This window comes from Pipistrellus hanaki, assembly GCF_964339955.1.
Source record: "Pipistrellus hanaki genome assembly, chromosome: 6".
NCBI classification, from domain to species: domain Eukaryota; kingdom Metazoa; phylum Chordata; class Mammalia; order Chiroptera; family Vespertilionidae; genus Pipistrellus; species Pipistrellus hanaki.
In genome coordinates, this window is record NC_140508.1 from 79672168 (window position 1) to 79816346 (window position 144179).

The window sequence follows — 144179 nt, forward strand, 5'->3', positions numbered from 1 at the left end:
CACTGCTGTGGAGGCGAGAGAGGCTCCTGTCACTGCTGCTCTGCTCACCAGCCTTGATTTGGCTTCTGGCTGAGCTGCACTCCCCCTGTGGAAGCGCAATGACCACCAGGGGGCAGATCCTGCATTTACCATTTGCCTGCTGGTGGTCAGTATGCATCACAGTTGTTCTACCTCTGCTCAGCCATCTCAGCAATTTGAGAAACATTGTGTGTTTTTTTGTCTGACAAGTCAGTCTTTACTTCAACTCTTGTTTGTTTTGTTTTGTTTTTTTAATATATTTTATTGATTTTTGTACAGAGAGGAAGGAAGAGAGATAGAGAGTTAGAAACATCAATGAGAGAGAGTCATTGATCAGCTGCGTCTTGCACACCCCCTACTGGGGATATGCCCGCAACCAAGGTACATGCCCTTGACCGGAATCGAACCCGGGGCCCTTAAGTCCCCAAGCCGATGCTCTATCCATTGAGCCAAACTGGTCCTGGCTACTTCAATTCTGTATTACTTTGTAGGATTTCTACATTTTCTTCTACCCAAGGTTAGATGTTCTCTCTTATCTTACATTCCATATTTATTCTCGCATTTTAAATTATAGTCTTATTAATTCTGTACACAGAAGCTAGAGAGGGAGAGGAGAGAAAAAAACAGGGAATGGAAACAAGCTCAGCTTTTCTTTTGATATAACACTAGAATTCCTTGAAATATACTTTATATACTATTTAACTACCCAGTTTTACAATTCATATAGAAAATTAAATATTTAATTTATCTCTTTCATTTACCCAATTTTTATACCTTGATTCCTTTTTAATACACACACGCGCGCACACACACACACACACATACACAGACACTACTATCATTACTTACTCATGCATTTAAACATGTTTTATTAGTTTCAATCTAATTAAATTGTTATCTCTCTTTTAGTTTGAATTGTACCATTTTTGGCCTGTGAGTGTATATAAAAGTTGTTTCCTGAGTCTTTGAACATAACTGTAGAAGCCTTTCATGTTTGTTTTGCTTTGTTGCTATCTGGAAAAAAGACATTTTAGATGACAAATTCAGCCATTTATCCATGAGATCCTGATTTCTTTCAATGGAGATATCATTTCAAGACTTCAATAATAATTTCAAAAATATTTATTACTGGACTATAAATATTTCTTCAAGTAATACTGGAATTTACCCCTTATATTACATTTTGTATCCTTTTATTTCATGCTAATGGCTATTTAATCATTTTATTTGTCTGAAGCTTGATGTCTAGTAAAAGATCAAGGTAAAAATATTCTCTGAATTTATGCATGGTTGTAATCATATATATGTGACTATAATTGAAAATCAGGTTTACTGGATATAAAATCTTTGACTCACATTTTCTTCCCTTAATAGTCTTAAATATGTTACTACATTTTTTTATTTGTCATAAAACATTGCTATAAAAAAATCTAATAGTTATCTAATTTTATTTCCCTTATACTTCACACGTCTTTTTTTGCCTTGATGTCCATAGAATTTCCCCTTATCTTTAAAGACTGATATTGTAAGTAGAATACATCTTGCTGCTAGTAATTCTGGGTCAATTTTATCAAGTTCATGTTATTTTCCTTCAATATTCAAATTTTTATTTCAGAAACTTTACTTGCAAAATAGACTTTAATATTTGGTCTCTCTTCAAGCTCTGTTTTATTTTTGTTTGTTTGTTTTTAGAGTGTCCAATTATACACACTTTGCATCTTCTTTGCCTATTTTCAATCTCTCACTTTCATAAAAAAATTTAAAATCTCACTTTTAATTTCTTTATACATTTTTCTAAATATATTATTTGATATTTTCATTTTTATTTGTACTAGAGGCTTGTTGCATGAAGATTCATGCAATAGGTGCTCCTTCCCCATTCTTTAGTCTTCAGTCTTCAGCTGGCATCAGTTTTCTTCAAGCACCTGGGACCCAGGCTGTAGCAGAGCCAAGGCTGTAGCCTTAGGCTTGGCTCCAGCTATGGGAGGAGTCTTCAGTCTTCAATCTTTGCTCAGTGTCTGCTTATGCAAATTAACCAGCTAGTTTTGGCAGGTTAATTTATTGTACATACTCACTTCTGATTGGCTGGTGGGCATAGCAGAGGTACTGTCAACTTACATGTTTGTCTAAGATTCATTCTAGCTTACTCTTAATTTATAAATTAATATTTATTTTTATTTTGAATTGTTAAATTCTGTCACCTAATTCTGAATTATTCTCATTAGGATTTACATTATTCTTTCAGATGTTATTTAATTTTATCCATATATCTTAACTAATTTAATATAATAGTAGAGTTCAGTTTTCATCTATCTATTAAGTATGTTGTTCTGGCATTGTTTTACTTATTGGAGAGATGCTCTTCTACTCCTTTTTTTCTTTTACTTCATAGTAACTTTGCATGGGGTTTTGCCACAGTATTTTTCTGTTGTGAAATTATATGCAAAATTAAATTTCCTGAACTTGCAAATGGAGACTTGATTCAAATAGCTTTTCAAACTTTAAAAAGTTATATTTTCTATTGTTTTAGTATATTAACAGAAATAGTTGGTTGTTGTTTTTTTTTTTGTTTTTGTTTTTTTGTCAAGCTACTGGCTCTGTTCTTCTGCCCTGTCTTTCACATTTTCTTTTCTTTTATCTCTGTTGTTCCTATCTTGATCAATTTTTCTTTTACCCACAGTTTTCTCTTCAGCCTTATGTCCTGACTGGAAGGCTAGATTGTTTTTAATATATATTTATTGTTTTAAACTATATATATATATATATATATATATATATATATATATATATATATTGATTTCAGAGTGAGGAAAGGGATAGAGATAGAAACATCAATGGGAAACATAGATCAGGTGCCTCCTGCACACCACCTACTTGAGATAGAGCCAGAAACCCTGGAATGTTCTCTGACCTGGAATTGAATCATGACCTCTTAGTTCATGGGCAGATGTTCAAGATGTTGAACCATTGAGCCACATTGGCTGGGCTGATTATTATTTTTTTTTAAAATATATTTTATTGATTTCGTACAGAGAGGAAGGGAGAGAGATAGAGAGTTAGAAACGTCAATGAGAGAGAATCATTGATCAGCTGCCTCTTGCACACCCCCTACTGGGGATATGCCCGCAACCAAGGTACATGCCCTTGACCGGAATCGAACCTGGGACCCTTCAGTCCCAAGCCGATGCTCTATCCATTGAGCCAAACCAGTCTCGGCTGGGCTGATTATTTTTAAAACTTATACTGGTAAGGACCAGACTGCTTTTGGCCTTATCTCAGGACCCTTACACTTAGCTACTCTTTTAAAAGTATGGAACTCTTTTCATTGTCAGCTGCTGTTCTCATATTGGTCTACCATTCTTTATAAAGTATGTTTTTTTAGCTTTGGGGGTTCTTTTGTTCTCACATTGATCATGTGCTCCATCACTTCATTTTACTTTTTTTCTTTTCCTTTTTTTTTTTTTAATATATTTTATTGATTTTTTTACAGAGAGGAAGGGAGAGAGATAGAGAGCTAGAAATGTCTATGAGAGAGAAACTTCGACCAGCTGCCTCCTGCACAACCCCCACCGGGGATGTGCCCGCAACCAATGTATATGCCCTTGACCGGAATCGAACCCCGGGACCTTTCAGTCCGCAGACTGACGCTCTACCACTGAGCCAAACCGGTTTCGGCCATTTTACTTTTTTCATCACAGACTCTGGTTACTATGCAGATCTCATAACTGTTGGTGGTTTGCCCTACAGACTCATAATCTGGAGTATATAAGAAAACCTGTTGCCCAGCCTTCATATAAATTTTCTTCATGACTTTTGTTTTTACTGGCTTGTTGCCCTGTTCTTAGGTGAAATCATGAAAAATCCAGACACTATACTACTCTTGTTAATGCTAACATCCCAGAATTATCTGGTTTGTTATGCTTTATGCTGAGCTACTCATTTTTTTGATAAACTATTTGTGGAAATTCTTTGAAGCCTATAATAAATGTACATTAACAATGCTATCTGTATAAATCATTAAAATTAAACTCATGGGCTTCTGATTCCAGACAAAATGGACTAAGCACATTTCACCCTATCCCTCCCATTAATTAAAATTACAACCCAAGAAAAAAATATAAAGCATTGATCAAAAGACTATGAAAGGTAGAGAAAATAAGGCAGTTCATCTAGGGAAATCAAGACTCAAAGAGCAATGCAGTGGAGTTTCATGCAATTTATTTTTCATTTTTTATTTTTTCTTTCCTTCTATTTTTTTCTTTCTATCAGAGGTCAGCAAAAATTTATTATTAAAGGTCAGATAGTAAATATTTCCTATTTTTCTGCCATGTGGTTTCTTTCAAAATGGCTCAATTCTGTCTTTTTAGCAAATTGAGAGAGAGAGAGAGAGAGAGAGAGAGAGAGAGAGAGAGAGAGAGAGAGAGAGAAATGCACCTGTGTCCCAATAAAAATTTATTTATAAAACCAGATAGTGTGTTAGCTATCCAACTTCTCAAATTGCTTCTGTATTATGCTCAAACATGAATGAGATAAATTAGAAGTATGTTGCCAATTAATTCAGGTTTCCGTACCCAGATCTCCATATCTGTTTGTGGGTGTATGTATGTAAAAATATAAATTGTTCCTACTACTATTCAGTGAAGGAATATACTGAATTTAATTAAAAAATAATTGTGTCACCCTGTTTTTGTTTTTTTTAAAATAAAAGTGTTAAATCCTCTGTTTGCTGAGCAAAAATAAAACCTACATCATAATATGACTTCTTTCACATTCTTAAATATATTTAATGGGTTGAGCTAGATAAGTTTGGAGTAAAAGGTAAAGATGAAGTTTATTTCACACAAATAAGGAAGAAATGGTATAGCCATCTTTTAGGAGTGCTGGCCCTGAAAAATCTCTGGAAGTAAGAATACAAGTTATCTCGTTGCTAACTACGTAAGTAAGAAAAGAAACAAGCAAAATTACCTACTTACTTCTATTTCTTAGTGAAATGCAATGTAGACTCTTTCCTCTATTTCACCAATGAGATCTTCAGTAAATTCCTGAACATTAACTACCTTTATTTACAAAATGACAATTTATGCTGGAAAGAAGTACACATTCTTCTAAGAAGTAGAAAATGAGTTTGGTTCTATAACCCCAAACCAACATTGAACCTATATTCAAAATCATAGGTGTGTAGGACTCAAGGAGCCCTACATATCTTTTGATTCTGACTCTTTACATTATCTAATAATTTCCATTATCATTTCTAGTATGTCCATTATTCTAATGTTTCTAATAAGCAACATTTAATCCAACATCTCCAGCTTGCCCCAAACATGTATTACATGCTATACTTTAGGTGACTATTTAAAGTGGTTTGCCTGGAACTTCCCTGGGTTTTTACCAGGATTACTGCTTCCAGGAAACCTCTCAGATGGGGACCAACCAGGATAGTTGGTCACCTTGGAACTCTTGCCATGGTTCCACATCAGCGCTGGAGAGTTTTAGTAGGTAGTTGTGGGCTTAATTGAAGAGCTAAAAGAATAAAGGGATATCAAGGAATCTATGCTGCTACAAGTCTGGGGTCAGCTCCTGTTGAGGGAGGGAAGGGATCACTTAAAACTGGGAGGGCATATAAAACCACAAGCCCGGATTATAGGCAGAAAGTTTGCTGGTACACTTGCTGTTTCATCCAGCTTTCTGGCTCTGCTCTGAATCCTGTCTTAAAAGCAGCATCCTCTCATCTCCAGAAAACCTGAACTTAAGTGACAGGACATAAATAGCTGGAGAGAAAAATCTAGTTTAATATAGGACAGAGAAAATCCAACCCCTCACCCTTAAATCCTCAAGCTGGAGGAGTTAAAAGCATTACATCACCAGTGACTGCTCCCATTGGCTGATGGTACCTGAAGGACCAAAAAATCTGCTTCTTGAACTAACTCTTTCCTTCCCTTGCAAAGCATCAGAAACCCAGGTATCATAGAACAGAACAAAGACCCTGGGCAAGGACACCTTTCAGAGGGACACACCCTGCCGGGTCACTGCTTCAACATGCATGTCAGCATGAGCAGGTCCATAGGCAGGACACAATGAGCCCAGGTGAGTACTCTCCTCCTAAGATGCTGGCTTGCCTGAGAGTTGAAAGAGATCTTCCGCGAACTAAATGTGTTTGCTTTCCTCTCCCACTAGTGCTATCGGGAAAGATTCTCATTCTAATAAGTTTTGACAAGAGCTGGCAAGGGGAGCAGGTGCCAATGAATCCAACTAGTCGGAGGCATTAGAGACATCATGGGCACCAGAGGATATAGGTGTTTCCATGGGAACCAAGTGAAAGGTATTTGGTGATGCTGGTTAGAAGGTTTGTTTTCTTGTCTAAGACAGAGCTGAACAGCTGCAAGTCATGCTCTCTGCTTTCTACTTTAGCATCAGTGGGTAAATCCCTTTGCTCTCCTTACCCCTATCCCTAGCCTCAAACATAATTTGAGGAATTTAATTTCTCTGCTAACACGAATAATGCTTAAATATATGGCACTCCAAAATTCTTTTAAAAGATATTTGCAGCAAATCAGGACAGTTCTAATCACAGAACTCTTTATGTCAAAGAGAAAAGCATTGCTTCAGGGTCACAGTAGTGTTTTTGTGTACGTATTTGTTTGTTTGTGGGGTCCCCCACCCCAACAGGATTTGAAGACATTATTTTGAGCTGTAAAACCCTCACCCTAGCACACATAAACATCTTTCCATCATGAGGATTTTGGTGTTCCTGCTTCTAGTTTTTAGGATTCATAACCTGAAAATGACTTTGAAACACAAATGTCACTCTGGATTTTGCAGCTCTTTTGAAGTGTTTTAAAGACATAAGAAAATGGGAAGATAAATACCAAGAGTTTAAAAATAGTAATTATCTAGAAACAAGTATTAAAAGTGGGGCTACCATAGATTTGGTAGTCTTCTAAAAGCTGTGAATGAACAGAGGCGGGTCAAATTTAGGACTTTGGTGACCTACCAGACTGAGGAAGTAATGGAATCCTTGCTCTAGACCAGATAGTGGAGGCTCTGAGCTACAGGAAACTGGACAAGAAAGTCACATGGGTTAGGTCCTCATATCCTGATAGTGATTTTGATCTTTCAAGCAAGTCTCTAGGAGGATAATGAGCAGATACTGTAAGTTCAGCCATGAGAATGCATAGCAAGTGGAAACAGAATACCAAATGGGTGATATTGGTGCCACCAGACTAGCAAAACAGGATCCCAAGTGCTGAAACTAGAATTCAAAGCACAAGATTAGCTACTGGAATCAGAACCGAGACTGGGTGCCAGTATCCATGCATAATATTAAAATAAGACAAATAACATGTGTGGTGGGATGCTGCATCACTGACTTAGTGTTCTTTGACTTGACCCCCAATGAGGCACAGTGTTGTCTCTATAGTTATAGGTAGCAGTTAATGATGGAAATTATTAGAGATACAAGATAAGGAGGTCCCACTTCAGGGATATGTCAAATTCATTGCATTCACATAATTTACAGCTCCATTGTGAAAAATAAGACTTCCATACACACAGGTTTCAATAAAGCACACATAAATGCCAACCAAATTGACAGGTCCACAGTGCAGTAGGGGAAACAAAAGAAAGAGTTTAGCATGGATCAGAATAAGTGGTGGGACTTAGGCCACTGGAAAAGCTGCCTGTAGCTATTTATTTATTTATTTATTTATTTATTTATTTAATAAATATTTGTTGAGCACCTACTATAGATCCCCTTAGATCCAAGGAACAGATGTTGGAATAAAACAGTCATGTTTATTTCCCTAAAGGAGATTACAGTTTAGTGTCATAAGTACTTAGTATGTGTATATGAGTGTGTGTGTGTGTGTGTGTGTGTGTGTGTGTATGTTTTCATTGAAAGGTATGTTTGATATTGAAGGGAAAATGAACACTTACATGTGGCAGGCAAAATAATTTGAACATGTGGAAATTTCACACAAAATCAGATATTATTTTTGCAAGTACTGATGAAATGATTTTACAAAGCACTTTCTTGGGGATCACTAACCGGAAACAAGTACTCCAGACCAAGAAATGACTGATAATGTCCAGCACATACTTCTAAGTTGGGTGTATAGGCTGCATCTGGTATATAATCCCTTAGCCTCTTCTACATACTATATATGTGGAGTGAAAAGCCAAGACCAGTGATAAATCATCTTCACAAATTAATTTATCTTACTTATCTTAAATCATAAAAGGAATTCTTTAAAAGTTAAATGTAGCAGACAATCTTTGTTTATGTTTATGGTTATGTTCTTATGTGGGGTCCATGGGATCAAGAAGATTATTGATACTAGAGGCTCGGTTCATGAAATTCTTGTACTTGGGGACTGTCCCTCAGCACAACTGCACCATCTCGCAGTCTGGGTGCTTACGAGGATGTCCGACTGCTACCCTGTTTCCCCGAAAATAAGACAGTGTCTTATATTAATTTTTTCTCCCAAAGTTGTGCTAGGTCTTATTTTCAGGGGATGTCTTATCTTTCCATGCACTAGGTCTTATTTTCGGGGAAACACTGTAGCTGAGGTGGGAGAGGCTCCTGCCACTGCTGCTGTGCTCACAAGTGGCAGGAGCCTCTCCAGCCTCCGCAAGCAGTGCTAAGGATGTCCAGCTGATGATTTCTAGACTGTGGGAGGGTACATGCTGGGCTGAGGGACTCCCTCCCTGAGTGCACAGATTTTGTGCACCGGGCCTCCAGTTTATCTATTGAAAAAAAAAAAAAGTTCCATCATTTCGACATATGTACATATGTGCTTTATGTTTCTTATTATTTATTTACCACAAGTAAAGGTCAGGAATTGTTTTCTTTCTTTAAATTTTTTATTTATTTATTTATTTATTTTTACTGTTTCACTTCATTACTGCTGTGTATGTGCTCCATGTAAGTGACATAGGTGCTTATGTAGGTGGGTTCCAACTTATGGCAAAAATTGCATTATGTTGCACCATAGGAACAGATCTCCAGTGTAACCTGAGGACCTAGTGTATTATGCTTTGATTGGTTGAATTATGCTTTGATTGGACGACTGAACACTTACCATATTAGGCTTTTATTATATAGGATTGACAAATAAAGGGCCCAGATTATGGGGACTTTACTCATTACAATATAGCCAAGAAAAAGCTTTGGACATAAACACTCCAATTAAAAAAAATGGTTAGAATAGTTAAATAGACATTTCTCCAAAGAAGATATAGACATGACAAATAAGTATATCATTAGGCATATCAAATGCATATTAAATGCACAATAAGGTAACATTGCATACCCAGTAGGATGGTTAGAAAAAGAAAAAAACAAACAACAACAACATCCACAAAAAAAACAGACAATACAAGTATTAGAAAAGATATTAAGAACCCCATACTTTACTGGTTGGAAAGTAAAATGGTACAGCCTTTATGGAAAAGAGTTTGGCGGCTCCTGAAAACATTAAGAGTAGAGTTACCATACAACTCAGCAGTCCCCTCTTAGATATTTACCCAGAGAAATGAAATATTTCTACCTCAATATTTTCATGTGAATTTTTACAGCAGCATTATTCATAAAAAGCTAAAGTAAACAATTCAAATGTCCATCAACTGGTGAATGGAAAAAAATATGGTATATGTAGCCATAAAATAGAACCAATATCCTAGATAATAAAAGCCTAATATGCTAAGTGTTCGGTCAACCTATCAGCTGTCCAAACAATCAAAACGTAATATGCTAATGATATGCTAAGACCTTTCAACTGCTCACTATGACCTGCACTGACTACCAGGAGACAGTTAGTCAACCAGTCAACCAGTTACTATAAGGTGCAGTGACTACCAGGGAGCAGATGGTCTGAATGGTAGGTTAGCTTGCTGCTGGGGTCATGCTGATTGGGAATGAGCAAGACATGTTGGACACACCCTGGCCAACCTTCTGGGTTCCTCCCAGCCCTGATCATGCACTGGTGGGGATCCCTTGGCCTGGCCTGCACCCTCTCGCAATTCTGGACCCCTCAGGGGATGTTGGAGAGCTGGTTTAGGCCTGATCCCACTCAACATAGAATCTTCCCCCTGCTGGTCAGGGAACTCCCATGGGGGAGTGGTGCTCAAGCCAGATGCTGGGCTGACAGCTGGTGAGTGCTGTGCTGGTGGCGGGAGCCTCTCCTGCCTCCGCAGCAGCACTAAGTATGTCCGACTGATGGTTTAGGTCCAATCTCCTCAGGGAATGGGCCTAAGCCATCAGTTGGACATCTTCCAAGGGCTCCCAGACTGAAAGAGAGCACAGGCTGGGCTGAGGGACACCTCCCGCCCCCCTGCAAGTTTCATGCACTGGGCCTCTAGTTTTGCAATAAAATGAAATAAACTACTGATACATGCCACAACATAGATGAGTCTCAAAAAATACAAAGGAGAGCAGAAGTAGGTTTACAATTGTGAGTAAACACAGAACAATTTATTCTTACGTTATTTTTTATTAATTATTGTATTATTTTCTATATGAACAGCTATAAATCTGTTTTGTGCCATCCTGTATTATCCTATGCCAAATAATTCAGGCAAAAATATTGCATTTTATATGATTCAATTTACATAAAGTGTCTGGATTAGACAAATCTGTAAAAATAGAAAGTAACTTCATAGTATCTGGATACGGTAGTGGAAATAAAAATGAATTGTAAATGGCACAAGAATTATTTTTGAATAATGTGGATGTTCTAAAACTGGATTGTGGTAATGGCTGCACAACTCTGTAAATTTATTGAAAATTATTACATTGTAAACTGAAAACTGATGAATTGTATGATATGCAAATGATAGTTCAATAAAGATGTTAAAAAAAAAAAAAGACTTGCTACCAACTGTAACAAGATATTTGCTAATCACATATCTGCTAGAGTATTTGTTTCCAGAATATACGATAACTCCCAAACTCATAAAATAAGGAAACAAACTACACAATTAATAATGGGTTAAAGACATGGGAAGACTATTCCTAAGAAAAGATATACAAATAAAAAATAAACACATAAAAACACATTATTATTATTATTGTTATTATTATTATTATTAATTAGAGAAATGCTAATTAAAGCCATGATGAGATACCATTACACATTTAATAGAAAGACTGAAACAAATTTTACTGGGGGTCGGGCTGGTGTCTGTGGTGAACTTGGACACTCAACCTCCAACTCTTTCCAGACAGGAGAGCTCGTGGGTCATAGGATCACTGTGTTAGAAGGACTTATGGAAGGTGATGTGGGTAAATTGAGACTCTTTTTCTATCCTCTTCAACATTCCTTCCTTGTTTCTGTGCTCAATTCAGGTACTGTCTTCTCTCACCTGAATTCTAAAGCACTTGTGAAGGTAAGCTTGCCTGTGGTCACTGTCAAATTGATATTTTAGTGGGAAAAAGAGAGATGAAACCTCCAATTCTGCCTTCTTACCAATGTCACTCCTAGGTTGGCTTCTATTCTTTACCTTTTTCTATGAGAGCTGAAATTTTCATGATTCCACTTATGCCAACTAGTTTTGGATTGTAACCTGGGCATCTTGGATATTACATTAAGAGACTCTCATTCCCATTAAATCCTTTAGGGAAATGTTGATGTTTTTGTTTGAGGGCTAACTTTATACCACCTCCAAAGAGTTACTGAAGGCTCCTGGGTTGAGATAAGGTTGATTTTCCAGTATTTCTGGGTTCCAGGTACAGTGATCATGACCTTCCAAAGTCCCAGAAAAGCCCTGAGGCAGAGACGTCAGATGAACAACTGAAGTTGGATAATATATATTGAAATGGCAGAGTCCATTGAATATGATGGGTTCCAACAAGGTCTGCCATATTGTCTATACTAGAGGCCCAATGCATGAAATTTGTGCAAGGGGCTCTGTCCTTGCAGCCACAGCAGCTGCCTCAGCCTACACAGCCCCGGCTTTGTCCAGAAGGTCATCTGGAAGGATGACAGAAAGGTCGTTCCCTGTCTGATCTAATTAGCATATTATGCTTTTATTATTATAGATTTCAAGATCTATTTTCAATCATGTGAAGCAATGACATATGAACATTATTTTTAACTTTAAATTGTTTTAAAAGATGATGATTTTACTCAGAGTCCTGAGTATTTCTGTTTTTGATTTAAAAATTCACTAAACTGAATAACTACCTGGTATATTTTAATATGTAAAGAATTCATATTCTGAATAAATAAAACATTTAATAATTCTATACCAAATTCCTGTTGCTTACTACTTGAAAATAGTAAAGTATAGCACAGTGTAACAGAAAACTGGAATACCAAAGATTGATAATGAACTCTTTACATGATTTATAAATGAACTCTTTACATGATTTACTTATTTCTTTCTTATAAATTGTCCTATTTCTTGCTTAATTGCATCTTCTAGAAACTTCAGACCAATATAGAAAAAAAAAAAAAACCCAAAAAACAGTATTAAAGAGTGTCTTTCAATATTCCAAATTTTTAGGAGAATTTCTTTTTCATCTTACTACTAAGAGTGACATTTGCTGTGGATTTTTAGAGTGACAATTGCCTAGTAAAACAAGTTTCTTTCTGGCCGTAGTTCACTTAGTTTTTTAGTAATTAGTGTTGAATTTTATTGAGTGCCTTTTCTCCATCTATTAAGATAAATTGATGCAGCATAATGTTTTCACCTTTAATCTGTTAATACAATGAGTTATTTTAATATAAATTCTAGTGGTCAATCATTTTATTTCTAGAATAAACAACTTAGTCATAAATTGTTTTTACATTTCTGCATATAGTTTGTAAATATTTAAAAGAATTTGAAATTACTCAGATTTTATTTTGTGTTCTGATTTTGTTTGGATGTGTTATCAAGGTTATACCGCATAGAAAATGGAGTTGGCAGTGGTCCATATCTTTTTATCATCTTGAAAAAATGTGTACAAAGCAGGGAATATTCTTGGAGGACTATAAAAATGTACAAGGAAAATCATCTGGATCTAGTGTTTTTGATAACGTAATATGCAGTCCTAATTTAATGCCTTTGACAATTTCAGGCTTTCTATACTTTAAGAGTCAGTTTCAATAATTTATGCTCTTTTGGGAAAATTACCTATTTCATCTAAGTTTTCAATTTATTGTTATAAGTTTAATTATAATATTGAAATAATGATTTTTGGATCTTTAGCAGATCTACATTAATGCTTTTTTATTCCTAAAATTGCTTATTTGTGCTCTTTTTTTAAAAAAAATGTTCGAATATTGCCAGCCATCTGTTGATTTTGTTGACCCTTTATACATTATCTTTGTTCTATTTTTTATTATTTTATATTCTCATCTTCAGTTTTCACTCTCTTCTTTCTTTGAGTTTATTAATTTTCCAATTCTATAGTTGAATCCATCCACCATTAATTTTAGATATTCTTCTTTAATCTATAAATATTTACTGTTACCTCTATAGATAAATCTAAAAGGTTTACAATGTATTATTGTTCTCTTTGACACTTCAGTGAGATTATTTTCTTATTTGGCAAGGATACATCTGATAAAGCTTTACCGTATTTTCCAGCGTATAAGACGACTTTTGAAACGAAAGTCAACTGAAAATCTGGGGTCGTCTTATATGCCGAGTATATCCCGAAAAACGTCTTGATATGCCGCTAAACGAATTTTCCAACTGGATCCTGCACCAATCACTGCAAGGCTGCTCGGACCGCCTCTCTAACTCTGGCCAATCCAAGCAGGCTTTTTATGCATGCGAATTATACATGTTCTGTACCCGAAGCTACACTGTGTTCTAGTAAAAAGCCTGCTCAGATTGGCCAGAGTCAGAGAGGAGGTCTATTAAAAAAAGAACTGGTGTTGCCTCGGAAATAGGGGGTAGTCTTATACAGAGAATATAGGCCTAATCCTATGTTTTAACTATAAAATTAGGTGGTCATCTTATACGCCGGAAAATACGGTAATATCCAAAATATATAAGGAACTCATACAAATTAACAAAAGGACCTAAATATCCACTTCTCCAAAGAGGATATCCAGATGGCCAAGAAACATATGAAAAAATATTCAAAGTCACTGATCATCAGAGAGATGCAAATTAAAATGACAATGAGGGTATCACCTGTCAGAATGGCTACCTGTTAAAATGGATATTATCAACAAACCAAGAGACAAGTGCAGGTGAGGATGTGGAGAAAAGGGAACCCTATTACACTATTGATGGGAATGCAGACTGGTACAGCCATTATGTAAAATAGTATGAAGTTTCCTATATATATGAAGTTTCCTATAAAATTAAACATAGAACACCTATTTGACCAAGTGATCCAACTTCTAGGAATATATCCTAAGATACCTGAAACACCAATCAGAAAGACTGTGTTCACCCCTATATTCATAGCAGCATAGCTTACATTAACTAAGATCTGGAATCAGCCCAAGTGCCTATCAGTAAATGAATGGATACATAAAATGTAGTACATGTACACCAGGGAATACTATATAGCAGTAAAAAGAAGGATGTTTCACCCTTTGAGATAGCAATGAGAGAAAAGTGAAATAAGCCAGTCAGAAAAAGACAAGTATCACATGATTTAACTCTTATGTATAATTTAACGAACAAAGTAAACTGATGAACAAAATAGGTCCAAAAACATAGAAGCATGGAACAGACTGTGGAACCTCAGAGGGAAGGCAGGAGAGGTTGGGTGGGTGGGAAGAGAACAACTAAAGAACTTGTATGCATATTTGCATAACCCATGGCCACAGACAATAGGGTGGTGAAGGCCTAAGGGTGGAAACAGGCAAGAAGAGGTCAATGGAGGAAGAAGGGGACATATGTAATACTTTCAGTAATAAATATTTTAAAAAATAGATTATTCTTTTTAATTTATGGTTTAGTTAAGGTGGTGCTTTAATTTCTAAATGCATAAAATGTTAGCTCTTCATTTTATTATTGACTCTCAATTTTAATTCATCAAGACCCAGAAAATATAGTTGTGTGTTAGTGATTATTAGGCATTTGTTGTGAAGTCTATCTCTATTCCTGTTTTTGTAAATGTTCCATACACTCTTGAAATATGAATCATATCGATATATAAGTACATGTACAAGTATAATAGTTAAGTACAAAGATATGCCTGCATATGTGTGTTCATATACAGTGTTCCAAAAATGTATATACACTTTAACTATTTAATTTATAGCTCAATTTTGAAAATAAAATATTTTTAAATAAATACTGCCTTTATAATTATTCAAAGTGTGTGTATATATATATTTTTGGGAACACTATATATATACCATATCTTTATGATAGATAGATAGATACATGATAGGTAGATGAAATATATTTTGTTTTATCTGTTATCTATCATATATTTTATTTAGTTATTCTATATTCTTAATTTTTTCCTGATTGTTTTAGTTTCTGATTATTATAAGTTAAACTCAGAGTAGTTATAGTTTGGCAATGTTTTCTTTAAATTTTTTCAATTATTTGCTTTGTTTGCATTATATAGTTTGAATTTTATTTTTAAGCTCCTGATAAATCATTTCTTTTATTTTCATGTAATGATAGTCAATATGCTTTTGCCTTAGAATTTCTACCATGCACTTTCTGTCTTTATCTCTCTCTGCTACATTCTGAGTAATTTTGGTTTCAATTTTCAGTTTATAAAATCTCTCTATATTATATCTGAATTTTAAACTGTCTTCTGAGTTTTTAATTTGATCTGTAGATGATATTGCACTGTGTTTCATGTCTCAGTGTTGCAGATGAAAAGTTCAATGCTAGTCTAATTTATTTTTTCTTTGTAGATAACATGTTCTTTTGCCTGTGAGCTTTTAAGATCTTTCTCTTTATCATTAAAATGGTTGAAGAATTTTATAAAACTTGCCTGAGTGTTTTACTGTTATTTTTTTTTCTTTCTTTTTTTTATTACTTTACACCGAAACTTTGTGAGCCTCTTCAAGGTTTAATACGTTCTTCAGCTCTGGAAAATTGAATTCTATTGTTTCTTTAATTATTGATACTTCCCCAAAACTCATTGTTTCTCTCTTTGAAACTCCTACCATTTGAACAATATGCCTCATGTTTCTTTATCTGTTTTCATATAATAATTGTCTCTACTTTTTTTCTGTTTTATTGTATTTCTTATAGTTGTCTAGGTCATTAATTTAGGTCTTAATAATGACCATTCTCTTTCATTCAAATAATGTTATTTATTGGAAACTCATATTTTAGCTCTAGAAACACCTGGTGAACCCCCCTTTTTAAATTCACATTTTATTTGACTCATACAATTTTATTTCCTTAGGTATTGGTTCTGGATTTCTTTCTTACCTTGTAATCCCTTTGAGGTGGGATGAAGGTTTTTTATTTTGTTTGTATATTGAGACTCATACCTGATTTTTGTCAGTCCCTAATTCTCTTGAATCCTGCAAATCCTGAAAGCACATGCATTGTTCTCACCCTAGACAGAAATCTTTTCACTTCCTGTTGCTGCACCTGGAGGGGCCTCAGCTGTCAGATCTCTGACCTCTTTCCTCAAAGGCCTGAGAGATTTCATTCCCTCAATCAAAGAGATTCCTCCTGCAGCCCTGTGTGCACCAGGCCCAAAGATCTCTGGTGACTTCTTTTTTTTTTTTTTTTCTTTTTTTTTAAATATGCTGCTATTAAACCTTTGTTACAGGTGTTCTCCAAGTAATGGAAAGTCTTGCATCAGTTCTCTTATTTGGGGAACAGTCTTACTTAATTCCAGGTATCCAGTTTCCAGGGTCTCATGGTTCTGAAGAAACAAAGTTTGGAGCTTAGATAGAGATGAAGGAAATTGTGATGAAGGCAGCTTTCATCAGAGTTTTCAGATTTCAAATCGTTGAGAAGACCCTCTCTCAATTCTCTACTCCCTTTCTCTCTTAAAACAGGTCTCTGAACACTGTTATGCATATATCCCTGGCTACATATGTACAAGATTTCTCTAGAGTAGAACTAGGAATGAAACCAATGTGTAACAGATTATATATATATCTTTTATTTTGTATGATATTTATGAATAAAGTTATATTAACATAATTACATTGAAATCGCTTTTTAATTTTATTCTAGTAGCTGTATTTGGCCCTCAGCTTGGAGGTATACCATGAGGCAAAACTTGAAAAACTGCTAAAATTGTGAAAAATGAGAGCTACTGTAGATCCTCATGATATTGAGAGAATTTTTGTCGTTGGCTATAAGGGTATGCTCAGCTAGTTATTTCTACAAAGTGGGGAGGGCAAGCATAAGATCTCAAGCGCACCAGTGAGTAGTTTCTGAGGAAGTGTATGCTGTGAAAGAAGAACTTTTTAGAATTTAGTTTATAATGACAAATAAAGGTTGAATGATATTTTAGAAGAGAAAAAGGGGTTAAGAGATTTTTTTTAAAATTTGTGATGTAAAGATTTGCATAACCTAGGAAAGGGAGGAATGGAGAGACAATGATAAGAATTAACAAAGTGAAGTTGCAAAGAAGCTCCAAGATCATAGAAACAAAAATACAGGTAAAAAGGAAAGCAGCAGAATAATGAGTGGGACATATTTTCTTCTAAAAGAAGAGAGGAAGAACAAAAAAAATAGTAGAAAAGTGGAGAGATGTTGAGGTGGAAGAAGGAGCTCATGTTTGATAGCATCACAAGTTAGTGGAAGAAAAAGCTGTCCATGCATGTCTCAGGTTTTTAGGTCAACACCATCACAGAAAAGCTCTTGCTGATAAACTTAACTTGCATAATATTGGAATTAAGAATCTTTTAAAGGTTTTCCTCTATTGATCTCATTTATTTTAATAGTCTATTATCTGATCCAACTCAGGATCCACTTCCACTGTGGTAAGTTTTGCTCTAAGACCCTAGTTCATATGAAGTGAGGATTTGGAGGTTTAAAATTATTATTTATATTTAGGTTATTAGTTACTGTTGTATGTTCTTGGGCAAGAGACTTAACATGCCTGATACTTGATTTTCTTTTTTTTAATTCTTTTTTAAAAATATATTTTATTGATTTTTTACAGAGAGGAAGGGGGAGAGATAGTCAGAAACATTGATGAGAGAGAAACATCAATCAGCTGCCTCCTGCACATCCCCCACTGGGGACATGCCTGCAACCAAGGTACATGCCCTTGACCGGAATCAAACCTGGGACCCCTCAGTCTACAGGCCAATGCTCTATCCACTGAGCCAAACCGGTTTCGGCAATATACTTGATTTTCTTAACCTTACCTATATGGTGATAATAGCATCTCACTAAAATGATTGAAGTTCATTAAAGAAATAATATGAAGGCATTGTATAATTGCTATAGCACTAAATATATATGAATCACTTTTTTTGTTGTCCTTGTTACAGGCTATTGTCTAATCCTCTTTTTCTACTTTTTTTAATGGGGTCTTGCAATGCTATCCAGTTGTTTCATTCATGCAAATACAATTTTCCCATGAAGAGGAGTATCTACAATGTTCAGCAATTAAAGTGAAGCTATTTGATTGCCAGAGGGAAGGGTATAAAGGGGAGGTAGAAAAGGGTGAAGTAGAGATAAATGGTGACATGGAAGGAGACTTGAGTTGGGGTGGTAAGCAAATAATACAATATACAGATAATGTAGTGTATAAGTGTATATCTGAAACCTATATAATTTTATTAATAAATGTCACCCAAATAAATTCAATTAAATTTTTTAAATAAATAAAATTCTAAAGGGAAGTTATTTGACTTGCTAACAGACTGACTAGGTTGAGAGCAATAGCAAAGATGGAGTAGAAAGTGTGAGAGCACAGCTCTCTGCATGGTACCTAGGAATCCTCTACTCTATAGCCATCCAAGGTGCTGCAATTCAAATTAAGCAGGTCTTTAAAATCCATTGCAATATGACATTACCAAGTGATACAATTAACATTCAAAATGAACTTAGTTTTTATTTTAGGAAAAAAAACCACATGCAGATATAAACCTATATATACAAAAGGCTAATACGCAAAGTGTCTCCTCAGGAGTTTGATTGCGAGACTGTTTGATCACTTGCTATGACATGGACTGACCACCAGGGTAGCACGAAATGAAGGAAAGCCCCAGCCAGCAGCCTGCAGCCCCAGCTAGCAGCTGGCAGCCGGCAGCCAGGCAAAGAAGGCCCGGGCCAACAGCCAGAAGGCACCCTTGGCCCTGATCACCGGCCAGGCCTAGGTACTCTACCCATGCACAAATTTCATGCACTGGGCCTCTAGTATATACTAATAATAGCCTAGGTTGGCGTCACACCCTCACATCATCATAAGATGGCCATCACAAGATGGCTGTCACATATGGCTGTACACACAGCAGAGGAGAGGCCCAGACGCTGCTCCATGCAGGGAGGACTGGGGGTCCCACAGCTTTGCATGGTGTGGAGGAAATGGATCCCGGTATCTCCATAGCTCTTGCAGAGAAGGCGAGTCCCAATGGAAGAGGCAGGTTGTGACAGAGGAGGGCACCGGTGGGCAATCAGGCCAGCAAGGGAGGTTAGTTGTGGGTGATCAGGTTGGCAGGGGAAGGCAGTTGGGAGCAATCAGGCCAATAGGCGAATGACTAGGGGGTGATCAGACTGGCAGGAAGAAGTGGTTAGGGGCAATCAAACAGGCAGGCAGGTGAACGGTTAGAATCCAGCAGTCCCAGATTGTGAGAGGGATGTCCGACTGCCAGGATTACAGAAATTGGGCCTAAACCAGCAGTCGGACATCCTCCAAAGGGGTCCCAGATTGGAGAGGGTGCAGCCTGGGTGGAGAGACACCACTAGCCCCACCCCTCATGCACAAATTTTGTGCACTGGGCCTCTAGTTTCTATTAAAAAAACACAAGGTCCACATAACCACAGAAAGCAGCATAGAAACCCCAGGGAGGAAGGTATCTTTGTGGGCTGGATTTAAATCAGTTGTAAAGCAGTGGTTCTTCTCATTTTATTTAGATCACAGTCTAGTTTCTCAACCTAAATAAACTGTAGTTGGTTGAAGTACAGGATGAGAACTCAGAAGCTAGTGTTGCTCATCCTCCATACACAGCAATCCTGAGAGTTTCAGAAGGATTAGGGTAAAGGAAAAGGTGAAGAGAGTTGACAGAGTTTGGGCATCTGAAAAAATATAGATAATAGGGGATATAAGGGCTGTGAGGTGATAGGATTGGGAATATATTGGGAACAGTTGTGGAAAGTAACTGGAGGTATATGAAAGTGTTAAATTATGGATGGTTTTGTTTATGTTTTTTTTTTTTTTGTGTGTGTGTGTGTGTGTGTGTGTGTGTTTTTAATTTTCAAGACAGACTAATTTTTAGGGCAGTTTTTGGTTAATAGAAAACAATGAACTTATCAACTAGATCTTTGATGAATCATGTCTTTGATATTGAACCTTCAAAATTGGGAATCTCTGATAAATAGGGCAATGCATTATCTTGGTTCATCCTACAAAATGCATGATACTACATCTTCTTTTGTCCCTTAATTCTTTTGCTATGCTTTACCACATATTTCTGAGAAAATGAGCTCATATGGATAACCAGTCCATGTGTAACACATATCCTCTCTTCTCCCCACACACAGGCCTGGAGAGATTTCCATAATTCAGAGATATAAAAGTTAACTTCTTGTTGCAAAGATTTGGAGACCCCTTCTCTAAGCAATTAAGAGTTATTAGGATTTCTGGAATAGAGGAATAATAATGAAACAGTAACTTAATCAAACCCCCTAGAAGGGAGAGGGAAGGAATTCCATATTGTATTTGTACAGGAATTTGTATGTGGCTACACAAGTTGGTCCAAAGGAGGCGACAGTGGGTTTTCTGCATGGAGTTTCATTTCCCAGAATAGCAAGACAATTCATGTCAATTTAATAGAAGTAAAAAGGTTAATTTGAAAAGTTTCATTGCCTTTCAAATGGAAAAATATTGAGGTAATAATGATGTCAGATCGTCACATGATATCATGGTGTTGTGGAGGAGCTGACATGTCTTCAAAGACCTATTCTCCTTAATCTTTTTACCAGTAAAATCTAGCTCACAGTGAACCAAGGGTATGTGACTCTACAAACTCACATGCACACTTAGGCACATATACATATCTATTGAAACACAATCTCACTCAGATCACTACATACAAGGCTGGTGATTTAGAGATTCCTGAGAAATAGCACATTTGCCCCACTATGATAGAAGCATGGAACCATACCAGGCCACTTTGAAAAGTAAGTGAACTTTGCCTATAAGGATATAAAGTTTCAGCAGAATAAACATTATACACCTACACAAAAAGATAAAGGAAAATTAAACTACGAGCTAATTATTTCCCAGCCCTGCGATTTAAAAAAAGAAAATTCTGAAATTCTCTATGTAGAACCCCCAGTGGGTTTCCCTATTGGAATAAAACAAATGGTAATAGCCTGCATTATTTTTTGTCCTTGGAAGATGGGAGTGAGGAAAATCTTAATGAGTTTTAATTGTGGACGGTGACGGTGAAAGGTGAGTAACGGAGACCCTGCTTGTGAAGTTGCTCCTCGGGCTAGAAAACCTATGTGTGAGAGCTAAAATCGAAGAGACTATTTTTGTTTATTCTTGACAGTTAATTAGAAAAGGAAGTAAATCTTGTTTTGAAGATACATAAGCAAACTTTTTCTACAGTTTGTGGGGGGAGGAAGGAGGAGAATCATATCAGCCAAGGTGAATAGAGACTCATTGGTATCTTTCTCTTTCAAGTTCTAGAAGAAGAGGTCAAAAATCTTCCAATGTTTCTTTGAAATGTCAAACCTCAAGTTTAATAATACTGGCCTCCTGGAATCAGCTCTGCATACAAAAGGAGGCTAGAAAGCTGCCAGTCAGGTTTACTTCTGTCTGACCAAAATGAACATGCACAAGGGCAGGCAAAGCTCCTTTGTTGGGAGTGGAGGATGGAATTTAAAATATCTTCACTTACTTTAACTGAAGAGGGACAGTCATGTGAATTAGTGATTAGTGTAAATTATTAAATAATCTTTTCAAAATTTCATTCCAGAATGTCTATACACTCTAGGGGTTAGATAGGCACTACAAGACCCGCTCTTTTATGAAGCAGGTTCATGGATTTAGTGGGAAAATAGTTTTAAAGATTGTCTTTTATTACATTATAGTAAATATCAGGGCACACTTAGCAAGTGACTGTCTTTTGGAGACTTAGTTTATAAATGCATAGATAGCAGTTATTTCTCTGGGAATGTATCAATTGATTATTTGTTGATTAGAGCAAGTCATAAGCTTCTATAGACACAGAATCACTTTCCAAATCTTCATATTGATTGAGTCACTTTCATGTTGAAATCCTAACTCTCAGTGATTCAGAATGTGACTGTAGCCCTAGCTAGTTTGGCTCAGTGGATAGAACATTGGCCTGCAGACTGAAGGGTCCCAGGTTTGATTCTAGTCACATATCCCAGTTGTGTTGTGGGCTCAATCCCCAGTAGGGGGTGTGCTAGAGGCATCCAATCAATAATTCTCTCTCATCATTGATTTTTCTATCTCTCTTTCCCTCTCCCTTCTCATCTGAAATAAATAAAAAATATGTAAAACAAACAAACAAACAAACAAAAAATGAATGTGGATGTATTTGGAAATACGGTTTTTAAAGAGGTAATTAGGTTAAAAGGAGGTCATTAATATTGGCCCTAATCCTATGACTAATCCAATATATAGTCACAGATACATACAAAGGGAGACCCCATGTGAAGGCACGTGGAGAAGACAGCCTTCTACAAGCCAAGGAGAGAGATCTCAGAAGAATTCAACCTTGCTGGCACCTTGATCTTATATTTCTAGCCCTCAGATTTTTGGGGAAATACATTTGTGTTGTTCAAATAATCCGGTCTCTGATATTTTTGTAATGGCAATCTGTTATGAATTGAATGTCTATGACCCCCATAATTTATCTATTGAAGCCCCAATCCCGAGTATGCCTCTATTTGCTGATGGGTTCTCTAAGGAAACAATTAAAGTTAAATAAGCTCATAAGATTAGAGCCCTGACCTGATAAAATTGGTGTGCTTAAAAAATAAGGCACCAAAGAACTCTCTCTTGCTTTCTCTTTCTGAGCAACCACAAAGTAGAGGTCTTATAAGCAAACAGCAAGACGTCAGCCACCCACAAGTCAACAGAAGAGTCCTCAGAATGAAACCTACCTTGCCATTACTTTGATCTAGGATTTCCCAGACTTCAGAAATGTGAGAACTAAATTTCTGTTAAGTGATTCAGTACATGGTGTTTTATAATGTCAGCCTGAGCATACTGATACCCAGCCTTACTAAACTAACACACATCATATGTTAAAGACGTATGCTTCTGTCTTAGGTTCTAGTCCTCCCTCAAGGACTGGGAATTATATCAACATATTAATGAGATTTTTATAGTAAAAGAAAATTAAAACAAATAATTAATCACTGATACCTATGTTTTACAGTCACATATTTCCTATGACAACTGATCGATGTGTCTCTCTCACATCAATGTTTCTCTCTTTTTCTCCCTCACCCTCCCTTTCACACTCTCCAAAAATCAATGGGAAAATATATATCTTTGGGTGAGGATTAACAACAACAATAAAAATAGTTATCTAAAACAACAATATAGTTAGAACAGTGAGTATTAAAACAAGGAGTAGAATCCAAACCAATATCATACATTCAACAGTTCAAGCTGAGGCCCTTTTGCTCTCTTCAAAATGATACTGGAAACTTAACCTGACTCTGAATAATGGAGAACCTTCTTTCCAACCCCTCCCTAAGGAAGACCATTCCACAGGCACAGGGTCATCTTCAAGAATACAGCTGACTCCTGGTTCAACCGCTGGTACAAATATTGCCTTGGTGGGCTAGAATAAGATGAGTGCTAGAATAACAAGATTACTCTGACTGTCCACTTTCTGGAAGATAGCAGATAGCTCTATGTTCTATAACAATGTGCTTCCACACAAACTTTCTGAATTCCAAGAAATTCACACTTTAATAAGCCATAGTATTAAGCACAATCTCTATTTTCAGGGTATATGTTATAAAGACAAGTTTAACATTTTGTGAGAGATCATTTGCAGTCCAAGCAACATTCACTACATACCTAAGAAAGGAATATATATATATATATATATATATATATATATATATATATATATATATATAAAACTTAACTTCTAGCCTTTGATGAACTACCAATAGTAGCCCACATGAGTAGGAAAGAGGAGAGTAGGCAATTATTCTTAGGTAGGATATTAGCACCTGAGAATTGCAACCGTGCTATGGGTCAGAGGATTTGCAATGGTTTCCCACAATGAGCTGAAAATTAAAATCAGCAGGAGAAGCGGACTTTGAAAGAGTCCAGAATTCTATACACACACAAAAAAAAATTTAAAAAAATGGTACTTTAGACTCAGATGCAATACCATCCAAGTGGCACCATAAATGAGGAAAATGCTTTAAGAAAACAAACTGCAACCAAATAAAAATAAATCAGAATAAAAGTCTCAAGATAAAAGAGAACAAAAATCTCAAGGTAAGAATGAATGTTGAACAATGTATAATAAATCTAAGTGAATATCAATAATATTAAAGGCAGTTATAATAGAAGTTTTAAGTAAGGATTGCTGAAACAAGTTAAGAATAGTATGAAACTAAAAATTCTGAACCATAAAATAATACATTTTTAAGAGAGCTGTGAAAAAGCAGTGCTTTTTGAATGTGTCCTTCATAGTGATGGTGAATAACGGCACAAAAAGGTAAAAAATGGGGATTCCAAGATCCAACCACACATCTAATGCAACTAGCTTCTTGCAGAGGGATCCAAGAATTTGTGCTTTTATTGAGCTTGCCTGGTGATTCTGATGAGACTAATTGGCAGGCATGTTCGGGAACCACTGAGTTAGAGAACTATTCCTGAAGTTAGAAATAAGTGTACACACTTCATGTCAGTATTCAGATGCCTATTGCTCACATTTCCTACAGCAACTCTAGATAACTGGATGCAAAGATACTTCCTCAGCCATTCTTCCAATTCCATTGGGTGATACTTCATATAACAATAAATAAGAGTTCTGATAGATTGATTATGATGTTATGTACTTGGACTCTGTATTTGTTGAAAATATAGGAATTGTATTAGATGAGCTATAATATCCTTTACAGATTCAAAATTAAATTAATTTTAGGAATGATTTCCAAAGAAATCACATAATTCTGTTTAGGAAATAATCAGAAACCCATTGTCTGGAAAATATGATATAGGATGATATTATTTCTCCAAGTTCTTCCTATTCCTATAATGCTTTGTTTGCCCTAGACACATAATAAGAATTTTCAGATAAGGTAGTCAGTGAAAACAAAGTCATCTGTGTATATATTGGGAAATACAAAATGAAGTCAAATCAGAAATAAAATAATTTAGTGCTACTATAGGCTGGTAACCCCTAACGAAGAGGTCAAATCTTAAATTTGCATGTCTAGAATAAATGAATCCAAACAGATTTCTCAGAAGACTTGCTGAAAACAAAATAGAAAGGTGGCAGTGACAGGGGAACAGAGGGCAGAATGGGGGGGGGGGGGGGGAGGGGAGTGAAGTTTTAGGATAATGTTGTAGTCATGAAGTCATCAAATTTCAGGTTTGGCGGGAGCCCCAAAGGTCATTCCTGCCAATCACACATCTAATACTTAAAACACAAACTTTGCTCCCCTCCAGTGAGATAACTCAGTACTCTGAAGACTCTTCTTTCCCCTCCTGGAAAGTTCTAACTATAAAATGTTTCCTTTTATAGAACTTTATCTTATCTTCTTGACACTTCCTCTCTTGGCATCTATTTATCACGTGGACCTACAATAGCAAGACATCCTGGTCCATAGTTTGACACCCAACCACTGAGCCATACAAGCTGGGATGATTTTGTAGTTTTAATTTAACTTTTCTAAATGCTATCAGGATACTAACATCCTTTTGCAACTTTCTACATACTGAGTGGAGAAAGAAGATTCCTGTCTTTCCTTTTAAAATATTGTTTCTGCTCAAAATGTATCTCATCTCCTTCTCATCTTTTAATGTATACAGACTCTGCCACCTGAACATTTGATTTGCCTGCACTACTTATGTGTCGTTAGCATTTACCACCTCACACATGTATATTTTATCTTTTCATTTGTGAGTTTACCACTGATGTAGACTACATATTTTTTGATAACAGAAACCATTTATACTTTCAGCAGCCCACTCCAAGCCCACTTTAAACAGGAGTAGGCCTACAGTCAACTCATGAAAACTACTTTTAAATGAATGTAGACTTTTAAACAAAGCTCATTAGAGTAGGTAGGTATTTTGGCTAGGATTTCTCTTTCTCTCTCTTCAAATCCATCATGCTCTATCACAGAATTAGATTTTAAAGGTCACTGAATAGGATAATCTTATTTGTATCTTGTCCCATGTTCTGACTGAGGAGTATGGGCTGTAGTTGGAAACAAGGGGTCTGTCTGACTCCATGCTATCACCTTATGGTACAGGTTAAGGATCTATCAGTAACTGGACCTGAGGTTGGCTTTTCTCCAATCTCTATGGGCATATTGTATCTATAGGTTAAAGAAAACAGTGTTAGTACTATCATCAGTGGTCTCCTGAAAAAAATAAAATTCAGATAATGGTAAGGGATTGACACCATGATCTGTGAAATTCACTAAGCCACCACTCTAATCAAAGGAATGAAGTTCCTCAAATAGATCACCAGAATGCCACCAGGGTGTCAACTCAGAGAGCACAACACCATGCTTAAAAGATGGAGGCCTAGTAAGCCTTCCAATTGAACAATGCTTTTAGCTTTAAAATATTAAATCCAGGTAACTCAAAATGAAAAAGATCTCTACATTTATCATTTGACTCTTTATTAATTTTGTGTGTGAGTGTGTGAAGGAGGGGGGAAAAAGGCAGGGAGAGAGAGAGAGAAAACCTGGGGAAGGGGAGACAGCAGATAACTACCCTGTTTTTATTTGTTTCTCAAATTACTGCTTCAATTAATACATCTCAAATTGCCTTAGGACAGTACTAGAAAAGGTGAAGGCAAAAGTGACACATCCTAGCTTTTATCTCCATTGTGTGACAGAAGTCTTGCAAAGTTGAAAAGCTGCTAATTTAGTAGTCAACAGTGTCAAATAAAATTTCTAAACTGTATGTCTATAAAAGAACATCTTAGCAATAAGGTGTAGCAAATATGCTTCAAAATAGTGCAGTCAGCAAATCTGTTTCAGGTTTTGAAATATCTAGCAATGACATTTATTAGAAAGAAACTATAATATATCAGATATAAAAAGCTGTCTCTTCATCAGCATTGCTTTATTATAGGCACTAATTTTGTGCAAAATCCTTCAGATTCTTTGCAAAACACCTGCTGAACTTAAAGAAATATGGTGAGTGCTTGCATAGAGCCAGATGCAGCTTAATCACATAATACCGAATTTGACTTTGTGGTGCTTAACAATAAACAAACTGAGCATACTGGTACGGGAGGCTTAAATCTTCCTCAAATTTGTATAAAGTTTTCAATGAATATAATGTTTGTGCTGATTTTTTCTTCATCAAGTTGGAGGACATAAACAAATACCAATTATAAGAATCCTATTAAGACTGAATATTTTTAAATTAAATTAAATCACAACAAAGACTATAGTAGAAAATTACACTCTCTACTTCTCCCCTCCTCACCTATTTCAATTTTCCTGGCTGGCTGCTTTCTGGCTACTTCTCTCTTTGTAATATCCATCCATGCATCCATCCATTCATCCATTCATCATACCCTTGTTTATTCTATCAGATTACTTGAAAATTTCATGTTATGGATGAATCTGCTTCAAGGTCAGATATGATGGCATTATGGCCCAGTAAAAGATGGAAATAGAATGAGAAAAAGCATTTTCTCATTCTCTCTTCTGCTGCACACGATTAGTTTTATATGTTGATTGATTTTTGGTGGTAGGTTAAGTCGATATCAATGAATTTCACTTACCCAGTGTTGACCAGATTAAGATCCAAAATTGTTTACCCATATCGCTTTTTCTCTCTTCTCTTTGCAATCTTCTAATTCACATGTTCAGAAGACATTTTATTTGTACATATATGAGAGAGTCTCTAAATGTGCCTACATGTATTCACATTCTTAGTGAATTAACTATTCTTTCTTCATTGATTCTTATTTGCATTGTAATGTTAAATAATGGTACTTTAATTTTACTTCTTCAGATAAGCTGTGTGCTTGAGAAAACCATAAAACAATGAAACCTCATGAATATTTATATCAATGACTACACAGCATTATAGTCATAATCTCTGGAACTAGTTCTCACCAGTTCAGAATTAATTATCAAGTTCAGTTTTAATTGCATTCCTCTAAATTACAACCCCTCCCCCTAAAAAAAAAGGACTATAATGAATTATCTGGTAAGTACTTTACTGGGACTAATGCATCTAGGAGAGCTTTCTAAAATCCCATTCTTAATGTCTAATAACCAAACGAAGGCATATGATCCCAAACCAGCATTCTAATCCTTGTTATCCAATGTATTAGACATTTGTGGCTGCTTCTTGGGGTTTAATAAATTTTATTTTCATTCAATATTCAGTAAGAATTTAATTGAGTTTGGGGAACTTTTTATTAAAAATTAAACCCTAAACACTCATTGCTTTGCTTTCTTATACTCATGAGTCTGAAAGGACATACAGAAAGGAGCATTTGATGGGGTGACTGCTGAAGAACAGTTGTCCTTTTATTAAAAAAATATAAAAGACATGTTTAGCACTACGACATAAAGGTTTAGGGAGTAGGAGTATGGATACACTTCATTTTTACTCATCAGAGCCATCTAAAAACTTTCTAGTCAGAATGTTAACTTAGAGTAATCAATAGAAAAGAATAACAATATTATTAAAATAAGATATAAAAGCTTGAAATAATATAAGATTTTAAATATGAAGACATTAAAATTTGGTTGAGTATAATTTTCAGATACATGTTTATGTTATAGGAAAATATATACTCTCTTATGCCTGAAAACAGTTTTACTTTACTTTTATTTATTTATTCATGTTAATATGTTTTTATTGGTTTCAGAGAGAAAGGGAGAGGGACAGAAAGGTAGAAACATCAATTATAAGAGAGAATAATTGATTGGTTGTCTACTTCATGTATCCTATTGAGCCCCCAACCTGGGCATGTGCCCTTAACCAGAATCGAACCCAGGACCCATTAGTCTGCAGGCCAACACTCTATCTATCTATTGAGCCAAACCAGCTAGGGTTTAACTGTATTTTTAAATGAAGACACCAGATGGCCAGCATTGCATTTGTCTATGATAGAAAGACAATAGATAAAGTTAAACAAGTGATAACTTCACATTTATTCCCAGAACTGCCCTTCATACTTAGTGATCATAATCAACTTATAGTTGAGAGGGCAGAAGGAAATAGGGAAGATGAGAAGTATCATTTCAACTGGAAATCTTAATTCCTAGATAAATATCACTCAAAGCAAATTCCTAGATAAATATCACTCAAAGAAAGCTCCATCCATTCACCCACTAGAATTTCTAGATTTAGCTGAAGGTTGAGTCAAGTTTTAATGAAGATTATTCATAATTTCACAAATAGAAGACTTGTTCTCACCATAGACCTTAGCAACCTTAGTATATAATACAATATTATTTTTCCTTAAAAACGTTAGCCTTTTCACTTAAAGGAGGCATTTTATGGCTTCTCTTAACATAGCTGAGATGCAAACATCACTGCTCTTGCACTTTGGGGACACTATTAAGTAAAATAAGGGTGATTTAAACACAAGCACTGAGTTATTGAAACAGGCAATCTGATAACTGAGAAGGCTAGTGCATGACTATCAGGCAACAGTATATAAGGTATGAATATGCTGGACAAATAAGTGGTTCACATCCCAAGTGTGATGGAGCAGGATAGCATCAGATTTTATCAAATAAAAACCATAGGAAAAAATAAATCCTCAATCTGTCTAGAAAGCCCTAGAATGCAAGAAAGCACAAATATGCTCCACATATTCATAGAAGTGCTGCAGTTTTTAAGGGTAAAATTCTAGGGACTACACCTTTTCATAGGAATGAAGAATTATTGGTTATTTTGGGGGCCTAGAATAATGCCTAACTCATAGAAGAAATGAATATTTATTTGGTGAAATAAAATGTTGAGAGTTGTTCTAAATCAGAAGATAGAAATATATTTGTCTAGAAATAAGACAGAAGATATTGTCATACAAGTGCATTTAATTGAATCTGTCTTTTATTCCAGATGTGTTCCTAAAATGTTCATTATGTTTCTACATGGTAAGAAGAACTTAATGAAGACATGTATCATCCTTTGGTTTAAGGAGTTCCGCTCATGGTTTCCTTAGCAGGGACTGCCCATCCTGGACAGCCCAAGAATTCATGTGGATGGCTACCCCAACAGGACAGGCTTCTCCTTTGACATTATTTATGTGGCAGCAATTTGGAATCACAGATTAGATCTTTTAAGAAAATCTTTTTCCTGTTCTCTGGCCAACAAATGGTGACACTGGTCTATTTGATCAATGTAACTCCATTTGAAGTCGGTTTAAGTAGAGTGAGCTACAAAAATGGCAGAGAATCGCATGAACATTTTTTATTTGTCCTCTTTTTCTAAAGGGAGAAAATATCCCAATTGCATAATTTTCATCATCTGCTGCTTGAATCCCATCGCTGCCCAAATCTGGCATAGGCAGTAGCATCTCAACTCTATGATCTGCCTCTTTTAAAATAAAGTTTTAGAGCATATGGCCTGTTTACTCAATTTTTAGTGAAAATTCTTCATGTAATTAAAAATTCTTAAGTGTGTCTTCCCCCAGAATGTTAATAGGCTCTATAATCTAATAATTGGTATGCCTTTTATTTATTTATACAAATTTGCATTTAGTAAGTAGTACTCAGTACTTTTGTGTACAATTCTATGTGTTTTAACACATCATAGATTCTTATAATAATCAATACAAACAATACACAGAAGAGTTCAAACACCCTAGAGAACCTCCTCCTACAGACCTTTTGTAGTCACCCCCAACACACAGACTCTCTCTCTCTCTCTCTCTCTCTCTCTCTCTCTCTCTCTCTCTCTCTCCTTCATGGTCCTAACAAAATGATAAAGCCACTCTGGAAACAATATGAAAGTTTTTCATATTTTGACTCATAAATTATTATCATATTTACAGAATTGTCTAGGATGAAAATGTGACTTTAACACATAGGTTATTGATTTACCATAGAGTCCACCACAGAAAGAGCCACAAAAGTAAAAAAGTTAACATTTTTCATGCTGATGAAGACTGGAGTCTATAAAAAAAACAAAAACCATCCCGCAGGATATCCACTGTTGACACATACCTATGAGAAAATGAATGATGAAAAAACTGAAACTCAAAAGTCCATGAAATCATCTTCTTTATATATTCTCTTATAGGGGCTATCTCTCATAACCTGGTGTCTTTAGCTTGAGTTCAATCCACATGTCACCTTATGTGGATATATGTTTCCCCCAGCTCTATGTAATGCTCTTTACTGATGTACACCGGAGCAATCACTCAGGATGAGTAAACTGGGCATTGATTTTGGGATAATAAACTTCCCTGCCCCATGCACACTCTATAGCTGTCTTTTTAGCACCCGCCACCAATCCAAATTCTTGGATGCTCATTTTTACTCATGGTAATATATATATATATATATATATATATATATATATATATATATATATATATATATATATATATCCATGAGTTATATTTCTCATGGTAATATATGTTTAACAAAACCAATTAAAATGCATTTTCTCTTACTCTTGCTCTTGCCTCTGTTCACCTGAGCTTTCCACTGTCATTCTCTGCCACCAATTTCTCTATGAAGGTGAAACCATGGCATCAGTACCTCTGATTTTTTCACTACTAGTCCTATGCCCCTCAAACACCCCCCTCCCCAACAAAAGGAGATTCTTTCTTAATGGTTCCTGGATATAACAAAAAGATAGACTCTTCTCCAGTCTGGCTCACATGCCTGCAACTGTAACCTAAGCTACTCAATCTCTTACCTGAAGAAGGGAAGGAGGACCAGAACACTATCATCTACACCTGGTCATATACTCCACAAATTTCCCTCCCATTTCAGATAAAATAACAGAGGACCGATGAAAGTCATTCAGTAATTCACTCTATGTCACACAATGAGTAGCAAAAATATTACTAGGTTTCTGCTCTCCTGTGTCTCATGTCAATATTTCCTAGTACTGATACCTTACTAAAAGTTTTAGAAAGCCTCCTATTCACAAATTTGGTATATATTATTTTTTTCAAAATTAAAGCCAACAATTTGGACAGCATGGATGATTGCTTTGAGCATCATCGTAAGTGAGTGGTTAGGAGTTTGCTTTTGAGATGGCAGAATGAAAAACAACCCAGATTCTAACACAGTAGATTTTGTTCTCATAAGTGTTCTTTATTTGCAAGTGTTGGACAAGGCAACACTCTCCAGCAGACAGACAGATTAACTCCCAGTGGTAGCTACAATTTTCTTAATGATAAAACCTTTTGGGGGCTAATTTACACATCATCTGTTTTTCACACTGGAATCCTCCATAAACATTTCAAAGGTTGTGCTCAGACTAACACAACACCTGAAGCAATGTTTTGCACATATATGGTATTCAATAATGGGATCATTATATTGAATTAAATGCAAATCACAGACATATGGATTGAAAAAGCAAGCAACAAATATTTATTAAGCACTGTTTGAATGTTCTGACTAATTTTAGATAGCTTTGTAAAAACTGAAGAAGAAAATATTATAACCCTTCTGGGTAGTTAGAAAAAAAATGTCTAACATAAAAATTATTCTAACTTGAGATCTGGAGTGGTTGCACAGATGATGTACACTGTACAGATGTGGCAAAGAAAGAGTGCAAATTAGAGATAATGACAATGAGAAAATGGGCTCTGAAGTGGACCTTGAATGAATGATCTAATAGATGGAAGATAAAGGGACAAGGAATAAAGGGTATTTCAAGGGGTGGATATTATGAGCAATTGTGCTAAGGTAAGGTGGCCCTAACTTATATGTGTTGTGGATAACTTTATAAAACATATCCCATAAAAAAGGTGCTCCAAAGAATAAAATAATGAGGATAATTTTGATCTTTAATAAAGATATAAGAAAAATATTATTCAAATTTTTAAAATGTAAGATAGGAATACTGGTGATGGTAGATATCCTTACCTTACTATTCTTTGGTGAAAAGCAATAAGCCTTTCACTATTAAATCTGCAGTTATTAAGTAGTTTTGCTGGTTGTGATTCTCAATCACTGGGAATCCTATATAATAAAAAAGTAATATGCAAATTGACCACCACTCCAACACACAAGATGGCAGCCCCCATGTGGTCAAAGATGGTCACCCCGATGTGGACACAAGATGGCCAGCAGAGGGCAGTTGGGAGGGACTAAGCCTGCAGGGGAGGGCTGTTGGAGTGGATCCAGGCCTGCAGGGGAGGGGCCAGGCCAGCAAGGGAGAGCAGTTAGGAATGACAAGCCCAGCAGGGTAGGGCGGTTAGGGACAATCAGGCCAGCAGGGGATCAGTTAGGCATTGATCAGGCTGGCAGGGGAGTGGTTAGGGTGTGATCAGGCTTGCAGGCAGAAGTGGTTAGAAGAAATCAGGCAGGCAGGCAGGCGAGTGGTTAGGAGCCAGCAGTCTTGGATTGTGAGAGGGATGTCCAACTGTCCTGTGGGATTGGGCCTAAATGGCAGTCGCAAATCCCTTAAAGTGTCCAAGATGGGAGAAGGTGCAGGCTGGGCTCCTCCATGCACGAATTCCATGCACCAGGCCTCTAATTTATAATAATAAAAGCATAATAAGCTAATTAGACAGGACATCCTTCTGGACAACCTTCTGGATGAAGCTTGGGCTGTGAGGGCTGAGGCAAGCTGCTGTAGCTGCAAGGGCTGTGCCCCTTGCACAAATTTCATGCATGGGGCCTCTAGTTAATTAATAAAACTAGGTAGCTAGGTTCACTCAGGATTTTCTGACTCAGAGCCTGGCTAGAATGTGGGCTGTAGAAATATCCAGCTATGATAGGAAGGTAACCTTAACTTGGAGGAAGCAGAAAATTGAATAGCAAAAGAAAGATAGACATAAAAAGCATGAAGGAAAAATGGACAAGGATCTATGTCTGATAGAAACCCCAAATGGTCAATGTTATTAATTCAAATCTTAAGAGATAGGAATAGTAATGATACAGTTGATAGGCAGTTAAGACAGCAATAAGAGATGGATTTAGACATGCTGGAGTTTGAGGAAACCAGATTTCAAGGGTAGTCATCACCTGACTCAACTCTTCATATCTTTGTAGACATAGCATCCTATATTATAAAAAGTCTGTGGTCATGACCCCCTCAAGCCTTAATGACCCATCACCAGGAGGCTGCAAGCACGGCAGGAGCATGTGGGTGGGCAGGGACTTGATGCTAATGTGCCCGCGGGTGCCAGCAGGGACTTAACCAGGTGTATGGGGGAGTCCCATGGGGCTGGCCACGTGGTAGGAATTGGGGGAGTCTCTCATGGTACTGGCCACACCGTGAGGGACTCTGGGACTCAGGGGAGTCCTGCATAGTGCTGGTGGGTGCTTGATGCTGGATCCCCGTGGCTGCTGGCAGGTTTGGTTCTCAGCGATTTTGAGGTGCATACAGGTGGGTGGGACTGCGTGCTTGGCAAGGTGTGTTTGGGTGGGAGGGGCTGTGTGAGCAGCAAGGCATGCACAGGTGGGCTGGGACTTGATTCTGGGTCTCCCATCACGGGCAAACTTGATGTTGTGTCCCCACGGGTGCAGACCCAGACTCGGACAGGAGGGAGGAGGGAGCCAGATACTCCCACTTAGGATTTGGCAAATAGTGATATTAAAATATTTCTTCTAATTAATCTCCTATCAATGTGCACGAATTCATGCACCGGGCCACTAGTTAGAAAATAAGAGGTAAATATTCAGTATTAATGAACCCCAAGAGGAAAAGAATAAAAAAAAAATTCAAGAATTCTTGCTAAAGTTGGATGGAGACTCTGAAATAAGTTTAGTCCCAAGCAGAAATCAATAAAGGCAATCATGTACAATCAACACTTATGTGGATTTAAGTCATGTGATTCAAGAGCTTAAAATAGAGTTGAATTAGACCAGATGGCAGCTTTCAGAGCAACAGCCTAGGTGCAAGAATGCTTTTCTTTAAGGAGATTCCACCGAGGTGTTACTGATGGACAGCAAGTGCGGCAGGGTTCAGAGTAAATCACAGCTGAAGACAGAAGTGGGTATAATATAAGCATTACTTTATGGAGGCATATATATATTTGAAGAGACAAAGAAAATGTTTGAAGGTTTTCTGTCATTTCTTCTATCAGGCTGTGCTCCTCTTTTCACATTCACAGGCAATATGCTTATAGCTGAATCTTGAAAAGAACATCTTGATATCTAACAGAGTTTAACCTTTTTATGAAGCTTTTCAATATTTATACCTCAGAACACTTGATAAGATTTTCCTTTTCAGGATAAATCCTGCATATGTACCTAGAAGCCTTTTACAACAGGGTCCTGACTTAGGTCTGTAAGTAGCTCTAGATTTACTTGTTACCCCTTCTCTTGTTAAAACATTTTCACAGGCTTTGATCCCATTCCAAGGGTGGTAGACCCAAATTAACAGACATTGTTTGGAATTTCATTGAATAAACGGGAAAATTTATGAAGAGTTAACATCTCAATGTTGAGTTTTCTGATGTAATAAAATATCACTTTCTGTTTATTTGATCCTTTTAACTTCTCTCTGAAATATTTTATAATTTTTAATGTACAGATTTTGCAAACTTTTTATCACATTCATTATTAAGTATTTCATGTATGATGCCTTTAAAAGTAGTACTTTTTTATTCCAATGTCTGATTGTGCACTGCTGTATAAAGAGATGCAGTTGATTTTTTTTAGATACCACAAATGTCCTTACCTCACTTTTTTTCTAGCTTCTTGCAGAGTCCACAGGATTTTCTAAATAAAGAGGGTTTTATGCCTTTTCATTTTGGATGCTTTTTATTTCTTCTATTGCTAATTACACTGGCTAAAATCTTCAGTTTTTTATTGAATAAAAGTGTTAACAGTAGACATTCTTACCTTGCTATTCTTAGGCGAAAAGCAATCATCCCTTCACCATTAAATGTGAAGTTATCCATAGATTTTGTTCAGAGATGCCCTCTTTCAGGGTGGGGAAGCTTTCTTCTAATCACAATTGTTGAAAATTCTATTTTTCTTCTATATCAGGGATATATATATTTGGATTCTGTTCAATTCTTTCTTTGCATTTATTAAGGTGATTTTGTTGTTGTTGCTTTTAGCCTTTTAATATGATGAGATACATTGATTTATTTTCAAATATTAAATTAACCATGAGTTTCTTGTATGGGTGCAATTTTGTCAAGATGTATTATGCTTTTTATATGTTGTTGGGATCAAGTTATTTAAAAATTTGTAGGAAATTTTTGTATTGATATTTATGAAAATACAGGGAGAGGGCAAAAGTAGGTTTACAGTTGTTCACATGGAAAATCATATAATAATTAATAAATGATGCAAAAATAAACTTTGTTTTCCATACTCACAGCTATAAACCTCCTTTCCCCATCCCTATATTGACCTGTAGTTTTCTTGCAAAAGGTAACTGTTTCTTTTGGTATCATTGTAACCTGATCAGATATAATCAGTTGGCATGTGTTCCTTCTTCAATTTTTGGAAAAGTTTGTGTAGGATTTGTATTATCATGTATTTAAGAAGTGATCTGGGCCTGGATTTTTTTTTTCAGGGGAAGAATTTTAACTGAAATATATATACTATATATATATATATATATATATATATATATATATATGTGTGTGTGTGTGTGTGTGTGTGTGTGTGTGTGTATATGTATATATATAGCTTTGAAATCTATTGATTACATTTTTTAGATACTAAAGTTTACATTCAAGGGATATTATACCTCTTATACGCAGTGCCAAAATGTCATAGTAGTATACTTTTATTTTTCCCTTTTAGAAATTTATTATAGTACTCTTACATCCTTTATTTTGCATTAAAGTACAAACCTATAATACATTGTTATTCTTTTTTTCTCTAAATAGACAATTGTCTTTTCAAGAGTTTTAACAAGAAGAAAAAATATATTTACACTCATTGAGTCACTAACACTGCCTTTCTCCCATGATATCATCTCCCTACTGCCCAAAGGACTTTATTTAAATATTCTTGCAGTCTATATTTGCTGGTTATGTATTATTTCAGCCATTTTGTATTTTTAAAATCCTTTACTTAACATTCATTTTTGAAAGTTTGTTTGTTTGTTTGTTTGTTTTTTACTTCAAATATGTTGCATCACTTTCTTCTGGTTTGCATTTTTAGACAGTCTTCTAATATTCATACATTTGTTTCCTCTGTGTATAAACCTGTCTATTTTCTCTAGTTGCTTTAAAAGATTTTCCTTTGCCTTTGGTTTTAAGTCATTTAACCATGATCCATGACATGTCTTAGTTCATGTTCTTATGGGGGTTTCTTAAGCTCCTTAGACTTGTTGGTGTATAGTGTTCATACATTTAAGTATTTTTCAGCCATTATATTTTCAAATATTTTGCTCAATCATCATTTCTCTCTCCTCTTTTTGGGGAGTCCATTAAGGCCATCCAAATCTTCTCCACAGTTTAATAATATTTTTTTACTGATCTCTGTCTTTTTCTTTCTATGTTTAATTTTGTAAAGTTTCTATTGCTATGCTCTTAATTTCACTAATATTTTCTTCTGCAATATCCAATCTAGTAATCTTATCCAGTTTATTTTGAAATTAGACATTGCCATTTTCCTTTTAATAAATTTAATTTGGGTCATTTTTTTTTAATCTTCACCTGAGAACATTTTTTCATTGATTTGTAGAGAGAGAGAGTGTGAGAGAGGGGGAAACATAGAGAGAAATGTCAATATGAGAGAATCACATCGACTGGTTGCCCCCTATACAAGCCTTGGTCAGGAAGGGGGCAAGGGAGGAGCCTGCAATTGAGGTACATGCCCTTGACCAGAATCGAACCCAGGACCCTTTAGTTTGCAGGCTGACATTCTATCCATTGAGCCAAATTGACTTGAGCATCATTTGGGTCATTTTTTTTTTATCATGCTCATATTTTTTTATAGGATCAGTCATTTCTCTTTATACATTCTTGAATATATAGAATTTATTATATAATTATAAATTACCTTGTCTACAAATTCTATTATCTCTGTCAATCTTGGGCCTGTTTGCATTGATTACCTTTCCTCCTCTTTTTTTGTCATATTACCCATTTTTTTTCCATGCTTGATATTTTTACTTTGTGTCAGACATGAGTTTTACTTTTTGAGCATTGATATTTTCTTATTTCTGTAAACAGTCATGAAAGTTTTTCAGTTAAGTTACTTGGAAAGAGGTGAATCCTTTCAGATCTTACTTTAAGCTTTGTTGGACAGGACCAGGACAACACTGTTTCTAGAATTAATTTTGCTTCACTTCAGACCTTCACAACAGGCATAAGTCTGTTGAGAACTCAATTTCTTGCCCTGTGAATTATGAATTTTATTTCTGATTGGAAAGACCTAGAACTATGCTCAGCTCTGTCTTATCTCTAGGAACCATTCTCTCTAATAGTTTCATGTAGTTCATTCCTTGGATTTAGGAAACCAAAGTCTTATTCTTTGATAAAATGAATAATAATCATAGATTACTAGACAGACTAACCAAGGGAAAAAGAGAGAACACAAAATAACTAACATCAGGAACAAACAAGGGGTCATTAATACTAATCCTGGACACATTTATAAACATTAAATATTTGATATAAAGTAGAAAAGTGTATTTAGAATCTGTATGCCAATAAATAAAAATATAAAATACTGATATAACCAATCAGAGAAAATCTAAATATATTGAGAGAGCTAGCATTAATGTAGTTATAATTCATTGATTGGAATACTCGGTATGGTTAAGATGTAATTTCCCCCTGATTTGATCTAAATTCAATCAAAATCTCAGCAAGATTTTTGAAGATATGGAAAAAAAGATTCTCAAATGCACATATAAAAGCAAACATACTTAAAAATTTTGTGAAGGAAAAACAAAGTTAGAGAATTCAGAAAACTGAATTGCAAGGATTCTTATAAAGCTACATTAATAAATACATACAGTATTGACAAAAGAATGGATACATACATGAAACAGATTGGAAAGCCACATTAGACACACACACACATGCACACACACACACACACACACACACTCACTCACACACACATCTAGTAAATTTATTTTGTCAAACATCCAAAAGCAACTAGATGGAGAAAAGATAGTCTTTTAAAGAAATGATCCTTAAAATTTGGCTATTCATCTGCCAAAAAATAAGGTTATAAAGCTCAAATTATATGAAACAAGATAAATGAAAATTCAAAAATCCACACCATCTATAATAATAAAAGGGTAATCTGCTAATTTGACTGGACGTCCTTCTAGACAAAGCTGGGACTGAAGGACAGATCTAGCAAAGCCACCCAGATCCGGGGTGCCTGCTGGTTGCTGGAGGGAAGCAGCCTGGGTCCCAGGTGCTGGAGGGAAGCCGGTGCCTGTAGCAGGGAGGAGGAAGGCCTACTCTTGCATGGATTTTCATGCATTGGGCCTCTAGTTAAGTATAACAAAGAAGCTATAAAAGTATCTCGAAAGACAGTGTTAAAAATAGCCAGTGATAAAGAGTAGAGAACACTTGGCTCAGTGGATAGAGCATTGGTCTGTGAACTGAAAAATCCTAGGTTCGATTCCAGTCAAGGGCACATGCCTTGGTTGTGGGCTCAATCCCCAGTGGAGGACTTGCAGGAGGCAGCCGATCCATGATTCTCTCTCATGGTGGATGCTTTTTTTTTTTTTTTTTTTTTTAAATATATTTTATTGATTTTTCACAGAGAGGAAGAGAGAGGAATAGAGAGTTAGAAACATCAATGAGAGAGAATCATGGATCAGCTGCCTCTTGCACACCCCCTTCTGGGGATGTGCCCACAACCAAGGTACATGCCCTCGACCGGAATCGAACCCGGGACCTTTCAGTCCGCAGGCCGACGCTCTATCCACTGAGCCAAACCGGTCCCAGCTCATGGTGGATGTTTCTATCTCTCTCACCCTCTTCCTTCCTCTCTGAAATAAAAAAAATATTTTTTTAAAGAGTAGAGAACACTGAAAGCAGTAATAGTTAAACCAATGCTGGCTTTTCAAGAGAAACAATGGAAATTAGTAGATTTTGAAGGAAAAAAATCAGATTACCAAAAGGAATATAACTGTCAACTTAGAATGTATATGAAATGAAACTATATATAAAGTACATGACATTTTCATAAAAACAGAATTTGGGAAAACATGCTACACCTGCTGAAGGAAATTCTGAAGGAAGTACTTGGGCCTTAGCCAGTTTTGCTCAGGCAACAGAGCATCTGCCTGTGGACTGAAAGGTCTTGGGTTTGATTCTGGCCAAGGGCATATGTCCAGGATGCAGACTCAATCCCCAGTAGGGACATGCTGGAGGTAGCCAATCAATGACTCTCTCTCATCATTGATGTTTCTATTTCTCTTTCTTTTTCTTTTCCTCTCTGAAATCAATTTTTAAAAATGTGTGTGTGTGTGTGTGTGTGTGTGGTATGTGTGTGTGTGTGTGTGTGTGTGTGTGTGTGATATAAACAAATATTGGCCTGGTCAAAAATAATAACACTACACAGGATAAAATTTTAAAAATTTTGCTATAGTACTTAGATCATATGTGGGTTAGTGAGAATGCAGTGATATGAAGTATGATCTAAAGTCTTTATATTTTTATGAAATAATATGAATATTTTAGACTTTAAGTTAAAAAGTATACATTTCCACCATCAACAAATGAAGAATATAACTACAGTACGTAATTTCCAAACTTTTGGAGCAAAATAATCAATTAAAAAACTAACAATGAGAAAGAATAGTATAGAAATTATGGAATAGGTTGAAACTAAAAAATAAATGGTAAATAAATATTTTAATTTAATTTCCAACTATAAAACATTAGTACAAAATAGACTCAATGTTTACACTGAAATTAAATTAAAATTTATTTATAAGCAATTTAAAATATGTACAAATCATACAGAATAAGAGAGAAAGTTAAAGAAGAAAAAGAGTGTGGCAATAATAATATTAGGCAGCGTGAATGTACAGGCAAAGAGGTAAGAGGATTCATACCTAATGATAATATCATTAATTTACTAGAGAATAAAAAAATTCTAAATATCTATGAATGTAGTCACTGAGAATAAATATATCTTAGCAGAAGAATTGGAAAAAAAATTTAAAGTCTACCAAAATGGTAGGAGATTTTAACACAGCACTCTCAGTAATTAATAGATCAATCAGAAAGGATAGAGAGGATTTGAACTACACATTAGCAAGATTGATCTAATGGGCATATATAGAGCAGCATGCTGAATAACCAATGAAAATGTACTTCTCTAGCACATATGGAGCATTTATAAACATTGACCACATACTTGGCAGTGAAGGAAGTTTCCACAAATTTAGAATGATTGATATAATAAAAGCCACATTCACTGCCACAGTACACTTGCTTAGAAATCAATAACAAACTAAAGCTAACAGAAAAATCACATATATGTAGAAACTAAGAAACCTATTCAAAATGACTCATGGGTCAAAAAATGAATAATATTGGATACTAGGAAATGTTGATAACTTATCCATATCTAAAATTATAGGACAGCTCTGCCTGGCTTGGCTCAGTGGATAGAACATCAGCCTGCAGACTGAAGGGTCTCAGGTTCAGGTTTGATGTTGGCCAAGGGCACATGCCTGGGTTGTACGTTCAATCCCCAGTAGTGTGTGTGCAGGATGCAGCCAATCAATGATTCTCTCTCATCATTGATGTTTCTCTCTCTCTATCCTACCTTGCTCTCTGAAATCAATAAAGAAATATATTTTTAAAAAATATCTTTAAAATTATAAGACAGAATTACTACACAAATTAGTACTTATGAGAAAATGTACAGCTTTAAATGCTTATTTTGAAAAGAAAGCTAAAACAGTAAGATAAGCACATTAAAAGAAAAGGAACTCTAAAGAGAATAGAACAAAGATGTACTTTTTTAAGAAACAGAAATTAATTAAATGGAAAACAATGATGCAGTATAGAGGATCCAAAAATACTCCTGTGTGTGTGTGTGTGTGTGTGTGTGTGCATGTGTGGAAGCATGGAGGGGAGCAGAGGTGGGTGTTTTTAAAAGACAATAAGATAGAACCTTCTGATGAGGCTGCTGATCAAGAGCAATGAACAATCCCATAAATAAATAACATTCCATCGCTTTAATGACTTGAATGACAGGTGCTGCTAAGATTTTTTTAAAAATTAATGAAATATAAAGAATAGCTTTATTTTGATAAACCTGAAAACAGACACATTTTCAGAAAAATAACACATTGAAATGAACTCAAAACAGCTATTCTATTTGCATGAAATAAATCAGCAGATAAAAAAATCTTTCTATAAAGAAAAATAAGTCAATATGGTTTACTAAGAAAAACTAGAATAGATGAAAAATTATAAATTTATAATTTTTATCTTGAAATAATTTGATTTACAGATTTATAAAAATAGTGCAGGAAGTTCCTGTATGTCCTCTAACCAGCTTCCACAAATGTTAACTCTTACCTAACCATGATATATTTATGACATCTAAGAAACCAATATTGGTAAAGATGTATAAGTAAATCACATACTTAATTCAGATTTCATCAGTTTCTATACACACTAATACCCTTTTATTTCAGGATCCAAAATAGGATACAACATTGCATTTAGTCATCATGTCTCCTTAGTAACTTATAGTTTGACACTTTCTTAGTATTTCCTTCGTCTTCATGACTTTGGCATTTATCGAATATCTCTCACTTTTAGTTTGTATATTATCCATAGGTCATGAATATTAAAATTACCACAAAAGTGAGATGCCCTCCTTATCACATCAGAGGGACATGATATTAATATGAGTTGTTATGCATGATGTCAAATTTGATCACTTGATTAAGATGGTGTCTATCACTGTGAAATTCTCCTCTGTTTTTCTCTTTCCAAATGTTATTCATTAAAAGAGAGTTACTAGGTCCAGCCAATCACAGCAAAGAGGAAAATTAAACTCCACCTAGAGAAAGGAGCATCCAGTAATTTTGGACATCTGTTAAAATCATCCCAGTATATGTTAGGGGAGATATTTCAGCTCTACCATTCTCTTGTTCTTTCTTAAAGTTTCACCTATTAATTTTAACTGTGAATTTTTCCCTGCAGCAGTTATTATCGTGGTGGTACTCAAATGGTGATATTCTATTTCTCTCATTCCTATAAGCAATTATCTGAGGAAGATGTATTCATTTTTGGGGTCTTTATTTCTTATTTTGGGTTACATACATATATCATTGTTGCTCAAATGGTTTTTTGCTTTGGCTCTTTCAGATTAATCCCTGGGATCTGTTGCCTGCCTACATCTTTTTTGTCTCACTTTTTCTCTTTCTAGCATCACAAGATGCTCTAGGCACATATGCGCTTCCCTGGGCCAGACTTAAAATCAGTTATTTCTCCAAAGAGCCTTGAATCCTTTTATGAAGAAAGTTATTAGAAACTAGGCAGAGTTCTAAGTGTGCTTTTGGGTACAGTGCATCACTGTTTATAGAATATAAATACATATAAATATATATTATATGTATAAATATAAATATACATATCTATATTTATTTTGGAATGTATGTATCTGTATCTGTATCTGTATATGTAAATATACATACACATATGTGTATGGTTACACACACACACACACACACACACACATATCTAATATCTCCAACTCTGACCAAGCAGATCAGAGTTTTTTCTAGCCTCCACCCCTGTTTATTTGTAGCTTTTAACCCCAGTAGTGAGAAACTGGCTCTCATTTTTTACATTTTAGTTATTTGTTCAACCATAACATCCCTATAAAGCAGTTGAAGAATTAAGCATACTCCCATATTCCTGTGAGAAACAAAGTGCCCAACTACAGTATAATACTTACGTATAGTTTTTCTCTTTAGCCTCATAGGATTTAGCAAATCATTGCTTTTCAAAGTTCTAAGTTGAGTTTTCTACCTACCCCCTTTGGCTATGTTGTGCTATACATTTCTAATATAGTTAGATTCATTTGGTACAGTCTATATTTTATCCCAGGATCGCTGGATAACCTAGACAATTTTTTTCAATTTTTATAAAGTTCAATATTTGATGTGTACAGTTCTATAAATTTTGACAAATGCTTTGAGTCATATATCTGCCATCACAGTCGTGGATGTATTTTTTAAAGTTTCATCACTTTAACATGTCTTAGACAGTTCCTTTTTAGTCACTCTCCCCTCTACCAACCACAGGCAACAACTGATCTATTTTCTAACCCTATAGTTTTGCCTTTTTGAAGAATGTCATATAAATCAAACCATGAAATATGGATCCTATGCATCTGTCTTACTTCAGCTAACAAAATGCACTTACTAAGATTCATTCATACTGTTGCATCAATCAATAGTTTGTTCTGTTTAATTTCTGAATGCTACTCAATTTTATGGACGAAACACATTTGTTTAGATATTAATCTGTTGAAGGACATTTGGATTGTTTCTGTGTTTTTGTCAGTTATGAATAAAGTTGTTATACACATTAACATACAAGTTTTAGTATGAACATAAGTTTTCAATTCACTTCAGTGAAGGGCTAGGAAGGTGACTGTTGGGTTGCATGAGAAGTGTATGTTTAACTTCATAAGCAACAACTGTCACCAGCAGTGGGTTGAGCATTTTATCACTCAAGAGTTTGTTATATCTATTTCAAGTGATGTATTTATAATATTTTACACTTTAAACTTACCCAACATGGCCATTGTGACCCCAATAAATTTAATTTAAAAACTATAATGGAAAGTGAAATAAATGTTACATTTGTTTTTTTATTATAATAATTTTAATAGGTGTGCAGTGTTCTTTCATAGTGATTATAAATTGTGTTTTTTTTTAAGGACTAAAAACCCCAGTAGTGAGAAACTGGCTCTCATTTTCTACATTTCAGTAGAAATGTAGAAAATGATGGTGAGCATTTTAAAAAATATATATTTCATTGATTTCAGAGAGGAAGGGAGAGGAAGAAAGAAATAGAAACATCAATGATGAGAGTCAATCACTGATCAGATGCCTCCTGCATTCGCCAGAGGGGATCAAGCCCACAATGTGGGTAGGTTCCCTGACTGGGATTTGAACCTTAGCCTCCTGGTTTACGGGTTGGCACTCAACCACTGCCCCACACCACCTGGGTGATGGTAAGCATTTTTAATAAGCTTCTTTGCAAATCAAACCATGAAATATGGATCCTATGCATCAGTCTTATTTTCCTCATTCCCATAAGGAATATACAGTGGTGCCTCACACAACGAACTTAATTCGTTCCAGGAGCAAGTTTGTTATGCGAAAAGTTCGTTATGTGAAACGTGTTTTCCCATAACAATACATGTTAAAAAAAATAATTCGTTCTGTAGCATAAAATATGCTAAGATGACATAAAAAAGATAAATTTTTTGTTATTATTTTTATTTAGATACATCTAAAAACATATTTTTTTTAAAAAAAAAAACCACACATTTTTTTAATTTTAAGACAGACTAAGTAGAGTCTACCGAATCTTGCACATCTTCATCCATTTTCTGCTTTTTGGCCGATGGTTTCATGAAAAACCTGTCCAAAGTCGTTTGTTTTTCTCTTTTCTCCAACATCTGCCGGAAATAACGGACAAGAGTATCGGAGTAAAGATCGTTGATCCTGTTTGCTTCAGCTGAATCCGGATACAGTGTATTGAGTTTAACTTAAAAGGACGACTGCAGTGATACGTGCGTGATTTAATTCATAATGAAGAACGATTGCCGCGATACGTGCTTAAGTTAAGAGCAGTGACTAAGGACTGCCTGCAGTGCCTGCGCGGAAGGATGCAATACATCGGCAGCGATCGTGGAAGCTCGGGCGAAGCAGTCGTGGAAGCTCGGGCAAAGCGGTCGTGGAAGCTCGGGCGACTTCGTTGTGTGAAACGAAGTTCGTTGTATGAATCATGAAATGAAGTTCGTTGTGTGCAGCATTCGCTGTGCGAGGCGTTCTTTATGCGAGGCACCACTGTATACATTTTGCTACATATACACTTTTTGTATGTAAAATATTTGGTCAGATCTTTTGCCCATTTTTTTTTATTAGATTGTATATATTTTTATTTTTGAGTTTCAGGAGTTCTTTATATGTTCCTGACATGTTATTTACCATATATAATCTTTAAAATATATTATGCCATTCTATGTGTTAGTTTTAATTATGTTTTCCCCAAAGTAATATTTATTAAGTTGGATATTTTTAGATATTACAACTACAAACTCATCACCAAACCCAAGATTATACAAATTCTCCTGCTTTTATCTGAACTAGAGGCCCAGTGCACAGATTCATGCACCAGTGGGGTCCCACGGCCTGGCCAGGACAGCTGGGGTGTGGGGAGAGAGCAGTTTGGAGTGAGCAGGCCAGTACAGGGGCTGTTAGGAGCAAGCAGGCCAGTGGAAAGTGAAGGTGGGGGTAAGCAGACTAGGAGGGGGTGCTGTTGAGGGTAATGAGGCTAGTGGGGGGAGCATTTAGGGGCAAGCAGGCCAGGGAAGGGGCGCTGTTTGGGGTGAACAGGCTGGCAGGCAAAGTGGTTAGGGGCACTCAGGCAGGCAGGCAGGCAGGCTGAGTGGTTAGGAACCAGCAGTCCTGGATTGTGAGAGGGATGTCTGACTGCCGGTTTAGGCAGCAGGATATCCTTTGAGGGATTCCAGATTGGAGAGGGTGCAGGCTGGGCTGAGGGACACCCCTCTCTCTGCACGAATTTCATTCACCAGGTCTCTAGTTTTATATAATAAGCCTAAATTTTTGTTTGTTTATTTTATAGAAACAAAACTGCTTTGCATTTGGGCTAAAGATTAGATTTTGGTTTATTATTCTTTTAAAAACTACTACCCCAACTAAATGGTGATTTTATATTGGCAATTTTCTTTTCTTGAAGCAATCATATAGATTAGCAATCATGTAAATTTTGAGATTTTTTTCCCCACTATATACTTTTTTCTGTATGTTTTTCTAATGCTTTTTACAAAATTTTGAACAGAAGTTTTCATTGACTTGTTCTGGAATTTAATGGGAATACTTTTCAAGTCTCAACTAAAGTGATATTGTAATATTTACAATGTGTTTTATGTTTCTGAGAGATATATTCTATTTGATTACAAAGATTTATTTCGTTTAAGATTTACTGAGCTTTTTTATTTAGTAAACTTTTAAAATTTTACTGGATTGTTTACTTTCCATTTTTTATTACAATGCTATGAAAGCTCAAAATGAACAATGCGAATTTTCCTAATTTTTAAATATCTGAGCTATTAAAAATTAGATAAAATTATTTTCTCCTTCAATGTTGGTAAAATTTGCTTTTAAAATTATCTAAGCTTTGGAAATTTAGAAAAAATAAAGGATTTAAACTTTATGTAAATCTCTCTAAAAGTTTTTTATTTTATTTAATCTTATACATTTTTGAGTTATTTTTACTTTTTAGGAAAATACCTATTTTACCTAGATTATTTAACTAAAAAGAAAAAATTGATTAAAAACTGATCATCCCTATAGCTGCAATTGTATTCCATTTTAATATTTAAAATTATACATTCATTTTTCCATGATTTTCTTAGTCTTGACAGTTATTTTTATGTTATTCTTTTTTTAAAAACAGATTTTTATTAATTAACAGATTTTTTAGAGCTATTTTAGGTTTACAGAAAAGTTGAACAGAAAGTACAAACTGCTCTCCTTCTATCCCCATATAATGTTCCCTGTTATTAACATCTTGTGTTACTCTATTACAATTGATAAATATTGGTATATTATACAATAATATTACCTGAAGTCCTTGGGTTCACTTTTTTGATACAGTTCTATGGGTTTTGACCAATGTCTAATGTCATATATAATATTGTATGTGTATTGTGTTAACATGACAATTATAATGGTGCATACATAACTGCAATATTATACAGAATAATTTTATTTCCCATAAACTTCCCTGTGCTACACCTTTTCTTGTCTCCCTTCTTCCCTCTAACCAGATTTTTTCACTGTCTCTGTAGATTTGCCTTTTCCTCCGGGCCAAACAGCTGAAATCATACAGTATGTGGCTTTTTCAAAGTAGCTTCTTTAACTCAGCAATAAGTATTTAAGGTTCCTCAATTTTTTGTAGCTCCATAGCCCATTTCCTTTTATCACTAAATAATATTCCATGGTATGAATGTACCACAGCTCATTTATCCACTTACCTACTTAAAGACAACTTGGTCATTTTCAATTTTTTGCAATTATAAATAAAGCTGCTATAAAGATTCATGTGCAGGTTTTTGTGTGTCACATGAGAGATACGGTAAGTATTGTGTGGATATATTCTCAACTCTTCGGGTAAATATAAAGGAGTGCAACTGCTGGGTCATATGATGAGACCATGTTTATTTTTTTTAAAATATATTTTATTGACTTTTGTACAGAGAGGAAGGGAGAGAGATAGAGAGTTAGAAACATCGATGAGAGAGAGTCATCGATCAGCTGCCTCTTGCACACCTCCTACTGGGGATATGCTCACAACCAAGGTACATGCCCTTGACCGGAATCGAACCGGGGACCTTTCGTTCCCCAAGCCGACGCTCTATCCATTGAGCCAAACCGGTTTCGGCGAGACCATGTTTATTTTTGTAAGAAACCGCCAAACTGTCCTCTGAAGTGGCTGTACCATTCTGCATTCCCACCCATGAGAAATTAAAGTTCCTAGGCAGCATGTGGAGTTGTCAGTGTCATGGATTGTAGCCACTCTAGTAGATGTGCAGTCAGAGCTCATTGTTTTAATTTGAAATTCTCTAATGACATATGATGTTGAGCATCTTTGTTTCACATATTTGTCAAGACAGGATTTTCAGTTTTGCTGGTTGCTTTTCTTTATTTCATTTGAATTATTTTTTTTCCATGTAATTGCTCTTTCTTTGTGTGTTCATTTTATCTGTTTTTGTTTTTCCTCTTAGCTTCTTGAGTCGGACTCAGCTAATTTAGTTCATATTTTGTTGAGTGGTGGAATATATTTTAATATCCAGTAGTTTTATAGTGAGACTTTAGCACACCTCTAAACAAGCTTGATGAGAGAAGCCCAGGAAATAAAAATGGATGTATGTAGGGATAGAGGTACAGAAGGGATATGGTAAGTATTGTGCTAGGTGGTAGATGTATCTACTTACCCAATAGAATCAAATGGAAAGTTGTAGTAAAGGCAAACACAAAGTGAAACACAGGTCTCAGTTAAATATCCAACACCCACATAAAACTGAGAGCAGAGGGCAAAAATATGAAAGGATAGGTCATATGCACAAATGGATTCTTAGAAAATGTTGCATATGTCATAAAATATAAAATGTTTTTATTAGAAATGAGCTCTTTGAACTCACTATCATGTTGTTCTTCATGTATATAGTGAATTTTGCTTCATTCTAAGGATCTTTTGTTAATATTTAAAGGCAGAAAAGCAAAAGATCTTAGGCCAAACAGAAAGGAGTTAGGTGAAGCATGTTGGTTGGCTTTAAAGAAATTGAAAAGGAATATCTAAAGTTAAGAAGAACCAATATTTTATTTTATGTGAACTAAAGTCACAACTAAATGGGTCTAGAAGTAGAGGGTTTTATAACAATTTCATTCTCTAACAAAATAAATAGTAATTGTTTATTATGAAATAGAGTTCAGTCACTGACCTTACAAAAAAAAAAAAAAAAAAAAAGAGTAATGAGCACTTCCCAGTCATCTGACTATTCATCCTAAATTTGAGGGTCTATGTCTCCCTATGTGTGCATATTTCTGTGTGTGTGTGTCTGTGTGTGTGTAAGTGGGTGTGTATAAAGTGTGCATGTGTAATTGTCCACAACAATATTTTTTTTTTTTGGGGGGGGACTAATCCTTACCCAAGGATATTTTTCCATTAATTTTTAGAAAGATTGGAAGGGAAAGAGAGGGAGATAAAGAGAAAAAGAAACATTAGTTTGAGAGACACATCAATTGGTTGCCTCCAGCACATATCCCGACCAGGGATCAAGCCAGCAACGGAGGTACATGCCCTTCACCGGAATCAAACCTGGGACCCTTCAGTCTGTGGGCTGACACTCTATCCATTGAGCCAAGCTGGCTAGGGCAAGAATACTTTTGATTGCATCCACTTTCTATAAAGTGCGTCCCAATTTCATAACATGTAAGAACACTATGTGGCTTTCAAGAGCTGCCTGTGCTTAGCAAATTTGTGAAGTCAGACAGGACTGTATTTTACAAAGAATTTGAGGGTTTTTTCTCCAAATTCATTTTCACTCTTTTTTCCTTTCAAGCACCTTACCACAGTATTCTCATCCCTAATCTTTTCAAATTTTCTTAGAAAGAATTTGAATGCATGACATTGGTTTGATACTAGGGATTTAGGGAAGTGTCTTTGCTCCTCCAGGCATAGTTGCTCAAATCTCTTTATTCTAATTGAGGAATTAAAGTCTGTTCTATCCTTAAAAGTTCCAGTCATTCGTGATCAGGTACAGAATGGAGTTATAAATTGAGAAGAGCTCTATCATGGCATCCTTAAAATCCCAATATTAAGCAGGTATTCTGACTAAGAATTAAACTAGAATTGAAGAGGCAGAATCTGAAATGAAGGGCTATGACTTTCTTTGTCTAAATGCTCTGAACCTAGAAAAGCAGCATCTGATCTGTTGAGTGGGTCTCTTCAAACCCATTGTTCTAGCCACATCCCTGCCTAGGAAGGCAGAAGTGGTGTTGATGAAAAATGGCTCATTTCCACTCATAAATGTCAACTCCCCTGTGTCACAGGACTGCCAAATAATGCAACTTGCTAAGGCAAGTGGAGCCATTGGGAGATAATGAATACACAGCCTCTTTCTTTTAGCAAGTCTTGATGGGATTCCTTTATACCCTGGCCCCCAATCTTCAATATGAATTATTAGGAGATGAATGAGTTTCAGGAAATGAAAATTAAACTCAAAAAGTCAAAGGAAATCAGTGTCAGACAGAAGAGTCCTCAGAGAAAGAGAACAAAGGCAAGAAAGACAAAGAGAAAAGAAGGGCAAAGTGAAGAAAAGGCAGGGAAATAGGAGGATCTATGGAAGGCCCCAGAAGGGCATGAGCAAGAATGGAAACGCCATCCTGCATGGGCTTCTCATCTTGGGAGACCCCAGAGATGGGGACCTGTGTACGGCACACGCCCCTGCCAAGGAAGCTATTTTGTGATATGAGATTCCTCCGAGGTTCAATATCCAAATGAAATGACAGTACACAATCATCTTTTCTCGTACACTGACCAAAGACAGTACTCACCCACTCCTTAAAAGCCAGAATCAGTCCCAATATTGGAATGTAATATAGTACAAATACACATTATTTATGCATCATTTTGTGTCACCCAGCCTCTCATAACTCATTTTATGTCTTATTCTTAACTTCCTACCTAAACTGCAAATGCCCTGTGAACAGAACCACATTATGTTGGCATTCCTTATGCTTCCTCCTCGCATAAGGCTGGGGATTATCTCCCTGATGTTTAAGTTCAAAGTTCACAAATGCCAAGTTAGCATTATACCAAGAAGTGCTATGGAAGAAGAAGTATGATGAATTTGATCTCAAATACTTGGCACTATATGAATAAGCAGAGAAGAGAGAGGAGGCTTTACTAAAGAGAGGATATATCCATCAAATAGTTGATAGAACTAATTACTCCAGATACAGCATAGAAAAAAAAGTAAACAGAATGGCCAATGGGAAATTAATCAATAGTCAAGCTTCAAATTAATATAAAAAGCTTTAATATATCCAATTTTTCTGGGTATGACTAAGAAAAGTATGTCACCTAACTGCAATTTCTCTAGAGCTTATGTTGTCAACAGCTCACTGGGATGAAAGAGCTGTTAAAAGTTTTCCTGTATCTCTACAATCAGAGAAAGAAAAAAAAAGATAAAGCTGAAACTGGTATAAGTATGATGTGTATGGAAGCAAAGATTTTATGTGGATGAGAGTCAGACAGAACTCTTTTCTCATTGTCTAAGCCTTTTATGGAGTACACTACTGGAACTTTACGGTTTCCAACATTTTCCTTTTGATTACCTTCTATTCAAAGGCACCAAATTTTATATATAGCTAAGTTAAGTCAGTTAGTATTTTACCCAAGAGCTCTACCTGTGGTTATCAGTCCATCTGCTACATGTTTTAGAATTGATTTTCTTTGCTAGAGCCTGGTTGGTATTCCTTAGTACACTGAGGTCAACAGTTTGATTTTCTGATCCTTATCAGTCATGTTAGCAAATCCTATGACTTTTCCCATCATGTTGTCCTCTGTGGCAGAAGAACCATAAGGGGTGAAAAAGCAATGATGTCAATAGTCACTTTGAGGTCTCCAAGCCGGTATGCATTTCATAAAGCCAGGATATGCTTCTTAAATGGAAGATTCAAGTGATATCAACAGTGTAGCTATCCAGGGCTATGGCAGCAATATTGCAACATAAAGATCCAATGCTTTTCTAATTATCTCTTACAGTGTGCCACACACAGTGTTTGGTATCAGAGATTTCCAAATTTATATTTCTAGTTGTAACCTTATTTTACAAGATGTAGAGATTCCTTTTTTTAAAATCCTTACTCAATTATATTTTTCCATGATTTTTTTAATAGAGGGAAAGACAGAGAGAAATATCGATGTAAGAGAAAGACTCAATTGGTTCCCTCCTGCATGTGCCAGGGAGGAACCTGCAAATAAGATATGTGCCCTTGACCTGAATTGAACCAAGGACCAATAGTGTGGACTAGAAAGCATCAGTCATGTTAGCAAATCCTATAACTTTTCCCACCATGTTGTCCTCTGTGGCAGAAGAAAAAATATATATATACATATATATATATATATACACGCACATATATGTATATGTGTGTGTGTATATATATATATATATATATATATATATATATATATATATATATATATATATATTTCCTAGGACTTCAAAACTGAGTGAAGATAGCACTTGGGATCTATTATATGTAGACTTCCTCCTGAAATCCTATTTCAAATATTTAACTTGCTTCCAGGCATTTCTACATGGATGTCTATTAATAATCTCAAACTCACAATGTCCAAAACTAAGCATTTCATCTTCTTTTCCCACATTTGCTGTTCTCAAATAAGATGGCATGGCTGTTGAAACCGGTTTAGCTCAGTGGTAGAGCTTTGGTCTGTGGACTGAAAGGTCCTGGGTTCGATTCCGATCAAGGGCATGTTCCTTGGTTGCGGGCACATCCCCGGTAGAGGGTGTGCAAGAGGCAGCTGATCCATGATTCTCTCTTATTGATGTTTCTAACTCTTTATTCCTCTCTCTTCCTCTCTGTAAAAATCAATAAAATATATTAAAAAAGATGGCATGGCTGATAGAAAAGTATTGCAGCAAGAGGAAACAAGACTCAGAAAGGTGGGCCAGCTATGACTTTGGATTTACAATGAGCACCAACATAAGTTTTTATAACATGTCACCTGTGTAGTCTTAGTCAGTGATGTTAATCTTGGGTGACAAGTCATAAATGATAAGCATCTGTAACTGTGAAGTTGGTCCCATGATATATTTGACAGGACCAGAAATCTTGACCTGAGACAAAACACCAGCTGCTTCTTCACTGGCTACTTTAAGACCAAACCTTGGAACACAGAGAACCAAAGAAATGTCAACATGTCCTCAATACATATTTCATTAACACATAATAAAAATGATCTAGGTGTCATCTTGGAAGGAACAAAAAGTTAATATGAATTAGTTTCACTCACAGTTTTTTGAAGGGATGCTTTCTAGTCCACACTATTGTGAACACTAGTCCACAATAGCTCTTCACTGATGTTGTTAATTAACATTAAATGCATGGATAATAATCTTAACATTATGGTAATAGAATTTTGGAGTTGTTCTCCCTTGTAGAATTATAAAACTAAAAGACTATAAAGAACTTTAGCATTAATGTGCTCTAAAACCTCATTTAAACATGAACAAACCTAGCTCAGTAACTCAAATTTTCCCAAGGGCCACATTGCTATTAAGTGAAAGAGGTGGAATTTCAACTAGTATCTCCCAACTGAGTCAGGGTTCCTTCTATTTATCACACTATCCTTCCATTTTATGATGATTCAGCTAATTAAACAAAATTGTTTTCTCTGTATTATCTTTGGTCATACTTATAAATAACTAGGCAACTTTATGGTGAAAATGAAGATGCAATGGTGAAAAATTATGAGAAAGCAACTGGATTCAAAAGATATATCCTTATTTAAGCCAAAAAGTAAATAACAAATTAAATGAAATGCAAACTCAAAGAATTTTCCACAAAATTCTAGTAAACACGGGATACTTTAGAGATGTCCTTAGAACAAGGAAGCTAGAAGCAGCAGTAAGAGTTACAGAAGCATCTATAAAGATTGACACCAGAAAGCACCGGTTATGAAAAAAGAATAGCATCATCAAAAAAGGTTTTATTATCATCTTAATTCTCAAAGATGAAGCTTCAAGTCAGCTCAGTGACTGTAAGTTTCTGTAAATGTGTCTATTAATAGAAAATCTGAATTCAACCCCATTTAGGAGCCCTCTTCACCACATAATCTCACTGTCTATTTAAACAATTTTTTTTCATTCCTGTTGTGGGGTGGTGAGCTGCTGATGCCTGCTCTGGGCCTGGCTGGTCCCCATGTGGCCATCCTGCTGACACACTTCCTTGACCAATGACTATCCAGCAGTACAAAAAGACAAGTCTAGAAAAGGACAGAGACCAATCATTTTCATTAGTCAACAAGGACAGAGTAGGAGCTAATGGGACTTCTGTTTCAACAGAGGGAGAATGTAGGTTAGTTATTAGGAAAAACTTTGTAACTATTAGAACAGTTAGGACTCTAGAAACAAGGTACCCAGGGGAGGAAGCAAAATCACCTTCACTTAAGGTTACTCAAGATAAGATTAACTCACCATTCATGAAGAAAGATTAAAATATTATTAAGTCAGGACCACTGAAAAATGAAAAAGGAATATCCTGGCCTGAGATGATCTGACACCACAAGCTGTGTCATTAGTAGAAAGTCAGGCATTAGTCTAGGCACCAGGGATGGAACAGTAACCCAAACAACAACAACTCTGTTCTCAAAAAGTTTGCAATCTATTTGGGGGGTGGGGGGGGGCGGTTTGAATACAGTCCACAATAAACAAAATAAATACATAAAATGAAAAGGCCATGTTAAATAGTTATAAGTGCTAAGGAGAAAACTAAAGCCAGAAAGATGGTTTGGTAAGAGGAGTAGCATTTTTAGATAATCTTAACAGAAAAAAAAAAAAATGAGATGAAATTTTAGTAAAAATATGAAGGAGCAAAATAACTTAAGGAACTCTAGAGCGTCTAGGAAAGGGAATAGTAAATGAAAGGCCCTGCCGTAGAAGCCTTTATATGTTAAGGCAAGAATCTCTATTTTCTTAGGACCTTATAAAAAGTGAGCACAAAGCACTCATTAGATGGAGGTGAAGTAGATGTAGGACATCAGCTTTTATGCTGAATATAGTAAGAAACAGACAAATGATGTGATCTCACAGCTAAACAAGATCTAGCTCTAATGGTTGTGTTTGGGATAGACTAAAAAGGAGCAATAATGGAGACAAATGAATAATCTTGGCCGGTTTCACAATAACGGAAGTGAAAGAGCATGATGACCTAACTTGAGATGGCTAGAGTGTAGCTGGTTTAATAAATTAACAGAATTAGTTGAAGAGGTAAGGAACATCATGAATGACATCATCATCCTTGGCCAGTTTGGCTCAGTGGATAAAGCACTGGCATGCAGATTGAATTTCCCAGGTTTGATTCTGGTCAAGGGCATGTATCTCGGCTGCAGGCTTGTTCCCTGGCTCAGGTTGGGTATGTGTAGAAGGTAACTAATGTGTCTCTGTCACATTGATGATTCTCTCTGTCTTTCACTCTCCTTCCACCTTCCACTCTCTCTAAAAATCAATAGAAAAATATCCTTGGGTGACAATTAACAACAAAAGAATAACATCATCAAAGTGTAATTCCAACAGATATTATTAAAACATTAATGCAAGACTTGGGGTGGTGAACACACAATACAATGTACAACAGATTTGTTTTGGAATTGTGAACTTGAAAACTGTATAATTTTGTCAACTAGTGTCACCTTTATAAACATATAAAAAATAAATAATAAAAAATTAAAAAAAAACAATGCAAAGTTATATACTACTGCTAGTGGGAATGCAAACTGGTGCAGCTTCTGTGAAGAACAGTATGGAGTTTCCTAAAAAAAAAAACACTAAAAATGGAACTCCCATTTGACCCAGTGATCCCACTTCTAGGAATATATCCCAAGAAACTAGAAACATCAGTCACAAAGGATATATGTACCCCTATGTTCATAGCAGCACAATTTACCATAGCTAAGATTTGGAAACAGCCTAAGTGCCCATCAGCAGATGAGTGGATTAAAAAATGGTGGTACATCAACACAATGGAGTACTAGACTGCTGTAAAAAAGAAAGACCTCTTATCATTTGCAACAGCATGAATGGACCTGGAGATCATTATGCTAAATGAAATAAGCCAGTCAGAGAAAGATAAATACCACATAATCTCACTCATTTACTCATTTATGGAATATAATGAACAACATAAACTGATAAACAAAAACAGATCCAGAGAAGCATCAATCAGACCATCAAACCTTAGAGGTAAGGTAGGGGAGGGTGTGGGTAAGGGGGAGAGATCAACCAAAGGATTTGCATGCATGCATATAAGCCTAACCAATGGACACAGAACCCAGGGGGTTGAGGGCATGGTTGGGGGAGTGGGGTGGGGGCATTGGGGAGATAAGGACACATATGTAATACCTTAATCAATAAAGAAAAAATATATAGAGTAATTAAATGGAAAACTAAAAATTGAAGGGACAAATAGGAAAAAAATCCACATTATAGCAGCAATTTAATATATCTCTCTCAGTAAATAATATAACTAGATAAAATATCATCAAAGGTACATAGGATCCAAACAATCACATTTAATGATCTTAATCAAATTTATATATAAAATACTAAACTAGACAAAGAAAGAGTATAAATTCCTTTTAAAGTCACTCAAAATATTCAATAGGATAGATCACATGTTGAACAACAACAACAACAAAAAACTAGAGCTAATAAGTAACAAAAGTCTGATATATTACAGAATCAGCAGTTAATTTAAAAATGAAATATACATGGAAAGCAATGCATATTTGAAAATTAGCACACTTTGAAATAACATTTGAGCAAAAGAAAGGAGGAAGGGGAGGATAATTAAAAAGAAATTATTTTTTAAAAGGAATGGTAATGAAAATACATTGAATAAATTTATAGGATGCTAGTAACACAGGGCTTAGAAAACAAGAAACATTTAAAATCGCTTATTTAAATTTAAATCTTCATAAACTAAGGGAATATATGAAAAAGGAGTAGATAAAAACCATCATAATTTCAAAATTAAAGGCAGAAATAGTACCAAAATAGTAAAACAAAAACAGGAATTCAAGAAAAATAGTGCAAACAAAAATAGAGAAAATTTGTAAATATAAAAACTATGTATTTGAAAGGACCTATAAAAATCAAACTTCTAGCAAGACAGAAAAAATAAAATATCAGTTGCTAATATCTGTGGTTGGCACTACAAATCTTAGAGATATTACAAGGAAAATAAAATATTTGAGTGACACTAGAACAAAACAGTTGAATTTTTGGATAAAATAAAATAACATATTGGAAAACAACCTACCAAAATTGAAATGAGATAAAATAGAGAATTTGCATTGTCCCTTATGTATCCTAGAAAATGAATTTTTAATAAAACAAATGTTAAAATAATTTTTAACAAAACACATACACACATATACACAAATCCAAATCCCATCATTTCACTAGAGAATTTTACCAAAAATTTAATTGCAGAGAAATGTCTTTTATTTATTTACTTTTTAAAATATATTTTATTGATTTTTAAAAATATATTTATTGATTTTAGAGAGAAAGGGAGAGAGAAACATTGATGAGAGAGAAACATTGATTAGCTGCCTCTTGCACACCTCCTACTGGGGTTATGCCCACAACCAATTTACATGCCCTTGACCAGAATCAAACCAGGGACCTTTCAATCTGCAGGCTGATGCTCTATCCACTGAGCCAAACTGGTTAGGGTGAAAAGAAATGTCTTTTAGAAAATAGAGTAATAATTAAAAACTTTCAACCCATTTTGTGAAGTCAGCATAATTATGATTCCAAAATATGAAAAAGGTATATAAAAAAAGAATATGAAATGCAGACATTACTCAAGAACATCAACATTAAAAAAAGCTCAATAAAATAATATCAAATTGAACTCAGCAATATATAAAAGTTAATATACCTTTAACAGGTGAAGTTTACTTCAGAAATGCAATGTTGTTACAATTAATATAATGTTAATTTTAACATAATAAATAAATTATATATAAAATTCAATAGATACAGAAACAAGTTTTGACAAAATTAAACACAATTATAATATACTAGAGGCCCAATACATGAAATTCAGCCCAGCCTGCATCCTCTCTAATCTGGGACCCCTTGGGGGATATCCATCTGCTGGTTTAGTGGAGTGGGGCCTAAACAGGCAGTCAGACATCCCTCTCAAAATCTGGGACTGCTGGCTCTCAGCTGCTTGCCTGCCTGCCTGCCTGATTACTCCTAACCGCTTCTGCCTGCCAGCCTGATCACCCTTAACCACTACCTTGCCAGCCTGATTGACGCCTAACTGCTCCCCTATCAACCTGATTGCCCCCAACTGCTCTCCCCTGCCAGTGTGGTCACTCCTAACTGCCCTTCCCTGCAGGGCTGGCCCCACCCAACTGCCCTCCCCTGCTTGTCTGATCACCCACAACTGTCCTCCCCTGCTGGTCATCTTATGACCACATGGGGCAGCCATCTTGTATAAGGGTGTGTTGGTCAATTTGTACATTACCTCTTTATTATATTTGATACAAAAACTAGATTTTGAGAACTTTTTAAAACTACTGAAGGGCAACTACAAAATCATGCAGGCTTAATAATAAAATAGTTAATTATTTTTCCATAAAATCAAGAATAAAGCTAAGCTTTTTATTTTCACCCCTTCCATTCAGCATTATAGTGCAGTTCCTGGCTAATATAGTCAGGCAAGAAGCATAAGTAAAAGTTGTAAAATTGGCAAAGGGAGATGTAAACTGTTTTTACATACAGATGGCATACAGTTTTTAAAAAGAAAATATTAAGGGAGCATTAAAATATTAGAATTGTGAGTGTGTTGCAGGATTTCGGGTTACAGAATTAATATACAAATGTTGATTACATTTCTATGTATTAAAAGCAGCAGTTGAGATTTAAGATAAAAATTTAATTTATATTGACATAAAAATACTTAAACACACTTTAATAAACACTGTTCAAAGCCTGTATATTAAAAACTACAACAAATTGATGATAGAAATGAAATCCTATATAATAAAAGGCCAGCGACCATAACAGCATAATGGCCAGAATGACTCATCGAGCAGTTGCTATGAGGTGCATTGATCACCTCTCAGTCTCTCCCACCAGCCCACTGGCTCTGATGACTGGATAGCAAATGGGGACCACAGGGAACCGGGTTGGGTGGTGGCGTGGCAGGACTGGGGATTGGCAACTGGGTGGAAGGCAGACCTCTTGATCCCTACCCCGGCCCACAGTCTCAGATTGCTGGATGTCCAATGGGAAACTATGGGGAACTGGGGTGGGCGGTGGTGAGGTGGGACTGGGGACTGGTAAGCAGGTGGAAGGCAGACCTCTTGGTCCCTCCCTATGGCCCACAGGCTCAGATTGCTGGATGGCAAACAGGGAACCACAGGGAACTGGAAACAGTATGAGTGGTGGCAGGGCAGAACTGGGGACTGGTGAGCAGGCAGTAGATGGTCCTAATCACAGGCTAGGCCTAGAGACCCTACCCATGCATGATTTCGTGTACGAGGCCTCTAGTATCTAAATAAATGAAAAGCTATACCATATTCATAGAATGTAAGGCTATGGCTTAAGAATTTATGCTTTATCATGTCAAATTTCCTCGAATTGGTCAACAGATTCAAAGCAGTTTTAATCCAAACCCATCAGACTTTGTACAGAAGCTTATATTGTAGAATTCTTCACTATATATGGAAATATGAAAGAGATAGGATTGGCATATAATTTTGATAAAGAAAAAATATATTTGAGCACTTAATGTACATGATATCAAGAGTTATTAGAAAACTAGTGGCCCAGTGCACAAAATTCATGCACTGGGAGAAAGGAGGGTATCCCTCAGCCTGACCTGCATCCTCTCCAATCTGGGTCCCCTGTAGGATCAGGCCTAAACTGGCAGTCGGACAACCCCCTTGCAATCCAGGACTGCTGGCTCCTAATCGTTCACCTGCCTGCCTGCTTGATCTCCCCTAACCACTCTGCCTGCTGGCCTGCTTGCCCCCAACTACACCCCCTGCCAGCCTGCTCACTCCCAACTGGTCCCCTCTGCCAGCCTGCTCGCCCCCAACTGTCCCATACCCACCAGCCTGATCACCCCTAACCACCTCTGCCTCAGCCCCGCCACCATGGCTTTGTCTGGAAGGACATCTGGAAGGTCTCATGGTCTAATTAGCATATTACCCTTTTTATTGATATAGATATAATATGACATACTTCCATAACTATAACATATCTATCAGTATTACTCTATGAGATTACATTCTTCATGCGATAGGAAGGTATCTAATACCTTATATTGTATATGTTGTAAGTAGTAGGAAATACTGTATTCATAGAAATAATATGCATCCTGTGACTTCCCTTCCTGATTTGGGAATGGTTCCCCAGTTCTTTGAATGTTTCCTGACCCCTTGTGTATTTTTTTTTGTCATTCAGTGTAACTTTATTTACTGTTTATTACACATGATTTGAAGTCTTTAATTTCTAACCACCAAAGATTCAAATGACAATTTTTCCCATGAAGATTAACATTAACATCAGTGAACTCATGCAGTCATGTGTTTTTTATTGTAAACATTTGAATTATTCACATTGTCATAGATCCTGAACTCATAAGCATGGATCATGCACAGGCTGGCAGCAAGCCAGGAAGCCACTATGCAAGCAAACAGATACTCTGCATAAGGAGAAAAGTCATAGCACAACATCTAATTCCAACATGAGTCACCTCAGAATGTTATATATATTGACTTCTTAATTCATATAGTATCAGGAACTCAACTGCTTGGTTGGTGATGGGGTTGACCTCGTTTCAGGAGGATTGTTTCTGAAATAATTAAGGAAAGGTGGGGCTCAATCTTTCTTCTTGGTTGCTTGCTCCTCCCCAGAACCTTCATCTTTCTTCTCATCCTCAGCTTCTTAGGCATCTTCTTCTTCACCTTCACCTTCACCTCCTTCTTCTTCCTCCTTTGCATCCTCAAATTCTTCCTTGGCACAGTCTTCCTCTTCCTCTCCTTCCTCTTTCTCAGCCACTTCCTTCTCCTTCTCCTCCTCTTCAGCTTCTCCTTCAGAGGGGAGTTCATCCTTAGCTTCCTCAGCTTTTACAGCCTCAATGGTCTCTTCCACCTCAACCTGTTCCTCCTAGATGTGGCTGGTGTATTAAGAAGGGAAGGAACGAGCAGACATCAAGTAGGAGCTGGTCTGTAAACCACCATCGGCACATCAACCAAAGACCTGGGAACTCTGGGAGTAGCCGCTGGCTATGCTTCCCATGCTGGTGAAACAGCTGGGTCTCCTCACCTTCCAAGAGTTTCCTGTAAGCTGCAATGTCAATGTCCAAAGCCATATTCACATTTAGGAGGTCCTGGTATTCTTTTAAATATCGTGCTATTTCACTCTTTGTAGTTTTCTAATTTGTTGATTGTATACTGAATAGCACTAACATTGGAGTTCTGCTTATCTTTCAGCTCTCACAGCTGCTTTCCCAACGCTTCGTTCATGCCCCAGCATGCTTTGATCTCTAGGGTTTTGGCCTTGAGCAGGCAATGACTCTCGGACATCTCATCCTTGGCAGCACGCACCCTGTAGGTGTTCTTGGCAGTGCTCTCGGTCAGCATGATGAAGTAGCTCTTGTACCATTCTTTGGCATTCTGCATGTTCTTGGCAGCCAGGTTTTAGTACTGGGCAGGGATGTCATTGAGCCCGGCCGAGAAGTCGAACTTGGAGAACATGTCCATCTCCAAGGAGATCTGAGCATACTGGATCTGTGCCTGCAGTCAGGCAATCTCCTCTTCATGCACCTTCTTCAGAAAGGCAACTTAGTTCATCAGGCTGTAGATGCACTTTTCGAGCTCAGTGCAGGCAAGAGCCACCTTGTCTGCACCTTTACATGCCTCCATCAGCCAGCCCTCTGTGTCCTCATGGTTCAGCACCTCTTCCTGGTAGCATGCCTTCAGGTTGCTCCCAGTCCCTTCTAATCTCCAGTGCCTGCTAACTTCCCACCGCCCTCTGGGCCAGGGATGGGGTGTGGTGGAGCGGGACACAGGCATTCCATTTTCATTAAAATGTTCAACCTGGGCCTGCTCCACCAGTGTTTGCAGGCAGTCTGGGGGCAGACAGTGATCCCAAAGAAACTGGCCAACCCTGCCTGCCCAGGTCCCCAATCACAACCTGGACCCTGCAGGCAGCACCTGGCACTGTCCACCCTGCCTGAATATGCAAATTTACCTGCTATCTTTGTTGGCTTAATTTGCATATCACTCCTGATTGGCTGTAGGCATAGCAAAGGTATGGTCAATTAGCATTTTTCTCTTTTATTAGTATAGATTAAAGTGTGAAAGACAGTATGACACTGGCATAACTATACAATTGATGTTTAACTAAATTTTCAAAGCAATTTACAGAGAAAAGGAAAATCAAAGGGTCTTGCAACAAGTGACTACACATGAAAGAAAAACAAACAAACAAACCTTAATCTCTACCTTGAAACATAAAAAAAGACCTACACATAGGAGCTAAAATGTTTATAAAGCATTCAAAAGAAAATACAGAAGAGAATTTTTATGTGCTGGGGGTAGGGGAAGATTTTCTATATAGGATCCAGAAAGCAATAACCACAAGTGGAAAACAATTAAGAAGTTTATCTTAATTAAAGCTACTTCTCAAAAGGTTTCTATCATGTTAAGAAGATGAATATACAAACCACATACTGGGAGAAAATATTTATCTGACAAAGAACTTGCATACAGTACATATAAATGACATACCAAACTCAACTCTAAAATGACAAACTATCAAATCTTTAAAAAGGGCAAAGGACTTGGACCAGACACTATGAAGAAAATGTATCCTAATGTCTAATAAATACATGAAAAATGCTCATTATGGAAATATAAATTAAAACCACAATGAGATTCTACAAAATACCTACTAGAATGGCTAATATTATACAATTGATTATGATAAAAGTTGACACAGACATGGAATAACTTAAATGGTCATATATTAAGTTGGTCAACAAGTTTATAAAAAAGTATGAAAGGCATTTATGAAGTTAAACATCTACCTATTTATAATCTAGTTTTTCTGCTCTTAGATTATTTGCCAAGATAAATAAAAACAAATGATCCCCAAAAGACTAGATTTTTCATAGGAAATTAGTTCATATTTTCCAAACATTCTAAATAATATAAATAAATATAGAGAGAAGAATTTATAAAGAAAAAATTGAGGTATAATATATTTATACAACAAATACTCAGCAATTAAAAGAATGAACTGATAGGGGCAAAGTTATGGATGAATCTCAGATTAGTGGTGGCCTTTATATGATATAAGGGATTATTTTTTTAAAAAAACAAGATGGAGCTTTTTGTGTTGATAATGTTATTAATCTAGATCACATGTGTCAAACACAAGGCCCTCGGACCAAATCCAGCCCGCCAGGCCTTGCAATGTGGCCCGCACCGCGCTGTCATCACTGCACTCCGCTGTCAGTTTATGACATTGTCAGTTTATGACTGTTCAGTAAACCATTCGGCCCACGATTTAGGCTGGATTTTAGATTTTGGCCCCTTCTCTGATTGAGTTCGACACCCCTAATCTAGATTATTGTGATATTTATACAGATGTATCTATTAATCAAAAATTGTACACTTAAAAATTTTGCATTTCATGTACATCCATTTTTCCTAGAAAATAAAAGTGGAAAAGTAATAAAGTGGGGATGTGAAAAGTTAAGAACAATACATTGATAGTCATTGAAACTAAGGGTTCGATAGAAGGGGCTCATTATATTATTTTGTTTATATATGTTTGAAATCTACAGTAATCAGACATTTATTTTTTAATGCTTTCAGAAAATTTTATATGAGCAAGTGAAATAAATATGATATTTGGAAGACTAAAAAGAAGTAGAATTTGCAGGTGGTTGAGCTAAAATCAATTTTGAACATGTTAAATTTTTGCTGTTTACTCAATATCCATTTTCAGATGTGTAGTTCACAGATAAAGTCTGGATTGGAGACATATAGCTAAAAGTCAATAGTATAGAGATTGTACTTAAAGACGTGAGACTGGTTAAAATTACCTGGGTGATAAGTAGAGTTAGAGAATAATGGAGGTGTGAATTGAGAAAAACACACACAGTTGAAACACAGTAGTCACCTAGTAGGAAGCAAAACATATGAGTAGCAGGACCTGTAAGACATTAAAAAAATTGCATAAATTCCAAAAAAATTATACCTGCAGTAGTCTAGGTTATCTAAAAGAAGCAGGAATTGTAAAATGTATGTTTACTGAGGAATTCCTTTACATTAGCAAAAGTTTTCCTGTGAGTTTCTTATACTATTTTTAATTCAATAAAGACTGGTGAAGCAGTGTAATATGTTTACATAGGACAAAAATAAATGTTCCATACACAAAATTTATGTTCTAATAAGAGAAATTAGGTTAACATAAGTGGAAGGATATTTCTACAAAGAAAATTAAATATGGGTGCAAGCCACAAAAGAAATGACAGAAGGTACTAGATAAGTACCAAATAAATGGTTCAAAAAGTCAGGGATGCAGAATTTCAGAGAAATTAGAGTGCAGTGTATGTGGGAGTAGCCAGCAAAGTCTTGGTAGAACACGTTTAGATTGAACTGGCCTACAGATAAAGTGATAGGTGTAGAGATAAGAAAACACTAAGAAAAAACCTTCAATGTAGGGAAACAGTGAGTATTTTAAGGTCTTGGTGTGTACAAATGAAGATTTGGTGATGAGTATGTCAGTAATAAAAGAATACAACAGAGAAAGAAGAGAAGACTGGGTAAGTATGGCTCAGATGGTTGAGTGTTTTGAATGAGCTGCTCTGTAATTTGACTTTTCACCAAGAAGTTTTCTCAGGGTCCAAAGACCTTGAAAGCATTAGTCAAGGTTGGTTCTCAAGAGAAGGTTAGGCAGACAGGATTCCAGAACCACTGCTTATTTGTGTAAAGAGGCGCTGCTCAGTGGCTGAAATCCCTGCATAATATTTTTTATATCAATGCAGAAGAGATTCTGTTTTAGAACTTCATAAGCAGGTAGAAGAAGGCCACATTTCCATTACTCTGTTTTTTCATAAAGCAAGGGAAATAACCATCAGAAACCTTTTACCCCTTTCTCTTTCCTCCCTTCAGTGCAAGAAATTGAAGTACCCTCAAGTAGAATCAGAATTGCTCCGTGGGAGTTTTTATGTTATTTCTGTGCTGAGTCTTGATAAAAAAAAAAAAAGGAGCTGGAAATCAATGCCATAAAAATTGCTGTATTTTGTATCATAGACGCAAGAAATAACAATCCTGTGTTCCACAGGCTACTATGCCATGGAGAAGAAACCTCCTCTCTACCCAACTTCCTCATCTTCCTTCTTCCAGCAGAACCAGTGTGAATATTCCTCCTCAGGCCACCTTCCAAACTTACATGTTATTATGGAAATCAGCTTGGCCATACACAATCTTGTAAATGCCTTGTGATTTCTCTCCACTTAGATGCTTATTACCTTGAGGGAAAGAATCCTCCCTATCCTATGCTCTGCTCAGGCCTGGATACAAAACATCTTGCAAGAAAGATCTTTGTCAAGTTGACAGAATTAGACTTGCATCAAGAAAGTTCCACCCAGGAGGAGGTCCTAACAAATAAAGAAGATGAGCAGCAGCTGTTGGAAGTTATAACGTTAGCATCGATCTGACGGTTGTTTGGAAGCTTCTTTCATTTTCTTGCTAATGGTATTAGGGGCTCTGTAGCGGATAACAGCCTCTGACATGGAGACCTTAATCGGGGCTGTCTGCAGAAGCCCTGACATTCAAGGGGCACAGACATTGATCAGCACAGAGAAGGAGGGGATCAGAGGTTGAGAGTCATCAAGCCCAAAAAAACTGCAAAAACAAAAAGTTGCTGCTCCTGTACCTTGGAAAAGACCCACATTCAATTCAACCCATGAAGAGATATATCTGTAGGGTGTCCCTGAGAAAAATGCACAGCATTGTTTTGTTACCATCTTAGAAAATCTCTTTAAATTTGTCTGGAGACCTAGGGCTATTGGAATATCAGACCAGATTCACCAGAAGAAAGGCAGAATGGGGATCCTGAGGCTACATCAAATCCTTCCATTCCAGCCCACATGGCTTAGTGGTTGAGCATCGACCTATGAACCAAAAGGCCATGGTTCTATTCCTGGTCAGGGTACATGCCAAGGTCGCTGGCTTTAGCCCAAGTAGGGGGCATGCAGAAGGCAGCCAACCAATGATTCTCTCTCATCATTGATGTTTCTACCTCTCTCTCACTCTCCCTTCTTCTCTAAAATCAACAAAAAATATATTTAAAATCCTTCCATTCCAACCTAAAGCCTATTGCTATAGACATCAGGTGGGAGCTAAATAATTGCAGTTTAGCTCTTTTATGAAGAATTATATTTAGCCATGATTCCCATTTTGCTTGTTTTTTGTTTGTTTGATTGGTTGGTTGGTTTCTTTTCATTTAATTTTATTTATTTATTTTAAATTTCATTTTATTGTTTAAAGTATTACAAATAGTAATACATATATCTCCTTTTTTCTTTTTTGTTTGCACAGGTCACAGATTCTGAATTTAATAGTCTGGTTTTCATACCTATTTTTTCTGAATAACACTAACTTATAGAGCAAAAGCAAAGTCAAAACACACATAATCTGTCTTGAGACTCTAGCTATTGGCACGTTAGTTTTTGTTAACGTTCTCAATCCCTAATAGGTTCAAAATGTATCCCTTTGGAGTCACTAGTACCATAGACTACAAAAATTAAGAAATTGCTCCAGGAGATTACTATCTACATTATAAAAGGCCAGGGGCCATCACAATCCAAATGACCAGATAGATAACCAGTCACCAGAAAGTTCATGAAATACCTCTAGGTCCTTCCCCCATGACCCACAGGCTCCTATCACAGCCAGGCTGGAGGCTAGTTGGTGGGTGGAACAGCAAGGTGGGGTGGGCGGGGCAAGGTGGGCATGGTGAGATCATTGGCAGTTGGGTGCAAGATCAGGCCAGCAGGGGAGGGCAGTTGGGGGCTACCAAGCCTACAGGGCAGGGCAGTTGGATATGACCATGCCAGCAGGGGAGGGCCATTGGGGGCAAACTGGCAGGCAAGGGAGGGTAGTTAAGAGGCAAGATCAAGCCTGCAAGGGAGGGCAGTTGGGGGCAATCAGGACAGCAGGGGAGAGAAGTTAGGGGTGATCAGGCCACCTGGGGAGAACAGTTAGGGGCAATAAAGCAGGCAGGCAGAAGCAGTTAGGGGTGATCAGGCAGGCAGGCAAGTGAGCGGTTAGGAGCCAGCAGTCCCAGATTGCAAGAGGGATGTTTCAGTTGGACATCCCCTAAGGTGTCCCCTATTGGAGAGGGTGCAGGCTGGGCTGAGGGAACCACCCATGCAAGAATTTTATGCACCTGGCCTCTAGTTAATATATACCTGAAAAAGTGAGAGAGTAGGATAAGTAGCAATCCAACATTATTGAGTAGCTATTGTAATAAAAAATCAGATGCTGCAAATATTTGATTTATTTAATTTGGTTCAAGGACAGTTCTATGTCAAATTTAACTTTTTCCACCAAGCAGTATTTTAATGAATAAAGGTTAGTAAAATAGACTCAAAAGCCGAATAAGCCAAAACCAGTTTGGCTCAGCGATAGAGCATTGGTCTGCGGACTGAAAGATCCCAGGTTTGATTCTGGTCAAGGGCATGTAATTGGTTGCGGGCACATCCCCAGTAGGGGGTGTGCAAGAGGCAGCTGGTCAATGTTTCTCTCTCATCGACGTTTCTAGCTCTCTATCCCTCTCCTTTCCTCTCTGTAAGAAAAATCAATAAAATATATATTTTTAAAAGTCTAATAATATTCTTATATGAATCCCACCACTTCCCTCTCCCCCATTTACTCTCTCTCTCCCTCTCCCTCTCTCTCCCTCACACACACACACACATACATACACACGCATGTAAACAATTTACATTAGTTTGGATTAAGTTTACTAAATGGTCTACTGAAGAGAGAAAAATGAAGTAGTTTAGTTATATATTCAAAATAATTTCATAATTTACACTTGTGAAGAAGGTTTTTACACATGTGCATATATCTACCCATACATATTGTAAGGTCCTAGCTGAGAGGTTTGCGACGCAGAAGCAAGACACGGAATCCAGGCCATTAAAAGAGAGGAGGTTCTTGTATCGACTCTGGGCTTCCTCCCTGCCTCGACCTAACACATATGATTTCAAAAGAAATAAAAAACACTATTCTTACAAAACTTTTAAATCATATTTAGTATACAGTTACAAAATAAAAAAGTAAAAACTCCATGCATGAGAAAAGACAAGACCGTGGTGTACATCCATAGGCTTGCTTGCAGAGCTTATACAGGCCTATGTAAGAGGTTGCTCAACATAAATGAGTGTATAGAACAAAAGAACAGGCTAAGTTGTAAATTTAAGGAGTCTGAGAATTCCAAGTTTGAAACTGACCTTTCATATTTTTATTTAGCTCTTTTTGTTAAATTGATAGAATTTATCTTATTTAACATTTTCTTAGCTTGATTTATAACCTTTAAATATTTTGACAAATGATGTATTTATCTCCATTTGTGCTTTTATGTCAAACTCTGTTCCCGGAGGAACATTGGGAAGGGGGATGACTTTCAAGCAGGACATGCTGTCTCACTGAGCTGAGACAGGGACTGAGGTTCGGGGAGTCAGAAGCTACCAGAAGTTGCAGGGCCAAATTCCAAAACACAAAAAACTGTGGAGAAAAGCAACTTTAAAAGAGAATATTTGAAACAGGTAACATGGATACTATTTTAAAATAGTAACTAACTTGTGTTCAACATTTACTAAATGATAGGAGAGAATTCTGCATGCTTTTAAAAGTAAACAAGTCAAATCAATTCCTTCAACAAATAACTATTGAGCATCTACTATATGTCAGATATTTCAAATGTAGACTTGGCCCTTGAACAATACAAGGTTTGAAATCTGTGGGTCCAGTTGTGCCAGAAGCCAGTTCTAGCATGACATAATTGCAAGATTTTCATCAAAAGGTTGATGGAACTTGGGAACTCAACAGGGCTGAGTCACATATGTTGTCACCTGTTGGGAATGGCTAAAGTCATTTCCCCAAACCTGAAAAGGATGATTGCTTGCTGCCAGACAGCTCAGGGCATGCTATTGCCTCCTACTGGACAAACACCTGAACAGCCACAGGCTATTCCCCATTCTGACAATGCACTCTTTTGAGGAAACCTTACTCTTTGAAGTGTATATCTTCACCTTGCCTTAGGACAATTTGTGTTAACAAAAAGCAAGGGGTCCTGAGACAAGAAGAACTTAGCTCCTTTTGCTAGGCTCCTCTGACCCCCAATGCCTTTCAAAATTATATTTCATCTTTGGTCTCTTACTTCAGTTACACACAGCCTTTCTCCAGATTGCTGAACCCTTCTTAATGCCGGAAAAAGAACCCCAGCATTAATGGTGTCCCGAACTGGGGCTTCATGAACCTTGCAGCACCAACACAGTTGTACCAGATTTTGTTGTTGTTGTTGTTAGCCCTCACCAAAGGTTATTTTTCCATTAGTTTTTAGAGGAGATAGTAAAAGGGAGAGTGAGAGATAGAAATAAGAGAGACATCAATGTGAGAGACACACATAGATTGGATGCCTCCTGCATGTGCCCCCAGGAATGGGGGTCAAACTTGCCTTTGACCAGAATCAAACCCAGGACCCTTCAGTCCTTGAGAAGTTTCTCTGTCAACTGATCCAAACCAGCTAGCACTGTATGGATTTTTTTCAAACAAATATAGTAACCCTTTCTATCCAAGGGTTTCGCATCCATAGATTCAAACAACCACAGACAGAAACAATATTTTTATATTCCCAAATGCGGTATCCCAACCAAGACCCAAAATTCGGTTTTGTTAAAATTAGTTTCATTATACATCATTTTGCCACAGTTCCAAGAACCTACCAACAACATTAAGCGAGAAGTTACTGTAGTTACATTTTAAAAGCCCATAAACTGTAGGTTACAGACCTTAGGTGACAATTGTGGTAGATTGAAAATTCTGGCTACTGTGTTTTGTCACTTTCCATTGGAGGTAGAGTTCATTTACCCAGCCCTTGCCCTGGCCTTGCCCTGGAACTTTCTTTGTCCGAACAAGTGGGATGGAATGTGATTATGTGAGTTTTGGAATCTAGGTTGTAAGCAGTTACAGCTTCCACTCTTGGAGTGATGCTGCCTCCCTGTGAAAAGGCCAAGCCTGAATCACTAAATAATGAGAGACTTAATGGAAATAAAAGCCTGTTGACAAAGCCCCAGAAATGTGAGAGGAGTCATCTTGTACCTGCCTACTATCCTATATCTCACCTGATTGCAACCATATAGGTGAGTTCATATTTTCTAAGCCACAAACTTTTGAATGACTTATTATACAGAATTAGATCATTGAAGCAAAAATTATGCAGCAGAGTGGGCCATGCACCCATCTGATGCAGAACTTGGTCCACATGTTCCTCTATGTTCCAGCCCTCCAGGCCCCACTTCCCTCAATAGGTATGAGTTCCACTGAACTAACGGAGCCAAAGCTGTTTTGAGTAAAAACTAAATTGTAAAGTGCAAAATGGTTAGAGTATAATCTTCTGTAATTCATCTCCCTCTGTCATTGTTATAATCTTAGGCTTGATTTAACTCTCTGAGAATGAGCACAGAACAAGTCTTTCCACATACCTGGAAATCAAGATCCAGGTATGTGTTCCTATGCCAGAGGATTGTTGTTTTTTTTTTGGTTTTTTTTTGTTTTTTTAAATCCCTTCATGCTATGACTCTTACCACAGTTCTGCCTTTACTTTATGTTCCCTACAGCTCCTACTCCCCTGACACATGCTGCTTCTTCCCTCAATTTCCTCTCCTGGACCTCATTTTCTGCTGTTTTAACTTCCACATTTAGTTCTATATATGCTTCATCAATAAATCTCTCCCACTCATTTATCTCCCTGCATATCTCCGATTCTGCTTCCATCACTTTCAATTTAGAGAAAACTCCCCCTTTAAGAGTGTATTTAAGTGTCTGGTGGAAATGGAATTCGACCTTTCTGATTCTCTTCAATAGCATAATTTCATGTGCACTACTTGCTGGTCACAATCCTTTCTAGTTTCCAAATTACTCTTTTCTAATCCCTTGCTCCTCACCCCAGCAGCAAGAATGGGTTATATGCAAAAGAGGAGCTGGGTATAGTTCCTTCTGTTCAGCCTGGAGCTGTGTGTACCTCACCTACAAAGAAGTTTTTAAATAAAATGCATAACATTGATACTTTGAGACTCTGTTAAGCCATCAGTTATATTTAAAACTTATTTTTAGATTTACTTCATCTACCAATCAGTAATCAAACAAGCATCAAATATTGTTTGAGTAAGTTAGTGTACAATAACTTACTGCGTCCTGGGGAAGATGCAAGTATCATCCATGCCCTTCAGGTACTAGCAAGCACAACCCAGGGGAATGATACGGTGGACAGGAGGCTGCTTGTATATGTTAATTTTCAAATAATCTAAGGGCCAAACCTAATGAAAAAGAAGTTAAAATATGGAATGATTAAATGAATCACTGAGACCATTTAAAATAAGATATCTAACCTAGGTTTGCTCCTAACACATCTTTTGGGGGATTACAAGAAAGTATATTTTTGTGGGCAGATAAAGTAGGAAAAAGCACCGTTCTCCATCTTTGAATAGAGTTGTTTACCAACATCCAGCCTGGTGAATGGAGGATCAGCAGAACTTCAGTGCCCACCTTGCTGCCAGCCTTGGTCTCTCCCTCTGGGACATACAGCTTATATGATACCCTCTGTGGTGCTTCTGTCCTTGGCCCAGGAGGCACCCAACAGTAGAGTTTCATAGTCTCTGAACTCCCTGAAATGATGTGCCAATTGTAGTGCTTATAGAAATCTACTCTTATTCTCAAGAGACCATAGTTTCCTTTAAATCCCAAAGAAGTAAATGGGTTTATACTGATAATGACACCCCTTCACTCTGGTCAAATGTACCTGAATGCAAAGTTTAACTCATTAGTTACCACTGTTTTTGTACTTCCTCAGAATAGTTTCTGAATAAAGAACAAAAAATATGTAGTAGAATAGATACAAAGAGAAGTTTTTGCTCCTTCTTCACAATTCTATATACATAATCTCTTCTCCCTTTGTCTGAAGTCTAAAGCTTCTCTTTTAAAATTTCCTAAAGATTTTGGTTCTCTGCCCAAGGCTGCAACTAACCCTCACCACCTACCTCTCTGCAGTACAACTGACAGGACCTCCAATTCGTAGATTTTATGGCGAAACCACATCATACATCTCTCATTCAGATCCTTAAACTTCGTACTTTAGTCAGCTTAATTTCCATGAAGCATGTTTTAATCACTCCTTTGATAAAAATCTTGATTTCCTTCCCCCTTTTATCACATTCATTGAGCAATCCCTCAATCTGGCTAAATCTATCCCTCTGCCCAGTTAGTGCCTGTATCTAAGCAACTGAAATTGTTCTAGAAACCATTGCTGGAGGGAGTATAAATTTCTACCACCAATTTGGGAAACAACTTGGCATTATCTTTAAACTTGTGTCTACTCTATGAGCAAACAATTTCATTCTTAGGCGAGTAACTCAGAGAAATTGCACACATATACCAAGAGTTATGCATGAGAACAGCCATACAACATTTTTGTAATAGCAGAACAAAAGCTATACAATAAGTGGAAATAAATGAATTACATCTCCAAGCAACACTATGGATGTAGCTAATAAATATAATATGGAACAAATGAAGTCACAGAAGAACACATTCAATATGTTTTAAAAGCTCAAAGCCAGGCAAACTAAGCAATATTTGGTTAAGGCTACATGTGTATGCATTGCCAATATATATACACACAATACATAAGCATAGGAGAGAGGCAGAATGCAGAGAAGTGATTTTAGCTTCAAGAAAGAGAAGGGGGAAGGGTGAAAGTGTCATATAATCCCTGGAAATATTCATATTAATTTTTTTCTATTGAATTTATTTGGGTGATATTGATTAGAAATAGGGTTCAGGTGGACAATTCTTAATACATCATCTATATATTGTATTGTATGTTCATTACCCCAAGTCAACATTTATGCCCCTTACCCTATACTACTGCCCTCACCCTCCTTTCTCAATTGGTAATCACTATACTATTACCTATTGTCTATGTCCATAAGCTATGTTTTGTTTTTGTTTTGTTTTAGTTTTTGCTTAACCCCTTCACCATTTTCATCGAGCTTTACATCCTTCTCCCATGATAGCTGTCATTCTGTTATCTATCTCTGATTCTATTTCTATTTTATTAATTTACTAGAGGCCCAGTGCATGAAATTTGCACACTGGGGGGTTGTCCTTCAGCCCAGACTGCACCCTTTCCAATCTAGGGCCTTTGAGGCCAGTCGGACATCCCTCTCATAGTCCAGGAGTACTGGTTCCCAACTGTTTGCCTGCCTTCCTGATTGCCCCTAACTGCTTCTGCCTGCCAGCTTGATCACCCCTTAACCACTTCCCTGCCAGCCTGATTGCCTCCAACTGCCCTCCCCTGCATGCCTGGCCTGGTCACTTCTAGTTGCCCTCAGCTGCAGGCTGGTCACCCCCAACTGCTCTCCCATGCAGGCCTGGTCACCCCAACTTTCCTCCTCTGCAGACATGGTCACTTCTTTTTTTCTCTCTCTCTTTTTTTAAAATATATATTTTATTGATTTTTTTTACAGAAAGGAAGAGAGAGGAATAGAGAGTTAGAAATATTGATGAGAGAGAATCGATCAGCTACCCCTTGCACATCCCTCACTGGGGATGTGCCCGCAACCAAGGTACATGCCCTTGACCGGAATCGAACCTGGGACCTTTCAGTCCGCAAGCCGATGCTCTACCACTGAGCCAAACCGTTTTTGGCAGACATGGTCACTTCTAACTGCCCTCTCCTGCAGGCTTGATCACTTCCAACTGCCCTCCCTTGCAGGCCTCTCCTTTCCTCTCTATAAAAAAATTAATAAAATATATTTTAAAAAAAAATATTGTAGTTTACACTTCTAGAGACCAGTAGGATATTATCTGGGTTTCAAACATTTCAAACATTTCAAACTATAACTTGTTCAAGTATAGTTTTCTGTATTAACGAAAATAAAAAATGTGACCTTTGTGTCCAGAGCAGGAAATACAGATGAATATCATGTGAGAGATGAAGTTGGTTTTAAATTGTTCCTTATCAAGGTGACTTTGTTTAATTTAATGACCTCTTATTTTATTAACTCCTCAGTATGAACAAGTTTTCTGTCATTTGTCTATTTTTCCATATGTTAGAAACAAATTCTAATTGTGGATTCTGGCTCATTATGTCCTGGTTAACTGAGGCATTCCTGAAAATTGAAAAGAACCCCACCCTCCCTTCAGTCACAAGGCACATGCCCCAATATCATTACTCAACCAGAACATGTAATTTGCATTTGAAAAATGAATATAGTTCAAGTTTGATTCATTCACCTGACAGGGCTTGATCTCCTTAGACATCCCAATTTGGGACAGCAAGTGAGGTAATGATAGAGGAGTCCATTTATTCAGTGCACATTTGTTAAGCACTATACCATACCTAAGGCAACTCGATTAATGTGGGGTGGGGGGGTGGGGAACATGCTAACACATAAAACCAGACCCTGGGCAGGGAAAAATACCTTTAGAACAGAATATAAGCACTGCAAAAATCCACTAAAACAATGGACTGTGACAAATGTTGTTGTGAGATAGTGTTCAAAGATGATAGAACTTTCAAGTTAACCACCAATCATTTCTCACCCCAGAATATTTGCCATCTCCACACCATGATAATGTCTCTACTGCTTAAAAGAGATTCAATTCCAAGGAAATCCATGTTTCAATTAAATTATACCTATGAAGAATATGCTGGGACTTACTAGCTCAAGAAAAATGCAGGCTATCATAATTCCTATAAAAGAAGAGAATGTAAATTAAAAGATCCAGAGAAACAGAATTCAGTAGAGGAGCTATACATGGGAAACGTGATTTGAGTGGGACCTTCACTAAGATAAAAAAAATAATAATAATAATAGCCAAGAGTTTCCATTTCTTTTCATAATTACAGTTGGTAAAGCTGAAGCAAAACTATATGGCAAATATGTGAATATAATTAACTTTGCAGTATGAATGGAGGCAAGAGAAACTTCAGTGGGCCACTATAATGAGCTGAATTGAAATTTTTTAAGGCAGGTTATCTTGATGAGTAAAGTTTAGTAAAAATACATGCTCCCCGGTTTACAGGCAACTAGAACTTAGCAATAATGCATGATTGTTGACTTCTTCATGTCCAGTTATAACAAAAATATTAGGATGTGTTCAGATAATAGTATGTTTGAAAAAATAATCATTATAAACTTTGCTCACACTTTATTTTATTTTGGTTGCAAAAAAATAACAGGCTAATAAAAAATATTTTAAAAAATGAACACACATTCTTCCTTCTCTCCTAAGCATTTTTAATATATTTTCATTTTGGGGCATCTCTTAATATATATATTAAGAGATGCCCCAAAATGAAAATACAGGTTCCCACTAGCCCCTCAGAAACTATTAATGACTACAAGATCTAGGAACAAGATTAGGAATTACCCAATTATGTGCTATGCTTTTCTTGGTGAGAGATTCCATATGTGTTTTACTTAAATGGTAGAAAGGAGGAGGTGCTATGTGGTGAGGGAGAAGATGAAGAAAACTGCTAACCCAGACCAAATGTAATGGACTTAGCCCATTGGCTGTTAGGGCCTCCTGGGGCAAGTGGCACAGGTCAAGCCTTTTGTTCTAAAATGTCTGGCAGTAGTTTATGGAGTCTATGAAGGCTTTCCAGTGCTGTCCTTGATCTGTTTCCTATCAATTAAAACATATTGCACATTTAAGTGCCTTGCCTGTAATGAGTGCCCGATTCGTGTTCACTGAATGACTGAATGGATGTATGTATGAGTGAATACTAAAAAGAAAAAAATTGGGGCCTAATCAACCAGGTAATAAGGTCACATGGAAACTTTGCCTTTGGTTCATGGTCTATTTTGTGTGAATGAATATTATGTCACTAATGAGATTTGGAGTGCTCTGAAAGAAGGAATGTGAATTCATCTGTTCCTATGCCCCTTTCCTAAAAATAACTTTTCAGTAAATACAGATGATTGATAAGTGGTAAAAAGAAGTCATTAAATTCAGTGACAATGATCTACGTGTAGTTCCCATTTCTTGTGGAATTCTCTGTGGAAATCTCTCTGAAAGGTACCAGTAGGCTGAAGGCAGAATTTCAACAACATAATGCAAAGGGAATAAGCTAAATTGTCAGCTCTATGAGGGAAGGATGCTGGGTGTTTTGTGTAGGGGCAGAATTGTATGTTTGTAGAATCCCCTCCCACCCCCCCCCCCAAAAAAAAAATGTAAGGTAGGAATAAAGGAAGAGCGCCAAAATGTAAGAAAGGAATAAAGGAAGAACACTTAGTCTAAAAACAAAGGGAATGTGATGCCAAATACCAAAGCCATGTCCCCATCTCTTTCTTTTACTCCATCCTTTCTTTTTGGGAATTTGTGATGACTTCTAGAGTTTGGTGTTTATGGGCAGGACTAAGTGTAGTATTCTCAACTCAAACTGAACTCTTTTTTTAGACTGAGATCTCATTGTGTACTAGTGACCTCAAGACTGAAAACTTACTACACTACAAAAATGCATTAATTGAGAATGTGATGAGATAAAACTGGTTCAAAATCTGCTCTAGTTTAATACCTATACAACCAAATACAGACTTAGATAGTATTCTCTTTTTTTGGCACTGTTACTGTTTGAACATTCATTTTCAGAGCCTTTGAAAGACAAACACAGTCCAAATGGCCCCATTGGCAAAGCTAATCTCTCTAACCAGTCTACAAGCTTCAGCATGGAAAAGGGATGTAATTTGAAAAAGTAACTTAAAACATTATTCTCTATACCTTTCACCACCACCCTGCCATAAATCAATGAAGTAGGTTGCCCGTTGGTTTCTGTTTCATCTTCATTTTATATTCTGGGGGTAACTGAACTCCAAGCAGACGGGTTATTCCTTTAAGACTTAGGTTCCTTCTGGCTCTAGATTTTATAATTTTGCATCTCTTCTAAATCAATAAAGCTTCATGTTAAAACATTGATATAAATCTTATGGCAACTTAGAATGGTAAGAGCAGAAATAAAAATCTGGAATTAAAAGGTGACTCATTTTGTTCAACAGCAAACGCTGAAATTGGATTTCAGATCTTAACTCCTAGCTTAGGTCATCATGACCCACTGGCACTTACTTCATGACTAAATCTTAGAAAGGTAACATTTAACTCTCCAATCCCAAAGCACACTGAAATCATCAAACTGAGAGGGAAATACAGTTCCATGAAATCACTCAAAGCAGAAGGTCCTGCTGAGAGCCTCAGGGTAATAAAAGAAAAAATTTTAGAAATTTTCACAAGAATTCCAAAAGCACAACTCTGGGTTCATTAATTCTAGAAGCAAATTACAAACTGCATGAAGTAGAGAACAATAATAATTAAAAAAATATTTTGTATACTCTGTTTAAGAAATCAGGAAAATAAAACATTTTAGCAATATAATCATCAAACCCTTTACACTATTTTTAAAATTCTGGTAAATTAAGGATTTATTTTTAACATGATTCTATACATTTTGTTATTTATGTATCATAGATATTTTCATAATGGAGACAGATCAAAATAATTTAATATGCTATATTAAATTATTACATTATATGTACTTATATAATATATACTTTAAAAATTGCCATTCTCTTCCATAAATTTCAGGGCTCAGTTACACTTGCATGTTTTCCATACATCCATTTTTGGTTTCATCATGAGTCGTCTATAATATAGAGTGTAGTTTAAAAGCTGGGTGCTATTGAACTTTGAAAAACTTTAAAAAATCACTTGTTTCGGTAATTAGCTTGCCACCTTGCCAAGTCATTAATGGTGGTCATTCTAAACGAAGAATGTTATTAGAAATTAAAGTGTGATGACACTGCTAGTCCAGAAGACAACACAAGATTCCAGATGGGCATAACCTTGATGGGCCTGGAATTTTGGGTGCTTAATTGATTCAGGAGAAGAAACAGGATCTACCCTTAGGGTGGCCAGGTGTAATAATGCAGAGTAGATTTGAGGAAGGTGAAGCTGGAGGAAGAACAAGGGTCATGAGTTGGTTCTTCAGAGAAAGAAACATTTAAAGGCAACTATGGTACATTCCAGATAATGAAACTATTGGGCAGGGGCGGGAGGTGGGGGTGAATCCCTAGAATTCACTGCTTAAAGTGCAATTCCACAACAATTTATAACTTAGCTTTGTTTCTTCCATTGTACAATCTAAATAGATGCTGTCCACAAATGTTCCTCATTCCCCTCATGTCCAAGGACACATTTTAAATAATTAATTGGCCATGATTGACATCATCAGTCTTTAGATGCATAAGATTAGTTTGGGGCCAAGGTTAGGGGACAGCCTCTTCCCAGGGTTAGGTTCATCTCCCATTTTCCCCCTGGGGAATAATGTAAAATTATCCAGTCATGGTGCTACCCAAACAATTATTTTGTTTTTCTGAGTTAACTGTCCATGAGCTGGTTGCAAATCTAAGGACTTGAAAGTCTCTTGTGGTATACTCTGAACTCCTGTTCTTGAATAGAAGAGGCCAACTACAATTGGTACTTTGGTTGATTCTAGTCATGGCCATGACCTGCTACCATTTTGGGGAGAGCAGCTTTAGAAGAAGAGCTTGTTGAGAACAGTGTGTAAGAAAAGGTGTGTTTAATTGCAGAATTGCCTTTTTGGCCTGTAGAAGACAGAAGTATTGAGTCAGGGTAGCCCATTTCCTACACCCCACATTCTCTCAGTTCAGATATCAAATTCTGTGGAAAGCCTTACCTTTCATCCAAATCCAATTTATATGATCCCCAATTTATATGATATTACAATAAGTTTATGTCTTCTTATAATTGTCTATGCGCTTCTTACTAGCTCTATTTTCCACTAAGTTGTGAGCTGCTTTTGGATAGACATTGAATATTTTATATTGTTAAGTCCATAGCTCCTAGGGCCTGCACTCCATATTTGTTGAGTGGGTAGGTACTCAAATCAAACACTTCCATGCCTGCCTACTTTGTCTATGCATCCAGCCATCTCGTCCTGACCCTGATTCTATCAGTTTACCAAGATTAAAGATGACCAGACACATAACATCTACTTGTAACTATGTAACTGACTACAATCTGCTCTCAACCTACCCCTTCTTCAAGTACCAACTCAACCACCTTATCTGTTGATCCAAGCTGACTACTCTAAGCCAAAATGTTGTCTCCTTCTCTGATGCCCAATACTCAGTGCTCAGAATATATGCAACTCTTGATCACACCTTCTCCTGTGTAATGTCTGTGGTGGGTCTGGCCTCTGTGAGCACCTCACATGCAAAGCGAAGTCTTATTCTCTTTTATTCCTTGTAAGCACTGAGCTAGGCACAGAGAGCAGACCCAAACTGTACTAACTGGCATGAAATGAGCCTAATCTATGTGAAAACACAAGTCTTGAGGCCACTGAGTGCCTTGTAAGCACTGAGCTAGGCACAGAGAGCAGACCCAAACTGTACTAACTGGCATGAAATGAGCCTAATCTATGTGAAAACACAAGTCTTGAGGTCAAATTGTTTGTTCTCTAGGATTTGCACTGGAAGACCTGATTTCCAGTGATGAATAAAGCTGCTACACCCATGGATACAGGAGGAGATAAAAAGTAACTGGCAGAGGCAGAACTCTCCTTTTGTTATTTTGTTATAAATAAACTCCCACAGAGGAAACTTGTTAACCTCAGCCCTTGCCTTCACATCTACTTATATGCAAGACCTCCCCCGACAAATCAATCTTTACACTGCAGTGGCACTCTCTTGACAAGATATGTTTGGCTTAGCCACTGTTGATATTTGTTCTTGAAATCTCAGTTGTATGGCATGGTACACTCTGAGAGCAGAAATGGAGACACTTAGTTTTATATGCACAGAGGACGGGCAAGATGCAAACAGAAAGAGACGGTCCACAGCAGGGCAGCCGAAGTGGCAGGAGCTGAGCAGCACTTAATATGTTGTGATGGATTGAATCTTTGAAACGCCTGTTCAATAGCTAGTCAAAGTAAATTTAGAAGGACACAGGAAAGGGATTTATTTTTTCATCATTGTAAAAATGTTCATTATTTCTTAGGCTGCTAGTCACGGTCTACTGGTGTTCTTTTGAGGTCTCTGTGCCCTTAGAATCCCAGATAGCACCACTGACAGGATTAGGCGAGGTTTGTTCAATATATCCCTGTCTCCAGAGAACTATGGTTTTATTGATACATTGGGATTGGGCTCTTTTGCTGGATTTTATTATGAAAAGAATAAGCTAGAGAGCCTGATACTCTCTCAAGGTAAATTAGTTGATCTCTTCTCCTCCAGTGCATAACTTTATTGGAGCACTTCCCAAATTTGACTGAGATCATTTACATACATGTCTGTTTTGCTCATCAGACAGTGAGTGTTTGCAAGCGAGACTATATCTTATCCATTTATTTTTCCCCCCAGAACAATGGCATCGTGCCCAGCACATGTATGAAACCATTGTGAAATGTTTGCTGAGCAAGACATCTTAATATCTATGAAAAATTGCCTGTGGAAGGGGTGAAACAAAATAAAAAAGGTAAACAAAAGCTATTTTGGTCCAACTTAAAAGAAAAGTAGGTACTATTAGATAATTAATTAAATTTTAATTTTTCTGTAAGTAGTCTCCAGAGAAACATGTTATTTTAGCATTGTACCCTAGACTAGGCTACTGGGTAAACACTTCCTGTGGGCCTAGTTTTATGCTAGATGACATTGGAGAACAATGAATAAAACATGGCAGGTACCATCTGGGAAGACAAGGCTCGAGAAAAGACCCACAGTATGCAGTGCAGTATATTGGAAAGCAAAGGCAATATTGAACAACACAAGGCAGGAAAGGAGAAAATTACATGAGTTAGTACAATTAAGGACAGCATTAGAAGGAGCTAAAAATCTATTGCAATGAAGTTCAAGTTGACAAATGACATGTGAGTAAGCATTAATTGAATCATGCTGCTATTTTAAGATTCAGGATAAAACTTAAGCATTATTTTTTGCACAAAAAAAAGGTTATTCAGAGCTGTTGAAGAATCTTCAGATCACCAGGTTCTTCTTAAGTTTATCAGCAAACAAATTTATCTTAGGAAAGACAGTGTGATGTTCTAAGAAAGAGTGTGCTATGCACCTGATGCTTTCCCTCAAATCTACTATTAGCTGTGTGACCTTGATAAAGTTAGTTAACCTCTCTGGGCCCACTTTCCTTCTTTAAAATGTTGACAACAGGAAAAACTTGCCCGGGCATCAACTTAGGGCATGGCAAGCTTTCAATTGTGAAATAGAAATCATCTGAATATAGACAAAAAGTCACCTCAACCTTCAGCCCTCATAGGGCCAAGACTCATTAAAAAATGAAAGGACTGTGCAATCAGTGCTTTTATTCACTCTGACTGGTTTTCCAGTCATTTATGACACTGTGTTCCCCCACCCATCAGTTATTGTTTCCCGTGGAAGTCAGAAATCCTTATAACACGATTAAGCCTTCAAGTGTATACATTTTAGCATGAAAAATAGGGTTCTCCACAAATAGAAAACCATGTGTCACAGGGCAGGGTGATTTGAGGGCAGTCAGGGGGAATATCAGAAGGACTTGGATTAATGAGTACATTTCCAATTCCTTCTTTTAAAAAAAATATTTTTTATTGATTTCAGAGAGAAAGGGAGAGGGAGAGAGCGATATCATTTATCATTGCTTCCTACACCCACCCCCCCAACTGGATATCAAGCTGCAACCTGGGAATGGGCCCTGATAGGAATTGAACTCTGACCTCCTAGTTCATGGGTCAACACAACCACTGAGCCATGCCTGCTGGGCACTTCTGTTTTTGTTGTTGTTGTTTTTGTCCGTCTTTCTATTTGGAGTATGATTAAGCCAGCATGGGCAGGAGCAAATTCAGATTCTGTAGCAGAAACCTACAGTATAGGCAAGAAAAACCTCTAGAAATTGTCTCCTTCAAATTTCAAAATATTGGCTTTCTCAGCTGGATGGTAGAATCCATGGCCAGCCTAGAAGCCTCCCAGCTGGGGTCGTGAGCAGGCATGTTATTCTGCCCAGCCCAGAGGCCATCCGGCCGGGGGTCCAGCAGTCCCGGATTGTAAGAGGGATGTCCGGCTGCCAGTTTAGGCCTGATCCCATAGACAATCTGACATTCCCCAAAGGGTCCAAGATTGGAGAGTGTACATCCTTGGCTGAGGGACACCCCACCCTGTGTATGAATTTTGTGCACTGGGCCACTAGTTAATAATAAAAATAATCTGAGGGGCATTTGTATGCAGTATCACAGGCCATTGACACATATTAACTAAATATTCAAACTTCAAGAACTATTTTATAGAAATGCAACAGTCTTGTGGCAGTTTAACAAAATGTACAATATTTTAGATATAATGGGCAAAATAATAAATAGAAATAAGTATACATAAGATCTAAAAAATATAACATCTGTTTTCATAACATCATCAAAAATCTCATACAAACAAAAGGGGGATACTCATTTTCACAACAAAATTGTTAATGTTAGAGAAAAGTTCAGATTTGTAATGGACAAAATACAATTATAACAAAGCAACTGGTAATCACTAATAATCTTTCCATATCCACAACATGTCAGGAAATATATTAAATGATCCACATGTATTAGTGCATTTATTCCTAATAATAATGCTGTGAAGTGTATGTAGTGATAGTGTCTCCATTTTACATATCTGGATAATTAGAGTTAAGTTAAGTTAAGCACTTTTCCAAAGGTTCCATGCTAGTCAGATGATAAAGTTCTCAAACTTTAGTATGCATCAAAGACTGCTGGTGGGTTTGCTGAGAGTCATACTCAGTGTCTGATACAAATGTCTAGGTGAGAATCTTATAATTTGCATTTCCAATGGTTCCTAGTTGTTACTGATGCTGTTGAGAAGCTCTGGGCCAGGTGATACCAAGAACAACACATTTACTACTCTATTGCTTTGGAAAAGGATAAATTGTAGAGACCAGGTTCTGACAAAAAAATAAAATTAAAAAAGTTAAAAAAGCAATAAATTAAAAAAAAAAAAACAGCGCTTGGAAATTTAATCAAAAGTAAGATGCAATCATTCCAAAGTCAATCAATGTAATGCACTTCTAATTAAAATTCCAATAGGATTTTCTTTCCTTTGAACTTGACAACATGATTCAAAACTCCATGTGGATGGATGCTCCGACCAACATGGCTCAGTGGTTGAGCATTGACCTATGAACCAGGAGATCACAGTTTGATTCCCAGTTAGATCACAGACCCAGGTTGCTGATTCAATCCCCAGTGAGGTAGTGGAGGAGGCAGCCAATCAATGATTCTCTCTCATCATTGATGTTTCTTTCTCACCTTCCCCCTTCCTCTTTGAAACTAATAAAAATATATTTTAAACAAACAAACTCCATGTGGATAAATAATAGGAAATAGTCAAAGCAAATTAAAAAAAAGTATTTTACTAGAAACTACCTCACCATATAATAAAACTAGATTTCCAGTTTGCACACCCAGCAGGTTCTCCCTTCAGGAGTCTCTGAAATCTCTACTGAAATACCAAAATGAAAGCTTTGAGGTATGACAAGGAATAATCCAATAATACAGATGAGAAAGGACAGCACCGAAAATGAGAGAGTATAGGGATTTGGGTCCAATGAATGTGGGTAGAAACATGTTAGCAGATAATATCAGAGGAATAACCTGGAAGAATCCAGACAGGGCTGTGGATTTCATGGAGCATGGTCTGCCTTTCAGAATCCTCAATGGAGGAGCGTTGGGCTCAGTAGAGGCACAGAGGCTAGATAGAAGGTGTGAAAGACAGGGCTGTTAACAAAGGGGCCCATTAAAGTTCTGTGACTAGAGCAATTGAACCAGGTGCCATTGCCACCCCTGTCCCCATCATTTCTAGCCTTTTACTTCTTTAAATTAGAGTAAAGGCAGCCCAATATTTATCTCCTGGTACAACAACGGAGCATTGTTCTCAACAGAAATAGAGTGAAACGTCCCTCAGAAGAATTTCACTCTTTTTTAAAAAGAAACACACGCCAAAGAATGAATGAAAACAGAATAAAAGTCATTAACACTAAAAGACTTCAGTGTAAAATTCAAGTGGTGAGAACAGACAACTTTACTTTGCTTAATCCCAGGGAAGTGACATTCAGTTTTACTATTAAATATTACCTGTAGATGTTATCAGGTTGAGGAAATTCTCTTCAAATCCTATCTTACTGAGATTTAAAAAAAAACAAACATGAATGTATGTTGAGGTTTGTCAAATGTTTTTCTGTATCTATTAAGATCATATATTTTTATCACTTTTGTTTCATTAATGTTGAATTATGTTGTTTGATTTTGGATGTTAAACCAGCACTATATTCCAAGAATAAACTTCACTTGGTCAAATGTATTATCCTTTATTATATTGCTATATATTTTCATCCCTTATGGCTTCTGCTTTTAAATTTTTATTTTTGAAGTCTCTATCAACTATACATCACAGAGACACTGTACTCCTACACATTTCTAAAGCCTTAATGCTTTTACTTTTATATGTAGAATTTTAATCTGAAATACATCTTTGGATGTGGTGTTAGACAGTGATCTACTGTTATTAGTCCCTAAATCATAAACCGGTTTTCCAAAACTGTCTAAGAATTTGTTTCTCCCCACTGATTTCTGCTGCTACCTTTATTGTATATTATGCTCCCAAGTATATGAGTCAGAATCTCTATTACTTATGATGTTTTATTGATCTATTTCTCAGTCTTTATTAGAAAACTATACTGTTTTGTATCATTATTTTACTATAGCTTTGTGTCCCACTTAATTCCACATATGGGTATGAACCCCCTCCCACAAACTTTAATTTTCTTTTATAAATGTGCTCAGTATTTCTAGACTTTTATTCTTTGATGTAAATTTTATATTAAATGTACTGAGTTAAACAATAAATCTAACTAAAAAGTGGAATCACATTGAAATTATAAATGAAATAGAGAGATAATTTGCATCCAAATAACATTTAATCATCTCATCTAAGAACATGGACTTTTCATTTATTTAAACTATCTCTGTGTACTTTCCTTAATAAACTTTTCTTATAAGACGTCTCATTATTTTTATTAAGCTAATTCTCACATACATTATAGTTTTGTTGATATTATGAATTATGTTTTACTTTTCACTTATAATTTCTAGGTAATTATTAAATTTTTGGTGTTAAGTTTTACTAGCACTTAAATTTTATTTAATGTATAATAAACATTGCTGAACTTTCTTTAAAATATCAATATTTTCATCTACTAGTTTTATTGGTTTTTCATAATAATAAGCACATTATCCAACAATAATGACATTTTAATTTTCTCCTGATTTCATCATTTCTTTCCAACAAATTCATTTAAATCTTTAATTTTTCCTCAAGTATCTTTTTAACTGCTTTCTGCATGTTTTAATATATTGGACTCACATCATTAATTATAAATAGTTTGCAATTTCCATTTTCATTTACTCTATAATAAGTGTTATTTAAAGGTGCATCTTTGAATTTTTATATGTATGCATGTGCTTACAGATGTTTGGTGTTTTAATTTCTAGATATATTCATTTTTATTGGGCTAAAAATATGAGTTGATAATTGTTCTTAAAAGGTTGTCAGAAAACATGATGTAAATAACATTAACTTCTAAAAGTTTATTCAGACATGAGTGAGAAAAGGGGTGGACTGTTCTGATTATTCATTTTTTTCCATGCCTGGTCCTAACTTTTCTTAGTGACACCTTATGCCTTGAGAGACTCACCTTAATGACCTAAGTCACTTGGCCTCCCAGGCCCCCAGCTTCTAAGTTAATCAAATGTGAGATATTGGCAGCAGATTGGAGTGAAGGAGGAGAAAGGTAGGGGCATTTATTCCCCATGTCTTCCTTGTTTTGCTACAGTTCTATGTTGTCTGCTCCCCTGTATGGCCACCACCACTGAATTATTTTGCCTTGACCTTATTCATTATCAGAGACCAGAGACAATATTTTCTACTGACTTTTCAGGCTGAGTGCTGTTATGCTTCCCTGCTATTGTGGACTGCTGGGTGTCTCACCATCCTTTGCTGATATCCCCGATTCTGCCCACGTGCCTATAAAAATTAGCCTTTTCTTCAGGTAATTTCTTTGTGAGTATGAAAGGGTTTCCTTTCAAAATTCACACTGATCTATTCTTCAACAGGAAATGTCAAATAAAATCATGATAGTACAATTTAGAGTCATCAAACACTTGAATAAAAACAACACCACAAAGGAGAGGTGACAAATTGCATTCCAACATCCCACCTCTTTAAGTCTTTAGGCTCTCCATATATGTTTTGGCACCTCCTCAGCCTTAATGACTGTGGGTCACTATCTTTTTTTTTAAGAGAGAGAGGAAGGGATAGGGATAGAGAGATAGAAACATCGATGATAGAGGTATTGATCGTCTGCTTCCTGCATGCCCCTTTACTGGGGATCAAGCCTGAAACCAGTGCCTGACAGGCAATCATACTGGGGACCCCTTGGTTCTTGGGTCAATGCTCACCTATTGAGCCACACTAGTGAGGCTATGGACCATTATTGAATTCAGGCTCTAAGTAAACAACTCAACAGCAATTAACAACTCTCTCAGGCTGATATAGTACTTGAGCTGATATAGTAAATATGGAATCTTAAGGTCATGTATACAGGGTATCCAAAAAAAAATGTATGCACACTTTAACAGCAGATATCTCAATTTTGAAAATGAAATTTATTTTATTAAACATTGCCTTTATAATTATGCAAAATGAATATACCAATTATGCAAAGTGAATATACATTTTGGGGAGCACACCTATATATTTGACCTGATCCAGCCCTTTGGAATCTAATTTAAAAGATCCTGAAACACTTTTGGTATACATTATTATCCCTTCCTACATCATTAATTTACTTCTTTATTTAGAATTTATCTTCTTGTGTTGCTAGAGGCACTGGGAAGTAGTACAAGAGATTCAACTCCAATTGATTTCACTAAATTTTAAAATGTTTTTGTTCCATAAAGGAAGGCTTGATCTCTCAGATTTTAAGAACTTCTTCCAAAGATATAAGAGAATCAAAATTCTCACATTCATCTTTGCCCAAATGTTTCCATGCAAGATTTCCAATTATTCTTTTTCCCAGCAATACCTTTATTTTAGCATAGGAGCTTGATATGGTATCTATTGCAACTCAGAAAAGTGTACCTCAAGACCTTAGATCTACATTTTTCTTTAATCCTTCACCTGAGGATATGTTTTACTGATTTTAGAGAGAGGGATAGTGAGAGAAGGAGAGAGAGAAATATCATTGTGAGAGAGAAACATTGCCCATGCCCCAACTGGAGATCAAACACACAACCTAGGTATGTGCCCAGGTCAGGAATCAAACTGACAACCCTTTTTGGTGCATGGGACAATATTCCAACCAATTGAGCCACACCAGTCAGGCCTTTTGTCTGATTTTTATCCATGCCTTCTCTGTGGCTAAAAGAAAGAAGGGTTTTCCTGAAGGTCATCTTAGAAGCTTCCTGGTTCTCTGTCCATGCATTGAGTTAAGAGGATAAATCCTTAAGCTTCTACTTTTATTCTTTTTGTAAGCTCCTCAGTACAGTTAGAAGCAGTTGTCCCAACATCAAATCCTATGTAATCACCATTATCATCATAGCAATTAAGTACCTCAACCACTTGATCTCCCTTTACTTTGCCCTCACCTGTAATTCACTCTATATCTTCTTTGGTGATAATTTTAATAACTGTAATCATGGATTATCAGTGTCCTCATGGAGAGTATCTGTATGTTATTCAAAAAATGTGAGCAATTATATTCCAGATTTCATGTTTTAGCGTAATGGGGAATGCTCTTCTGGATACAAATCTATTAATTAGGATTCCTTTTGAGTAAAAATAATGTATAATTTAAAGGGGCAATTTACGGAAGTGTGGGAAACATTAGGCACCACCAAGAGTTTGTTATGTTCTCCTTTTCCTTGCTATCGCCACCTCTGGGAACAAGGCACCATATATGCAAGTCCTAACCTTTAAAACAGTGTTTCTTAGGCATGTCCTCGGTTCCGGTTGTCCTTCAAAATGTGATTTCCTGACTCTATTTCATTTGACATGGTATATATTCTCTTCCACAAAAAACATCTTCCCCTCCCCCATCACTTTTCTGTCATTTCAAGAAAGTCTATATTTTTCAAAACATCCTCAATTTGCCATGTACACACAAATAACCTCAATGCTTCTACTATCATAATAACTTTGACTTAAATAAAAAAGTTCATTTTATTTTTATAAATATATAATAAATATATAATCAAATAAAAATAAATATATTTTATTGAGTTTTTACAGAGAGAAAAAGAGAGGTATAGAAAGCTAGAAACATCAATCAGCTACCTCTTGTAGCTCGCAACCAAGGTACATGGCCTTGACCGGAATCAAACCTGGGATCTTTTAGTCCATAGGCCCATGCTCTATCCACTGAGCCAAACCAGTTTCGGCTATAAATATATTTTTATTTAATCCATAGAGGAAGGGTGAGGGAGAGACAGAAACATCAGTGTTGAGAAAGAATCATTGATTGGCTGCCTCCTGCGTGCCCCTTACTAGGGATCAAGCCCACAAACCAGATATGTGCCCTTGACCAGAATTAAAACCACAGGCCTATGCCCTATCCACTGAGCCAAACCAGCTTGAACAAAAGTTCTTGATTAGACAATAGAAAGAGCTATGTTTGGGAGAACTCATAAACTTTTCAAATTTTCAAATTTCTTTACATGCTCATGTTTTTAACTCATTCTTATGGCAGAAGTTACCAATTTTGGAGGAAATGCATTGGATTAACCTAAGATTTATATTAGTTTACCAACTACTTTTATAAGATCCTATGTTGATTGGATTGAAACAGATGATTTCTTTACCCCAAAAGTCCAGAGTGAAAAGGTGATTTCACACACACACACATACACACACACACACACACACACACACACACACACACACACACTGAGTGGCCAGATTATCATGTGTTCAGAGATAATAATAAATAATTTGGTCATTCAATATATATATATGGCCAGGTGCACAAATTCATGCACCAGTGGGGTCCTCAGCCTGTCTTGCAGTATCAAGTATCAGGCCAAAACTGGCTCTCTGACATTCCCCAAGGGGTTCTGTGTTGCAAGAGGGTGCAGGCCAGGGCAAGGAATCTCACTAGTGCACGATCAGGGCTAGGGAGGGACATGGGAGGTTGGCCAGCTTCAGAGGGACTGCTGTAGGGCCCAAGGAATGTCCAGCCTATCTCACTCAGTCCTGATTAGCCAGAGCCCAGCAGCAAGATAACCTACTTGTCAGAGTGTCTGCCCATCTAGGGATTAGTACACGTTATAGTGAGCTGTTGAGTGGTCTTAGCATATACCATATTTTCCGGTATATAAGACGACTTTTGAAATGAAAAAAAAGTCAACCGAAAATCGGGAGCAAAAGACCAAAATTGCACAAAAATTACCTGCAGATCTTGATGGCAAAGTAAGTCTTTTCTTTGAAGTGGGGGGTAGTCTTATACAGCGAATATAGGCCTAAACCTATGTTTTAACTGTAAAATTAAGGGGTCATCTTATACGCCAGAAAATATGGTAATTAGCATATTATACTTTGATTGGTTGAGTGGACAACCAGACAACCAGACACTTAGCAGCATATTAGGCTTTTATTATACAGGATATATATATATATAATTTGTAACCAAATCACTTAGAGGTCAGAATGTTTCAGTACCTAGAATATAACACTTTTAGGGTAATGTGTTTACCTTCAATTTAGGATAATATGCTTTCTGATACAGCTTGAAAACACACTTACCCACTTCAAATGTGCAACACTGATAGTCCATTTTGGAGTGAACCAGTCCTAATCTATATACATTGTGATATGGCTACACTAGAAACTCTACCAAAAGACCTGAAGGTAGGTGTTAGTAACAGGTAAATCAAGGGATATTACATTAATATAAACCACATTTTCTGAGTAGCTTTAAACAATTCTGTATTGCAATAGACAATATCACACTTTGATACTTATTAATATGGTGGAAAAGAACTATGGTGCAGAATTCTTGCATTATAGAATCTCACAATTGGCCCATGCTAACTAAATACCTCTTGCACATACTACCTTGAGTTGCCTTAACCCTAACTATCCTTCAAGGCCCAACTCAAAACTCTTTTTTTATCATAAATTTCTCTCAGGCAAGTATAGTACAGAGCATTCAACTTGTCCTTCTCCTGTTCCCCAACTGTTTTTTCTTGACTTTTTTAATATGGAAACCTTATGACATATCCACCACTTTTGCACTTTTAACAATTTGGTATTTAGTGTACCTTTCATCATAAGCTTCTAAAGGGTAGCCAGACATGATCATGTGTACTCTGAAAGTATACAAATATGTGGTAAACAACTGATGAGTAACTATTTGCCTCTTCTACCATTCTATCTATAGGTGGTGGCATCTGCAATTTGGATGTTTTGGATATTTGGTTATTTTCCCAAAAAATATTCCCATAAATTCAGTTTACATTTATTTTTATATAACTTCAATAATTATGGATTACGCCTTTATAGAATCTACCATTTAATTTCCAGTTATGGATTTTATTTATTTTTTTACTTCATATCTGGGAAGATGTTTTCAAAAAGGGTAAACTATCATTATGCCTCTTACTTTAACTTTTCCAATTGACCTCAAATAAGTTATACCATTTCTTGCCCCTAGCAATATGATTTTTATGTAATATTTTTACTCCTGTACATTTGGAATGAAACTTTTACTAGAGAATACCTAATTTTACTGCCTAATTCTTATCTCCATCTACTTATTTTTCTCTGCATAAAATTTGTCATCTTCTTTTATACCACCATTTCTTCTACTGACATACTACATGATTTAATTAGTTTGTGGATCAAAGGCACTTTTTATAAATACTTAAAAATATTTCAGTCACATCAATTTAGGAACATATAATCAATATGGAACACATAATAGTGGCTAAGAAAGCAGTGATGGGTTTATCCTCAGCCAGGATAAATTCTGGAGGTACTATGCTTAATTATCACAGGTACCATTCTGGGACAGTGGTTAGTAGCCCAATGGTCTACTGCTTTTCTGTGTTCATCTTCATCTTTCCCACTCTTTATCAGTTCTTTCTTGACACTAAGCAGTCAATATAACATAGGTAGGTATTCTGATAGCTGAAGTTCCTGCTTTGGAGATGGTAAAGTTTTCATTCAAATAACTTAAGGACTTCTTAGAAGCTACTTTGGCTATAAGATATAGCTTGATAATTATAGTCATGCAGGCAGCTAAATGTTGAGGGTACCTTGAAAGTGGATCTCAAATCCATTAGTTCATTTCCTTCCAGTCATATCTATTTTGATGGTCCAAAGACCTGGCTCACATTTTCTTTATGTATTGCCCTTTAATTATACTGGCATTTCGTCTACCATATTTCTTTTTTTTGTCATTGATCCTAATAGCCATGTCTGAATTGTTCTCTCTAAAACTATAGGTACATACTACATTAAAAAGAGGCACATATAATGCTCCATTTTAATACTAGTTGGGGAAAAAATAATACTTCCTTTTTTCATTCCTGATTTACTCTGGCAGGAACCATTTATTATATATATTTTTGTCATCTTCTCACTTCCAACTTCCTGCATTCATCTTCTATTCTCTATATTTTCAGACTTCATTGACCCATATTATTTCCTTTTTCAATAAAACTTTGTCATAAAATAAACACAACTCACGATGTTACTCTTTCAGGGACATTTGCAATATCAATATCCTCCAAACTGAAATTATTTAAAACAGAAGAATATATTTCTAGTGAGAAGAAATATGAGACATTGAAACAGATGAAGATGAAAATATTTTGGTCTGAGACATTATTTTTGGAATTTAAATCATATGGGAAAAACCCACAGTATTATATTCTCTCTAATGCCAGTCCCATAGCCACAGTAGAATTTGAAGAACAGTGTTATATCACCTAGAAGTTCATGAACCTAGAAAAAGAGGGTCCCACAGAACTTGCCTTCCTATACCCAATCATGGGAATGAAATAAATTGTCTCTTTTACTTGCAAAGAAAGTCTAGCATGCCCAGTAAAATGATTACTTATTGTGTCTCAAGATATAGGCTTCTGACTTGCCATCAAAAGTGCTGTAACCATGTTGTTGGTTATTTTAATTATTTTTCCAAACATACGATGAACTAAATTGAATAAATCAAACTGACCTTTAAATTTCTAGAATTATAGCCTATTTAAATGTCCATAATGCTGCAATAATAACCCAAGTTAATAACAATTTCACTCTCCTCCCTGAGAGGCTCTCTGGGTGATACACAATGTTATTAATTTTGGCATGATTAAAATTATTCCCATAGTTCAGGTTTAATACAGTATTGATGTTGTTATTAATATGGATTTGTCAGTAAAAATACAAAACTAAGTCAGTCCCAGCTAATGTCAGTTTTAAGGTTAAAAAATGAGAAATAAAAAAGCCCTAGCTTTTATTGAGGAAAGTAGGAAAAACCCATAACACCCAAGTTTCATTATAAGGATATTGGTTTGCTATGAGACAGGGTTTAAGGTGATAAACCAGACCCAAAAACAAACAACAACAATACTGCAAATATATCTCTTATCAATTTAAGTTTGTTTTGTGTTTGTGTTTTAAAGTGTATATTAGCCATTTTTGTAGTTTTCAAAATTTCTTAGGGAATTGAATAACTTGTGAAAATTCCATAAGGATGGTCAAATAATAAGTTTAAAAGGTTAATTATCAGGATTGAGTGAAGAGTATAATAATTTTACTTAGAGTACAATTTTGTGAAGCACGTGAGACACACAAAGCAAACTAGCTAAAAATGTGTGACTTGGAGAGAAAAAATATATATATCTGAAATTGGTATTGGCAAAGCAGTGTAGCACAATAGTGTAGAACTCTAGCTAAACCCAAATGCACACATGGACTTAATCTTTGGACTTGCTTTTGCCTGTTTTGTTGATTACTAAGCATCTTTGTGCAAGATACTTAATCTGAAATGTTACCTCAAACATATTAGTTACTTCAGAAAGTTTGCAAAAAGAAAATGAGATAATGCATGAAAAGTATTTAATATTACTTGCCCCATAGTTTAAATCATGCAAGCTCTTCTTATTAGGCCATCACTATCTGAGAAAGTTGACATCACTTTCTGCATTATATTTTCATACTTGGAGAAATAAGTAATTTCCACAAGGACTCCAGTTATTAAAAATTTGTGATGGGATTCAAACCATGTCATTTCCAATTACTAAATCAGTTACCATACTGTCCCACCTGCTTTGACTCTTTCCTGCGGTATGATCTTAGGTAAAATGTATGTGGAATTTGTTGTATGTGGTTTTTCACATAAAAATTGTTTCCCAGACTTCTGCTTTCTATAATTCAAAGTAATTCTTAGCATAGAACAATTAGAAAAGATGATGTTTCTTTTTTTTTTTTTTTTTTTGCTTGAATATATCAGCTAGTACAATGACATAGAAACTTATGGGTCAAATATTGGGAGAATAGGCAGTTTAGATGCTGCCTGACACTATTCTTTCTACTTTTATATATATTTGAATTTTTATTTAATATAAGAAGTAAAAATCAAAAAACAAAATACTTTCAATGAATGTGCCCTAACCTACCCTTTCTACTCCTTTGCCTGGAATAGCCAACATGGTTTACATAATATTTTCATTCTTCAAACTCCAAAGTCTTTTCCTTCATGATGTCAATATTGCACCCCAAATGAAAGCAGTCTCACTATGTTTACTTGCCACTTCCTTTGGCCTTTCCACAGTAATGAACATCTTATCATTTTTGTGTGAATATTTAAGTATTTAAGTCACTTCACAAGCATTTTAGATTTTTACAGAAAGTACTATGACCCACAAGTTTTTATCCCTCCGCTATGACAAACACAGAGATGAATTAGAATCTGTGGTACCTAAAGTGTATACAATTGCTTTAAATTTTAAAGAATACAGAAATTCAAGTACAAACTAGGTAGAGTGCCTTTGGAGGCTCTTCTGCAAGTTAGGGCCCCTAAAGTTGTGCAAAATTAATAGCTTCATCACTAACTGGCATTTCTATCTCTTCAATTTTCACTTTAATAAAGAAAGAACTCATGATATGATACAAGATAAAAAATAGCTTATTTTGAAAACAGCTTAATATAATCTGTTCGAAATATACCCCAATAATTTTGTTCAGACATGCATTACATCCCTGGATATCCTAATCTAAAATGCACATTATGCATTTCTTCTTCTTAAAATAACCCAATTTCTTTATTTGTCAGAATATACTTCCCCCATCAGTAAAAATACAAAAATGTAGTTGCAGTGTTGTGTTCTTTACACTTTGGGGATTAAATTTAACTAATTAACATTTTAATAACATTCCGCCATTTGTTCCTGCAGAAGTAGGGGACTTTCTCAAGATAGATTAAGACATATTTTGAACCATCTGCAATTCAAACAGCTTTGATTTTAAATAAGTACTTGTTTTCTTATATGTGTATGGACCTTTGGGGTGATTAACATACCAGTATAGGCCATAAGGTAAGCAATAGAAAGAATGGAATGTATTTATTTTTATTTTACTTCCCATACTTAAAATATTCTGAATTGCTTCTCTAAATGGGATTTAAATACTGTTGAGTATCTTGGCAGAATAGACACTCAAGCTAATACTGTGAAGTCTCACTGATTCAGAATGATTTGAAGGAATGAAATCTGTATATAAAAGCTTTTGAATTATTAGAATGCCCATAACAAATATTTAATACCTTTAAATATCCATGCAGTAATCCAAAGAACGTTAAAGAGTTGATGATAGAGAGAAACATTGAATCAAATTTAATGAATGACTAAAGACCAGCAGTGTGTGAAGGACACACTGAGAACCACAATCCAGGCAAGGTATAAACTTTCTGGAAGAGAAAATGGAAGACAGACTTGGGTGCTGTTGGGACAGAGATAGAAAGCTTTGAATCTAATGCTAGGCTAGAGGTCCTAAAAGTTAAATAAATGAGCCGCATCGCTCTATCTAAAATAAGCCCCAACCCAGTCTGGGACCCCAAGATAATCCCTTATCAGGAGACAGATAGCATTGGTCAAATTGATCTTCCTTGCTATTTGAGCATACCAGGAGAAAAAAGATTGAGAAAGGCAAAACAATACTAAATGGTTTTTAATCATTTTTTGAGACCTGATACTGGAGAAATTATGTAGTCTGCAATTGCCCAAGTTCTAGAATTCCCAAAGAGCTTTGGTGCCATGCCATGTCCACAGTGACGGGTCCACTAAAAATGGAATTTGAAACTCAAGGAAGAGTCCAGAACTAACTACTTAACTCCATGTGGAACAATGCCAATGCACATGTCTCTCCTCTCTGTTTGTTCTTCACCCATTACTTTGTCATGATTCTTTCTAAAGCTCACTTTTAGCCTACATTTCTCTAGGACTCATTCCATCTTTTCCCCTTTTTTATTTTTTTATAATCTCTCTCTCTCTCTCTCTCTCTCTCTCTCTCTCTCTCTCTCTCTCTCTCTCTCTCCCCCCCTTTCTTCTTTCCTTATCTTCATTCCTATTAATATGTTATTTCTCACTCTTAAAATACTCAGATATCTCCTTATTTTCCATATTTGTAAATGCAATACAACTATTGTAACTATTGTATCAATATTATGATGGATCATAAATTGATACCATATAATGCAATGGAGAGAGGCAGGTGTGGAGAAATATCTTCACCTTCTTGCTTCTCATCTCTAACCTGCTTCTGTAGACCTCACACCAAAGCTCTCTTCATTCATTCCTGACTGAACAGATCAACTAGGCATAGTGGTAGACACAAGAATTGTTTTTGTCAGGCTGTTCTAGGTACTTTTAGAAATACAGAAAGACAGAATTTAATTAACTTGATAACTGACTTGAACAGAATCCATATTTCATACGCTGTTAAGCACCTGAACTCACAAACCCTTTACTAAAGAGTACATTGATGCTCTGTTACTGCCCTCTCAATCATGTCTTAATCCAGCTGAGAATTTAAATAAACTATGGACCAAACAAAGACCTTTTACCAAATTTTTATACCCTGCCTTTTATTACAGAACTATTCAGTCTACTGATTTTGGTCAACATCTATCCAACTTAATAATCTTAAGAAAATGTAATAGTAAGCATCTGTCCCATTTCTATTTAAGAACATTTTTGACATTTTACTATATTTTTTTTCTCAACAGTATGAAGTTTAAAAAACAAAACAAAATAGTAAACTCGAGTGCAGAGAAAGAAAGTGAATTATTAAAATCATACAGCAAGTTAGCCTTCCAGTCCAATCAACATTGCAAGCCTAACCTTATGTTATTTCCGGTGCATTGTACCTCTCCTGTGTGCCTAGCCTGATATGTTAAACTTACATGGCACTAGTAGCCTGTTCATTTATTTCCTACATTACATACCAGAACTTATCTCCATAACCTCATCAGCACTTTTTTTTTCCTTGTGGAAGCCAAACCATGCCTCCAAACTCATTTGCTGATGACTAATATAATTTCAATATAAAAAAACAGGAAACAGAAAGAAACTTACTTTAAGAATACATATATTCCTTTACTTCCATTCTAGAAGATGGAGGTTATTATAGAGTCTACATACTTAAAATACATTGCAATTATAAAACATCTTCCCTAGAAAGGAGGGGAGTGGGTATAAGTTCTCAACCTAAGAAATGATTCAAGGAGTTTTTGGAGAGAAGGGGGAAGTTGAGGGGGGTTATATTATTTATTGAATTTTGGATATGCCAGTCAATCGGCTGAAAATAATCTAAAACTGGGGATTGTCACAAAGTAATGATGTTCTGAGTGGAAGAGAGTGAAAGAGAGCCATTTGGAACTGGAAATAGTGAATATTATGTGCTAATCGTGGTAGGAACCTAGCTAATAGGTAGTATAGTTTCTTATGAAAAGATATTTCCCAGCTTTAGGGCCCTGGTGCCAACAATGACACTAAGAATAGGTATCAGAAAAATAGGTGAGAAAAACTGTTGTCTTCTAAGATGGCACTTTCTAAAGTGTGTCCGAGAGATAACAGTGCAGAAGGAAGCCCCTTCCTAAAAGGTTTCTTTGTCAAATTACGTATTGAGAAATATCTGGTATTATAGTCTCCTCCTAAAAATACAAAATGCAAACCAACATAGTAATTTAAAAGTCCTGCAAAAAAAGAAAAATAAATCTCAAATAGCTTTAACTATCTTACCTAATAATAGAGAAAGATGTAAAAAAATAATTGACCATAACTCCACTTTGCCCACAGCCAATCACAACGAGTATGCAAATAAACCCAACAAAGATGGCGGTTAATTTGTGTGTGTGTGTGTGTGTGTATATATATATATATATATATATATATATATATATATATATATATACATATGTGTGTGTGTGTGTGTGTGTGTGTGTGTGTGTGTGTGTGTCTTGGAACCTCCTAGGCACCCAGGACACTCCCAGCCAGCCATCAGAGAGGCAGGGACCACCTTCCCAAGCCTAAAGCCTGAGGCAGAGGCTTTAGACTTGGTCAGGGGCCAAGCCTGGGATCGGAGGGAAGGGGGGAAAATCAATGGAAACATATTTTCAGGTGAGAATAAAAAGAAAAATAAAGAAAGAAATGTCATATCCTATATGTCATATCATAGCCTAAAGAAATTGTCATTTTTTCAGGGTGAAGGGAATGGAGTCCGTGTTGATGAAATACCTTGGTGGCTGTGGTGACTGGCAGTGGCTGCAGCAGTGAGGTGATGGGATTGGTGCCTTCCCTTAATCAGCCTGGTTGTCTCCCCTAAAGGGAGGCCAGACTGAGGCTTAGGTCTGCTTCCAATAGGGAGTGGGCCTAAGCCATCAATAGGGCATCCCTTGGGGGCTCCTAGAATGTGAGAGGGGCAGGTTGGGCTGAGGAAGGAAGTTGGGGGCTACCAGGCCTGCAGGGAAGGGCAGTTGGGGTGGAACCAGCCTGCAGGGGAGGTCAGTTAGGGGTGGCCAGTCCTGCAGGGGAGTGCAGTTGGAGGCAATCAGGCTGGCAGGGGAGCAGTTAGGCATCAATCAGGCTGGCAGGGTAGTGGTTAGGGGGTAATCAGTCTGGCAGGCAGAAGTGGTTAGGGGCAATCAGGAAGGCAGGCAGGGGAGCAGTTGGGAGCCAGCAGACCTGGATTGTAAGAAGTATGTACAACTGCCCATTTACTAAATGGGCAGTTGGACTTCCCTTGAGGGGTCCCTAATTGGAGAGGGTGCAGGTCTCCACTGAACATGCCCATGCAAGAATTTTGTGCACCGGGACTTAGTTTTCAATTATAAAATATTAGAAACATAGTAAAAACATATAATAAAATGAACATCTATAAACTCACCACTCAGATTAAACAGATTAATGCTGCATTGTTGCTTAACATCTTTTTTAAGAAAAAAATATTTTCTAAGTAATTAAAGCTTTAAATTATTCTACCCTCTTTTAAAGTAATGACAACATTGATGTTAGTGCTGATCCCCTCATTCCAGCTATCTGATGGATACAGAATTTTCCAAGCATAGAACCTTCTTCTTAATGTAACATCTATTAACAGACCCTGGAAGATTTGAACTAAGTATGTAATTTTGGGACACTGATTTAAGATTCCCATATGTTGTTTTTGTTTTTTGTCTTTTTTTTAAACAGAAAAAAAAAAAACCAAGCTGGTGGATGTGTTTCAGGCCAAAAGAAATGGGTCAGGAAAGAAAGAAGTGAGTTTGGGGCCAGAATGAACAATAATTCTTGGGTAAGTAAAAGATGCAATGTAAGGTCTCCACTGAACAGTCTAGAACTCAAAGGATGACTTCTTTGAGCTGGATACAAATTTTCCTCCTTTTCTGAGAGGAATATATCCAAGAGCATGACCCAAAAAGTCTATATCTAATGAATACAGATTGGATACAGTGGGACTGGATGGAATACTCCAGGGTTCATCCTCAGAAAAGGGAGAGGCAGGTTCTGGCTGAAAATCAACAGACTAGAGACTTTTAGAGCATCCAGCAAGCTGGGTACAAGGCCAACAAGTCTGTAGATAGGGTCCCTGTAAAAGACAAGGTCTGTTGTCATTTCCTTCAGAAAGTTACCTCTCTGTTATTATTAAATTTTAGTCCATCTCACCCCCACCACAAGGAAATGACCATATCATCCACTCATCTCAACTGAGCTTGGTTTTCTTGAATGGAATTGAAGTGTGAGAAAACACTGATGACTAGGGAATAAAACAGAGTTACATGCCCAGAACTTCACATAGAAGCAGCCCATATTTCAGGCTATGTGTAATTCTTACATCCTATTGAAATTGAGTAAATATACTTCACCCATTTATTGATTATAAGGAATAGCCAACTGCCTTGTATATTTTTGGTAGCCAAAATTTTAACTTACCCAGTGCTGCCAAAATTGTTTCCCCTGTGAGTGTGGAGTGTGTAGATAGAACATCCATTTGTAGTTCACAGTCTGCCTTCTAGCACTTATTAGCTATGTAACCTCAAGAGAGTCACTCACCTTTTAAAAACAGATCTAGCAACATCCTCTCATAAGTTTTGTACAGAATTCAATGAGCTAATAATAATGCATGTTATATGCTTATCTTAGGGCTTAGAGAGTGGTAGATATATAAAATGAGAACTATTTTTATTACCATTATTATTATAAATAAATGTAAAACAAGAAGATCTGTTTATTTAGGGATAACAAGGAATGCTAGTTTTAGAGGGTGGGAGGTGTGGTAGAAATCTGCTTGACATTTTTCTGAGAAGACAGAAAAGAGAGGTAAGCTGGTTGAACCCTTGTGACCTAATGGGGTCAGAGAAGGGAATGTTTAATTAATATTTAATTAACATTTTGTGGGTGTGGGAAGAAGATGTAAGTTTGTGGGTTGATTTAGCATATAACATCAGTCATTGTGCTATTGGATACAAAGAAGTGGCCCTTTGTCCCAAACCTTCCTCCCATCGAGAAATATAAGGAGAGACTACATGGCACGTGGGCATTTCTGCTCAGCCTTCTGCCTCTGTTAATCTGAAATGTTATGGGAAGAGTCTGCTGATGCTTAATCCACTGGCTCTCAAGGAAGGCCCTGATCACAACCCATGTCAGTCATGATGGAGGCAAGAGGATGGAGATGAAGGCATTTCATAACTGATGAAAGTACAAGACAGGCTGGTTTGGATGTCCTAGCCAGCTCAGCAATGCCAGCCACTTAGTATGCTCCATTCACACATGCCTTTGCACTGCTCTGCATCTTCTACTTGGGGCCTTATTCAAGTCATCTCACTTCTTTATTCTTACCTCTCTGTCTCAGCCCTTTCTGTCCCACATGGCAGAGTTCGTGTGTGCCCTTCTCTATGAATTCCTCAGCAGTCAGGACTTCTTAGACATGACCTTCTGTAGGCAGCACCTAATGCAGAGAGCACAATTTTGCATGTAATGCCTGTCTTGCATTGGGATTATATGATCAGATTTACCCATGTCTCCTCCGATAAGATGTAGCTCCTGTGGGGTGGAATGCGTGTCTTCTGTATTTACTTAAGTTGCTAGCTCAAAAGTGAGCACATAAAAACTAATTAATAAACACCTGTGAAAAGGATTATTTTAAGACCTAAGCTAAGAAAAAAAGTACCTAGAAAATTCTCTATGGACATAAAGAGCTTTAGAAAACCCCAAGTCCATATACACCCACCCTTGCCAAATGTATTAGAAAGGGCCTCCAGGGCCAACCCTAGACAGCCTCAAAGATATCTGTCATGTGAGCTTGAAATGCGGCATCGTCATTATTCAGATGGAAAATAGAATCATTTATGAGATCATGGCTCATTGTCAACTCTCTATATATTTGCATTTATTGTGACAGATGCTGTCGAATCTCATCCTAGCTCTATTATTCTACAGAAATAGATTGGCCCCCTTATGCTATACAATAATAATTAGGATAATATCACCCATTAACTCTCCATGCCCCGTTTTAATCCTTGATGATTGCAAGCCTGCACAGTTTCAACTGGACCCTCACTTTCTCCAAAAACTTCACTTTTGACTGAAATATTTCATAGGCTACTCACATCCCAAAGGGGATTTTTTTCAAAGTTTGAGATAATAGGTTTCAGCCATCTTGACTTAGAGCAGAATGAATAAATGCATTTTCTCTACAGAAAATTCATAATGCCTTAAGCTGAGTTTGTGCCTATGACATATTCTTAACCACCGACTGAATTGCTTTCTCTTCATTTTTGAGGTTAAATGGGAGGCCTGGAGCCTATGGTAGAATTCTACCATATGTGATGGTGGAAAGTTTTAAAATAATAAGGAAAAAAGAAGTACAGTTCTAAAGTTATCAGGAAACACTGAAATCAGTCAGATTTCTGAAAACTAGAATTTTCTGCCATCTTTCCTAGGAAAGGTGTCCATTGGCTAACACCTATTATGTGTTTTATTTTTGCTGAAAATATAAGTTGTGGCATGCTTATCTTCTCAGGGTACTTATATTTTTATATGATTTAAACAATTTTTTTTTAGAATTTAAATTACAGTGGACATTCAATATTATATTAGTTTCAGGTATACAACTTAGTGGTTAGAAATTTATATAACTTACAAGGTTGTCCCTCTCCCCATTAGTCTATCAGGTACTTATATTTTAAGAAGGGAGGTAGAACAAATGATGTCATGTATTAAAGTGGTATCTATTATTCCTCAATTTTGTTTCATTTGGAAGTATTATAGGTGATTTGGAAGCAAGCTAGGACTACATTGGATAGGGACTAAGGAATATGATCTAACTATAGAGGAATATGCAGCAGTGGGGTATTCAGTGGTTGGCTCCTGTCACATCAAATTAGGTGACAAGACTAAGCCCTAGGACTAAAGTCTTGAAAGATAACAAAAAACAAGGTGAAATGTTAGCAGTGGACATTCTGGACATTGTAACACCCCATAGATATTTTAGATTGGGAATGTTTTTCTTGATAACCTTCAAATAATGTGAGATGGGTGGCTCTCCTTTATGCCTAGGCATGAAATCAACATGGTCCTCAACATAGCACAAGACATGTTAATTTTCCATATGCATTTGACTCAGTGGAGCCTCACCTGGTCACTGTTCTGCACTGAGTATCTTCAATATGAAAAGGGTGTAAGACTTACGGGTTCTTTCCTTTTCCAAAAACTACTCCAGGACACAACTAAGACTAGAAAAAGCCCAATGCCACTAGCAGATCATACAAACCTACACTGTATTCTGAGAAGTTCAGACACACTTCAAAAGAAAATTGTCTGGGAAGGAGAGGGTTTACCATTGTCACCTTTAGCTCTCCCCCCATACCACCACCCCTACCCACACAGAAGCAAAGAAGGCTGTCAGGCATGAAAAACAACTCAGATTTCAGTAGAGCTGGCTTTTTCTCTGCCTTGACCAACCAGTGGTGTGAAGCTAATCAGAATTCTCTTCATACCACAGCTATTTATGAATCTTAGTTTATGTATCTAAAATAGAAGATAATGAAATTATACTTTCAGGTTTTAATATATTTCATTTTTTTATTGCAAAAGAAGTTATAGAGGATTACTTATGCTTAGAACTGCGTCTGAGCTCTTCCAGGAAGATGGAATTTGATACCACACCAATTCATTTACTTTCTTTTCAACTGGATTTTCAGAAAAGCAATTTTTGTGTTTATTTATAATGTTTATCATTGCCCTAAAGTTAATTTAATCTCTTTGAAAAAAATCTTCAGGCTGGTAATAAATGATACACTGGGAAATAGGGAATTGATAATACTTACTGATTTCAAACTCTGACGGAAATTTCAGCTTAAATCTACACTTAGGAATTATTTATATCCTCTTATGTCATATCAATTTAAATAATATCCCACTCACTGGGGCATAAAGAATAGTGCTAATATTAAAGTTTCTATTTAATATTTGCTAATTGCACATGAAGGGGTTATACCAGTGGCATTTAGGGTGTTTTTATTTAATTTTACTGTATGAGAAAATTCAGGAGGTTAAGTCTACTGAAATTACTGCTTTTAAATATTGAGTAATAAGAATATTGTCCCCTGATGCACCCTGAATCATATGGCCTTGAAGGAGCTTTCTTTTTGTTGCAAAGGGAGAGAAACAGCAGGGCACTTGGTCTAATCTTGCTAATAAAGAAGAATGATCATACTGTCCTTTTAAAATATCAATTCTGTATATAAAAAGCTGATTTCTTCATGCAATATCCCCATCATTAATATGGTTGTAGACTTTATAAACCTAAAAATCTCATAACAATTATATAAGTGATATCATTGCAATGTTAGGTTGTATCCTAAAGGGAGGCATCTAACATGGTTAGTACCCTACCTCAAACTCTTAGCTTAACCTTCAGTGTTTAATCATTCAAACACTCCAAAGTGGGGCAGAGTGATGAGGATACAAAGAGGCTGAGGCCCCAGATCAAGATCTAACCATATGTCCTATGACCTGTGTGCCCTTGGTAATATTCTTAACTTCTTTTAGCCTCGGTGATTTATTTTGTATGTAAAATGCAAATAATATCACTAACCTGGAATGCTTTTTTTAAATGTTTTTATTTGTAATATCAAAAAATGTGCTTTTAAAATCCCTAGTACATAATAGTGTAAACAAATCATCATAAAATAGCATTCATAGGCATCACCAGTCTGTGGACACAAACTGGTCACAGTAAAATAACTTACATTTCACTAGCTTCTTCTAGGACCTCTAGAACCCAATAGAGCCTCCTCCCCTGACATAGTTCTAATCACATTTCCACATGTACTAATCTGAACAAATGTTTCAACCAGTTCCATATTTTTTTAGAGAGAGTGAAAGGGAAAAAGGGAAGGAAGGAAGGAAGGAAGGAAGGAAGGAAGGAAGGAAGGAAGGAAGGAAGGAAGGAAGGAAGGAAGGAAGGAAGGAAGGAAGGAAGGAAGGAAGGAAGGAAGGGGAGAGGAAGAGATGAGATAGAGAGAGAGAGAGAGAGAGAGAGAGAGAGAGAGAGAGAGAGAGAGAGAGAGAGAGAGAGAGAGAGAGAGAGAGAGAGAGAGAATCATCACTGTAAGAAAGACATATTGATAAAGGGCCCCAAATGGGCTGGCGCTGGGGATCCTGCAACCCAGGAGCATTCCCTTGACCAGGAATCAAACTTGTGAGCCTTTGGTGTATAGGACAAATGCTCTAGCCTCTGAGCCACCCAAGCTAGGACCCCAGAATTCTCTTAATCATACTTAGATTTTATTTAGGACACCCCCACCCATGAGAGACTGTGGTTTCTATAAAGCTATTGCCTTGTTCAGCAGCACCATCCCCAGAAACATAGGCACCCACAGTCCAATGAGTAAATAAGTTATTTGCACGGTAAGTAAAATATATTTGGAAGTATATTGTGCAAGGCATAAATATGACATAAAATTGAAGGGAGAGAGGGAATCCTATGAGTTGGGACTATCAGTGATAAGTTAAAGGAGAGGGAATTGGTTTTGATCTGGATATAAAAAAGGGAGTAAAATTGGGGCAGGATAAACCTGATGGCATTGGAGATTGGTGGAGCATTTTTCTAGAACAGAAGAAGGCAGTATAAAGGAATATTACAAAAGAAGGTTGGCCAGACTTAAGGAAGAAAAAAACTAAGGTGGAAGTGGTAATGCTGGTGATAATGCTAAATACTGCACTCTTTTATTCTCTTCTGTTATCCATGAAACATTTGTTTTTAGGGTAAAATCTGTTCCACTCTGAAATTTCTATACTTCCTTTTGTTTTATTGTTATTCATAGACAACATTGACAGCATAGAGACATAGCAGTAACTGCTGGGAGTAGAGATGGGCTTTATTGCAATATCAATCTGTAATATAAGACTCTACCCTTACCAAAATAAGCAGAAAAACTAAATTGGTGAAGTTCAGGTAGAACTTGTATGTCCCTTAGTAGAAGAACACTAGTATTTTGTTTTTGGTTTTGGTTTCCATATGGATGAAACATTTATATTTCACTGTTAGAAAATAATTTAAATTGCAGCTTTTTCATCAATTTTATAGCTAGTTTGGTGGATCACAATATTGTACATCCTATAACATTTTAGATATACTTATAATGTCCCTACTTTCTGAATGCTGTGATTTTGTTAGTTGATTATGGGGACAGTGGTTGTTAGTAAATTCTTATAACTAGGCTGAAAGAACATTGTCATATCCTTCTGTCATCCTTCTTTCTATGCAGCAGTGTTCCAGTAATTGGAAAGATATCTCTGTCAAGAAAAACATTCTCAATTTCTTGTGGCATTACACAGTTCATGGAAAGTTGTTCCAATGAATCCCATACATCTGTTTGCTTTTTGAAAGAGAACTTAAGGGAAAGAAATTCCAAGTAATGAAGTTCTAATGCTGGACTGGTGTGGCAGTAAGATAATAATTCAAATGTCTAAAGGGAGCAAGTTCTAGAAGGTACAAGCATCACCACTGCATAGAAGTTATTTATTGGTGACAAATCCAGGTCCAATACACATAAGAATGTTCTTATAAGATCTGGGGTAGGTATATTATAGAAAGAATTTCAGCACTCAGGTGAACCTTCAAAGGGATCATCTCAAGGGAATCCCCACACTTGTGAATCTCTGTCAATTTCAGTCCCAAGGGATTCCCTACATTTGTGAATCTCTGTCAATTTCAGGCAACATGACTATCAGCCAAGGGGAAGATATTTTTGGCTCGAGAAGCCTGTAGAAATTTGTCAAGCAATCAGAAATAGGTGGCTGCCTGTCACACATCCACAGGAAGATAGAACCAGGCCCAGGGGGTCTCCAACATACTTTAGCAAAGTGTGCTAAGATAATACTATGAAATGTTTCTTTACAAGAAGACATTGTTAATATTGAGTAAGGTAATCTATGAGTTTAGAGAACATGTTGAATAAATGTTTCTGGTTTGGGAGACTGAACATGAATTCTGTTTTAATACATAGCTAATCAAATAAAGCTCAATGTGTGAACACATCTATAGTTAATATATGTAAATGCCTTAATTTGTAAGGCTATAGGTGACTGGTGAACAATAACTACAACTTAATAAATGCTGATATTGACCAACCAAAAAATCAATGGCTGGCTAATGAAAGAAAATATAAATATATCAGACTTATTAAATCAGATTACATATTACATTTAAATTACATCAAAAGTATGATACTTGCCAAGAAAGTAAAGAGCACTGAATGTTTAATTAGAGATATGTTATCAGTATGGCCATTATTCAGAACCAATCTTCCATAAATAAATAAGTATATGGAAAAGGAAAAGGAGGAAAAAACAAATTTGCTTTCCAACTTATTGAGCACAAAGGCAATGATGCATATGAGAAGGCATAACATGGTTTGTCTATAATTTAAAAATATAGGTCAGACATCTTCATAGTACAATGGTGGGATATTATGAAAGAGTGCATGCCTATACATGAATAGGCATGGACATAAACACGCACACACATTTAGGGATGAGCATTTTTTAAAAAGAATTATTTATTTCTAGATTAAACAGTACATTAGCTATGTATTAATAGTATATATAAGAAAATCTAAAACAGGGAATTATTTGGGGGTCTGGTATGGTATGGCTGGAATAGTAACTGTAGAAGAAATAAAGGTTAAAGCATTAAGTTTGAGTGATATAACATGCACACAAAAATAGCCAATCAGAATTTAAATTAAATAAGATTTATCTTCTCACTGAGCAGTCAGGGGATCCAGACACTGTAGGAACAATTTCACAATATGCTGAAAATTAACCATTTATTAAGAGCCGAGCCCTCACCATAAACCTGTCTGGTGAAAGGTAGATGAAAGTTCAAGAGAACTCCTCCTGTGCCCCTTCCCAGCCCCAAAGCTTGGGGCAAGTAGGTTCAGGCTTGCTTGCAAGGAACAAAGAAAGTAAGACCAATTTCCAGCTTTATAGAGCACATCCTGACCTAAATTATCTACTCAAATCTTCACTTAAAGGAAATGGAAGAGAAATGCTTTCCTTAAGAGATAAGACTTTGCCCAGGCATGAGAAGTGAAAGACTAAGGAAAAAATAAAAACTTGGTATAGTAATCAGACACCCCGCATGCTCTAGGCTGATCCAGCTGTCAATGACAGATTAAAAAAGAAGGAATTCTTACCATTTACAACAGCATGGATGGAATTGGAGAGTATTAAGCTAAGTGAAATAAGCCAGTCAGAAAAAGATAAATATCACATGATCTCACTCATTTGTGGAATATAAAGAACATAAACTGATTAACAAAAACATATCTAGACAGAGAAGCATGGATCAGAGGGAAGGAAGGGGAGGGTGCATATAAGCCTAACTAATGGACTCAGACACTAGCAGGAGGAGGGGGGGGCGGCCATGAGTGTGTGTGTGTGGGGACAATATGGGGATAAGGACATATATATAATACCTTAATCAATAAAGGAAAAAAAAAAATATATATATATATATATATATATATATATATATATATAGAGAGAGAGAGAGAGAGAGAGAGAGAGAGAGAGAGAGAGAGAGAGAGAAGTATGCAGAGGGCATGAAAAGAGGGACAGAATCTTCCTTGTGTCCCAGCTGCTATTGCTATCACAGTTGCCATCCCTGCCACTAGGAGCCCCCACTTATTGAGTACTCACTTCAAATAAAGAAGCCAGGGCTCTGCAGGAAGCCTTATCTCACCTATTTGTATTAAATCACTCAATCCTCACAAAATATCTATATAGAAGGTCTACCTATTAGTATTTCTTTGTTTCAGACAACCAGATTAAAAAGGTTAAATAGGAGGGCTGAATATAGGAGATTTAAGGAGTTTTATAGGTCGAGGCTGATGGGTCTGGGAGAATGCTGTAGTCAATCAAGGCAGCAGGAGCAGTGGAAAAGGCCCTTAGAAACATGCATGAAATCACGATTTGTCTAGAGTGTGTGTATGGGCATGTGATATGATCAAGGGTGTGGTTCTAGAGGGAATCTATTAAGATGGCTCAAGAGAAAAATTATTGGAGATTTGCTATGCTCTGAGTATCTGCATGTTGTGGGGAGTTATTGAACAGGAAAGAAATTGATTCTCCAAATGGGAGGTCAGGTCAAGGGCTCCAATCCTTGATATCCCAGTCTACTGTGCCTTGTCTTGAAAGAGCCTTGCCTTCTCAGCCTACTGGGTTTACCTGCCCCATTGTGGGTTAACACTTCACCAATGGCCTGCCACAGCTTCAAGTTTCACTATAAGTACCTTGAAGCCTAAATGCTAATGTGTATCAAAGTGGCTGAAGCACTATCTGTAGTCCCAGTTGAACTGAGAAATACCCACACTTCTATGTCCAATGTAATGAACTGATTGATATCTGCTGCATAAGAAGACCTCAAGAACAATATGGACACTTTGAGGACTCCCAGTATTCCCCATGTGGTTACTATACCTGCAATTTTAATTAAAACAAATACTTTTAGCTCAACTGGAGTTCTCTTTTTAAATCACAATGTAAATCTTCCTTGGAGGAGTTGTGGTATAGACTGACTTTGGTCATTTATAGTTTATTAAAATGAGGGATCTGAGAGCAGGTACTGTAAGGGGAACAAGGAACCTAAGGGAAAATAGAAACTAGAGAGGGAGTAATCATAGGGACACAAAAGATAGACTATAATGATTTACTAACTCTGAACACCCCTCCTCAGGAGAAATGTCTTCAGCCTTCTTTATTCATTCATTCCATGGAACTCTAGGCTCATTTCTGTTTACCTTGGCCAAATGGTAACATTTCAGTTAGACAAACCAAGGAGTTTGTAAGGAGGAGGTTTTAGTCGATAAAATCAATATCCATAACTAAAATTTAGTTTAGTCATATATTTTCTTTCAAATGTATATGGAATAATCTATCTATAAACACGTAGCTCCAGCCACAGCAAGACTAGGTCGTACCTGCATCCTCCTCTACTTCAGGGGAGGGGTCATAAAGTTTCACTTGGTCATCATAGACCTGCCTAGCCCCAGGGATCTATGGATTTTTTTTTCCTGTGTTTCCCCCCCCCCCCCCCCCAGTATTAGCCTCTGCTGAAGCTTAGAGGAATCTAAATAAATCATAAAATGTCCATAAAGAGGGCTGGTCCTGGTGAAAGAGTGAATTATTAGGCCAGATTGTACAAAGTGAAATCATCACATCGCAACCCTTCCCAGAGTAGAGTTCTTTCTAGGCTCCTTCTGAACCTTTTCCTCTCTTCAGCTTCCCAATGTATCAGCTGCTGGGAGAAAATTATTAGAAAATTATCTCTTAAAATTGCTCAGGCTGAAATGTCAGCAATTAAATGGATTAGGGCCCAGTGGGACACTAGCATCTAGAAAAGCAATGAGTCTGTGAGACCTGGGTTTACCTCTAGCCATACCATATACTAGCTATGGAGAGGTGGGCATGGCACACCACTTTCTTATTAGTCAGGACTCTTATTTCCAAGTAACAAATATTCAATCAAATTGTCTATGTATCGAAAAGTGACTATAGTGGCTTATGTGACTGTTTTAGCCAGAGCAAGATCCAGTAGTTGAAATGACTCATTTATACATACCACAAATATTTGTTGAGAGTCAACCTTGGGTCAAGAGCTGTTCTAGGTAAGAAAGATAATGCAGTGAATAAAATAGAAAAATCTCTAAATATATAAAATGACCAATGGTGATAAGTGCTATGGAGAAGAATAGCATAGGGTTGGGCAGGATAGAAGTGGTTGTTTTGTTGTTGTTGTTGTTGTTGTTGTTGTTGTTGTTGCTATTTTTACCAAGTAGTCAGGGAAGTTGATGTCTGGATGGAGGTCAGAAGGAAACCAAGACATGAAGCCTTCAAGGAGCTCCATCATTGTCTTCATCTCTGCCATAACCTCCATCATGTCTTTGGCTTTGTTTTGTTTTGTTTTGTTTTTTATTTTCTATAGTTTAATATTAGCAGGTTCATTCCACGTGGCCGCAAAGATAGCCATGGGAATTTCAGGGCCTGCATGGTCTTCCAGCTCATATTTTAGGAGGACAGATACCTTCTCTTTCATCAATCCCTGAGTAATCAAATAATTTTGGACTCTTCAGCGAGGAATGGTATATTTTGGCTTGTGAGCTTGGATCACATATCCTGATTTGGGTCAGAAGAAGCCAGGCTCAGTGACTGATAGCCTCACTAGATGAAAAATTCTACTAGGAATAGAAATGTGGGAAGTAATATTGGCCATGGAAAATAATAGGTGCATTATAGCATTGATTCTCAGTTTTCTTATCTGTAACAATAAGCATACCTGAAATGTACACCAGACACAGTGCATATAACATATCATATATGGTGACCTTGTCCTAAGAACCCATGGGCCTTATCCCTGTTCTCTGTGATTCCTGATGGGGGCAAAAGAATGAGAATAATAGCAATACAGACTGTTTCTAGTCATCTCTGCTCTTAGTAGCCGCCACAACTCCCTCTATCCCTTAGGGTTCTCCCCTCCCCCAGGACTGACATGCATCTTCCACATTCCTCCCAGCATCTCACTTCTTTACTACCACAAAAAAAAAAAAATAAGCACTCAGGTCCTTTCTTTATGAGGATTGTATTGCTAATAATTCAGGGGAATAGATACAGGGATATCAAAACCATAAACAACTGAAAGCTATAAATGTTATCATATATTACAAAGTCCTTATGTCTTTGATCTGAGGCCTGAAAGTTCTATGTGGTAATAAATGAAAGCTGGCTTTCGTCCCTTATTCTTTAAAAGGGGCTTCACTTAAACTTGGCTTCTTTCTGAGACTCCTCCTCAGAGGAGTCCCATGCAGAAGGTCCCAATATCACAGCAGTCCTTCTCCCCAGCATGCAGACCTTAAGGTCAACTCAGCTCAGGCTATTTCCTGTTCTTTTGCCTCCAAGTGTTGATCTTTGGGAGTCATGCTGAGAATGGAGAAAAGGAGCTGAACACAGAAGACAAATCAGAGGTCTTTGTCAATGTCTAGATATGGGAAGCAGGAAAAAGGAGAACTGAGAAAACGACAACTAGATTCTCATAAAACGGCAGGGAATGTTGATACCAGTCACTACAGAAATAAAGTTGGCTGAGGAACTGGTTCAAAGGTATTGAAAATTCAAAGGTTTTGAGTCCTTTTGGAAAAGTAGAGGGAGTTGCATGCGGAGTATCCAGATGAACGGTGGTGGTAGCTGTGGAGACAGAGAGAAAGAGGCAGATGCATTTGGACTCTGTAGAGGGAAGAGGACAATGGATTATCATGAGCCCTGAGCAAAGGAGGATGTGCCCAGATAGGAGAATGAGAATGATTGGTTTGATTATAATTGCTCATTGAGAGGCAACAGCATCCATCCAATCAGTATGGACCATATTGTCTTTATCATAACTTCTGGATCTCCCTTCCTCACATATCTTTCCTCTCTATCTGTTGACAAAAGTCAGTGTGTCAGAGTGCTCTCCACCTCTCCTCTCCGGGTTCTGGGGGTTACGCTTCTCTTAGAACACACTCTTCAACTCTCATAAGGATTCACTCTTAGGACTGCATTTTTCACTCTGGATTATTTTCTTTTCCTAACCTCCAATTAAACTGTGCCTGAGTCTCATCCTCTCTTTCCCTGCTTTTATATTTTTTTTTCAATAGAGAAAGGAGTCTAGACACACAGAGGAAGTCCATGGCAAGAGACTCCACAAAGCCTCTCAAATCCCATCATATTGGCTGATAACTCCTCGGGGTCCACACTGATTCAGTTTTTTGATACTCAACTTAGGGCTGAGCAGGAGTTGATGCTGCAGTTATGTCAGGGGCTGAGCTGTGGCCAATATGAGCTGAGCAGTCCTTGTGCTCTCCCTCCTAAGTCAATTTATTTTCCAAATGACCAGTTTGAGTGAGGTAACCCTGGCAATTGTCAGGGAATGGATTACTTGGCTACACATTGCCTTTTATTATGTGGGTGATGGTAATAATTTTACATACCAGTAGTATTTCATGACCATTGCAAATGATGGTGTCCAAATAGAGGGAGAATAGTGTGATTCAGAGCCAGGCATTGCCTAGGGACAAGCACAGGGCCCATTCTGCTTTCCCCTGCGAAATGTCTCCCCTGGGCTGGAAAGTGACGTTTATCAGCAAACAGTTATTATTACTGTTTTATTATTGCCTCAGTTAGCATTTATATGGCACTTTGTATTTTCAAGATGCTTTTCAATCATTTTTATTAGTGAGAGAGAGCAGATTCTCAGGCACAGGTAGAAGGTAAGAGGCTGTGTGTGTGTGTGTGTGTGTGTGTGTGTGTGTGTGTGTGTTTGAGAAAAGGAAAGATGTTTCTGCAAAGAGATAGTTATTCTGCTCTCTAAATTTTACTTTTCAAATGGTGGCTGAGAGATATAGAAATCATTTGTGCAGTAATTATCCAATAAAAAGTCACTAAGCCAACTGAAATACCAAGGGAGAAATTATAAATGCCATACTGCTTTGCAGTCATAAGGAGAGAAATTCATTCATTCATGCATGTATGCATGTAATTCATTCATCATAATTTACTGGAAAATGAACACTTTTCCCCTACACCTTGGCTAGGCATTGCAACAAATGCAAGGAAAGTCAATGAGTGGCTGTTTATATAAAGGATATGAAATGATTATTTGGAATACAGTCACATCAAATAATTAAGACCATGGAGCAAATAATACTAATTTAAAATATAAGATGGGGTTAAAGAAGTAAGTTGTATGTGTTTGGGCAGGAGTATTCAAAACAAGCTTTCTAAAGGAACATGAACAGGATTTAGAAAACTTTTGGGAAAAGTGATCTAAATAAGACATGATCCTTAACCGCAGGAATTTATACTCCATATAGAAGAAGTGGTAGAGTTCTCGTATTTAAAGAAGAGGGTTCCACAAGCAGGTATTATAATTAGTAGGGAAAAAAAATATACCATTCTTTCAGATTTCAGAAAAAAAAGGGACAACCCATACTGGAGTGAATTTTCCTGAATGAGAACTTGTGTCAGCTATAGGTATTAAAGAAGGATTTCTGGGACAGACATCAACACTTACAGTTCAAGGAAAAGGTACTTGTAAGAGGACACCTGTCCAAGAACCTTTTATTGAAGGTATTCTCCACTCAGTCATCCAAAGATGAATACTTCACTCAAGATGTCCAAAAACTCTCCCTATCTTAGATATCAGATAATCCTTTCTTCCTAATTTTCTCCCCATCCCATTCAACAACATATAAATTTATAAGACTAAATGGTTGAGAAATAATTCAGCCAATGTGCCAAATTAAATGGAATATTTGGTATAAATAAAGATTAACTTATGTTTACTCTGTCCCCAACCCTTTAGTATAATAAATATATGAATATTTATCTATTAATTACTGTATTCCCAGTCTTGAGCTATTATTTTAGGTGAAAAATAATGACTCTGGCTCTCATGAAAATTATTACCTTGTAAATGGAAGGTTAAAATGTTAAGAGTGTAAGGCAGATGTCTCAAAGATAAAGCAAAGTATGAAAGAAGAAGGGGAGGGAAGGTGATAAAGTACATCATGGTCAAGTCACAGAATGGAGTCCAAGAAAAAATTATATTGGAAAGAATGGATATTTGGAGGAATAATTTCTTCTTCATACCAAATGCATAATATAAGAAGAATATTATAACTGAAAAAAAATGTCTTTATTTACAAAGTGGTTACTGCAAGCAAAATTGGGGGAAATGTCAGTATAGTTTCCAACTTGCTCTCTAAGTGAGCACTTTTTTCCTACCTCCCATCACCTTCAGTATATACTTGCCTTGAGTTCTCATTTCTTATAACTTGAAATCCTGTCTTCCCTCTAAAAACCAGCATTGGTGCACTGTGGTGAGTGGAAGGCAGAGCAATGACTACATACTCCACTTTGAAGACCTCTCCTAGTTACTAAGATGTGAGCTTAAGGAAATGCACTAACATTTATGACCCTAATTTCTCACTGTTTTCTGAGGGTAAATACCTCACTGGCTGTTGTGAAGAAGAAATTAGAATATACATATGGCACTTATTAAGTAATCATTAAATAGTATTCTTTTAAGTACATTTCAAATGTACCCAATTTTTCACAAGATTGTTCTGTTTAAAATCCTTTCAAAATTCCAGTACCTTCCAGAAGATAAAATCAATCTTAAAAACAAATGTCTAATAATCTATTAATAACATTTACAATAGTTCACATTTATTTAGAACTTTACCATTTACAAAAATACAGCACATACTCCTTGAAAACCTCAGATGAAGTTTACATTTAGAAGACAGGAAAATTATGGTTTATAGAAATTAAACAATTTACCAAGTCGCACAACTAGTGAAAGGAAGAGCTACAATTTGAATTAGGTCTTTGGAAGCCAAATCTTATATATTTATTACTTTGTACTATCTCTCCATTTATAAATGTATGAATATTTATATGTACTTATTTAGAAAGATAAATCATACAACCAGACCTTCTCTCTTCTCCTGGGAACATATATTTACTTTAGAAGAACTTATATTTTATAATTCTACTAGTAAGTAATAGGATTCTAATGATCAACAATTTTAGCATTTTTGAAGATAACTGGAGAGAATTTAGGAAGAAAATGAAGGTTTTAGATACCTTCAATTCAATATTTAATATAAACAGCCAGCCATTCCTCCCATGACAAGAGTGAAGATAGTTTTGTCCATAAAGCACCTGCTTCTGCCTATAGGCAGAGAGAGGTGGGATGAATGACCCAAATTTTCATAGGTATGTCAAACCATTTCTGAGATTGGAAAGAGCTTTTCTAGCATTTCTACATGAAATTTATAGTCTTACCCAATAGGCCAATCAATAAACTTGAGTAGAAGCCAGGAAATGAAGAATTTCTGTTTGCTGAAAACTTTTTGATTTGTTCTATTATCATAATTGATGACCTGGAATCAAGAACTTACTCAACTAGAATATCAAACATCTCATTCTCGCATAGACAAATGCCTCTGAAAACCAATTAGGAAAATGTTGATTCACTTAGCTTTTCCCTTCCCTGGTAAATTCCTTCTTCTTTTCCCTGCTTCTCCACCTGATTTAAATGCTACTCCATGGGAACATGTATGTGGTGAGGCAGAGGAAGGCTTCTGGAGGGATTTTCACAGTCTGTGTAGTCAAAAAGAGATGTTTGCTCTTCAAAGCAGGGTGTCAGAGATAGCATTTGGGAAATTTCCCTCTAAAAGTACTTTCTCTATCCAAACAGGTCCTGTCCTAGACTCCAAACTATCAAATTACCAGTGAGCATGGTATTCAATGAACCCCATTTCTTTCTCAACATTGTGGAACACCTTTCATCCAGAAGTTCCTCAAGGACACCAAGCTCATGTTCATCTTGGGCCTTTGCTCTTGGAGCAAGCCCATCCTGTGACTCCCTACCTCTAGGTTCCCTCCTTTTGCCCCTTTTGACATTAGGTTTCTACTCAAATAGCCACTCTTCAGAGAGGTCTTTCCTGGCCTTTTTAGCTAAATTTCACCCCCAGGTCTTTGTCCTATCAACATATTGTTGTTGTGTGTGTATTTTTTATAGCATTCATTACTTTCAGAAACCATCTAAATTTTGTACTTCCATATATAGCTTTTCTTTCCCCTACACTTGAAAGTATCACAAATCAAGGCATTATTTAACATGTCCTCAGCTCCAGTTTAGTGTCCGGCACACAGTAGGTACTTAATTAATGTTTGTAGAAATAGAGAGGAGATAAGCTTCATGAATTTAGTTCCCATTATGTTTTGTGCTTAGTCTATTCTACCATGATATTTTTAAGCAACTTATTTTATTATTGATAATTTTCTTCATTAGTACGTCCCTCAAAAGAAGAGCTCATGTTTTTTATGTCTATAATATATCCCATAGCTTAGTGTAAAACTAGTACTTGTTAGGTTCTTTGTGATTGATTAATAATTGAGAGTGAGAAAGTGTAACCATGCAATTGATGTACAGGAAGGTTATGAAGATATTAGATCCTAAGCATTTTTCTTATCACAAACAGAAATTTTCTTTTCTTTTTCTTTGTATTGTATTTATATGATATTGGGGATGTTAACTCAACCAATTGTGGTAGTCATTTCACAAAATATGTAAATCAAATAATCATGCTGTGAACCTTAAACTTATTCAGTGATGTATGCCAATTATTTGTCAATAAAACGTGGTTTTTAAAAATATATATTATTTATTTCAGAGAGGAAGGAAGAAGGAGAGAAAAATAGAAACATCAATGATGAGAGATATCATTGATTGGTTGCCTCTTTCACATCCCACACTGAGGATCGAGCTTACAACCTGATCATCTGCCCTGGCTGGGAATCAAACCATGACCTTCTGGTTCATAGGTCAACATTCAGTCACTGAGCCTTGAATTTTTAAATAAGAGAGAGAGATTAGAAAAGGAGAGGTAGATGAAACTGGTTTGGCTCACTGGATAGAGCATTGGCCTGCAGACTGAAAAGTCCCAGGTTTGATTCTGGTCAAGGGCATGTACCTTGGTTGCAGGCACATCCCCAGTAGGGGGTGTGCAAGACGCAGCTGATTGATGATTTTCTCTCATCAATGTTTCTAACTCTATATCCCTCTCTCTTTCTCTCTATTAAAAAAATCAATAAAATATTAAAAAAGAAAAAGAAAAGGGAAGGTACCTCAAAAAATTTATGGAAATCAAGGAAAGGGCATATCTCATTTTGTTAAAATATGAAATATATCTAAAAGTCTTAGTAAAAAGAATATAAGGAACCCAAAGACCAATCCCTTTATCTTTATATATACAGTGGAACAAGGGAAATGATGGTAAAAAGGTTTATTTATGCTCATTATTCACTTACTTTAGGTATTTTTGCTTATTTAATTCAGTAAGCATGCAACATGTTATAGTAATGAGATAAAAAAAAAAATTAGTGGTCAGCCCCTTCCCCATAGCCCAGTGACTTCACAGGTGTAACTAATTTATGTGTGCCATGCCAATACTTTCTATACATTTTTATCCTCTTTAGATAGGAATACATTTTTTTGTTTAGTTGGTTTATAATGATACCAATAGTATTACACCATAGATCATAACTTGGGTTGTTTGTTTAAATCAACTCCATGCTAATACATGGATTTTATACTACACATGTTTTCTGCTGCACAGACTCTCAAAAAATAGCTATCCAAACTTTATTTAAACAGAACTTTCATCATGAATACTGATCCTTCATTCATGTCTTCTCTGCCCATATGTGATTTTTCATGGTTTGGGTACCAATACTAAGTGGCATCACTGGATCAGAGAATGCAGGCTCTATCCCTTCCACTTTGTGTTCCAACCACTTAGAGCCAAATACAGGCCTGAGCACAGAATGAATGAAATAATTGCCAACCAAACTGACTCTCCTTGAGTTGACCCTTTCCTCTGGCCCTTTCTTCTCTCCCACGGGCTGTTGCATCAGGCTGGCATTGTTGTAATCACCACTTAGATTTGGTACAGATACAGAGCAGGCACAGAGGCAATGAGGCCGCTGTAGAGGCAGAAACAAGTCCATGTCCTGGCCCTGGGGAGCAACTAGTGGCCTTCACATTCTGGGCCTCACAGCAGGAGGGCGGGCATCCTGCAGAATGTCCCATTGGAAATCATATACTTGGAGAACCCTTATTTCTCCTTAATCTTGAGGCCTTGTGTATCTTCCTACCCACAAGCCCAGATAACTCACATTGCCAACTTTTGACAGCACTGCCACACTCCAACATTCACTACACTCAACAAATTTTATAATTTTCACTTGGTCCCACTCAATCCCATGTGGTGTTGTGAAAATATGTAAAGGAAAAGAGAGTCTCCAATATTTTTCTTCTCCTCATAAATATGGCATTTAAAATAAGTTTCATACATATTCATCACTTGCTCTTTCTTTTTTCTAAATGTGCACCTATAGCTTAAGTTTTATTCATAACCTTCTCTGGTTCCCTGGTTTGAATTGGAAAATTGAAATGTGAAATATTAACCAAATAGGAAGGTGTCTAAAACTCACCTTTCAGTGTGAGGCCTGAAAAGAAATGAGGACAATCTTCTAGTAATTTACAAGCAAGAAAGTATAATAAATTTTCCAGTTTAAAAACAAAACAGCCATTGAAGACAGAGCATTCTGTAAACATAACATTTTTGATGAGTGAAAGATCAATTTGATTTGTGGACACAATTTGTGATGTCAGTGTTATCAATTTAGAATGATACTTCAAACATTTAAACTTGAGAATTCTTAAGTGGATGAAGACTCTGCCAAAGCTTTTAAAGAACTTGAAGATTCTTACACATTGGTTCCTCTCAGCTAGCTACATGTCCAATTGTGTCCAGCACAGATAAACTCCATCCAAAAACCATGATTTTTTCTTTATTTTTCTCCCTCCTTTTTTAAAAAAGAAACTGAGCAGGAAATCTCACTTAAACAAGCTGTCTCACAACATTTCTGGCAAGTCCTAATTCCAACTAAGTTGCAAATATCTCAAGAGCAGCCTGTCATACAGAATTTCAGTGATTCTGCTCCTGGGAAATGCAGAAATAGATGGATATGTGGGCTTCAAAAGCTTCAAAATGCCTTCAGAAAAAGCATCTTGATGAGAATTTCAGGATGACCTGATTTTAAGTATGAAGCATATGCTGCCTCTCATGTATCAGTGAGCTATTGCTGTGTAACAAATTATCCCATACCTTATTGGTTTAAAACAATAAACAATTTTCATTGTTAATAAGTCTATAAGTCAGTCAGGCAATTTTGTTATTGGCTGGGCTCAATAATAAGTCCATAGTTAGCTATATGTAAGGTAAGGTAAAGGCTGCCTTTGGCTGAGTTATCTCATATGCTGGAAAGTTGGCTGGCTATAGGGTAGTCTAGGATGCTCTTGATAGGACAACTGGACTCTCCTCCACAGTCCCTCATCTTCCATCAGACCATCCCAAGTTTGTCTATGTGGTGATTGGCAGCATTCTAAGAGGGCATAAGTGGACAGGGCCTCTTAAGGCTTAGTCTCAGAAGTGGCAAACTATCACTGCCACTTTATTTCTTTGGTTAAAGCCAGTCACAAGGACAGCCCATATTTAAAAGGCAGATAAATAGAGTCCTAAACCTTGCAAATAGTATGGATATAGAGACTGTCTAGGGAGGCCAGTAATGTACTCCTCTATCATACCCCATTTTTAGAGAAACACTTTTTGAAGAATCCCATTAAGATTTTTTATTTCTCCCAAGATATTTTTCCATTGATTTTTTATTTTTTTATTTTATTTTATTATTTAAGATATTACAAATAGTAGTACATATGTCTCCTTTTTTCCTATTGACCTCCTCCTGGCCTCCCTTATCCCCAACACTTGACTTCACCCCTCTGCGATGTCTTGTGTATGTTGGTTGTGCTTATATGTATGCATACAAGTCTTCAGTTGCTCTCTTACACCCCTCCCCTACCTTCCAGCTATAGTTTGACAGTCTGGTTGATGTTTCTTTGCCTTTATATATTTTTTGTTCAACAGTTTTTAATGTTCTTTATTGGTTTTTTAAGAAAGACTGGAAGGCAGGGAGGGGAAAGAGAGAGAGAGAGAGAGAGAGAGAGAGAGAGAGAGAGAGAGACATATCAATTGGTTGCCTCCTCCACACGCCTCAAAGAAGGCCAGGGAATCCCAGGCAGGTGCCCTTGATTGGAAATTGAGCCTGCCACCTTATGGTGCATAAGCTGACACTCTACCACTGAGCCACACCAACCAGGGCCATAAATATTTTTTTAACTGTACTCTATAAGTTCATGTGATCACAACCTCCTCACCAGGAACTCAAACCAACAGTACCAAAGAGATCTCTGTGCATACATGCCTTATACCCAGAATTTGGGGAGAAAGAAAGAAAAGCAAAAATAGAGGTTAAACTATTGATATTTAGAAAATACATAAAGATTTTAATTTATTATCTTCTGCATTGTCTTCCTCAAGCACTTCTTAAAAGATTACTCCCTTATTGTATCGAGAATTCTTTCAAACCTCTGCTCCCAATTCTGCAAGCTTAGATGAAGATGCCTTTTTTTATCTTACCAGATGGTATTGACAAAAGTTTTTTCAGAAAAGAATCAGTGTGAATATCCCTTCCTCCAATGGTCCTTACAAGGTGTAACAATTGAAATATTATGAAGTTATGGCTGCCAGACTACTCCACCAGGAATAATAAACAGGTCCACTGTGTATACATGATGAAAACAGGACCCAACTGTAAGATTTTGTTGGTTATAAAGTGATTTCAGAAATGTGAAAATAATGGACACCTTCAAATTGGTAAGTAAAATATAGTATTAAATGTCATTATATTCATTGTACAAAATATTTTTCCTGAACACCACCGGGGGCTTTGATACAATTGTTTCTAAGGGGGAACAATTTTACTTAGGAATTTGGGTGGCATTGCTTCTACCAATGCACATCTTCCTTCTAGTGGACTTAAATTACTGGAACTCATGTGGCACGAGCAATGAGGATGTGCGGACATAGCATTCAGGGTACTTTGTGTGCTTTTACTATCTTTACCTTTTCAATAAATTAATGTCTCAAAGTTTAACCTTCATCTGCAAACCATCTGAGGCTTCCTCTCATAATTCACTCCAGAAGGAACATTAGTGGATGTGAGTTTTCTCCCAGGGATTCACCCTCCTTCTGTTTTAAATCAAAAACTGCTTTTGCAAATTAGCCAAAGGAGACAAGCTATAAGCTTCCTGTAAGAAACCTTCAGAGTGCCCTCTGGATTTTTTGTCTGGCTGTTCTCACAAGTGGTGTGGGTGAAGCTGGACATTAAAAACGACATGGTATATGTCAACAGCATGTGCAAGAACAAACACATGTTCCATAGAAACAGGCAGCATCTGCAGAGTTGCTGCAATGGGAATACACAGCAAACATGCTCACAATCAGAGGTTGTATATAGTTTTCCAGTGGAAACAGCTTTTAGAGAACATGCTATTGTGTGTATGCCCCTCATTTTACATAGAAGGGAACTGAGACTTAATTATTCTTTCCTTCAAAATATAATTATGAAGTGTCTAATATGAGTAAGGAAGTGTTCTAGACCCAAAATACAACAGAACAAAGAGCACGTGACTTATCTGAGGGCACATAGCCAGTGGTCAGCTCTGCACTGGAACTCCAGTGCCCTCACTCTTCGCCCAGCATTCTTCACAGTACCTGCACCTTTAACTGGCTCAGAATAGTTGGCAATGAAGAAAAAAAATACATTTTAACTATGGATGTCTTGATCAAATATTTGCCCTTCTTCAGTTATTCATGTGACAGAGCAACAGAGAATCAGGAAGAGAGGGCTAACCAGCATTCCCTCAGCAACAGCACTGAACTGTCAAATCAGCACCTAGAGACCCTTGTACTGAGGCATGAAGGAAATTTGCACTTTATGTATTTACTCCATTGTTTACATTGCACTGACTCTGCAAAGAGTCTGTGCAGAGTGCAGAAGGGGACATGAAAGGAGAAAGATGAAGCCCTATTCTTCATAAAATTGCTTAATTATCCAAGCTAAGAACAATAACAAAACCAGGGTAATAAGTGGAGGAAAGATGCTTTGCAATGTATACCATTTTGGGCTGTTAGGATACAGCACGTTCAGTGCGGAGTTAGTCAAACTCAGCCTTTCTGGAGAAGACCAAACTTGTGCTGTGTATTGAAAGAAGTAAAAAAACTATTGACTAAGGTTCAAAACTTTTGTGAAAAGACTCCTGAGTATTTAAATAGACTTTCCCCAATAGTATTTCTTCCCTTTAGTATACTCTTCAGACTTATGCTTAACCCTCTTGTTTGTAACCTATATTACCATTTCATTGTTTATGATTTTGTTCACTGAATTTATCATTGTTTGTTTTTCTTAAACACAATATCTATATCTCTTAACACTTTCTGTTGTTGTTTTTTATTTGTTTGCTTGTTTGTTTGTTTTCTTCATAGTCTCTTCTCCTTTGTGAGATGGTTTTATTTTTCTCTTCCTTTTCCAAGTTGTTCCAGTCCTGATACCATCTCTTTCCATCCCATGCTATATCTTATAGGACCTCTTATACCTCTGAGTTTGTCTACCTTATATTTTTATTTGATAGAGGTATTTATTTTCTACTAAAAATCCTTGGTATTATGTTCTATCACATTTTCCAGCTGAACTGTGGCAAATTTTTGGGGGGTCATGTTCTCTCACAAGGTATACTTTTGTTGTTCCTGTTTTTTTTGTTTTGTTTTGTGTTTTGTTTTGTTTTGTTTGTTTTTTTGAAGAGTGAGTCTATGTACCTTTCTGTTTATTAATCATCTTGGAATTTGGAAGTTTTTCCATGATCACCTGTTTGTGGCAGGTTGAAGTTTGCAGGGATTCGCACTGTGGCTAGTGATGGCCTGCATGTATGAATTCTCATTGCCATTATGGCCATTATGTCTCACCAGTCATCAAAGAAAGCCCTGCAGAACTTTCCACAATGAAGATTTTTTTTCTACCCACTTCACCAAAAGCCAGGGACCTGCAAATCTGGGTTATGATGTTCCCTGAAAAAGCTTAATTCTTTAGAGATTGACTTTTAAGAATTTCTAGGCATGGCCATAGCAGCATTTACTCTGAGGCTGCTGCCTCCTCACTAAAGAGACAAGACTCCTCTGAGTACTTGACCAAAAAGGGCATTGCTGATGTTTCTGGCCTGGCTGGTGGGAACAGACACTATGCTAAACCTGTAAAAGCACTGGGTGCTCCATCCTATAATCCTTTCTTGTGGTTCTTTCCCTGGCCCAGAGTACTTTCCTTACAGCACATACTAGCTTGTGTTCTGCTGAACCCACAGGGTCACCCTCTATGGCTTTCCAGATCCTTCTACCTGCATAGCTCTCTCCTATATGCAAACTCTAGCCACCTAGACTTTCTCAAAATCCCACCCACTTTCTCAATTCATTTGTCCACTAGGCTCCATCTGGGTTCCCCATCTTTATCCCAGGGCCTGGAACTCTCTCAAGACAGTCAGTTTGAGAAACTGTAAGACTTACTTCATGTGTTTCCCATTTTTATGGATCACTATCTATAGTCAGAAGTCCAGGTTCTTAGAAACCATTGTTTTATAAATTTTGACATTTCCCCCCCAAGAGATTGGTTCAGAAAGAGGGGAAAATCTGGCCCCTAATACTCCATCTTAGCCACAGGAGTCTGGGTTATAGGTAATTCTTCGTTTACCCCCAAGTTTCTTGATACTAAAGACTTATTCTAAACAGCATCAGGAGAGCTCACTCCATTTCTCTTGTTCCAAGAGAAGGATTGCTAGTGTTGTTTCAAGGAACATATTTAGTCTGGAGACCAGGGCTCTGCCTTCATTGTCCGAGAAATTCACCAAGGAACCCTAATGACAGATGTCTCCAAGGTGTGTTATTTTGTACTTGCTTTTCATTCTCCTTTATTGAGGGAAGAAACATTTATGTTGATTCAGCCTTCCCTTACCATCTGATCAGTAGGTAAGGACTATAAATTGAGATGCATAGAAGTCCCCACACATGGCTAGGAGTCTGCACACTGGGGACTCTTAAGGGTCATTTGCTGATGATTAGAACCAATGCAAAGGAATAGATAATGTCAGAAGAAGAGCAAAAGAGAAAGATATGATAAGGACTCTGCAGGGTTAATGTTGTAATTGAATAGACATATTACAAATTTATTCTAATCTGAATAAAATTCTAAATATATAAAGTGAAGTTTAGTTAAGATATGCATTCTAGAAATATTTAAATAACGTTCCAGATAATAATGGCATGTTCAGGGCCAGTAGATAAAAGAAGAATAAAGACATCCAGGGAAACAAAGATTCTAAAACTGCAAACATAGCCCACAGTATTTGTATTTCTCAAAAGCTCAGAGAGAGAAGCAGCTTCCCACCTTACTAAATGACACCCCTTATCTTGGCTTCTATGAAGCATTCATTAATGGAAATAAAAATGAACCAAAAGTTAGAAAAATGTGATAGTGTCAACTGTACTCAATGAAAAAATATAATTACTTAGTCACTTTAATTACACATGCGGAGTAAAGCAATTGCTTGCAATTTACTGGTGTATGCCAAAAACAACTTAATATTAATAAATATTTGTGATAAGTAACTTTGTAAATTTTAATTACTAAACAAAAGCAATAAAATAATTTTAATTAAAAAGTATGTATACCCATAAGTGAAATGATCCTTTTATTCCCATATTGCAGCTTCATTTGGAAAGATAACATTTCTGAGCCCCTAATTGTATGTAAATCATGAGGGAGAAATGGGGGTAAATAACAAATTGTTTCTTTCCAAGGAAAAGTTAGGAAAAAAAGTTGATAAAAGAAAAAATGGGGATTAATACTATCTTTTTTGAGACATTCTCGTAATGTCTTGTAAGGAATATTTTCTATATATAAATATTTACTTAATTCTGGTTTTGTGAAAATCCAAAGTACTGAGGACTGCCAGGAGTAATCTACAACCTTGAAGTGCTTAATACTATGTTTCTGCTCGTACCACCATGTCAGTCTCCATTGGGCCAACTCATTACAATCTTTAGTGAATGAATTAATTGGTATTTTCTTACTGGAAATTGTAACCAATTTATGGAAATTAGTACTAATGACTTTTCAACAGGCATAGTTATATGGTTCTTCCTAATAATTCCAACCACTAATCAGCTATAATTGAAAACAACTTGCAGGGGTGGGTTAGTACTCTGCCTATCCCCCATATGTTCAGAGAATAAGGAATGACCTTATTTTGCCATCCAAGGAAACCTATATGCTTCCAACATCCCAAATATGCCTACAGAAAATCACATTATAAAGCAGTTTTCCTTATTTCTCATTCAGTTATACAGAAATCTGTCCTATACTAGTGTATGCCAACTCTCTCTCATTGTTAATACAGAAAACTCATAGAATTGAGTTATTCTAGTCTTCTACTCAAGTTTTATAACTAGGAGTTCTACTGAATGTTTTAAATTTCTAAAATTCTGGGTAAAAAATTCATTGGATCATATTCCTTTGCCTGCAGAGGCAAAGACTAGGCTACGATAAAGGGGAGCAAGAAGAAGGCCCTCTCTAAAGCGGACCTGTTTTCTGAGAGATAATTTAACAAATGACCTCCTTGGCCACAATCCCTCAATGATTTCAATCTGAATAGGGGAATAAGGTCAGACACTACCAACAATGTACACCAGGATAATTTCTCTGATAATAGCAAATTAGCCCTGGGAAGGAATACATATCAGCCTAAAAAATTCATGAAGATTCAAATCTGTTGCCTAATTAGCCACAATAGTTGATACAAGAGGAAAAAATAGCTCAAAACGAACAATGTCAAATTCGGGGCATTTGCTGGATCTTTCCATTGAATGGCAGAATCAATTGAAAAATCCAAATGTCCAGTTAAATATATGCAATTGTGCCCACTAGAAATTTTTTTGTGTCATTACACCAAACCTTATGAGTATGGGTGATTCACAAAGCATGAATTTAAGTCAAAGTCACTGTCAAATGAGATAAATATGTCTATACAATAGAAAATAGGGATGTGAAATTTAAATAAATATGAATCAAGAGCAATAAAGTGACCACACACATAATTTCCCATTGGACAAAATATGCATTCTCTCCAACTTTCCCACCAATGTATCAACCCCTTCCTAGACACACACACACACACAACATATAAACCTGTGCTTAAATACTTCCAGTGAAATTTATAATTATGCATTATAAATGTGCATTAATTCCCTTATTCCAAACAAATCCTACTCCTCTCCAAAATTTCATGTTTAGTAATGCCCCAGGAACCCTCATTGTCAATGAGAATCAGTCTTTATAACTACTAAAAACTTGAATAACTTGAACAAGAGGAGGCACATTGCAGGCTTCTCCCATTCTTCTCTACATGTGGACATCCAAGAACTGAGGAGGAAAGAGGTATTTTATGAGGAAAACAAAATATTTATGAGAGCTAATGGTATTAGAATAATATGTTGTTAGTGTCTCTTTTCCACAGGAAATGGCATTGGATATGCTAACTTAGGGGTCCTGGGACAAGTTCTAGTGTATCTTTTTTTGGGATCCAGACAATTAAGAGAAGTCAAAGGGCAGTGAGGAAAATCAGAAAAAGGAAAATAAGGAACAAGCTACTCACCTATTTTTAGGCTCTAAGCTTTATAAAGCAATAAAGGGAATTTTGAAGTTCTCTTCCAGGTAGTTAGTACAACTAACCTTGGTAAGAGGGAAAATCTCTGACCAGGATGAAATAATATGCACTTGTTTCAGGCAGTTCCATCTTATTATCTCTAGGGAAAGTCAACATAATGATGGATGGATGAATGGAATACACCAAAACCTGGAAAAGAAAACTATATTTCATTATTGAACTGTCATAATTGCTAAAGTTTCATGCTGAGTCATAATTGACTTTCCTGTAATGCATACCTACTGGTTATTGAAGAATATATATTCTGTATCTATATGGATATAAATAATAAATGTGTATGTTTTGTAATAAATACATAATATACAGCTATAATACACACACACGCACACACACACACACACACACACACACACACACACACACACATATGCTAACCTGTTGTGCTACATGATGAAAGAAAGGAACCAAGACAAAAAAAAATGCATCTGAGTTCATTTGGCTTCACGAACCCAGAAATGGATTTGTGCAGATAAAGCATACATGGGACTTTCATAGCACAAGAAAAAGTACCCAGTGAGTTATATGGATAGTAAATAAAACAAGAATTGATAGTAGAGCATTCCTGTGCTTTTAAAAATGTCTTTATTGATTAAATTATTAGATAAATGTCATCTTCCCCCCTGAAGTCCCTCTATTCCCCCCACTCATGCCCTCACCCCCCCTGTTTTCTGTGTCCATTGGTTAGGTGTACATGCATGCATACAAGTCCTTTAGTTGATATACTACTCCCCTCCTTTACATTCCTGTGCTTTTTTAAAGGTCTCTCTCGGAGATCTAAAAGAATGTGAGAGTTTTTAAAGAAAGAGATTTAAAAGTGTGGGAAGTTAAAGTGTCAGCATGAGAAAAGATGTAGAAGCCATTCTGTAAACACTTCTTTGTAGATTATTAAATAACATATCATTTGTTGCCTAAGAAAGATGTAGACCTAAGTTATGATTTGTTAAACCAATGAGAGGGTTGCCTGACCTTAACCTGGACCTTACCTTTTCTGACATCCTAATCCTTTACTCAGGAGCTGGCCTGTACATCAGAGGGAAGTGGGGGGTGGTGAGCAGCACAAGCCCAATATTTTGCTTGAGGATTATGCTTGTATTTGGCCATGACCAAGGATCTTGAAATGGTCAGAATATGATTATATTGGTTTATTCATACACCTGTTCCTATCTTAGGCCTAATGCTATCCCCTCAAAGACCACTTTACACACTTTTTCACTTGAGCATTAGGTATTATGAAGAGTTCTAATTGTTCCCACATCATATCAATGTTGAAGCTAGCTTTTGAAGAACATCCTCTATAATAATGTTGATATTTAACACATTTTCACTAAAACAAAATGTTCCTTTTGGTTGCATTTTAGGAAATCCCAGGTCTATGGCTCTGCCATCTGTTCAAGAAAAGTTGTTATTCCATAGCTCTGGGATACTTGGACCTCTCCCTGGTTATCTCTTGAATTAGAGCCCATCTGGATACCAATTCATGGCTGTGCTTTCTATAGATTAAAGAATAGCTTTCAGGAAAAAGCAAAAAACAAAGTGTTGGGTGAAGTCATTTGTCTAGTGTGGCCTTTCCTATTTTGCTTTAGATATTCTAAAGTTACAATTTCAGTTTTTGTATTCTTTCTTCATGTACCATTAACAATTCAAAATAAAGAACTAAAGAATAAAAAAATAAATAATATCAAAACAAATTCAATCTTGTTTTAGTCAAACATTTTCACAAAATTAATAAAAGAGATGTTGATAAAGAACCTCAAATAAATATGGTAGCTACTATCAAAGGGCAATAAAAGAAAGATAAAGTATCTTAGTTATTCTAGAAAAAAGGAACTCGGCTATTTATCAGCCTATCACTAATAAGTATTACTCCTGGTGGATTGACTCAGTCAAGTCTGGAAGTAGTAGTTATTTTCAGGATGTGATCCAAGAAAAATAATCTAAAATGGTCCAGTCAGACCAAATCATAAAATTTTGACTGATCTGGATTAGCTCATATGATTTCCAAAATCTGAAGGGGGAAAAAAAGCCATCTTTTAAGATGTGACTCTTTCAAGAGCATTTTGGCTTTATGCAGCTCAATGCTCACAATACTAGAAGGACCCTAGGAATCATGGCTCTTTATTTAATCAGGAAGATTTTTCTTTAATTTAAGGATTTAGTTAGAATTAAAATTCACCTTTCTCTGGGATGTATTACTCCAAACTGACACCGACTGTGCTCATGATAGAGTGACTAAAGAGCATGGGAAACAGGTTTTATGAAGGAGAAACAGAACCAAGAGAGAAAGAGTCATTGGTTCTGGAAGCCAAAGCACATAGAGAAGGAACCAGAGTAAAAAGAATATAAAGGAAGCTTATGTTTTCCTGCATTCCAGAAACTGATGTGGGAAGACTCAGTGACAGTAGGATGTGTGAAAGCTTATTAGGAGGAACTCTGGCACTTCATAGTTACAGGATATCATGGCTACACTAGCCTACTATCTCCAGTTGTGGCCACTGCAGCCAACAAGTCTTTCTATTTACCTTCCCTTTCCCCTTGAGAGGAGTGAAAAAAATAATTCTAAAGATTTAAGGCATTGATATTCTTCCTGTGTTATAAAAGTCAGAAGCGTGTATCCTAGGAAATGGGGCTTAGCTGTGATGTTTTCACTAAGCATTAGCATGGCATTCTATATTTTTTTCTTAAAAGTACATAAAGAAAACCTGACCATGAGTGGCTGAAAACTTAACATTTTTCTATTCAAATATTATGCAGCACACATCTGTACCCTCTGTCCCAGAATATGCCACCTTACTATTTTATACTTCATCACACTACAATTTGGGGAGAGAGGGAGAGCTAGACAGAGAAACAGAGAAAGGTCAACTGTGATCTCTGGAAGGGTAGATAGCATTTCCATCATGTTCACTTTTTTTTGTTAATCCTCACTGGAGAATATTTTTTCCATTGATTTTTTTTAGACAGAAAGAGAGAGATAGGGAGAGAGGGAGAAAGGGAGGGAACTGGGGATTGTGCCTGATACTCAATGCATAATTTACTTAATAAAAATTAATGAATAAAAGGAGAGCAAAGTCTTAGTTTGATTAGCCTAAATGGTGAGTTTATCCTGGAACAATATTATCAACCAGAGCTCAGCAACCTTGGTCTGCTTTTGGCTTCTCTGTATTTTTTGAGCCATAGAATCTCATCACAAAAGTTGGTATTTGCTGCTATCATGCAATGCAACACAATTTTTACTGGATGCCCATCATTTTCCTTTTAGAGATTTCCCATGAATGAGGAGCAAGTACTTCCACTGTTTTTAATTAGCCCCATAGTTCTTGGTACAGGGCTAGACACATAGAAATTGGCTGAAATAAATAAGAGGAAACTGTTCTTGTAAGGGTGTATGTGGGACAGCTAAACCACAAAGTCTCTCAGACCCATAATATCCTGAAATGCATCAGCTATGTCTTTCTCATAGCATATGGCCTTAGGCATGAATTTCTATTTCTTCAAGGGAGTCTTTTTAAAAATCATACTTTCCCCTAGATTCCAAAAACAGTATCTATTCACAAAAAGAACTCAGAAAATACAACAAAAAAAAAAAAACCCTCACACACACGCACCAAAAAATAATCCACCATATACCATAGTCCCATGATAACAAATGTTTCTTCTTTCTTCCATTTGTTGTTAATATAAACACATAAATATAAATTTCATTAATTAGCAAGGGGTGAAGTATAAGCAAGCTCATTCATTGTCATTTGATGGTCCTCTCCAAATTTTAAGACTGTTCTGCTTAACAATGAACCCTGATTCAGACCTGTCCCCAAATCACAAAGCTAATAAAAATTCTAACACATTAGAATTTACCTTGGAGAAACTCATGATTCCTAGTATATGACTTGGCCTCTTTGAAAGCTCTTTGGGAAATGGGACTTAGCATTAGGAATCATTCTATTCCCCATAGATCCCTTTCTCATATAACTTTTGGATTAATAAATGAATGTTTTGATGTGCTTATACCCTCTAATTTAAGATGATCTTGATGTGGCAGCCAAGAGTCAAGCAGGGGCATCTCCTTATCTGAGCTGCTCTATTATGCTCACTGCTCCAAAGTGATGGCCACATGTATGCTGAACCCTTGGTGAGGAAATGTAACCCTAGCAGAAAAATAAAAATCCACCAAGCATACTTCCTTTGCTAATTGTTTTAAATTAAATTTTCTTGCAGAGAAACTTCTCTTAGAGGCAATTATTGAAGTGCACCTAATTGAAGTGCAGCAGAAGACCTTGGTTGCTAAAGGTTTCACCTCTCCTAACATGATCTTCTTTCTAAAATAAAAGTAAGTGATATCTCCTTACATCCTATTGTTAGCACACTCTCATCTACATTTATAGAACAATCAACTTCTGAGAAAGATGGGTGAGGGACCAAATGATGGTCCCTTAGAGCAAGAGAAACAAGCCAAACTCACCTAATTTTGAGTTTATCCAAGGGCAAGGTATTTGGAATTCAGGAAATCCTAAGTGGTTGGAATTAATTTTTAAAAATAGAAAGAATAATCAGTGAGTAGTACATCCATTAATGCTAAAAATGGGTCAAATTCCATTAACAAGGACTGATTAGTAACAAAAATGTCACTGTGAAATATGGAGAGTAACAGGTCAATTGTAAGTAAACAGGGTCACAGGTTTCTGCCAGGTATAGAAAGCTGAAATTTTCCAGAAAGATAATAATATTAGAACAGCAAATGAATCAGGTTATTAAGAAGACACATGATTTCTACCACCCATGAGAGAAATAAAAAATAAAAATGGGCAGTATGATGTTATCTACTCATAATGTATAAGATCATTAAAAAAAAAAACCAAATAGTACAAAACCAATATCCACTTAATTTTGTAGTGTTTTTTTTTCTTTAGATTTATCTCTCATGCAAAAACTTCCATTTGTTAATTTTTACGTGAAGTTGATATTTCTAAAATCCTGTAAGAAACTATGCACCTATCATGACTAGTGCATAAGATATTCAATATATTTTTATCATTTTAATTGATTAATTGATACTAAGCAAAGAAAAATCCAGTTTCATGTTAAAAGTTCCCATAAATAATTCACTACTATGCTATAAATTTGGCAAACTGTAGAATTCAGGGCTTTTCTTCTCATCAGTATCATGTGACTTCTAAAATCAAAATGACTTAAAGGGCACCAGAAAGACTTAAAATATTTTATGAAGGTCTCAGTATATACTTAAGTAAAAATCTTCTTGGGACTCCAATAGTTTTATAGATCTGCAGTAATACCTTTTGTTTTTTGAATATTTTATGTAGCACAACAGAGTGCACTGAAAACTGTCAAAATTCTATGATCACTGAAAATATTACAATCCTCATCACCAAGGAAAACAAATATCCAATAAAAAACTAGTTTAAATATATAGATATACCACTTCTCACACTTGTTATTTCTTACAATTCCTTAAATCTACCTTACCCAAGAACATGTGCTCTCATGTCTCTGATACAGTCGCCCAACTAAACCCACACCAAGGCCAAACTATTAATTTGTGCTCATTGATGGTGTATTTCTCAAGAGCACATGATTATTTGTAATCTTTGCCCTCCTTCGAAATTAAGAAATTGCATCATACTGACTGAATATGACATGCTACTTCACCTTATTGAAGGAATTGGTGTGTTTTTTGTTTGTTTGTTTTTTGAATAGTGACTATTAATGTGTATCCTGTAGCTCACTTCTGACCATAAACAAAGTACAGGTCAAGGACTGGAGGATTTTGCAGAAATTTAGCAGCCACTGTTAGTGAGAACAGAAATGGTTGGCCCCTTCATGGTGAAAGGACCATGAAGGTTGATGATGAATTACCATTAAGTCAACATCTTGGTTGAGTATATGACCTGTGCCTAATGCAGAGACAAGATGTATGAGAAGACACATTCTTATCCTTTAAAACCTTTATAATCTTATTGAGAAAATGAATATAAACATAAAAAAAATTAACACGGAACATGTGATTTTCCTCATAAGTGGATTTGGATGGCACATAAAACAGATGCCGAAGGGGTTCAGGAAAAATAAGCTGATGGTTTCAGTGATAGGGGAAGTATCAGGGAAGGAGTTAAACTTGTGCTGTGCCTTGGACATGTTGGAGCATCTGGACATTTGGACATTGGAAGGGGAAGTGAGGATATTGATCCATACCAAGCAGACAGAATATGTGGGGAATAGTGATATAATTAAAGGTCTTGATATCTTGTCAAAGGAGCTTAGATTCAGTGCAACTAGAAGTAAAAACCCACTGGAGATTTTGAACTGGGGAATAGCTTGATGGTATGAACTAGCTGAAAATACAAAACAAAACACCAATCAGTCTGGACTTTTCCCATAGGTAAACAGAACTGAGGGATTCATTCAGGTATGACAGACTGACTATTTTCCATGGCCTCTGAAGTATACCCAAGATATCAGATGCAAACCCCACCACAACCCTTTATCTAGTGCAGGTGTGCATCCAAATCCCATCCAGTAGAAAGAGCTCACTCAGAAGCAAGTTGTTGAGGAGAAAGAAAGCTGTTGGATATTTAAAACTATTGTGGGGCAGAGGCATGGGGGCTGGGTACACTACTGCCATCATTGCTTCTAAAAATTGTACAATATACAAGAAAGGGTCCTATTTAACAGAGAACAGTTCTGCCCAAGGTTTTAATAGTCAAGGTTCAGGTACACTGATTAGAATATACACATGTTGTTGTTTATTACAAATAATAGATCTTCATGAAAATCATTACAGCATAGTAAGAACAAGAAATAAATAAATAAAGTCATGAATCCACACTTGAACATACTTCTTGTACTCTTTACATTCCACTGCTAAACCATTTAAAACCATGGTCAATGATTGAGGTTTTCTCTTATGGACTGTAAGTATTGATAAACAAGGAGTAAAAATTAGGAATTTTTTTTCTTCAATTTAATGCAGCACTGTATTATCATTATCAATATGCCCATCTTTGCACCACATGGAGTCTGTTGTGAAAAATAAGATGAAATCCCTTCCCTCGGTAACATAATCTTTGGTGGAGAAACCAAAAACACTTTAAGAAGTTACTAAAGTGTCTCAAACAACTGTGTATGACTGAGATTAAGAGTACAGCTTGAGCCCACAGGTGCCATGACTTGTCATTGGAAGGAGAAATTAGCCCGGCTTCAACTTTTATGAGGGTGTGGCAGAAGTGATCAAGTCCAAGTCAAGCTTGAGAAATGAATAAAATTTGATGGATGAACAAAAGGACTTTCTCTTAGATGCTTCCGGATTTAGCAAGAGTATGGTTGTGGGAATACTCAGGAATCCACCGAACAGTGCAGTATTCTCTCTACAGGTTCTGTTTTAGGGGCTGGGAATAATGGGAAGCTTGGTGAGAAGAAGAAATAAGTTTGGGCAAAATTGGAGCCAGCTAAAGCATTTAGATCCATACTTGAAGATTATGGAGAAATGTATGTTCAAGTTCTTCATACATGGCAACAAAATAAAAGGGAAAATGTTTTTAAAAGACTTAAAGGTAGTAGATTTTATGAAGGAAAGAACAGGAATAGAACATGCATCACACCCTCCCTATGAGGTGGGGAGAAGGGTTTTCTGCCCTGGGGACCAATGCATAAAACACAAGCTGCTAAATTAACATCCTTCCTGGGAAAGGTGCTGTTTAACCTAGCAACAGTTGGAAGTTTGTACACATTTGTGTGTTGAGATGCGCTGCCACACAGTGCCATTCACAAATACCACCATGAGCCCAGCCTTTAGCTTGGGGTGGGTATTCATGTTTACTTAGCTCTCTAGAGGTTTTTTTTTTTCTTTCTTTCTTTTTTTTCCTTTTGGTTGCTAAATTATACATGTAAATCAATATGTATCTTGAATTTACATACCAAATGCAAATGGTGTGACTGTCACTTTTTCTCCTGTTCCATATTTGTTCTCGGCAGAATGAATACCATATGTACCTTCAGTGAATCACTCTGGGCCTTTGCCTTTCTTCCTTCTCAGAAAATCATCATGAATGAAGTGGGGAGAAAAGTGCTCCAGAACATTCCATAAAGCCAAGCAGTGAGGCCTTACTGCATGTGCATGGCCAGACAAGAGTCAATAATTAAGTAACTTCTATAAATTGAAAATCTATGACCAATATTTGGTAGTAGGGGAGTAGTGGTAGCCCCACTCCACTGCAGAATGGATGCTCCATTTAAAGATATATAGTTTTAAAAAATTAAACTTCTGGGAGGTGAGGAAGAGAACTAGATCAAAAGGTCCAATAGCTACTCCTTGGTTGTCATCGTCATATGCCACATGTGTCCACAGTAGACATGTAGGACTCAGACTATGGTCACTAAGAGGGGTCTGATACCCAAAACCCATTTCCCTAATGCCATTTAAAGTCAACATTTATTTGTAGTCCTGAGCTCCTTGTACAAAGACTTCCTTCTTCTTGGCTGACCTGCTAGTCTTGCCAGGGCCCGTGACCCCTACTAGTCTTTCTGACAGGTCCAGGACCTTTCATTCCATTTTCCAGTCTATCCAGGGGAACTCTCAAATGGCACAACTCATTTACTCTTCATATTACTCAATTCAGTGGTTACAACATAAGCTCCATGGAGAAATCCTCCCTAGGAAATCCTGTTCCACTTTTAATAAAAAAGAGGAGAAGAGAAGAGAAGAGAAGAGAAGAGAAGAGAAGAGAAGAGAAGAGAAGAGAAGAGAAGAGAAGAGAAGAGAAGAGGGAGGGGGAGGGGGAGGGGGAGGGGGAGGGGGAGGGGAGGGGAGGGGGAGGGGGAGAAGAGAGGGGGAGGGGGAGAAGAGAAGAGAAGAGAAGAGAAGAGAAGAGAAGAGAAGAGAAGAGAAGAGAAGGGAAGGGAAGAGAAGAGAAGAGAAGAGAAGAGAAGAGAAGAGAAGAGAAGAGAAGAGAAGAGAAGAGAAGAGAAGAGAAGAGAAGAGAAGAGAAGAGAAGAGAAGGGGAGGGGGAGGGGGAGGGGGAGGGGAAGGGGGAGGGGAGGGGGAGAAGAGAGGGGGAGGGGGAGAAGAGAAGAGAAGAGAAGAGAAGAGAAGAGAAGAGAAGAGAAGAGAAGAGAAGAGAAGAGAAGAGAAGAGAAGAGAAGAGAAGAGAAGAAAAAGGGGAGGGGAAAGAAGGGGAGGGGTGGAAGGGGAAGGAGAGGAAGAGGGAGAGGGAGGAAAGGAAATGAAAGGAAAGATCAAATAGACCCCAAGAAAAGATTGCTGGAAATATTTTAGAGTACAAAAGGAAATTATCTTCCCTCTTTTCTCCTCTTTTAATTCCACCTCTAAAATTTCACCCTATTTCTGAAATAGTCTTTCCTTATATAATTTCTACTATTAATTGGATAAAATGGGAAAATTTAATTCCAATGTTTTTATTTTTATTTTTTTATTGTGTTTGATCCTTCCCACCAACTCTCATTGCATTTCTTTCTTTCTTTCTTCCTCCCCACCCCCCCCCCCATTTCAGTACAGTTTCCCATTAAGTGCTATCAAATGCAATCAAGGTACTTGATTCTTGTGGTTCAAATTTTGTGAAATTTGGTGCCTTTCTCTCCTTCTCAATGAACTTTGCTAACTACATGCATAGAGTTGCCATTCAACTTTAGTTACATAGAACTGATGCATTTCAAGTCTTTCATATCTAAGACAGGAGCAATAGGGCCCTAATCATTTCCAAAAGGGAACAAAATTCTCTGATCACTGACAGTAGTGCTCTGCTAACATTATAGATCCTCCTGTCACCCATCCAGCTGGTGCAAAGAGCTCCCAGTCCTTTCACTCTGACCCTACCACACTCCTCACCTACTGAAAGGATACCCTGGGAATCAATTATATTTGAAGTTCAGTGGCTAATTTCAAAGATTGAAACATTTAATAATCCTTGTCACTAATTTCCAGGATGAGTTAATGGTCAGAATACCCTAAAAATAACTTGGGCTATGTTTATTTAATTTACTTCCTCCATATCCACATGCACATATAACACTTTTTTTTTTCCTTTTTCTTTAGTTTTTTTTTTTGTGTGTGTGTGTTAGCAGAGAAAGCAAACCAATGTACACTTCAATGGAACCACTAATGAGATGATGCTATCTGCCTGCCTCTTTAAAATGCTGCCCACTTCCTGTTTTGCATGTATTGGGTTATAATTTTAAATTACACATGCATTACCAAACTCTCTTCCTTACCCTGCTTCTCTAGGGCTTTAATCTTTCCCTTTCTCTCTATCATCTAGAAATCATCTTCCTTTGGTGATTGATAGAGATTCATGCTTCTGCACACACACGCACACAGACACACAGGCTATAATTTAGCATCACATTGTTTTAGATTTTATGTTGAAAAAGGTATCTGTGTGTATGTACAAACTTTCCTTCTTGTATATAAGTGCATACATTCATCCTTCATTAACTTTCTTCATAATAACTTTTTAAGCTTCAATTTTGTGACTTTTAGCATTCTTTGTTTTCTAGGAATTCTGTTTTCTAAAAGGTATCTTTTTAAATATTTTGTTTGCTTGTTTCTTTGTTTAAATAAAATTCTCAATATCTAGAGAGGGTACATGGATACAGCTTCCTAATTTGGAAAGAGTAAGAATTATGTGTTAGGAGACAGAATATCTTATGAACAGAGTTATCATACTCCCAGCCTCCTCAGAACAAGCTTGATTTTTCAACTGTTATCCATTACAATTATTAGTAGCACCTCTTTTATTCTCAATAGTTTTCTGATTTGGGCCATAAATTATGTTGACATTGTTATGTCTAGTACTTATGCACAATGTAATTACAGTTAATGATGAAATGTGTTTGCTGAAAAAGTGGAGTGCACTAACTCTAGATTTTCTTTTTTGTCTTTAAATTAAATTTCATTGGGGTGACATTAGTCAACATGAACATATAGGTTTCATGTATGGATTACCAAGTTACAAAAACTGTATATAGGACCATGTGCCCACCACCCAAAGTCAAATCTCCTGTCACCTCATATTAGGACCCCTTTCTCCCCTAACCCTCTCCTCTCCCTCTGGCAACAACCACACTGCTGTTAGTGTTCATAAGTTTAAATTTATATTCCTCATATGAATCAAATAATATAGTTCTTAGCTTTCTCTGTTTGACTTATTTCACTTCGCACAATGTTCTCAAGGTCCATCCATGTTGTTGTAAATGACTCTATTTCATCCTTTCTTATGGTCGTGTAGTATTACATTGTGTGCATATACCACATCTTCTTTATCCAGTCCTCCACCGCAGGGCACTTTGGCTATTTCCAAGTCTTGGCCACCGAGAATAAAGCTGCAATGAACAGAGTGGTGCATATATCTTTATGTATAAATGATTTCGAGTTTTCTATGTATATGCCCAGGAGTGAGATTGTTGGGTCATATGGTAGTTCTATTTTTAATTTTTTGAGGAATCATCAGAATGCCTATTATAGAAGTTGTACCAGTTTACATTCCTACCAGCAGTCAATGACGATTACCTTTTTTTCCACAACCTCTCAAACACTTGTTGCTTTTCTTGATAATGGCCACTTTAACTGGGGTAAGGTGGCATCTCGTTGTAGTTTTAATTTGCATTTCCCTAGTTGCCAATGAGGTTGAACATCTTTTCATATATCTATACGCTGTTTGTATGTCTTCTTGGGAGGGGTGTATTTTCAGGTTTTCAGCCCACTTTTTAATTAGATTGTTTATTTGTTTGGTGTTGAGTTTTAGGAGTTATTTGCATATTTTGGAAATTAAACCTTTGTCAGAGCTACTGTTTGTGAATATCATCTCCCATCTGGTTGGCTGCCTGTTTGTTTCGTTGTCTGTTTCTTTTGCTGTGCAGAAGCTCTTCAGTTTCATATAGTCTCATTCATTTATTTTTGCCTTTTCCTCCCTTTCCTTGGGGGTCAAGTCCATAAAATGTTCTCTGCCACCCAGGTCCATATGTTTGGTACGTATATTTTCTATGTGACTTATAGTTTCGGGTCTTATGTTTCACTCTTTTATCCATTTTGAATTAATTTGTGTACATGGGGACAAACTGCAATTCAGTTTCATTTGTAAGATTAAAAACACGACAAGGATGTCCACTCTCCACACTCTTATTCAACATAGCATTGGAAGTTCTAGCCAGATCAATAAGATAGGAGAAATAAATAAAAGGCATCCAAATAGGGAAGGAAGAAGTCAAGCTATCACTTTTTGTGGACAACATAATGTTGTATAAAGAAAACCCTAAAGTTCCTATCAAAAAAAAAAAAAACTAATGGAAAAAATAAACACATTTAGTCAAGTTTCAGGATACAAAATCAATGTGCAAAAATTTATTTCCTTCTTGGATACCAACAACAAAACTTCAGAAAAAGAAATGGAGAAAATAATTCCTCCTGCGATAGCAACCAAAATAATAAAATACCTAGGAATAAACTTAACAAATATTGTGAAAGACCTATATACTGAAAATTACAAAGCATTATTAAAAGATATTAAAAAGACAATGAAATGGAAAAATATCCTGTGTTCATGGATTGGAAGAATCAACATATTAGTTTAAATGGCCATTTTACCAAAGGCAATATATAGATTTAAAGCAATCCCCATCAAAATCCCAATGTAATTTTTTAAGGAAATAGAACAATAAATCATCATATTTGCATGGAGGCACACCAAAAACCCAAATAGTCAAAGCAATCCTGAAAAAAAAATGATGCTAGAAGTATCACGCTACCTGACTTCAAAATATACTACAGAGCTATGATAACCAAAACAGTATGGTATTGGCAGAGAAACAGTACACAGTTCAATGGAACAGAAAAGAGAACTCAGCTATAAAATCACATGTATATGGACAGATAATTTTTTACAAAGGAGCCAGAAATGCACATTGGAGTAAAGATAGTCCCATTTAGAAAAACTAGATTTTCCTGAAGTGGAAAGACTATTTCAGAAAGGCCAACTCTAGTCCAAATTGTGGAATAAATAAAAAATCTCTGTTCAACACCCAACAGTTACCCTTTTTGAAGCATCTCTTACTTCTGCCAGTGATGTCCTATACACACAGAATCTTCTTGTTGTCCCTCATTTTCCCTCCAACTTTGCTATTTTTAACCATAGTCTACTAGAATATAGTGGAGAAGGCATAAATCTAACCCCAAATTCAAATCAAGCTAAAAGATTTTTTCAAATTCAGAATTTTAGTAAATGACAGAACAGAGTTTTGGAATATGTTTTCACAGGTTGTATTCCACTAAACTGGTGGCTTCTGGCTTTGAACTCCTCATATCCCTCATGTCCACTATTTTCATTATCAACAAAGATTCACTAAGGGCCCCATTGTATCAGTTTTGGACCTTGTGTGCACATGTGTGATATTGTTAAGCTATCACTCAGCAATCAAGAGTCAGGAAGCACCCAGACAGTGTGGCTCAGTGGTTGAACATCACTGACCTATGAATCAGGAAGTCATGGTTCAATTCCCAGTCAGGGCATATGTCTGGGTTGCAGGCTCCATCCCCAATGGCAGGGACTGTTGGGATGGGAATAGAATATTTACTATCCAAGGCACAACTTATACCTGTCCCTTGCTTCTGGCCATTCAGCCCACAGAAAGCTCATGCTCCATTAAACTCGAAGCATTCTTGTCTACAGCTCTCATTTGGCAATGAAACATAGGGTCCAATGATTTCTTTGATCTTTTCTCATTTTTTATGTGTATATGTGACTCCCCAATTGGACTACCAGCTCATCAAGAGCAGGGACAAGGTCATTCTGTCAGGACTTAGCGGGCTGGGCTTACAGAAGTTGCTGAGTGGATTTTGACTGTGACCACTCCATATCATGGGGGTGAAACCCTAAAGTTACACATTTTAGTAAACTCATAATAGTTTCAGTGAAATAGAAATGTCACCTCAGTCAGCTTCTCAGCAACTGAGCAAGTGGGTGTGTGACATGTTCTTTGGATAGTCAACATCGTGGACTACTTTGGATATCAGAGGTGGAAAGAATTTTACAGACTATCTAACACACGTGCTTAGCTTTATAGATGAAAAATGTGACAGATGTGAAGTGATTTACTTGAGGACACACCATGAGTATGTGGCATAACTAGATCCCAGAATGCACCATCATTCCACCATCTCCTCTCTAAACAGTGCCCAGCCTTCAAGAAAGAGACTTTGAGGTAGGAAAGAGACTTCCTAGTCAGGTAGGTTTTGATTTGGCCATGAAATAGAAGTTTGTGCTCCCTTGGTATTATTCCTTGGCTTTTTTTCTCGTAATTTTAGGATTCCCCCCACCCACCCCCAAATTATCTCCGGACTAATAATCTCCCAAACTGCTTTTTCACAATCAATCTAGCTCTCCACAGGAGGGAATCACTGTGGAGGGGTTGCCAAAAATCAAGAATATTCTTCAAAATATACCTCACCAGGACAGATTCTCCAGACCCCACTCTCCCCACTCTGCCCGCTGATTAGGATTCTGACTGGATCTTTTTCTCCATACCCTGTGTCAATTAGCACTGTGAGTGGGCAACTATCTTCTGCCTCCCTCTCCTCCTGCCTCCTCCCTCTCTCTCCCCTGAATAAACATTTGCTCACAGGCACAGTATCCTATATACTTGACTTTTCACAGCAAATTCCTCCCCCCAGCCCTGAGCCATACAGCCCAGGAGTGCCTGGGCTATTTCTTCTAAGATGCACATCCCTTCCTTATGAAGAAGTTTCTCTGCAGGGAATCTCTTTTAAACAAACAAGTTGAATATAATGTCTGACTTTTTCTTTGCTTAGTTGCTTCACATAACATTTGGAGTTTGTAAATTGGACTCTATTTCTTAGATATGTGGCAACTTTTTATAGAAAACATTTGAATTATCAATCTAGCACTCCATATCACAACCCTGTATTACAACATTGTGCTCAAGATAGAATCAGATTAATTTTTGATTCACAATGCCTCAGGAATGTGGTTTACATACCACTTTTATTTTCTGCAAAAGATGCTATTGTAGCACAAAATTTCTGACACATGCCAGCATTCTAGACAAGGTGCGTTATGAAATTTAAAAGTTAAAGAGAAACTTTTAAAACCAAAATGGTGGCTTAGTAAAGAGGAAGAAAAAAGATGGGAAGGAGAAAGACCTATTCTTTTTTCAATTAGCCCTTTGTTTTTACAAAGAGAAAATAGAACGATAAATTATTCTTTTACGAGTTGCCCAGCCTGTCTCCACAAAGTCCTCAGTGTCCCCCTCAACACTCCAAGGTCTCCAGCCAAGCATGACATTCCCACTCTCTGTCCCTCCAGCCTGGCTCTGTGTTTCACTATCAGAGGCACAACGTATTCATCCCCTCCCTCTTTTCCTGAAATGACTTTCTCAATCTCGGCTTTCTTTTCCTCCCCATTTTCAGCTGTAGGTTTTCTGAACAACTAATTCAGAAGTCTTTTCTTCTCCCTTCTACTCCCCCCCCCCCCCCGTGTCATAACCCTTTTCCTCCCTACCAGACCTACTGAGATGCTTAGCAGTAGTTGCCAACTTGCCAGGTGCAAGATAATCAGTGTCTGTGGCCTGCTTCAAATAAGACCCTGCCCCTTACCTAATCAGTCATGGGGGGGGGGGGGAGGGGCGCGGGCAAGGTCTCTGTCCCTTGGTCCATGGACCACATAAAGGCACACCCTTTGCACTGTTCCCCTTTAGGAACTAAGAGGCTTTAATGCAAGGGAAATGCTGCCCTCAAGCAGCATATCGTCTAGGCAGAGAAAAGCCATACACATGGAAGAAAATAAAGCATAAAGAATAGAGAGAAGAGCCATCTAGCATACATCATGCATAGAAAGTAGGAGCCAGAACATGGCAACCCAAGTGAATTACCCAAAGGAGCAGTGGCAGAAAAGGCTAGAAGGAGACAGGGGCTCCAGGACTGATGGCACCCAGAATGAGGATGTGCTAACCTGCCTGGAGCGGGGGAGCACACTGCCTTGCCTTTCCAATGCAGCCTTTTCCTTGCACCATTTGGCAGTCGTAAGAAAGCCACAAAGCTCCAATAGGCAAGCTCAGTGAGAAGGAAGTTTGGGGGTTAATGAGTTTTGTTAGCATGTTCCTTTAATTGCTGTCGTTATTTCTGTACACATGCCTAGAGGCTTGCAGCGAATGCCTTTTATTATTAATATTAAGCATTTTGTACAGCACTTTCTGTTTGCAAAGTGCTTTACAATCATTAATTAGTTATTCCTCCTGACGCGCTGTCAAGGTGATCCAGGGCTCATTCACTCCCCTGTTCAGTTATAAACAATGGCCCCAGTGTGTTGAGGTTAAATGACTTGGCCAAGGGCACCAGGCCCATCAGGGAAAGGTCAGGATTAGAATTCCTCTGTCTCCCTTCAGG